Below are 144,179 nucleotides of genomic sequence, written 5' to 3'. Positions count from 1 at the left end.
AGTTGAATTAACTTGCCCAAAACTACATATTGCTAAGTGGCAGAGCTTGAAATTGATGTAAGCTCTGTTGCTCCAAAGATCAAACTTTTATCATATACCATACTTCCTCCCTCTTAAGAGAATTTCACTCCATCAATTTTAGTTTGCTACACACAGTAGGTGCTCAAGGCATGATTATTAATTACTTTAATAAATAAAGAAAAATTATAAGCCATGAACACAATATACAAATGACTTGCTTAACAGGCAAAGTATTGTATGACAAAAGTATAATCAGCCAGTTGACAAAAATAAAACCATGACTTGGTTTTCTGGGCCTTGATTGTAACCCACATAAGAATAGAAATAGTCAAACAAGTAGCAAGAGTTCCAGTCTGTTTATAAACAAACAGAGGTAAAACTCTTGGAGGTAGGTCATTTCAAAGAAACCAGAAACACTGATGTATCCATTTGTAATCATTTTGGATTTCTTCTCATTTGAATGCACACCAGCATGTAAAAATAGGAAGGCAAAAATGAACAAAATGCAGGAGCAGTGTCATTCCACAAAAGGCATCTTTAAATGATCAGAGGAGTTCTGGCCAAGAGGGAAGCATAGGTATAAACCCTTTGCTTCTGCACACAACCAAAAGGAGGATAACAACCAAGATAAAATCCATAAACAACCAGAAGTACCAGAAAATCAAACTGCATGGAACTCCAACAACCATAGAATTAAAGAAATAGTCAAACAGAACAACCAGACTGGTAAGGCAGGGGACTGAGAGAAACCATGGTGAGGCTGCAGACCATGGGGCCGGGGCTAGCTTCATCTTGGAGGCAGGCTGCATGGGAGGGGCTGACTTAAGTGGAAACTGAGACTCAGAGGCGGCTGTGGACTACGGTGGTTGCCAGGGTGGGAGTAACTTCCAGTCTCACATGAAAGTTCATTTAAAAGTGCGCTAGAGACAAGCAGGCGAACTGTGTTGTTCCCTCTCTAATGCCTCCCCCACAGGCAGCACTGAAGCACAGCAAGGACGTTTGCCCTGCCTGGGTGAACACCTAAGACCAGACCCCTCCTTACAACTTAACAGGGGCCCAAAGCAAAGAAATAGGGCCAAAATGAAAGAACAGAGCAAAACTTCAGAAAGAGAGCTAAGCAAAGACGATGTAGCCAACCTATCTGATGGAGAATTTAAAGCCCGGTAAACAAAATGCTCACAGAACTGATTGAGCTTGGTCAAAACATGAAAGAACAAATGAAAGATACCCAAGATGAAATAAAGCAAAATATTCAGGGAACCAACAGTTACAGGAAGAAAACCAGGACTCAAATCAACAATTTGGAACAAAAGGAAGAAATATACATCCAACCGGAACAGAATGAAAAAACAAGAACTCAAAAAAGTGAAGAGAGTCTTACAAACCTCTGGGACAACCTGAAATGTTCCAATACCCCATTTATAGGGGGTGCCAGAAGGAGAAGAACAACAGCAAGAAATTGAAAACTTATTTGAACAAATAATGAAGGAAAACTTCCCCAATCTGGCGAAGGAAATAGACTTTCAGGAAGTCCAGGAAGCCCAGAGAGTCCCAAAGAAGTTGGACCCAAAGAGGAACACACCAAGGCACATCATTAAGTTACCCAAGATTAAGGACAAAGGGAGAATCTTAAAAACAGCAAGTGCCCATAAGCTATCAGCTGATTTCTCAAAAGAAACCCTACAGGTAAGAAGGGACTGGAAAGAAGTATTTGAGTCATGAAAGGCAAGGACATACATCAAAGAATACTCTATCCAGAAAAGCTATCATTTAGAATGGAAGGGCAGATAAAGTGCTTCCCAGATAAGGTCAAGTTAAAGGAGTTCATCATCGCCAAGCCCTTATTATATGAAATGTTAAAGGGATTTATCTAAAAAAAGGAAGATCAAAATTATGAACAGTAATATGACAACAAACTCACAACTATAAAAAAATGAACCTAAAAAATAAAAGAAAGGAAAACAATGCAAACAAAAACTAAGCAACCAACTAGAACAGGAACAGAATCAGAGAAATGGACATCACATGGAGGGTTTTCAGTGGGGGGGGGGGAAGAAGGGGAAAGTACAGGGAAGAAGAAGAATAATTGGTAGGCTTTAAATAGATGGGGAGAGGTAAAAAAATGGTATAGTGATGCAGTCTCTGGCCAGTGGTGTCTACAGTATTGTGGATGTGATGAACAAAATCACATGGACTGCAGAATTCCTGTGGAGAAAAGGGACAGCATGGCCACTCTTTGAGTGAGAGAGCACCCCGACAGAATGTTGCAAATGCTAGGGAATGATAAGAATGATTGATCTGGTTATAGTCCATACTTGGAACAGCTTAGCACAGACTAAGGAGTTACTTCAAAGATATACATTACTCTGCTGTCTTAACTCAGGATGAGGGAGTCTTAGCAAAAGCAAGCCTCAAAGCAGCCTAGATATAATGCAAATCTGGTCTCCTGGAGGGGGGGGGCGGGGCTCCACCAGCAGGGCCCCCTCTGGCCACCACAGATGAGAATAAATCTGCCAAGACATGATCTGCTTGGGGAGGAAAGGTGGCCGATCTCTATCAAAGGAGAAGGGCCAAGAGCCTTTTCCTCAATGGACTTTTATTGGGTTCAATTTGCACAGGAATACAGGTAAAGCTCATTGTCGGGGGGCTTTAACACAGTCCCCCGGTCCGCCACGGATGAAGTAAAAGACTACCAAGACATGATCTGCTTGGGGAGGAAAGGTGGCCGCTTCTCTCAAAGGAGAAGGGCCCAGAGCCTTTCTCTCCAGGGGCTTTTATTAGGTTCATTCGCACAGGAATACAGATAAAGCTCATCAATCATTGTCAGCCAGTAAGGGTTAAAACAATACAAGATTTACAGAGAACTTTGAGGGCTTATTCTGAGTTACAGCCAATTAGTTAGAGGGCCATAAAACTTTAGGCGCCAGACTCATCTCAGGTATGGACCCTTATCTTTTAAACTGAGGGTACAAATTAAGTAGGTTTCACAGGAATATATGTATTTTTCTTAGGCCTGATTCCCCAGGGAATCCGCCCCTCCCAGCACAGGACAGCACTGTCCTCTGTTATTGCTTCAGGCTTAAGTCAGGCAAGGGAAGTAAGGCAGCCAAGAGATTAGGAGACTTCTTGCAGACAGAATGAGGACTCAGGCTATTTCAAAGCCTAGGGGCGAGGGTCCATCACCCCCTTTTTCCACAGCCCCCCAAGTCCTTTCCTGCGGGCCTCTTCCGTGACCATGCCTGTCTTAGGTTGATCCTCCCTTGAGGATTCTTACCCGTCATTGGCTAACTGGCAAAGCTCAGGGCCAAGCAGGGTGCAGTGGGCAGAGGTGGCACACCTGCCAGGGAGATAAGCTTTGTCTCCTTAGTGGCTTATGGTCCCAATTCTGACTCAGCTTTAATCATGGGGGGTTACAGCCTCTGAAACCAGGCAGGGCGGTTCCCAACAGCTCATCAATCATTGTCAGGCAGTAAGGGTCAAACAGTAGATAACATATAGAGAACTTTGAGGGCTTATTCTGAGTTATGGTTAGATAGTTAAAGGGCTATAAGGCTTTGGGAGACAAACTCATTTTAGGCCTGGACCCTTATCATTTAAGCTGAGGGTATAAACAAAGCAGGTTTCACAGGATTTTATGCAGTCTTTCTTAGGCCTGATTCCCCAGGGAATCTGCCCTTTCCAGCACAGGGCTGCACTGCCTCTGTCATTGTTTCAAGCTTAAGTCAGGCAGGGGAAGTAAGGCAGCCAAGAGATTAGGAGACTTTTTGCAGAGGGAATGAGGACTCAGGCTATGTCAAAGCCGAGGGGTGAGGGTCCATCACCTCCTTTTTCTATAGCCCCCCGAGTCCTTCCCTGTGTGCCTTTTTTGTGATCATGCCTGTCTTAGGTTGTTCTTCCCTCGAGGAATCTTACCTGTCATTGGCTAATTGGTCATGCACTGGGCCAAGCAGGGTGAAGTAAAGTGGGCAGAGATGGCACCCCTGCCAGGGAGATAAGCTTTGTCTCCTTAGTGGCTTATGGTCCCAAGGTTTCTGACTCAGCCTTAGCAATGGGGGTTTACAGCTTCTGAAACCAGGCAGGTCGGTTCCCAACACATGTTTGCAGCAAAAATTTGCTTTCTTAAAGGAAAGCACAAAGTGTTAATAAGGACAGAGAAACAAACTGGTAAGTGTTCAGCAACATAAACAGTATTTTTTGGCACTGGTATCGTGTTTGTTTCTTTCTAGTGGGCCATCAGGGGGCATCCATACTCCTCTGGTCCAGAGTATCATTAGTGGAAAAAGGAGGTTCAGCATTCCACCAGGTATGTAGCTTAAATACTGGTGAATCAATAATGTGGCCCCAATAGATATAAGAGGAATTAACCTCAGTAGCTAGGCCCTGCCTCCCTAGGCAAAGTATAATGGCAATTAAAAGCAAAGTTTTAGCTGAACTGGCTGACTGCACTGCTAGGTAAGCGATAAACCTGTTTTCTGAGGTGTCCTCTGCTCTTCTTTCAGTAAGAATTTCTTCAGCTCAAGTATTAAGAGCCTTGATGTCCCCCCATGTGGTGGGGACAAGTCTAAAGGGAACATTAATGGGTTATCAGGAGGTTGTTGCCTTCTGCTGGAGGCACTTGAACCTCGGCCCCTGTCATTGGGGCAGGCCTCCCCTTTGTCTATTGGTGGGTCCAGACCCATGTATGAGGCTGTGGGTGTCTGTTTTCCTTCTGGTTGTTTAGTGTCGGCTGGGCCACCTGGTCTGCTAGTTGATGAGTTCTTGCCTCCAGGTAGCAGAGCTTGATGTTTATTCTGCTCATGATAAGGCTGTACGCTTTTGGCTGGGAGCCAGACAGGACCTGTAGGAATGGAAACACATGCATACCCTCTTCCCCATGTTAAGAGATCTACAGGGCCCCAACAGGAGCCATCTCCTAGCAGATCTCTCTATAAAATCTGAGGGTAAGGTGGTTTTGATTCTTTTGTCTGAAAATGCTTCTCAATTGGAGTACAGAGTGTTTCATCACAACTTAGAAAATGGTAGGTAAACATGGCTAACATAGTCAAATTTTGTGGGGAGTACTCATGACTCCCCTTTTATTGTTTTTTAAGATTTTTAAAGGTATGATGAGCCCGTTCTACAATTGCCTGACTGGTTGGATTGTAAGGTATTCCTGTTTTATGTTGGATATTCCAATGCTGAAGGAAAGCCCGAGTGTAAACATGGCTAACATAGTCAAATTTTGTGGGGAGTACTCATGACTCCCCTTTTTGTGTTTTTTAAGATTTTTAAAGGTATGATGAGCCCATTCTACAATTGCCTGACCGGTTGGATTATAAGGTATTCCTGTTTTATGTTGGATATTCCAATGCTGAAGGAAAACCTGAGTAGAATGGACAAGGTATCCAGGGCCATTATCAGTTTTAATTTGCTGAGGCTGTCCTAAATGACTAAAGGCCTCAAGCCAATGGGCTTGTGTATTTTTAGCAGATTCTCCTGTTAAAGCAGATGTATGTAAGGCACCAGAATAAGTATCAATAGAAATATAAATGTATTTGAATTTTACAAAGGGAGAGTCATGAGTGACATCCATTTGCTAAATTATTTGAGAACCTAGTCCTTGAGGATTAACTCTCGTAGATGGAGGTGCCTTGGTAGTGGCTTGGCAGTCAGGACATTCTTTAATAATTTGCTTAGCTTGGGAGTGAGGAATGTTAAATTGCTTTCAGAGTGGCTGTTTTGATGAAAAAAACTGACGAGAAGCTATTGCTTGCTGGAAGGCAGTAAGGACAGTAACTACGGCATTCACCTTATTGTTACCATCCACCAAGGGGCCAGGCAGGCCTGAATGGGATTGAATATGAGTAATGAAGAGGGGGTATTCTGGCTTGTCAAGGAGGAGCTATAGGGTTAAAAATAGGTTAAGTAGATTGGAGTGAATAGAAGTTTTAATTAATGCTTGATCTACCTGTAGAATAGTATAAACAGTATATCCTGAGTCACAGACTATATTCAAGGCTTCCTGGGGCTATTGCTGCAGGGTCATGATTGCCCCAAAAAGCTCGGCCCTTTGAGTAGAGGGATGTCCTGAGGAGACAAATTTTTTCCAGTTTTTGCCCTCTTGCCAGGCAATAGTGGCCTGTCAGATTTTTCTGGACCCATCAAGAAATACAGTTCTTGCCCCAGTTATTGTTGTTGGGCTGATTTTTTCTGCTAGCATTATTTGAAGGAATGGAATGTTTTGAAGCAATCTGTCCAAGGGGAGGTTAATTTCTAGTCCTCCAACAAAGGCAGTTGTGGCACACTGAAATTCTAAAGATTGAGCTGTTAATTGTTGTAAATAAACATGAGTTAAGGAGACGTGAGTAAAGTCAGGATCATATCCAAATAACTGCTGTGTTCGCTCATGCCCTTTTATAATAAGATGGCACAATGCAGTTATATAGGTGGTAATAGTGCATTGTGCTAATGAGACAGGAAAAGCCACTCTATCATAGCTAAGTGGAGTGACAGCTGTCCTATAAGACCTGTTGGGGTGCCTAAGGTCGGGAAACAGAAAAGCCAGACAGGAGACTGTGGATCAATTCTAGTTAGTTGTCACTGCTGAATATGTTGATTTACTATATATAGTTAATTCTTGTAAAGCCTCAGGGGATAATTTTCTAGGGGAATTAAGATCAGGGTCCCCTTTAAGGGTGTTAAATAAATGAGTTAACTGTTGGGTAGGTATTCCAAGGCTGGGTTGCACCCAGTTGATCACTCCTAGGAGTTGTTGGAGGTGATTAAGAGTGAACTCCTTGGGTGAATTAATTTAAAGGACTTGAGGCTGAATTGTCATTTAAAAAGGATATGGCCTAAATATTTCCAAGCTCTGAATGATGGATTTTTTTCTGGAGCAATTACTAGTCCAGCAGAGGCCACAGAATTTTTAAGAAAAAAGGCAGTTTCTGCTAGAATATCTTGTGAGGGAGCTGTGATCAGAATGTCAATTAACTGGGGGGGGGGGGAACCAAGATGGCGGCGTAGGTAGACACACTGCGCCTCCTCACACAACCAGAACTGACAGAGAATCGAACAGCAAGGGGGACCAACACCAAGGAAATAGAAAATAAACATTCATCCAGAGTGGTAGGAGGGGCAGAGACGGGCACCGGGGTGGAGAGGACTAGCGTGGCTGTGGTGGGACTGAGACTGGTGGAGTGTGGGACAAATGGCGCAGGCAGTCCGAGCACTAGCAGACCCTGCGGCCCCACATTTGCACAGATAAACCCAGAGGGCCGGACTCAGAGTGGTGGAGAGTGGGGCAGGCAGAGTGGCGGGTAGCACCCTGCGGCACCACATTCGCCCACAGATAAACCTGACGAACGGCGGGCAGCGAAGCAGACTGCGCAACCCAGGGCTCCAGCTCGGGGAAATAAAGCCTCAAACCTCTGATTGAAAGCGCCCCTGGGGGTTGGGGAGGCAGCAGGAGAGACTCCCAGCCTCACAGGAAAGGTTGTTGGAGACACCCACAGGGGCCTAGACTGTGCACAGGCCCACCTATTCGGGAACCAGCACCAGAAGTGGCCCAGTTTGATTGTGGGTATCAGAGTGAAAGATTGAAATCCGGAGGAGAGTGAGGCGGGCGCCATTGCTCCCACTCGGCCCCTCCCCCAAGTACAGCATCACAGCCTAGCCACCAGCATTACCCCACCCGGGTGAACACCTAAGGCTCCGCCCCTTAAAGTAACAGACGCACCAAGACAAACAAACAAACAAAAAAATGTCCCAAATGACAGAACACTTCAAAGCTCCGGGAAAAATACAACTAAGCGACGAAGAGATAGCCAACCTATCAGATGCACAGTTCAAAGCACTGGTTATCAATATGCTCACAGACTTGGTTGAATCTGTTCGAAAACCAGATGAAAAAATGAAGCCTATGCTAAGAGAAACAAAGGAAAATGTACAGGGAACCAATAGTGATGCGAAGGAAACTGGGACTCAAATCAACGGTGTGGACCAGAAGGAAGAAACAAACATCCAACCAGAAAAGAATGAAGAAACAAGAACTTGGAAAAATGAGGAGAGGCTTAGGAACCTCCAGGATACCTTGAAACGTTCCAACATCCGAATTATAGGGGTGCCAGAAGGAGAAGAGGAAGAACAAAAAATTGAAAACTTATTTGAGCAAATAAGGGAGAACTTCCCCGATCTGGCAAAGGAAATAGGCTTCCGAGAAGTCCAGGAAGATCAGAGAGTCCCAAAGAAGCTGGACCCAAGGAGGAACACAACAAGGCACATCATAATTACATTACCCAAGAATAAACGCAAGGACCTACATCCAAGATTACTGTATCCAGCAAAGCTATCATTTAGAATGGAAGGGAAGATAAAGTGCTTCTCAGATAAGGTCAAGTTAAAGAAGCTCATCATCACCAAGCCCTTATTGTATGAAATGTTAAAGGGAGTTACCTAAGAAAAAGAAGATAAAAAATAGGAACAGTAAAAATGACAGCAAACTCACAGCTATTAACGACCACACATAAAACAAAAAAGAGAGCAAACTAGGCAAACAACTAGAACATGAGGGTTGTCAATAAGGGAGTGGGAGGGGGAGAGGGGGGTAAAGGTACAGAGAATAAGTAGCATAGATGATAGGTGGAAAATAGACAGGGGGAGGGTAAAAATGGTGTAGGAAATCTAGAAGACAAAGAACTTATAAGTGTGACCCATGGACATGAACTATGGTGGCGGAATGTGGGAGGGAGGGGGGTGGGCAGGATGGAGTGGAGTGGGGGGGGGAATGGGACAACTGTAATAGCATAATCAATAAATATATTTTTAAAAAAAGAATGTCAATTAACTATAATATAGATAATTGAATTAGGGAATTGATCTCTTCCTGGCTGAATGGCCGTATGAATGAAATGTTGGCAGATAGTTGGACTGTTAAGCATTCCCTGAGGTAAAACTTTACACTGAAACCGCTGTAAAAGCTGAGAGTTATTAATGTCTGGGAAGGAAAATGCAGAACACTCCCAATCCTTTTCTGCCAAAGGGATTGTAAAGAAACAATCTTTTAGGTCAATAATTAAAAGTGGCCAATTTTGGGGAATGAAAGCTGGATTACAGACTCCCAGGTGTAGTGGGCCCATGGGCTGGAGGGATGCATTGATTTTTCTTAGATCGTGATAGGATATCTGTCTGAATTTTCTGTCCTCCTTGGTGGTGGCACACCCTTCAGGGAGGAACACTCCCAGAGTTGAGATAAGGAGCAGTGGCTAGGAGGCAGGTCCTCCAGTGGGGCTGAAGGCAGAACTTCTGTGGCCAGTTCCCCTACTACATCATATATGACTTACTCCTCTGAACTAGACTCCTTATCCTTTTTCATGACTAGCTCCATTTTTTTTTAGCCCATATAGGCATGAGAGCATTCCTGACTAGTACCAAAGTTAATAAGTTTTGAACTCCAATAGAAAAACTACTGTCCTGTAAAGATTTTAACTTGTCACCTGCCCTTACCCAAACTTCAATATCTAAGGTCCCTTGTCAGGAAAATTGGAGTAGTATTCCTTTATAGTTTGTAAAGACTGAAGGAGATGCTGTTCCTTTACCTTATATCCCACTCCCTGGAGGAGCTTCTGTAATATATGCAGGTAGACTTCCTGTTCTTTAGATAAACCAGAGCCCATTCTTGTTAATAAGAGGGCCCTTTTTACTTTCAATTTCTGTCTTTTTGGACTCCATCGCCTGTGCTGAACCCTAGCTAGATAGCTAGCTATTGGGGGATATAGTGTGTTGGGTCAAAAATATGCTGTTAGTGGAAGACAGTCAGGGAGGGCTGCCAGATATTCCAGGTATCCTAACCCTGCTTATGGGTCTTGCTTTCTCCCCCAAGCATCTAAAACTGCAAAGGGGGGCTTGAAGCGCTAGGTGACCAACCTTTATGTTGCACGTTTCCAGATGAACCACAAGTTATATTAAATCATTTTGAAGGCCCCTATAAGGCCCCTGCATGTCTTGGGAATTAATTCCAGACACCCTCACAAGGTTCCGACTCATGTGGGAACACCCAATTTCTCAAGTCGAGGGAAGGAAGTGCCTTTAGTCTTCGGAGCTTGGTGAGTGCCAAACACTCTCATACAAAACCTGTGACTAACACTAATTTCTCCTGGAAAGCAATCTTTGCAGTTTGGTAGAAACTGAAACACTCATTCACTATCCAATTTTCCTTATGCAGGCCGATGGAGGGAAAAGGCAAGATTGAACAGACCACAAGAGGTAGCCTGAAAGAAAGAATCTGCTGAGACACTTGTAAATAACCCTGTAACTAGTTGCTGTTTTTAAAACTGATTAAAGGGAAAGTCTTGGCTCTTTCTCCCAAGCCTAAACCTAGCAGGGGGTTGTGTTGCAGGGACGGGCTTGTGAGTGTTTTTACAGTGTGCCTCTCATTGCATGGACTTTTGCTTGCAGCTGGTGGGAAACCTAGTATTCTGTCCTGGTCCAAATTCCAGCTTATCCTTTAATGGGTATTTCTAGTGGTGAGTGCCTTAGTGGCTTTTAAGTGTTCAACCCATGCCTTCAGGATGTGGCAAATGCTTGGGAGAGAGCAAGACTCCTGCTTACTAAAGAGGGGGTAGGTGAAAAACAGCCTCAAGAGAGGGCAAACTTGGAAAAAATCCCTTTTTCTCTGAAATCCAACACACCCTATGACCTTACCAAAAAGCACTCAGTGTCACCTGACCTTTCCTGTGTTGATGTGCACTCTATAACCAAGTTGGTGTGTTGTCCACAACAATGGCTCATAGCCTTGGGTCCCTGTTCGGGTGCCAGATGATGTGGATTCCGGCCAGCAGTGTCCACAGTGTTTGGATGCAACTAACAAAATCACACAGACTGTAGAAGTCCTGTGGAGAAAAGGGACAGCATTGCCACTCTCTGAGTAAAAAAGCACCCCAATCCTTACCTGGAGAGGCTTTTTTGCTTTCTGAGAGCACTACATCAAGGAAGGTACTCATTCATTATGCTCAGGTTTGCTTTAAGTGATTACTTCTTACAGATAACAAAGAAAAGAATGTTGCAAGTGCAAGGGAACAACAAGAGTGGATGATCTGGTTACATTCTCTCCTTGGAATGGCTTAGCACAGACTTTAAAGAGTTACTTCAAAGATATACATTAAACATCTGCTGTCTGAACTCAGGGTGAAGGAGTCTTAGCAAAAGCAAGCCTCAAAGCAGCATAGATATAATGCAGGCCTGGTCCCCAATGGGAAAGCAGATCTGTGGGCCTTGCTTCTGTGTGCCACCATGCACCTTTTGGTTTTCTGAACAAGGGCTGAGCTACATTCATCATTGCCATGGGGACAGGTTCCTTATAGCTGACTTAATCCATTTTGCCTTCCCCTCCAACTGACCACATAAAAGAGTAGGTGGTATCTGTGAACACCAATATATATGCTGGAAGAGAGAATGCCCCCAAAATGGAACCACCAACAGATAATAACAAAAGAAGGTGAAGGATTGGATGGAAGCCACACTAACCTCCACTGAAGACAAATATGGAATTACAACTAAGTGGTGGAGAAATTACCCAGAACAAACTGAGCAATAGCAAGAGAGAAGCCTCAAAACCTTGGACAGAGAGAAGAACCACCTTCAACATAACCTGTCCGCAACTGCACAACAGCATACAAATGTGGTGGGCACAGTGACCCTCAGTTATGAGAGGGAGGGAAGGACCCACCAAAGAAAGACCCCAAAACAAAACCCAAAAACATCCAGAAAGCCAACAAAAATGACAGCCCAAGACAAGCAAGTTCAGAAGATCAAGGATACTGCACCACTGAATCTAACAGGTCTGCCACAATAGAAGTCCACACCACAAACAGAGGGAGGCAGAACAGATCAATTTAAGAAGCAGAGGCTAACAGGAAAAGTCTCTCAAACAATGGGAACACAAAGAAACAAACCCCAAACAAAAAGAAAAGAGGAAGCCTCAGAAAAAATGCTAAATGGAATAGAGGCAAGACAATATTCAGATATTGAGTTCAAAGCAATGGTTATAAGGAAGGTCAATGAGCTCACTGAGAAACTAAGAGAACTCACTGCCAACCATATTAACATGAAAAAGGAAATAGAAACTATCAACAAGGGCCAAGAGGAAATGAAGAATACAATTTCTGAAATGAAGAACAGAGTAGAAGGAATCAAAAGCAGACTACATAAAGCAGAGGATTGATTCAGTGAGCAGGAGGACAAGGTAGAAAAAAACACCCAGAAAGAGCAAGAAAAGAATGAAGAGATGTTAAGGGAACTGTGGGACAGCATGAAAGGTAATAATATCTGTATAATAGGGATACCAGAAGGAGAAGAAGAAGAGCAAAGGATAGAAAACCTGTTTGAAAAAGTAATGATGGAACTTCCCTAATCTGAGGAGAGAAAAAGTCACCCAAATCCAGGAAACACAGAGAGTCCAAATCAACAGGAACCCAAAGAGGCCCACTTCAAGGCATATCATAATTAACATGGCAAAATTGCAAGACCAAAAGAGAATCTTAAAGGCAGTATGCAGAACCAGGAAGTAACATACATACAAAGGAGCCAGATAAGACCAGCAACTGACTTCTCAATGGAAATGCTCCAAGACAGAAGGGATTGAAAGTAATGAAAACCAAAGGCCTGCAACCATGACTACTCTATCCAAGGCTCTCAATTAAAATTGAAGGCCAAATAAGGAGTTTCCCAGACAAAAGAAGCCTCAAAGAAAAGGAGGTTTGTATACCTCCTACAAACCAGCATTGCAAGAGATACTAAAGAGTCAGTTTTAAGAAAAGGAAGAGTGAGAGAGAGAGTAATACAGGTACAAAAGAAGTAAAGTGGCAATGAATAAGTACCTACCAATAATAACCTTAAATGCAAATGGATAAAATGCTCCAATCAAAAACCATAGAATAGCCAAATGGATAAGAAATCATTACCCACACATTTGCTGCCTACAAGAGACCCACCTCAGAACAAAAGACCTACACAGACTCAAAGTGAAGGGCTGGAAAAATCTTCAAAGTGAATGGAGAGGAAAAAAAGCCGAGGTAGCAATACTCATATCAGACAAAATAGACTTCAAAACAAGGGCTATAAAAAGAGAACTACAAGATCACTTCGTACTGCTCAAGAAAGAATCTATCAAGAAGACATCAACATTGTAAATATATATGCATCCAAGATAGAGCACCCAAATATATAAGGAAAATCTTGGAGGACTTAAAGAAAGATATTGACAGCAACACAGTTATAGTAGGGGATTTTAACACCCCACTGTCAAAAATGAAAGACCTTCCAAACAAAATATCAACAAATATATCGCAGCATTGAACAATGCCCTACATCAAATGAACTTAAGTGATATATATAGAGTCTTTCATCCCAAATAAGCAAAATACATACTCTTTTCAAATGCACATGGAATATTTTCAAAAATAGACCACATGATAAGATACAAAAAAAGCCTCAACAAATTCAAGAAAGTTGAAACCATATCAAGCATTTTCTCTGACCACAAGGGGCTGAAACTAGAAACCAACCTCAAGAAGAAAATTCAAAAACATTCAAACTCATGGAGATTGAATAGCATGCTATTAAACAATGAATGGGTCAAGAATGAGATCAAGGAAAAAATCAAAAACTTTCTGGAAACAAATGAAAATGAACTCACAACAACCCAAAATTTATGTGACACAGCAAAGGAAGTCCTGAAAGGGAAGTTCATAGCAATACAAGCCTACCTAAAAAAGATAGAAACATTTCAAGTAAACAACCTAACCCTACATCTACAAGAACTCGAGGAACAACAAAAAAGACAACACAGAGCAAGTAGAAGGAAGGAAATAACCAAGATCAGAGCAGAATTAAACAACATAGAGACTAAAAGCACAGTTCTAAGGATCAATAAATCCAGGAGCTGGTTCTTTGAAAAGATAAAGAAAACCCACAAGCCTTTAAGCAGACTCATGAAGAAAAAAAGAGATAGGATCCAAATAAACACAATCAGAAATGAAAGAGGAGAGATTACAACTGACACTGCAGAAATACAAAAGATTGTATGAAATTACTATGAAGAACTATAAGCCAAGAAATTTGAAACCTAGGTGGAATGGGAAATTTCTAGAAAAATGTAGTCTTCCAAAATGGAATGAAGAAGGAGAAGAAAGCCTGAAGAGACCTATAACAGCTGATGAAATCAAAGCAGTTATCAATAAGCTTCCGACACACAAAAGCCCTGGACCAGACGGTTTCACAGGAGAATTTTACAAAGCATTTAAGGAAGAGCTAACCCCTATCCTTCACAGACTATTTGAAAAAATCCAAGAAGATGGAAGACTCGCAATGTCTTTATGAAGCCAGCATCACCCTAATCCCAAAACCAGATAAAGACACAACAAAGAAAGAAAACTTGAGGCCAATATCGCTAATGAACATAGACGCTAACATCCTCAAAAAAATATTGGCAAACCACATCCAGCAATACATTAAAAATATCCTACACCATGACCAAGTGGGATTCAATCCAGGGATGCAACAATAGTACAATATTCACAAATTAATGAGTGTAATGAATCACATAAACAAAAGGAAAGAAAAAATCATATGATCATATCAATAGACGCAGAAAAAGCATTTGATAAGGTACAGCACCCATTTATGATAAAAACACTCAGCAAAGTGGGAATACAGGGAGCATTCCTCAACACAATAAAGGCCATAAATGAGAGACCTACAGCCAACATCATACTCAATGGACAAAAACGTAGAGCTTTTCCACTAAGATCAGGAACAAGACAAGGATGCCCTCTCTCACCACTCCTATTCAAGATAGTATTGGAAGTCCTAGCCACAGCCATCAGACAAGAAAAAGAAAAAAAAAAGCATACAACTTGGAAAGGAGGAAGCAAAATTGTCATTGGTTGCAGATGACATGATAGTGTACCTAGAAAATCCTATAGTCTCCATGAAAAAACTACTCAACCTAATAAGTGAATTTGGCAAAACAGTGAGTTACAAGTCAACACTCAGAAATTAAAGGCATTTTTGTACACCAACAAAGTAATATCAGAAAGAGAAATGAGGAAAAAAATCTCATTCTATATAGCAACAAGAAAAAATGTACCTAGGAATAAACGTAACCAAGGAGGTTAAAGACCTGTACTCAGAAAACTACACAACACTGAAGAAAGAAATTAAGGAAGACACAAACAAATGGAAGCATGTAGCATGCTCATGGATTGGAAGAATTAACATCATCAAAATGGCCATACTATCCAAAGCAATTTATAGATTCAATGCAATCCTTATTAAAGTACCAATGACATATCCCACAGATACAGAACAAACATTTCAAAAATTTATATGGAACCATAATGACCCTGAATAGCTTCAGCAATTTTGAGAAAGAAGAACAAAGTAGGAGGGATCACAATACCTGTTATCACACTGTATTCCAAGGCCACTGTAATCAAAACAGCTTGGTATGGGCTAAGAACAGACACATAGACCAATGGAACAGAACAGAGAGCTCAGAAGTAAACCCAAGTCTCTATGGTCAATTAATATTTAACAAAGTTGACAGAAGTATAAAATGGAGTAAAAATAGCATCTTCAACAAATGCTGTTGGGAGAGCTGGACAGCTACGTGCAAAAAAATGAAACTCGATCACCAACTTACACCAAACGTGAAAATAAATTCAAGGTGGATAGAGACTTAAACATTTAGTCACAACACCATAAAAGTCCTAGAGGAGAACATAGGCAGGAAAATCTCAGATATTTCACGCAGCAGTATTTTCACTGATATGTCCCCTAGAGCAAGTGACATCAAGGAAAGAATAAACAAATAGAACCTCATCAAAACAAAAAGCTTCTGTACAGCTAAAGAAAACAGCATTAAAATGAAAAGAGAACCACCCGTATGGGAAAACACATTTGCCAATGATACCTCAGACAAGGGTTTAATCTCCAAAATATATAAAGAACTCATACAACTCTGCTCCAGGAAGACAAACAACCCAATTAAAAAATGGGCAAAAGACCTGAACAGACATCTGTCCAAGGAGGACATACAGAGGGCCCACAGACATATGAAAAGATATTCAGCACCACTAGCCATCAGAGAGATGCAAATTAAAACCACAGTGAGATACCACTTCACACTGGTCAGAATGGCCATCATAAACAAAGCAACAAACAATTAGTGTTGGAGAAGATGTGGAGAAATGGAACCCTAGTGCACTGTTGGTGGGAATGCAGACTGGTGAGGCCACTGTGGAAAACAGTACGGAATTTCCTCAGAAAACTAAAAATGGAACTGCCCTTTGACCCAGTAATTCCACTGCTGGGATTATACCCTAAGAAGCCTGAAACACCAATCCAAAAGAACCTATGCACCCCGATGTTCATAGCAGCACAATTTACAATACCCAAGTGCTGGAAGCAACTGAGGTGCCCATCAGTAAATGAGTGGCTCCAAAAACAATGGTACATTTACACAATGGAATTCTACACAGCGGAAAGAAAGAGTTCCTACACTTCGCGACAGCATAGATGGAACTGGAAAACATTATGTTAAGTGAAATAAGCCATGTGGTGAGGGTCAAATACCATATGACCTCACCTTTAACTGGAGCCTAATCAACAAAACAAACAAGCAAGGAAATGTAACCAGAGACATTGAAATTAAGAACAATTTGATAGTAACAAGAGGGGAGTTGGGAGGGTTGATGGGGGGGGAAGTCGACGGGATTTTAGGGACAACTATAAAGGACACATGAACAAAATCAAGGGGGGGTTGGATTCGGGGGAGGGAGGTAGAGATGGGTGGGAGGAGAGAGTGGTGGGGGAAAATGCAGACAACTGTATATGAACAACAATAAAATAAAAAAATAATAAACCATTCATGTCATTAATTGATATATAAGTAAACTGAATAATTAGTTTGCTGGGTCCAATGCCTCTTTTTCATTAATATCTGAGGGGGTAATCTCCTACAGAGATATCTCCCTGCTAAGGTTTTGACACTCCTAAGGTAAAGGTAAAATCTGGACTTGGGTTTTCAAGTAACATCTGCTTTCATTAATAAAGAATAAATCAGAGGTGACATCCATTAGCACAGTTGTTGAATGCAGTTATTGCTGAAATACCCTATATTCTGCTCACGCAGAGTGAAAAGGGACCCAGAGTCACATACACCAGGGCTGAATGACTCCCATGAGTAAGCTGAGGAAGAGATCACATTTCTCATACCAAGTTTTCTCACACAGCAGCCCCCAGACTGCATGGATTGTTTAGACAGTATCAAATCAGGGCCCTATAAGAAATGCCTTAGTCCTACAGGTATACAGATTTTATCCATCAGTAAAAGCATTCTGAGGTCAAAAGTTGTATTGCCAAACAGAATGACTATACATTTAATCTACTTTGAAGGCACCATCACAACAAAATCTAAAATCTATTCATGAGATGGGCAGACTGGTCTTTTAACATGCAGATAAGAAGGATGTGGACCTTGATGGCTCCTGCTGAACTCATAAGATTGTGAGAATTAAAATGACAGGGAGAGCAGTTGGGTGGCAGGTTGGTGACACTGACAGAGATATCTTGCTGATCTTCAGACCACATGCTGAGTAGCAGGTTGTAGAGTCTCTCATCTCTAGGTGTAATCCTATTGCCTGCCATGTTTTTGGTTGCACGGCTTAGCTATAAATTGCTGGGTGCACCTTTTACCCCTTCAGCCCTGCCCTGTTTTTGTTGCCCCCAAATCTCTACTGGTGCCTGGACTTGCCTTCACAAAGGAGTACTCAGCTCAGGGTTGCACCCTCCCTGTTGGTTCCCTCACTTCTCTCTGAAGGACCCACTTCAAAAAGAACTAAAAGGGCATTACTCATGATAGGTTTATCTGATATAAAAGTCTAGAAATGCTCTGTACTACTGGTGATGAGTTACAAAATAGTGGTGGGGTGGAAAGGAGACACATGTGCACAGCATTATGAGTGAGCTCCTGGTCTTCTTTAACACATGAGCAATGAGATACAGCCATCCTTCCTCACTAAGCCTGCAAAGGAATAGAAACATCGCTTAGTTTCTATTCCTACAGGGAAGGCTGAAAAAAGGGCCATTTTCATCTGCTTTAAGAGGGTGCTCATGGTCTGTTGGAAGCCCCCATCCAAAGCACAGAATGAATACTGAAGGTGGTCCACTTTGTTTATAGTGGCTGGTCTAGCTCCCTAGATCCTAGTCTTCTCTGATTCTATACAAAAAACTTATTGTTAAGTACAGATGGCTTATGTGGACCCAAAAGCAAAATAAAAAACAGACCAAGAATCATGGGACTCTATCAGCTGTGAAAGGTTTGAGAGATTTAAAACATTTAAATATAATGTCTGCTGTCACAAGCTGCTCCCTTTAGGAAACTACAGCGGGGGCAAAGTGTAGTCAGCAGGTTTGCCTTTGAAAATTCACTGCACAATCCCACTGCCATTTCCCTTACTGTGAGATGTTAATGATGTGCACACATGATCCTTCTCTCCTTTAAACTAGCACTGCAGGCTTCAGCCTTGGTTTCTCTGTCTGTGCTGAGAAAGGGGAAACCATCCACCAGGTTCCCTGGCAGAGCCATCCAGACATATACACACACAGCTACCCTCACCCAACATGATTTCTTTTTTTCATTGTCTACATTTTCCCCATCCCACTCCACCCCACCTCCCACCCTCAATCCTACCCCCCTCTTTGGCTTTGTCCATGTGTCCTTTATACATGTTCCTTGACAACCCTTCCCGTTCTTTACCTTGTTATCCACCCCCTGCTCTTTGGGTTACTGTCAGTCTTTATTTTAGTGTCTCTGTTTATACTTTGCTTGCTTGTTTGCTTTGTTGATCAGGTTCCATTTATAGGTGAGCCAACATGATTTCCTTCCTTTAGAACTGTTTGTCCCATAAAGAAAACTTTCAGCATAAAGCAGAAATGTGTGGTGTCTGCATTAGGGTAGAAAAGGCATTGCACTAGGGTCAAGGCAAACAATTACTTGGCTGCCTGTGATGGGTGGGATTGAGGACAGCAGTCTGTGTTCATTATCCCCCTACCTTCTGTCTCTCTTGCCCCTTTCTTTTTAAAGTGTCCTTTTTTAATTAATTGTCTTTGTTAGTGCCCAAATGTTCCCACTGTCCCAGGTGGATGCTAAGGTCATAATCTGGGGCTACAGCAGGTACCTGATCTTCCTCTGAAACACAGGTCTTCACCATAATTTTTCTCTAAAAGCATTTTATGAATGTACTTTTTAAGAAACTAGTAGAATTGGTGAAGAAAAGGTTGAGCATTGAAAAGTCTATCGGAATCTCAGAGATGTTGGCCATTGTCAATGGGTAATTAAGGTGAGCAATTGATCTTTAAGTAAATAAGGGAGACCCATAGAGTCCAGAAAAGCCAAGGGTCAGAGTCAAGATCCGCATTTGGTTTCCCCACCCATTTGAACACTCAATTTTAAAATGAAAGCCAAGGAAAATAAAAAATTGTGTCATTACTAATACCCAATATTTAGTGGTACTCTTTCCCTAAAGGCAGCCCTAATAGACCATCTGAGGTCTTTCATTTTCACATGCAATTTGCTGGGTATTAATTCTCCCACTCAAATGGAGGTATCCCTGACTCTCCATGAGCATTAATTACTCAAGAAATGTTATGCTGCTGGAGAAAGTGAAGGAAGAGGCATGAACAGCCACATTGTCTACAAAGAAAGCAAAAATAAAGAATACAGATGGGGAGAATGAGTATAAGTATGGATCATGTAGGCATTTTAATTACAAGTGAATTCCTTAATCAAGAAGAAAAAAATGACAACTTAACAGGTGTCTTGAGACAAAGAAATAGGGCCAAAATGAAACAACAGAGCAAAACTTCAGAAATAGAGCTAAGTAATGAGGAGATAGCCAGCTTATCGGATGGGGAATTTAAAGCCCTGGTAATCAAAATACTCACAGAACTGATTGAGCTTGGTCAAAACATGAAAGAACAAATGAAAGATACCCAAGATGAAATAAAGCAAAATATTCAGGGAACCAACAGTGACAGGAAAGAAACCAGGACTCAAATCAACAATTTGGAACAAAAGGAAGAAATAAACATCCAACCTGAACAGAATGAAGAAACAAGAACTCAAAAAAAGTGAAGAGAGTCTTACAAACCTCTGGGACAACCTGAAATGTTCCAATACCCCATTTATAGGGGGTGCCAGAAGGAGAAGAACAGCAGCAAGAAATTGAAAACTTATTTGAACAAATAATGAAGGAAAACTTCCCCAATCTGGCGAAGGAAATAGACTTTCAGGAAGTCCAGGAAGCCCAGAGAGTCCCAAAGAAGTTGGACCCAAAGAGGAACACACCAAGGCACATCATCATTAAGTTACCCAAGATTAAAGATAAAGAGAGAATCTTAAAAGCAGCAAGAGAAAAAGAGACAGTTACCTGCAAAGGAATGCCCATAAGGCTGTCAGCTGATTTCTCAAAAGAAACCTTGAAGGAAAGAAGGGGCTGGAAAGAAGTATTTAAAGTCATGAAAGTCAAGGACCTACATCCAAGATTACTCTATCCACAAAGCTACCATTTAGAATGGAAGGGTAGATAAAGTGCTTCCCAGAGGGTTTTCAGTGGGGAGGAGGAGGGGGGAAATGGGGGGGGGAGATACAGGGAAGAAGCATAATTGGTAGGCATTAAATAGATGAGGAGAGGTCAAAAATGGTATAGGAAACAGAACTCAAAGAACTTATATGTACAACCCATGGACATGAACTAAGGGGGGGGATGCTGGAGGTTTGGGGGATGTAGGGAAGAGGGGGTATACAGGAGGAAAATTGGGAAAACTGTAATAGCATGATCAATAAAATATACCTTAAAAAAAGAAAAAATGATGAGTGCTCTAACAATCCCTAACAAATATCAAAGTGGTGCACTATGCTCCTGTGTCTTCAGTCTTCTTTTCTTCTCATCGATAATGAATAGATATGGCTTTGGTGCAAGTGGATGGGGTGGGCCTGAAAATCTACATTTCTCACAAGATTCTAGATAATATTGATACTGCTGTTCCATAGACCACACTCTGAATAATGTAGTTTTAAACCACTTTGAAGGTTAATTTAGCTGAATTGGGTTACTATAGGATCACATTACCATCATGAGGAGTGGAGCACAGGGTCTAGTTTTGACCTTTCTTCTTGACAACCTGAAATATCAGCTGAGTAGCTGAGGCCATATTTGCCTTGTTATAGAGAGAGGAAGATCTGCAGGGGTTGTTTTTTTTTTTTTTTTTTTTACAATGGATATGATATGGTTTTATGTTCATATACCAATCTCACAAACAGACCCACTGTCAAAAGAATTTCAGAAGGAATAGTAAAATGCCAACTATTATTTTATTATTATTATTTGGGGGTGATGTCCCTCATAATTAAACTATGTTAAAACAAATTATTTTATAGCACAACTTAAATGGATCAATTACCTGAGAGTTCATCTTATATGTATTTGAACTTGGAGGATTTATTAAAAACCCTTTTAGCCCTGGCCACTGTAGCTCAGTGGATTGAGACCGGCCTGTGAATCAAAGGGTCACCAATTCGATTCCCAGTCAGGGCACATGCCTGAGTTGTGGAGCAGGTCCCCAGTAGGGGGCATGTAAGAGGGAACCATACATTGATGTTTCTCTTCCTCTCTTTCTCCCTCCCTTCCCCTCTCTATAAAATAAATAAATAAAGTCTTTATAGAAACCCCTTTAGAAGTACCTACATTCACATGTTCCATGAGTGCTCAACTGAGTTTACTATTATTTTTTCAAGGCTCTAGTGAAATGTAGAAGTTATGAGATGGCATAGGAAGAACTTTACTAGAGTTGTTAAAAAATGTAATGGGCTGCATTAGTGACTGATATTTGGCTCCAGTCAAGATGGTGGAGAAGATAAACACTGTACTTGCCTTCTCCCATGACCACATTAAAATTAGAACAAAAATACAGACCTTTTGAAACCTAGCTGAACATAACTCCTATAACTAAGGATATATAGACAAAGCCACATTGAGACTGGTAGGAAAGGCAGAGATATGAAACTAAGTGGTGCCAAACGCATGTGGGCAGTTAAATTTTTAGGAGGGATATCTCAGCTCCAGAGACCCCACCCCTGCCCTGAGGAGCAAGAGGTCCTAGCTCCACACTAACTCCCACTCCAGGGTTCCAGTGATGGGAAGAGTAGTCCCATAACTTCTGGTGGTGAAAATCAGTCGAGTCTGTGGCTGAGAGATGGAGGGCTGCGAGAGTTCCAGGTGTTCCTTTTAATGGACTCTCACAAACTTACTTGTTGACAAACTCACTCTCTCTGAGCTCCAGTGCTGAGAAAGCAGCTCAAAAGGCACAAGGTATGTACAAGGATGTACCAAATTATCTGGCTTCAAGGCAATGACTGGTGTGGCAGCTTTCTCCCAGGCAGAAGTGCTGTCAGAGTCATGTTTATTGAGCCCTCCTCCTAGCAGGCACAGGCAGGCACCATATCTGAGTCTCCATCAACCTGGCTAACAGTGGTCACTCCACCATGGTATATCCCTGGCACCCCATCCCACACAATTGTGGGCCCACCCAAGCCAAATCCAGTGGCTTTTCCATACAAATGGCCTGTCCTGGCTCATGCTGGAGAATTTCCTAAAATCTCTTAAAGGTTCACAAACTCCAAATTAGTGGCATCTGGCCTTGGTGTGTACCATATTTCTAACTAAGAAGCCCAAAGCTCAACACTAGTGGAAGTGGGCCTCAGTTTGTAGCTTAGCCTCTCCAAGGCACATTCAAACTCAGCACAAGTTGCAACTATCCGCATATCAGTTTGTAGATCATATCAGGTGGTCCCAGGCAGGGTACAGGCAGCAGCTGACCTTAGCCTACACCTTTTAAGAGGCTCCAAAAGCAACCCACCAACAGTGGACTTCAGACAACACCAGAGTACCACCTGACCACTTCTATGAATGACAAATCCAAAGGGTAGACTCAGAAGGCACCAGTGCCCTGCTAAAGTGAATCTTGTTGGGTAGGGTTAGTTCTGGCATAATAGCTGCTCCATTGTAGTCACGTCTAGTTCTCACAACCAATTAGCCTGAGTGGCAGTTCCTCCCATTGACATGTCAAGAGTAATCAAGGCACAATGACAACAGGAGGACACCCACAACCCACATAAGGAACACACCTAGAGTACCTGACTTAGGTGACCAGAAAGACTGCACCACCAGGCCCTACAAAATACCTACTACATAAGGCCACTCTACCTAGAGACACAGCAGCTCTACCTAATACTTACACACAAATACAGGGAGGCAGCCAAAATGAAAGACAAAGAACCATGTCCTAAATTTAAAAAAGTACACCGAAACTTCAGGAAAAAAACCTAAACAAAATGGAGATGAGCAATTTACCAGATGCAGAGTTCAAAACACTGGTAATAAGGATGCTCAATGATCTCGGTGTGAAGAAAGAAATTAAAAAACACACAAATAAATTGAGCATATACCATGTTCATGGATTGGAAGAATTAACATCATCAAAATGTACATACTACCCAAAGCAATTTATAGATTCAATGCAATCCCTATTAAAATACCAATGACATATTTCAAATATAGAACACACATTTCAAAAATTTATATAGAACAATAAATGACCCCAGATAGCTGCAGAAATTTTGAGAAAGAACAAAGTAGGAAGGGTCACAATGCCTGATATCACACTGTATCACAAGGCTACTGTAATTTAAACAGCCTGGTACTGGCATAAGAACAGACACATAGACTAATGGAACAGAATAGAGAACCCAGAAGTAAACTCAAGTCTCTATGGTCAATAATATTTAACCAAGAGGGCAGAATCATAAAACGGAGTAAAATAGCCTCTTCAACAAATGGTGTTGGGATATCTGGACAGCTACAGCTTTATTTTCCCCAGTGCTGGAACCCTAGGCTGCATGGTCTGGGCTGGGGCTGGGATCGCTCACTCCCCAGTTGCCCATCCCAGTTTTTATCTGCCACACGTGAATATGGGGCCACCGTCCACTGACCACCACCGCAGGTGCCTCGCTGCCTCCACACCATGTCCTTTCTTCCCCCAGCACTCTGTTTCTGCTTCTCCTACACATCTGGATGAGTATTGCTTCTTTAAATCCTTGGTTGTCAGACTTCCACATAGTTCAACTTTCTGGGGTTTTTGTTTTGTTTTGTTTTGTTTTGTTTTGACATTAATTGTGATTCCTTCTTATGGTTGTTCAAGGAGGTGAAGTGTGTCTACCTATACCTCCATCTTGGCCAGAAGTAGCTTCTTAATCCACTTATCTACTAATGGGCATTTGGGCAATTTCCAGATCTTGATTATTGTAAATAACAATGTAATGAATATAGGGGTTAATATATACTTTCAAGTCAGTATTTCAGGTTGCTTAAAGTATATTCCCAGAAGTGGGATCACTTGAGTCAAAAGAAAGTTTCATTTTTTATTTTCTGAGGAAATTCCATATTGTTTTTCACAGGGGCTACTCAAGTCTTCATTCCCACCAACAGTGCATGAGGGCTCACTTTTGTCCACATCCTCGCCAGCACTTGTTTATTCATCTATTGATAGTAGTTATTCATCAGAAGTAGTATTTCATTGTGGTTTTAATTTGCATCTTTCTGATGATTAGTGATGTTGAGCATATTTTCACGTTTATTGGCCACCCTATGTCCTCTTTGAGGGAGTGTCTTCAAATCCATTGCCCATTTTTGATTGGGTTGTTTGTCTTGGCAGTGTTGAGTTGCAAAAAAGTTCTTCATATTTTTGGAAATTAACCCTTTATCAGATGTATTGTGTCATTGGCGACTATGTTCTCCTATTCAGTGGGTTTCCTGTTTCTTTTTTACTCTTTCTCTTTTTTTTGCACTGTTATATTTTTATTAATATTGGTATTATCTTACCAGTATTTATGATAAGATGAAACATGTAATTATAACAAAGTTAGGAACCAGATTTACAGTGTAAGAGAAAAGATATATAAATTGTAAAATCAGATAGGCTAACTAGAAACTATAATATTAAATTTGAATTGGAAATATCAGAATGAACTCATTTATTTTTGAAATGCAGAAGTTTTAAGTTTTGATGAAGTCCAGTTTATCAATTTTTTCCATTATTGTTTTATTGGTGTTATGTCTAAGAAATCATTGCTTAACTTTAAGTCCTGAAGATTTACTCTTATGTTTTCTTCTAAGGATTTTATAATTTTAGCTCTTCAATTTAGGTCTATAATTCATTTTGGGTTACATTTTATGTATGGTGTGAGGTAAGCACCCAAATTCATCACTGTGCATGTGGATATTCATTTTTTCCATCAGCATTTATTCAAAAGATAACTTTCCTATTGAATTGTGTTACCTTTCTTAAAAGCCATTGGCTATGGATGTTTACTTCTGGATTCTCCATTCTATTTAAATGATCAATAATATGTCAGCCCTTGTGCCACTATCACACTGTCTTGATTACTGTAGATTTGTAGTGTGTTTTAAAATTAGAAAGTATGCTTTTCTAGCTTTATTCTTTTTCCAAAAATGTTTTGGCTATTCTGGATCTTTTGCATTTTTATAAAAATTTTAGCATTTGTTGGTCAATTTCTATAAATAAGTTAGCTGGGATATTGATAGTAATTGTTTTGAATTTATAAATACATTTGGGGAGTATCATAATAATTTTATTGTTTTCCAATCCATGAATGGGAGATATATTTCCATTTATTTAAGTCTTTCAAAATTTCCTTCAACTATGTTTTATAGTTTTCAGCATATGGAGATTGCATTTTGTTAAATTTATCCCTAAATATCCTTTCTTATGCTATTTAGAATTGTTTTCTTATTTTGGACTGTTTGTCACTGGTGCACAGAAATGCAGTTGATTTTGTATATTGCTTTTGTGTCCTGTGACCTTGCTGAACTTGTTTGTGCTAGTATTTCCTTTTTACTTTCTTTTCTGTTTTAGTATTTACTTATTTTTTATTGTTGACACTACTACAGATGTCCCCATTTTCCAGGCTTTGCCCCCCTCTACCTAGTTCCTGCCACTCCCCACAGCCTTCCCCATATTGTGTGTTTCCATGGGCTACACATATATGTGTATGCATATATTAAAGTGACTAATTTCTTTCAGTCTCCCTCCACTCCCCTCCACTCTCAGATATATCAGTACATGGCTGTAAAAAAAAAAAAAAGGGAACACTTGCCCTGGTCGATGTACCTCAATTGATTGGAGCATCATCCCATAACAAAAAGGTTGCAGTTTTGATGCCCAGTCAGGCCACAAACCTTGGTTGTGTGTTCAATCCCTAATCTGGGTCATTATCATCCTTGGTCTAGGTGTGTACAGGAGGCAACTGGTTGATGCTTCTCTCCCACATGAATGTTTCTCTCTCTCCCTTCCTCTCTCTATAAAAAAGCAATTGAAATAAATGACCTGGTGTGAGGATAAAAGGAGGAGGAGGAGAAGAAATTCTTGCCCTTTTCTACAGCATGGATGTATCTAGAGATTATTATGCTAAGTGAGATAAGTCAGAGAAAGACAAATACTATATGATCTCACTTATATGTGGAATCTAATAAACAAAATGTATTGTCTTTTTATTTTGTCGATCATTTCCTTTGCTATGAAAAAGCTTTGTTTTGATGTAGTCCCATTAGTTTAGTTTTTCCTTTGTTTCCCTTTCCTTAGGAGATATATCAGCAAATATATTACAACAAAAATGTCTGAGATATTATTGCCTATGTTTTCTTCTAGAATTTTTTTATAATTTCAAGTCTAACATTTAAGTCTTTAATCCATTTTCAGTTTATTTTTGTGTTTTGTGTAAGTTGGTGCTCTAGTTTCATTTTTTAAAATGTATCTGCCTAGTTTTCTCAACAATATTGAAGAGTGTCTCTACCCCATTGTATGTTGTGCCTCCTTTGTCAAATATTAATTGACCATAAAGGTGTGGGTTTATTTCTGAGCTCTCTATTGTGTTCCAATTATCTATATGCCTTTTCTTATACCAATACCATGCTGCTTTGATTACCATGGCCTTGTAGTATAGTTTGATAGCATGTAGTGTGAATCCTCAAACTTTTTCTTTCTCAAGATTGCTGAGTCTACTCAAGCTCTTTTATGATTCCATATAAGTTTTTGGAATATTTGTTCTAGATTTGTGAGATATGCCATTGGTATTTGAATAAGAATTGTGTTGACTCTGTAGATTGCTTTGGGAAGTATGGATATTTTAATGTTGTTAATTCTTCCTATCCATGAACACAATATATGCTTCCATTTATTTACATCTTCCTCAATATCTTATAATTATATTAGTACAGATCTTCTACCTTCTCTGTTAAATTTATTTTAGGTACCTTATTAATTTTTGTTGTAATAGTAAATGGGGTTGTTCTTAATTTCTCTTTTTGATAGTTCACTACAGGTGTATAATAATGCCACTAATTTCTGAATATTAATTTTGCATCCTGCTATATTGCCAAATTCAGTTACCACATCTAGAAGCCTTTTAGTGTAGTTTTCTATGTACAATATCATGTTATCTATGAATAATATTTTACTTCGTGTTTTCCAATTTGGATGTCTTTTTATTTCTTGTCTGATTGCTATGGCTAGAATTTCATTTCTATGTTGAATAAGAGTGGTGAAAGAGGACATCCATGTCTTGTTCCTGATCTTAAGGGAAACACATATTTAAATTTTTGTTCATTGACTATGATGTCGGCTGTGGGTTTGTCATAGATGGTCTTTATTATGTTGAGGTATGATTCTTTTGTTTTCACTTTGCTGAAGGTTTTTATCATAAGCAAGTGCTGGATTTTCTCCAATGCTTTTTTCTGCAACTATAGACAGGACTATGATTTTTATTCTTCATTTTATTTATGTGATATATCATGTTTATTGATTTGGGAATATTGTTATAAATCTTGAATCCCCCAAATAAATCTCACTTGATCATGATGTGTGATATTTTTAATGCTTTGCTGGATCTTGTTTGCTAATATTTTGTTGAAGATTTTAACATTTATAATTTTCTTTTCTTGTAGTGTCTTTATCTGATTTTGGAATTAGGGGAATTCTGCCCTCACAAAATGAGGTTGGAAGTCTTTTCTCCTCTTGAATATTTTGGAATAGTTTGAGAAGGATAGGTGTTAGCCCTTTTTAAAAAAATTTTTTAAAGAATTTATTTACTTTGTAGAGATAGGAGAAGGGAGGGAGAGAAGGAGAGAAACATTGATGTGTGAGAGAAACATCCACTGGTTGTCTCTTGCATGCCCCACCTGGGGACCTGGCCCCCAACCCAGGCATGTTCCCATACCAGTAATTGAACCAGCAACCTTTCAGTTTGCAGGCCAGTGCTCAATCCACTGAGCCACATCAACCAGGGCTAGTTCTTCTGTGAATGTTTGGTAAATTTGCCTGTGAAAACATCTGATCCTGGAGTTTTGTTTGCTGGGAAATTTAGTTGTAATTGGTTTTTTCAGATTTTCTGATTCTTCCTGAATCATTTTTACAAGAATTTATGTTTCTGGAAATTTATCCATCTTGCCCAGTTTGTTAAATTTGTTGGCCTACAGTTCATAGTATTTTTTTAAAACTTTTTGTATTTCACTTACGTCAGTTGTTACTTCTCTTTTATTTCTGATTTTATTTATTTGGGTCCTCTCTTTTTTATTGATGAGCCTGGTTAAATATGTGTCAATCTTGTTTATTTTTTTGAAAGAACCAGTTACATGTTTCATTCATTTTTGTGTGTTTTTAGTCTCTATGTCATTTATTTCTGACCTGATCTTTATTATTTCCTTCCTTCTACTCACTCTGTGCTGTATTTGTTGTTCCTTTTTTAGCTCTTTTAGGTGTAGGATTAGATTGTTTGTTTGAGATTTTTCTTCCTTCTTGAGATAGCCTGTAATGCCATGAATTTCCCTCTCAGGACTATTTTCACAGTGTCCCATAGGTTTTGGGTTGTTGTGTGTCCATTTTCATTTGTTTCAAGATAACTCCTGGATCTCATTGTTAACCCACCATTGTTTAATATCATGTTATTTAGCCTTCATATGTTTGAGTGTTTTTCAGTTGTTTTTATTGTTGTTGATTTCCAGTTTCATACCATTGCATCAGAGAAGATGCTTGATATTATTTCAATCTTTTTGAATTTATTTAGACCTATTTTGTGTCCTAACACAGTGGTCTATCTTTGAGAATGTTCCATGTGTACTTGAGAAGAATGTATATTCTGCTGATTTAGGATAAAAAGTTCTATAAATATCAATTAAATCCATCTAGTCCATTGTGTTGTTTAAGGTCACTATTGTGGTGTTGATGGGGTTTTTTTTTTTTTTTTGGAAGATTTACCCACTGAGAGTGGGGTGTTAAAATCCACTACTATGACTGTATTGCTGTTGATCTCTCCCTAAATGTCCACCAATATTTTATTTTTTTATGTATTTAAAATTTCTTTTTCAGTTACAGTTGTTCCACCTTTTCCCAATTGCTCACCCCGTTTCCCCTCCCCCACCCCCAGTCAATCCCCCCTTTGTTCATGTCCATGAGTCCTCTATTAATTTTCCTTTTCTTGCCCCTTCCCTACATTCCCCTGTTATATCTCTCTCCCCTCCCCTCTGGTCACTGTCGATTTGTTCTTTATTTCCAAATATCTGGTTCTATTTTGCTCATTTGATTGCTTTGTTGATTAGGTTCCACTTATAGGTGAGATCAATATTTTAAAAATATATTTAGTTGCTCCTATGTTGCATGTATGTATGTTTGCAAGGGTTATATCCTCTTGTTGGATAAGTTCCGTCACTATTACGTAATGACATTTGTCTCTTGCTATGGCTTTTGTTGTGATGTCTATTGTGTCTGATATAAGTATTGCTAACCTAGATTTTTTGTTGTTTCTATTTGCATGGAATATTTTATCTGTTCACCCACTTATAGCCTGTGTATATCTTTTTTCTGAGGTGCGTTTCTTGTAGACAGAATATATATTTTCATGTTTTCTTATTTATGTACCCTATGTCTTTTGATTGGAGCATTTAATCAGTTTTCATTTAAGGTTATAATTGATAGGTACTTATTTATTACCATTTTGTTCTTTATACCTATGTTCCTCTTTCTCTATTTCTTTTCTTCTTATTCTTATTGCTAAGGAAGATGCTTTAACATTTCTTGCATTCCTGGTTTGTTGGTAATGAACTGCTTAGTTTTGTTTTTGTTTTTTGTCTGAGAAGCTTTTTATTTTGCCTTCAATGTTAAATAATAACTTTGCTGGATAGACTCCTTTTGGTTGTAGGGCTTTGCATTTCATGATCTTGATATTTCTTGCAAATCCTTTCTGGCCTGAAGTATTTCTATTGAGAAATAAGCTGACAGCCTTATGGAAGCTCTCCTATAGGTAACTAACTGTCTTTCTCTTGCTGCTTTTAAGGTTCTCTCTTTGTCTTTAAACTTTGCCATTATAATTATGATATGTATTGTTGAGGACCTCTTTGTGTTCATCTTCACTGAGACTCTCTGTGCTTCCTACAGTTGAGTGACTTTTTCCTTCATCAGGTTAAAAAGTTTGAGGCATTGTTTCTTCAAACAGGTTTAAATTCCTTGCTCAGTCTTTCTCCTTCTTGTGTCTCTATGTTTTGGGTGTCATTACACTTGATGTTATTCAGAGGTCCTGTAGACTGTCCATATTATATATAATTCTTTTATTGTTCTTGTGGCTCTTCTTGGGTGCTTACTGTTATTTAGTCCTTTAAATAGTCAATTTAACTTCTGCTTCACCTAACTTGCTGTTGATTCCTTCTAGTGCATTTTTTAAATTTTCAGATGTTGTGTTCTTTATTTCTGACTGGTTCTTTGTTATGGTTTCTGTGTCCTTTTTAATGCTATCTATCTCTTTGAGATAATCTATTTTTCCCCTCAAGGTCCTTGACCATTCTTATAACCATTATTTTAAAGTCTACACCTGGACATCAAAATTACAACTAAACTACAGAATGACCATCATTCAGAACCACCTAAAATCTGGCTGAATGGAAGTTTTACAACTAGGCAATTAAAAAAAGAAGCCACATCAAGACTGGCAAGAGGTGGAGAGATAAAAAACAAGCTGGTTCCACACTTAAATGTAGTCAACAAAAACCTAGAGGGATATCTCAGCTGAAGAGGTTTCCTTTGAGGAGCAAGGAATACTAGTTTTAAACAAGGCCCCTGAGCCCAGGGGTCCAGTGCCAGGAAGAGAAATCCCCATGATGTCTATCTGTAAAAATCAGTGGGAATTGAGGCTGAATGAAACAGAAGTCTCCTGGGATCCCAGGCAGTTGATCTTAAAGGACCTAAACACAGACTTATTCAAATTCACTTCCTTTTAGCTCCAGCACTGGGGAAGAAGCTCAAAAAACACCAGAGATGTATAAGGAGTTTGTATTAGGGCGAGATCTGGGAGGTCAGCTTTCTCCCAGACAGAAGTGCTGACAGTGTCCATTATTATTTTTATGAGCCCTTTCCCCACAGAGCTGGCAGGCAGGCACCATATTTGAGACTCCATCAACCTGGCTCACACTGTTTGCCCCATCCTGGTAAGTCCTCAAGGACCCATTCCATCCAACTTTCAGGATCACCCAAGCTGTTTCCAGTGGCTTTTCCATTGAATGGCCAGTCTTGAATCATGCTTCAGATATTTCTAAAATCTTTCAAACAAGCAAATCTGGCCTTAGAGCAACCCTGTACCTCTCACTAAGTGGCACCAGGCCTGGCACTAGCAGCAGTACCCTTGGTTCACATCTTGGCCTTGCCAATGGACCTCCAATCCCAGCACAAGTAGCAGACATCTGCAGATTGCTTTGTAGTCCATGCAAGGTTTCCCCAGGCAGAACACAGGCAGCAGCTGATTTGGCCTGGTCCTTTGTGAAGGCTCTACACCCATCATCAGTGTATCCAGGGAAGCTTCAGACCACATCATAGCACTACTACCCAACTCCCTCCAGAAGTGGCACAGTCAAAGAGTACACTGAGCAAGCACCAAGGCCCTTTGAAGTAAGTCTTTCTCTGTGAAATAAACCCTTGGACAGCTGATCTTCCATCTAGTTGTAGGTGGGTGGTTGGTGGTTACAGCCAGTCCTTTCAGCTTATTGGCCTGGGGATAAATCCCTTCCATTGGAATGCCAATAGCAATCAAGGCTCAACTAGGAGAGGAGAGTGTACAAAGTACATATGTGTGTGCACCTTGAAAGTTCAACATGGGTGATCAAAGAGGTTGTGCTTCTGAACCATACAGAACATTTACTAAATAAGGCTACTGTCCCAGCCAGGAAGTCATAGCAACTCTACCTGATAGATAAAAAACAAACACAGGGAGGCTGACAAAATGAAGGGACAAAGAAAAATGGCCCAAATGAAACAACAGAAAAAAACTGCAGGGAAGTAACTGAATAAGATGGAGATAAGATATCTACTAGACACAGAGTTCAAAACAATGGTTAATAAGGATGGTCAGTAAACTTGGGGGAAGAGTAGATAGATGATGTCAGTGAAAACATTAACAAAGAGATAGAAAACATGAAAGAAGAACTAGAAAACATGAAAAGAAATCAGTCAGAAATGAAGAATATATTAACTGAAATGAAGAATACATTACTAGGAATCAATAGTATAGTAGATGAAACAGAGGATGAAATCAAAGATTTGAAAGATAAGAAAGCAAAAAACACCAATTGGAATAGCAAAAAGAATCCAAAAACGGTAGGATAGTGTAAGGAATCTGGGAAAACTTCAAGTATACCAATGTTTAATATAAGAAGGAAAGATTTAGAACTAAAACAAGACTGAGGAAAACTCAGGTATATACATAAGTATCATTCTTGGGAAACATACAAGAATCAATCAATGAATGCACAAATGAGTGGAACAATAAAAATCGATGTTTCTATCTCCCACTCTCTCTCTCTCCTTCTTCCCCCTCCACTTCTACTTCACTTTCTCTCTATCAAATCAATAAATAAAGTTTTTTAAATTGTGAAAGCAAACATGTTATTTGTTTTAACTACAATTAAAAAAGTAATAGCTACAAAAAATGCACAAAGGACTTCAATACACATTTTTCCAAAAACATGTACATATGGTCAATAAGCACATGTAAACATGTTCAATATCACCAGTTTTTAGGTGAATGCAAATCAAAGCCACAATGAGGTACAACTTTATACCCATTAGGATGGTTATTATCAAAAATAAAATAATAAGATACATTGGTATTAATTTGCATCTCCCTGATGGCTAATGATGCTGACCATATTTTCATGTCTCTAGGTCCTCTGCATGTCTTCCTTGGAGAAGTGTCTGTCCAAGTCCTTTGCCCATTTTTTCATTGGGTTGTTTGTCTTCCTGGAGTGGAGTCGTGTGAGTTCTTTATATATTCTGGAGATCAGGCCCTTGTCTGAGGTATCATTGGCAAATATGTTTTCCCATACTGTTGGTTCCCTTTTTATTTTAATGCTGTTTTCTTTAGCCATGCAGAAGCTTTTTATTTTGATGAGGTCCCATTCTTCCCTTTATGTCCCACAATGAGGTACCATCTCACACTGGTCAGAGTGTCCAACATAAACAAATCAACAATAAATGTTAGAGAGGATGTGGACAAAAGGGAACCCTAGTACATTGTTGGTGGGAATGCAGACTGGTGAGGCCACTGTGGAAAACGGTATGGAATTTCCTAAGAAAACTAAAAATGGAACTGCCCTTTGACCCAGCAATTCTGCTGCTGGAATTATACCCTAAGAACACTGAAACACCAATCCAAAAGAACCTATGCACCCCAATGTTCATAGCAGCACAATTTACAGTAGCCAAGTACTGGAAGCAACCTAAGTGCCCATCAGCAAATGAGTGGATCAAAAAACTATGGTACATTTACACAATGGAATTCTATGCAGCAGAGAGAAAGAAGGAGCTTATACCCTTTGCAACAGCATGGATGGAACTGGAGAGTATTATGCTAAGTGAAATAAGCCAGATGGTGAGGGACAAATACCATATGATCTCACCTTTAACAGGAATGTAATCAACAAAAGAAAAAAGCAAACAAAATATAACCAGAGACATTGAAGTTAAGAACAATCAACAATAGCCAAAGTGTAGTGGGGAGAGGACAGTGGGTAGAGGGGATTACAGGAACTACTATAAATGATACATGGCCAAAACCAAGGGGGAGGGTTGAGGTGGGGGAGGGAGGTGGGTTTGGCTGGGGTTGGGTGGAGGGATGGGGAGAAAATGCAGATAACTGTAATTGAATAACAATAAAAATTTTAAAAATTAAATAAACAGCAAAAAAGACAATTAACTAAAAAAAAAGAGATGTATTGGTATTAATGTGGAAAAATTGGAACCCTCATGTAGTATTCGTGAGAGTGTAAAATTGAGTAGCCACTATACAAAAAGTATACCTGTTTCTTGAAGTTGAAAGTAAATTACCATATGATCAAGCCATTTCTGGATATTCAAAAGATTTGAAAGCAGGGACTTCAACAGATACTTGTACACTCATGTTTATAGCAGCACAATTCACAATAGGCAAAAGGAGAAAACACCCCAGGATACATGAAGAGATGAATAAAACATAAGTAAATAATATATGATGTAAACATACACTGGAATATTCTTCAGCCTTAAAACAGAAACAAATTTTGACACAAAGTACAATATGAATGAACCTTGAGAACATTATGCTAAGTTAAACAAGCCAGTTACAAAAAAGACAAATACTGTACAGTTGCACTTATATGAGGTACATAGAGCACCTAATGATTCAAAGTAGTCAAATTCAGAGATAGAAAGTAGAATGGAAGTTACCATGGGCTGGGGGAAGGAAGAATGTGGAGTTGTTTAATAGGTGTAGAGTTTGAATTTTGCAAAAAGAAGAGTTCTGGAGCTTGGTTTGCATAACAATATAAATGTTCATATCACTACTGTAGTTCCTATCACTGCACTATTTTAAAAATTGTCAAAATGCTAAATTTCATGCCATATATATTTTACCACTTTATTATAAATAAACAATTTTAGTTAAGTTGACCAAACCTTAAGTATTATTTTGCAGTAAAAATTTACTATAAAAATCAATATATTTACATTTCAAATAACTTTTTATCATTTTGATAATTTAGTTGATTTCTTACAGATCAGATTACATGGTTGTTCCTTCAAAAGACAGTGCAGCAATGCAGGGATGAAAGAAGAGTTTTTACTATCCGTACAGGCTTCCTTGTGGCCATCTTCTTGGTCGCCTGGTGACTGAGTTAAACTACATTCATTGTTTCCTGGCAGGAATCTTTTTCAGTGATTTTTGCATTTTTGAAGAACTAATTCACTTAACACTAGAGAATATAATCTGTATGTCCATTGAACTGATCTCACGTAAACTGTAGGTCAGTGCAATGTGTGTTGGAAAAAGTGAACTTCCTGCCATCCTGTCTGCAAGCTGAGTTAATAACAATACTGAACATCCTGGAAAAGTGTCTATCACAGTGCCTGAAGGACAGCACCAAGGTCAATCTATATCTAAATATTTTTTAATATATTAATCATATCTTTTAAAATATTTTAGATAACTCTGGTCTGAGATATTGTCCAGCTATAATTTGTGTTTTGGGAATCAATGTGAATTTCTCTTTCAAAGGGCTTTGATTCACGTGTTTGGCCTTTTCCTTCAAACCCATTCCCCAGGATTAATTTGTAGAATTAGATTTGAGTCATCTTTAGTAATACATGCAATATGTGCAAGCAAAAAAAATTGTCTTTTATTTTCTTTTATTAATAAAACATTTTTTGTGGTTCAATTACAGTTGTCTGCATTTTCTCCCCATCCTTCCACCCAACTGCAGCAAAACCCACCTCCCTCCCCCACCTCCACCCTCCCCCTTGGTTTTGCCCATGTGTCATTTATAGTAGTTCCTGAAACACCCTCTCCCCACTATCCCCTCCCCACTACACTTTGGCTATTGCTGATTGTTCTTAACTTCAATATCTCTGGTTATATTTTGTTTGCTTTTTTCTTTTGTTGATTACGTTCCTGTTAAAAGTGAGATCATATGGTATTTGTCCCTCACCTCCTGGCTTATTTCACTTAGCATAATGCTCTCCAGTTCCATCCATGCTGTTGCAAAGGGTATAAGCTCCTTCTTTTTCTCTGCTGCATAGAATTCCATTGTGTAAAGGTACCATAGTTTTTTGGGGGTTTTTTGGGTTTTTTTTTATTGTTATTCAATTACAGTTGTATGCCTTTTCTCCCCATCCCTCCACCCCACGCCAGGTGAACCCACCTCCCTCCCCCACCTTCACCCTCCCCCTTGATTTTGTCCATGTGTCCTTTATAGTACTTCCTGTAATCCCCTCTACCCACTGTCCCCACCCCCACCCCCCACCCCCGCCATGGCTATTGTTAGATTGTTCTTAACTTCAATGTCTCTAGTTATATTTTGTTTGCTTTTTTCTTCTATTGCTTATGTTCCAGTTAAAGGTGAGATCATATGGTACTTCTCCCTCACCTCCTGACTTATTTCACTTAGCATAACGCTCTCCAGTTTCATCCATGCTGTTGCAAAGGGTATAAGCTCCTTCTTTCTCTCTGCTGCATAGAATTCCATTGTGTAAATATACCATAGTTTTTGTATCCACTCGTTTGCTGATGGGCACTTCGGTTGCTTCCAGTACTTGGCTATTGTAAATTGTGCTGCTATGAACATTGGGGTGCACAGATTCTTTTGGATTGGTGTTTCAGTGTTCTTAGGGTATAATCCCAGCAGCGGAATTACTGGGTCAAAGGGCAGTTCCATTTTTAGTTTTCTTAGGAAATTCCATACGGTTTTCCACAGTGGCCTCACCAGTCTGCATTCCCACCAACAGTGCACGTGGGTTCCCTTTTCTCTGCATCCTCTCCAACATTTGTTTGTGGATTTGTTTATGTTGGCCATTCTGACTGGTGTGAGATGATACCTCATTGTGGTTTTGATTTTCTCTGATGGCTAGTGATGCTGAGCATCTTTTCATATGTCTCTGGGCACTCTGTATGTCTTCCTTGGAGAAGTGTCTGTTCAAGTCTTTTGCCCATTTTTTAATTGGGTTGTTTGTCTTCCTGGAGTGGAGTACTGTGAGTTCTTTATATATTTTGGAGATCAGGCCCTTGTCTGAGGTATCATTGGCAAATATGATTTCCCATACTGTTGGTTCTCTTTGTAATTTGGTGCTGTTTTCTTTAGCCATGCAGAAGCTTTTTATTTTCATGAGGTCCCATTTGTTTATTCTTTCCTTTATGTCCCTTGCTTTAGGGGATGTGTCTGTGAGGATGTTGCTGCGTGGAATGTCTGATATTTTCCTGCCAATGTTTTCCTCTAGGACTTTTATGGTGTTACGGCTTATATTTAAGTCTTTTATCCATCTTGAGTCTATTTTAGTGTATGGCGTAAGTTGGTGATCGAGTTTCATTTTTTTTGCACGTAGCTGTCCAGATCTCCCAACACCATCTGTTGAAGAGGCTGTTTTTGCTCCATTTTATGTTCCTGCCTCAATTGTCAACTATTAATTGACCGTATAGACTTGAGTTTATTTCTGGGCTCTCTATTCTGTTCCATTGGTCTATGTGCCTGTTTTTATGCCTGTACCAGACTGTTTTGATTATAGTGGCCTTGTAATACAATTTGATGTCAGGTTTTGTGATTCTTCCTGCTTTGTTCTTCCTTCTCAAAATTGCTGCAGCTATTCAGGGTTATTTATGGTTCAGTATAAATTTCGGAAGTGTTTGTTCTATATCTGTGAAATATGTCATGGGTACTTTAATAGGGATTGCATTGAATCTATAAATTGCTTTGGGTAGTATGGCCATTTTGATGATGTTAATTCTTCCAATCCATGAGCATGCTACATGCTTCCATTTGTTTGTGTCTTCCTTAATTTCTTTCTTCAGTGTTGTGCAGTTTTCTGAGTACAGGTCTTTTACCTCCTTGGTTAGGTTTATTCCTACGTACTTTATTTTTCTTGTTGCTATATCGAATGGTATTTTTTTCCTGATTTCTGTTTCTGCAGTTTCGTTGCTGGTGTACAGGAATGCCTTTGATTTCTGGGTATTGACTTTGTATCCAGCTGTTTTGCCAAATTCATTTATTAGGTCGAGTAGTTTTTTGGTGGAGTCTATAGGGTTTTCCATGTACACTATCATGTCATCTGCAAACAGTGACAGTTTCATTTCCTCCTTTCCAATTTGGATGCCTTTTATTGCTTTTTCTTGTCTGATTGCTGTGGCTAGGACTTCCAATATTATGTTGAATAGGAGTGGTGAGAGAGGGCATCCTTGTCTTGTTCCTGATCTTAGTGGGAAAGCTGTAAGGTTTTGTCCATTGAGTATGATGTTGGCCGTAGGTCTCTCATATATGGCCTTTATTATGTTGAGGAATGCTCCCCCTATTGCCACTTTGCTGAGTGTTTTTATCATAAGTGTGTGCTGTACCTCATCAAATGCTTTTTCCACATGTATTGATATGATCATGTGATTTTTTTCTTTGCTTTTGTTTATGTGGTTTATTATGTTTATTCATTTCCTAATATTGTAGCATCCTTGCATCCCTGGGATGAATCCCACTTGGTCATGGTGTAGGATATTTTTTTTAAATATATTTATTGATTATGCTATTACAGTTGTCCCATTACCTCCCCACACTCCACTCCATCCTGCCCACCCCCTCCCTCCCACACCCCCCCCCTATAGTTCATGCCCATGGGTCATACTTATAAGTTCTTTGGCTTCTACATTTCCTACACTATTCTTACCCTCCCCCTGTCTATTTTCCACCTATCATCTATGCTACCTATTCTCTGTACCTTTCCCTCCCTCTCCCCCTCCCACTCCCCTATTGACAACCCTCCATGTGATCTCCATCTCTATAGTTCTGTTCCTGTTCTAGTTGTTTGCCTAGTTTGCTTTTGTTTTTGTTTTAGCTGTGGTCGTTAATAACTGTGAGTTTGCTGTCATTTTTACTGTTCCTATTTTTGATCTTCTTTTTCTTAGGTAACTCCCTTTAACATTTCATATAATAAGGACTTGGTGATGATGAACTTCTTTAACTTGACCTTATCTGAGAAGCACGTTATATTCCCTTCCATTCTAAATGATAGCTTTGCTGGATACAGTAATCCTGGATGTAGGTCCTTGCGTTTAAACTTGGGTAATGTAATTATGATGTGCCTTGTTGTGTTCCTCCTTGGGTCCAGCTTCTTTGGGACTCTCTGAGCTTCCTGGACTTCCTGGAAGTCTATTTCCTTTGGCAGATTAGGGAAGTTCTCCTTCATTATTTGTTCAAAGAAGTTTTCAATTGTTTGTTCTTCCTCTTCTCCTTCTGGCACCCCAATGTTTCGGATGTTGGAACGTTTCAAGATGTCCTGGAGGTTCCTAAGCCTCTCGTCATTTTTCCACATTCTTGTTTCTTCATTCTTTTCTGGTTGGATGTTTCTTTCTTCCTTCTGGTCCACACCGTTGATTTGAGTCCCAGTTTCCTTCGCTTCACTATTGGTTCCCTGTACATTTTCCTTTGTTTCTCTTAGCATAGGGTTCATTTTTAATCTGGCTTTTGAACAAATTCAACCAATTCTGTGAGCATCTTGATAACCAGTGTTTTGAATTGTGCATCTGATAGGTTGGCTATCTCTTCCTTGCTTAGTTGTATTTTTTCTGGAGCTTTGAAGTGTTTCTGTCATTTGGGCCTTTTTTTTTTTTTTTTTTTTTTTTTTGGTCTTGGTGAGTCTGTTACTTTAAGGGGCAGAGCCTTAGGTATTCACCGGGGAGGGGTAAAACCAGTCACTGCGCTGTGACGCTATACGTGGGGGAGGGGCCAAGAGGGAGCAGTGGCGCCCGCTCCACTCTCCTCTGGTTTTCAATCTTTCACTCCAATACACACAATCAAACTGGGCCCCTCTAGTGCTGGGTCCCATGTGGGTGGGCCTGTGCACACTCTAGGCCCCTGTGGGTCTCTACAAGGACCTCTCCTGTGAGGCTGGGAGTCTCTCCTGCTGCTGCCCCAACCCCCCCGGGTATTTTCAATCAGAGGTTTGAGGCTTTATTTCCCTGAGCTGGAGCCCTGTGTTGAGCCGTCTGCCTCGCTCCCCGCCGTTCGTCCAGTTTATCTGTGCATGAATGTGGGGCCACAGGGTGCTACCCACTGCTCTGCCTGCCCCGTTCTCCGCCACTCTGAGTCCGGCCCTCTAGGTTTATCTGCGTGAATGTGGGGCCGCAGGGTCTGCTAGTGGCCAGACTGCCTGTGCCTTTCCTCCCACACTCCGCCAGTCTTAGTCCCGCCACTTCCACGTGAGTCGTCTCCACCCTGGTGCCCGTCTCCGCCCCTCCTACCGGTCAGGATGAATGTTTTTTTTTATTTCCTTGGCGTCGGACCCCCTTGCCATTTGATTCTCTGTCAGTTCTGGTTGTGCGAGGAGGCGCAGTGTCTACCTACGCCGCCATCTTGATTCTCCTCATAGGATATTTTTAATATATTGCTGTATGTGGTTTGCCAATATTTTGTTGAGGATTTTAGCATCTATGTTCATCAGCGATATTGGCCTCAAGTTTTCTTTCTTCGTTGTGTCTTTATCTGGTTTTGGGATTAGGATGACTTTGGCTTTATACAAAGATTTTGGGAGTCTTCCATCTTCTTGAATTCTTTCAAATAATCTGTGGGGGATGGCGGTTAGCTCTCCCTTAAATGCTCTGTAGAATTCTCCTGTGAACCTGGTCCAGGGCTTTTGTGTGTCAGAAGCTTTTTGATTAGTGTTTCAATCTCATAAGGTGTTATTGGCATGTTCAGTGTTCTTGCTTCTTCTTCACTGAGTTTAAGAAGGTTATATTTTTCTAGGAATTTGTGCATTTCATCTACGTTTTCATATGTCTTGGCATATAGTTCTTCATAGTAATATTTTACAATCCTTTGTATTTCTGTGGTATCAGTTGTAATCTGTCCTGTTTCATTTTTAATTGTGTTTATTTGGATCCTCTCTCTTTTCTTCTTGATGAGCCTACTTAAAGGCTTGTCGATTTTGTTTATCTTTTCAAAGAACCAGCTCCTGGATTGATTGATCCTTACATTGTGCTTTTAGTCTCTATGTCATTTAACTCGGCTCTGTTCTTGTTTTTTTCCTTCTTTGTACTTGCTCTGGGTTGTCTTTGTTGTTGTTCAAGTTCTTGTAGCTATAGGGTTAGGTTGTTTATTTGAAATGTTTCTATTCTTTTTAGGTAGACCTGTATTGCTATGAACTTCCCTCTGAGCACTGCCTTTCCTGTGTCCCATAGGTTTTGGATTGTTGAGAGTTCATTTTCTTTTGTTTCCAGAAACTTTTTGATTACTTCCCTAATCTCATTCTTCACCCATTCATTGTTTAATAGCATGCTATTCAATGTCCATGATTTTGAGTGGTTTTGGTTTTTTTCCTTGAGGTTTGTTTCTAGTTTCAGTCCCTTGTGGTCAGAGAAAATGCTTGATATGACTTCAATTTTCTTGAACTTGTTGAGGCTTGTTTTGTGTCCTATCATGTGGTCTATCTTTGAAAATGTTCCATTTGCATTTGAAAAGAATGTGTATTTTGCTTCTTTGGGATGAAAGGCTCTCTCCATATATCCATTAAGTCCATTTCATCTAGGGCATTGTTCAATGCCACAATGTCATTGTTGATATTTTGTTTCAAAGATCTGCCCATGTTTGATAGTAGGGTGTTAAAGTCCCCTACTATAATTGTGTTGCTGTCAATATCTTTCTTGAAGTCCTCCAAGATTTTCTTCATGTACTTGGGTACTCCTATGTTGGTAGCATATATATTTACAATGTTTATGTCTTCTTGGTGGATTCTTTCTTTGAGTATTATGAAGTGACTTTCTGGGTCTCTTTTTATGGCCCTTCTTTTGAAGTCTATTTTGTAAAATATGAATATTGGTTCCCCAGGTTTTTTTCCTGTGTTTGCTTGGAAAATTTGTTCCCAGTCCTTCACTTTCAGTCTCTGTAGGTCTTTTGACCTGAGGTGGGTCTCTTGTAGGCAGCATATGTGTGGGTCATGCTTTCTTATCCATTCAGGTATTCTATGTGTTTTGATTGGAGCATTTAATCCATTTACAGTTTATTATTGATAGCTACTTATTTATTGCAGAATTTTTGTACCTATCTTATTCTCTCTCTCTTTTCCTTCCTTTCCTTACAGCTGCCCCTTTAGCATCTCTTGCAGAGCTGGTTTGGTGGAGGCGTATTCTTTTAGACTTCCTTTGTCTGGGAAGCTCTTTATTTGTCCTTCTATCTTGATTGAGTGCCTTGCTGGGTAAAGTAGTCTTGGTTGCAGGCCTCTGGTTCTCATTGGAATATTTATTGCCATTCTCTTCTGGCTTGGAGCGTTTCCACTGAGAAGTTAGTTGCTAACCTTATTGGGGCTCCCTTGTATGTTACATCCTGTTTCCCCTTGCTGCCTTTAAGATTCTTTCTTTGTCTTGGTATTTTGCCATTTTAATTATGATGTGTCTTGAAGTGGGCCTCTTTGGGTTCCTCTTGATTGGGACTCTCTGTGATTCCTGGATTTGTGTGACTTTTTCTCTCATCAAATTAGGGAAATTTTCCATCATTACTTTTTCAGACAGGTTTTCTATCCCTTGCTCTTCCTCTTCTCCTTCTGGTATACCTATTATATTTTTACGTTTCATGTTCTCCTGCATTTCCCTTAACCCCTGTTCATTCTTTCTGAGCCTCTTTTCCTTTTCTTGCTCATTCTGGGTGTTTTTTTCTACCTTGTCCTCCAGTTCGCTGATTAGATCCTCTGCTTCATAGAACCTGCTTTTGATTCCTTCTAGTGTGTTCTTCAGTTCAGAAATTGTATTCTTCATATCCTCTTTGCCCTTGTTGATGGTTTCTATTTCCTTTTTCATGTTGATATAGTTTGCAGTGAGTTCATTGTAGTTTCCCTGTAGTTTTTGGTAATCTGTGTGAGCTCATTAAGTTTCCTTATAACCAATTCTTTGAACTCATTATCTGATAGTTGACTTGCCTCTATTTCATTTGGCATTGTTTCTTAGACTTCCTCCTTTCCTTTCATTTAGAGATTTTTTCTTTGTCTTCCCATTGTTTGTGATACTCTTCCTGTTAGCCTCTGCATCTTAAGTTGCTCTGTTCTGACCCCCTGGGTTTTGGTGTAAACTTCTGTGGTAGAATACCTGTGAGATTCAGTGGTACTGTGTCCTTGGTCTCTTGATCTTATTGATCTTGGGCTGTGGTTTATGTTGGCTCGTGTATATCTTTGGTTTTTGCTTTTTTTTGTGTCTTTCATTGGTGGGTCTTTCCCACCAGCTGGTTATTTGAGGGTCACTCTGTTGCCTACCTCTTGTTTTATGTTGTGCAGGTGTGGGCAGTTTGTGTTGTAGCTGGTTCTTCCGTGAGTACAAGGTTTTGAGGCCTTTCTCTTGCTCTTGTTCAGCTGTTTGTTCTTAGTAATTTCTTCACTATTTCTTTTTATTTTCAGATAGGTCCTGGGTTGACTTAGTGTGACCACCTCTTCCTTCATCATTTTCTTCCGTTCTTATCTGTTGGTGTTTCCTTTGTTGGTGGGTTTCCTCTTCCAAGTTGTAACCTGGTGTTCCCGGCTTCTACCTACTTTTTTATGGTAGGCCTCCTCCGGCTATGGGTGTGGGCGTGGAGCCTTCCTTGATTCGCACTCTCCCTGGTGCCTGTGGTCTCAGTTCCCTCCGAGATGAGGTGCGGAGACTCCCCAGTGGGTGCGCTCAGTCCCCAGTGGGTGTGTACACTTCCCAGTAGCTGAGCACACTCCCCAGTTGGTGCCCGTGTTCTCGGGTCCCTCCGAGGTGAGGTGTGAACACTCCCCGGTGGGTGCGCACAGTCTCCGGTGGGAGCGCTCACTCACTGGACGGGCGGGTGGCTGGGTGGAGAGGAGACTGTCGCTGTTTGAGGTCGATCTCAGCCTGCAGGATCCGGTGTTGTGGCTGCAGTATACAGATACACACGGACTACCAAGTCCTGTGAAGAGAAAGGGATGGCATGGCCACTCTCTAAGTGAGAGAGGGCGAGAGGGCTAGAGAGAGTCCAAGAGAGAAAGAGCCGACCCCCGCCTGGACAGGCTTTTATTGCTTTTCTGGGCAAAGTACATGGAGGATAGTCCTCATTTACTATGCACAGGTTCATCACAGGTTATTACCTTTTAAGGACAAGACAGGACAGAGCACTGCTAATTACTTCAAAGAGAAGAATGTTACAGCTCATGGGGGAAACTGGTCACACTCCATACTTGGGTGGTTTAGCACAGACTTTAGTAAGTTAAAGATACTCAGTAAACATTTGCTGCCTCAGGGTGAGGGAGTTTTAGCAAGAGCAAGTCTCACAGCAGTCAAGGTATAATGCAGGCCTGATTTTCCACAGGTGAACCTATCCATGGATGTGGGTCCTGCCCACCAACCTCGCTCCCCACTGGCTTTTCCAAGTGGGGGCTGAGCCACATTTCCCACACTTAGAACAGTTCCTCACAGCTGTTGCTGCAGGGGAATTCCCCCAAAGTGCCCCCAAGGGTCTTTTTCTTTTGGGGAAAATCCTTCTGCTCAATCCTGCATCTCCCTCTGTACAAGGAAGGGCCTGTCCTCTCACATAGCCCACCTCTCCAGTTAGACCGGAGACTGTCTGGGTCAGGGTCCCACACTGCCCAACTCTCAACTGTCCCCAGGTGGCGCCCATGGTCTCGGTGGGTTTACCACTTTGTCCTTATTCCCCCTCCCTGAGACTTCAAGCAACCAGGTCTCTCACAGTGTTGCTCAAGCCTTGTTTGGCAGGGGAGGGAGCTGTTAACCCGGCTCTCTCCCAGGAGTCCTGAAGCAGGTCCGGCAGGCGCAGGCCAGGGGCTGCAGTCTCTCTGGTCCCGGCACTGGTCCCAGGGTCCTTATTGTCCTGAAGCAATCTCCTTACCGTCTGTTGTTTTGGTGTCCTCTATACTTTTTGGTCTCCTATTTTCATAAACGCTGGGGTGCTTTTGCCTGTTCGCTTTGTTCCTTAGTAGATTGGGTAGGTGTTTCACCCAGGTGCAGAGGGAAGTTGACTTTCCTCCCACCTATCTCACTGCCATTTTAAAAACTCAGGACTCATTTTTTTTAATCCTCACCTGTGGACAAGCTTATTGATTTTAGAAATGGGGGAGGGAGGGAGAGAGGGGGAGAGAAACATCAATCAGTTGCCTCTCATATGTGTCCTGACCAGGGACCAAACCCAAAACCTAGGCATGTGCCCTGACTAGGAATCAAACACACGACGTTTCAGTTTATGGGACAATGTTCCAAACAACTGAGCCACATTGGCTAGGGTGAGGATCCATTTTCATATAAGTACGTTTTGTACAAACATACCATTTCCCTATTGCTGCTCTAGAGGTACAAATACATTTTCTTAAAGAAAAGAAAAATCTTATAATTGTGAGGGCCACTTGCATTGAAAGCTGATTTTCCTTTTCAACAAATCAAAAAAAGTTTAAGTTAAAAATCCTTTTTTATGAGAGGTGGAAACTGACAAAAAGTCTCTCCTTCAACAAATTCTACTAAGCTCTTCTGGACTCTTTCTCAACTATGCCTGGTATCTGGGCTTCCTGTTCGTCTGCACTACCAATTTCAGCAAGAATTCTCCTAAATAAATTTATCCAAACTACTTCACTTTCAATATCTGATCAGATTCCTCATCCCTGACCATTCCCTCAGGTGATGTCTGATCGTTCTCTCCAGCTTTCAGCAAGAATCTTGTTAGGTGGATTTATCCAGAATATCTCCTTACTCCTGATGTTTTCTCATAGCATTTCCCAATCCACTGGTCCCCACCCCTCACCCCCAATCTGTGGCTATAAATTCCCACTTGTCCTTGTTGCATTTACAGTCAATTTCAATCTCTTTCATCCTACACCAAGATCCTATTTCAGTGGTCCCTTTTGCAATAGTACACCCTTAAATAAAGTCATCCTTACAATCGTTAACAAGTGTCTTTAATAATATTTTCTTTAACAAAACAGATGTCCTGCAAGTGCTCCAAGTGTGATTCAGCTGATGTGGGCTCTGGATCCAGAAATACACCTCATATGTAGCTTCAGTGTAGCCGAGACCTTTGAATATGGTGGGATATCATTCTCTTAAGGTTATATTACATAGCAAAGATGAAAGAATCTTACTGATGTACTTAAGGCCCCTAATCAGTTGACTACAATAGTTTAAAGGGAGATTTCCCTCATGGCTATCCCTTTTAAAAGAGTGTCTACAAGTCAGACACAGAGAAAGTCAGAATGATGTGGAGCCAGAAACAGTCACCTGTTTGCTTTGAAAAATAATCAAAGGAAGGTTAACCAGTAACAAATAAAATAGTTGACTACAGGAGGGGGAGGGAATAAAGTGAAACTAATAGACAGATGACACTTCTGATTATACTATTTGTATAGTTTGGATTTGGAACTTTTAGTACAACATATTCAAAAATGAATTTAAATCAAGGATAAGAAAAGCTTTCAAATTAAAAATAAAGTAATAAAACAAAGTAATAAATGAAGCTAATTGTATTTCCAATAATAAATACCATAATCACACAAAAGAAATAAACAAAACCGATCAATTAATTTTTCAACACAGTACTTGTACTACATATACTCGGGCAAAAGACAACAGTAATTGCATAGAATTTTTAAGTCTACTTAACCATTTAATCTTTTTTCAGGTGTAAATGTAGCAATTCTGAAGTTTCTGTATGTGAAATATGAGTAAATATGTACTTGAAGGTTTTGAAGTTGTAGAGTCTAGGTATCCCAATAATGGAAAAGGAGTTGAAGAAATATTAGAGGGGTGCTACTTCTAATCAAGATACCGGCAGAGGTAAACATAATACTCATCTCCTCCCACAACCACATCAAAATTACAATAAACTACATAAAAACCATCATTCAGAACCACCTGAAATCAAATTGAATGGAAGTCTTATAACCATAGAATTAAAGAAGAAACCACATTGAGAGTGATAGGATGGGTGAAGTTGCTAAATGAGCTGGTACCACACCAATGTATGTTGGATAAAAATCTACAGGGATTTCTCAGCACAGAGGCCTCCTCTAAGGATCAAGGGGTCCCAACTCCACACCAGGACCCCAGCCCAGTGTTCCAGAGCCAGGAAAAGAAGTCTCCATAACTCTGGCTGTAAAAACCAGCAGGGACTGAGGCTAAGGAAGATGAAAATTGTTGGAGTCTCTGGAAGTTCCTGCTAAAGGGGCCATGCACAAACTTAGACTCACTCGCTCTGACCTCAAATGTGGGGCAGCAGCTTGAAAGGCACTGGAGACATATAGGGAGGAACTGAATTATTTGGTATCAGGATGAGAGCTTGTGGGGCAGTTTTCTCCAACAGGTGGGCACCATATCTGAGTCTCCATCAACCTGGCTCACACTGTTTGCCCCACCCTGGTGATTTTCTGAGGCCCCATCCTACTCAACTTTCAGGCCCACCCAAGCTGTTTGCAGTAGCTTTTCCATACAAATGACATGTCTTGGTTCATACTTCAGGTTTTTCTAAATCCTCTCAAACAAGCAGCATCTGCCCTCAGCAAGCCCCATACCTCATGCTAAGTGGCCCCAGGCCTGGCATTAGCAGTAGCTGGCCTTAGCTCACAGCCTGGTCTCTTCTGGGCACCTCCAAGCCCAGCACAAGTAGCAGCCATCTGCAGATCACTTTGTAGCTCATGTCAGTTGGCCCTGGGAAGAACAGAGACAGCAGCTGACCTTGGCCTACACTGGCAAGGAGGACCCAGAGTCAGCACACCCTTGGACAGCTTCACGTCACATAAGCACCACCCAACCACCTCCACAAGAGACATGCTCAAGGGGTGAACTCAGCATGAAGAAGAGCCCTGCTGAAGTAAGTCCTGCTCTGTGGGGTGGGCCTCCATGGTAGTCAGTGGTCAGTGGTCACAGTCAGTCTTTGCAGCTGATCAGCCTCAGTAAATTCATACCATTGGTGTGACAAGAGTAATCATGACTCAACTACAAGAGGAGGGTATACACAGCCTACACAGGTAGGGTACACATCGAGTACCCAGATTGGGTGATGAGAGACTGTGCCACTGGACCCTATAGGACACCTCCTACATTAGACCACTCTACCAAGCCTGGGGAGGCTGCCCCAGGAAACAAAGAAACACCACTCAAAGGAAAGAACAGAACAAAACTCCGGAAAGAGAACTAAACAAAATGAGTACAAGCAACCTCCTAGATGCAGAGATCAAAACACTGGTTATAAGGAGGCTTAATGAACTTAGTGAGAATCTCAAAGCATAAAAAAGAACCAGTTAGAAATGAAGAATACACTACCTGAAATGAAGAATAATTTATAGGGAATCAACAGTGGAGTAGATGAAGTCAAGAATCAAATCAGCAATTTGGAATATAAGGAAGCAAAAAACACCCAATCAGAACAGCACAAAGAAAAAATAATCCAAGAAAATGAAGAAGGTGTAAAAAGCCTCTGGAGCCCTGGCTGGTGTTGTTCAGCAGATTGAGTGACAGCCTGCAAACCAAAGAGTTGCTAGTTTGATTCCCAGTCAGGGCACATGCCTGGGTTGCAGGCCAGGTCCCCAGTGGGGGCCATGCAAGAGGCAACCACACATTGATGTTTCTTTCCCTCTCTCTCTCCCTTCCCCTCTGTCTAAAAATAAATAAATAAATAAATAAATAAATAAATAAATAATCTTTTTAAAAAGCCTCTGGCACAACATCAAGAATACCAACATTCGCATCATGAGGGTACCAGAAAGAGAAAAGAGAGAGAGCAAGGAACTGGAAATCTATTTGAAAAAAAAAAGTGACAGAAAACCTCCCTAACTTGGTGAAGGAAATACAAATCCAGGAAGTGAAGAGAGTTCCCAACAAGATCCTAATTTAAATGCCAACAATTAAAGACAAAGAGGAATCTTATAAGCAGTAAAAGAAAAGCAGTTAGTTACTTACAAGGGAGCTCTCACAAGACTGTCAGCTGATTTCTTGACAGAAATTTTGCAGGCCAGAAGAGAGTGGCAACAAATGGTCAAAGTGATGAAAAGCAAGCACCTACAACCAAGATTACTCTATGCAACAAAGCTATCATTTAGAATCAAAGGACAGATGAAGAGCTTCCCAGACAAGAAAAAACTAAAGGAGTTTATCACCGCCAAACCAGTATTATATTAAAATGTTAAAGGGTTTTCTTTAAAAAGAAGACAAAAAGATAAAAAATATGAACAATAAAATAGCAATAAATACTTATCTATCAACAATTGAATCTAAAAAAAAAAAAAGCACAACCAGAACAGAAACAGATTCAGATACAGAGAACATTCTGACAGTTGCCAGATGGGGAATGGGTGAAAAAAGTGAAGTGATTAAGAAGTACAAATTAGTTGTTACAGAATAGTCATGGGGATGTAAAGTATAGCATAGGGCATATAGCTGATAACTATGTATGGTGTCAGATGGGTGCAAGATTTATCAGGATGATCACTTATTAAGTTATGTAATGTCTAATCACTGGGGTGTATACCTGACACTAATAACTTATATCAGCTGTAACTGAAAATAAAAAATGACATAAAAAAGAAGAAAAACTAAATTTAAGGGGGAAGGAAAAGATAAATTCCAGGGTGTTGAACTGGTATTACAGTTATTAGCATAAATTCAAAGTGTATGTGTCTCTATTTCCTAGCTCTGTCTATTAAAGGGCCTAGTAACAATGAAAACATCACCATCCAAATGTTGGTTTCTAAGTCTTAGTTTCTAATAATAGAAACCAGGTCTCTTTGGAAAAAATGGTTGATTGAGGAAGACAAGTACAAGATTGAGGTTGGGGAGTGGGGGAGAGTAGAAGTTTAGCCTGGGGCTTTTTTTTTTTTTTTTTTTTGCTAGAAAGTAAGGAAATACAAAAAGAATGGGCAGGTAAATAGGAAACAGGAGACAGATTAAATGGCCTACCACTGACCAAATTTGGGACAATTTTAACATTGAAACTTAAGGATGAGTTTTTTCCAATGGCATGTAAGGATCTTCGAAGTCATCACTGCCATCTACCTATATAATAAGAAAAAACAAACAAACTGAAAATCAACAACTGTTTCTTCTTAGAGCTATTAGATAACTATTGAGGTCACAGTACAAATTACTGTCTCCAACACTGGAGAGACAGACAGGTGGATACAAACAATTACAACTTATTGGAGCAGTAATACTTGAGCAGAAACCTCAGATGGGACCATTAACAGGGTAGGTAAACCCAAATTGTCATTGACAAATCAATGGAGGCAGAATGTGGACAAATTTAAGATTCAAAAACTCCAGGGTGATACAGATGTTCTGAGGGTCCAGAGTTTGAACTGGAACTTAAACTTAACTTGGATATCAAACTTGAACTTTACCATAACCTTGTCCATAATTCAAATCCAGTCCTGTCCCAGACTGTCAGGTATGTCTATACCTGAATGAGAACTTCACATATTCCTCCCCCTTATTGAAACCCTACCCCCCAATTAAATGAACCTCAATAAAGGAAGCAAATTCTGCTAAAGGGCGGCTGCTCTGTCTGTGCTGTATCCCATTCTGTCTCACTCCTTCATTAATAAACTCACTTTTACTTAAACTCTATGCTGGCTCACATTTGAATTCTTCCCTGCTTAAAACCAAGAACCCACAGTGGGTCATGGACCCTCAGTCCCACAGCTGACTTAATCACCTATGTTGATCTTACTTTATAGAAAAATTCATCCCAAATGCCGACCTCAGCTCTGCTTTAGGGATCATTCCCAATGATAATGTCATTTCCACAGTTGGGTTCACCTCTGATGGTGCTCTCAAACCTGCACACAGATTCATCTGTGATGATTTCAATGTGTAAACTGTGTTCAATCCTGAAGATTAACTAATCCTTACAGAAAAAAAAATCATTCCCCAAAATGACCACAGCCTGCCAGACAAATTGATTGCAGAAACTGATCTCATACTGGCAGGAAGGTATACACTTGATGATGCCCTTAGCCAAAGAGCTGGATTCATCTCCAGTGTTGACCTCAGTCTCACAGATGTCTCAGCCACGAGTGAGGGTGTTCCAAGTTTACAAACTCTAAGACCCTTGAATAAATCTGTGTATTACTTATTTCTAACTAAAGTCTCCAGACTCTTTTGAGTTTGACAGTTCTCATCAAGGACCTCTTGTCTTTGAATCCTTCAACTCCTTGGATCTGAGTAACATTGTACACTGATGACCATTTTTTTTCTTCCAAAACATTCTTCCCCCATTAGGGAAAGAACATTATATTTTAATTTTTTCTTACTTTTCTTGATGTCTCCCCTCTGTCTCTGCATTATAGGATCATTCTCCTCTAACTGGTCATTAAATCTTGCAGGAAATCAGGCTTCTTGGGCCCTCTCCTCTGCTTTCCCTTTTCCCATTAAAAGACCTATTTTCTTTAATGTTCTATCTTCCACTCACCCTCACCCCCAAATCTTTTCATTTGTTGCCTGATTAACTCCTACTCACCTGTGGATTTCAGCTTAAATGATACTGCCTGATGTAAAAGATCTTTCCTGAACTTTTGTCTTGGTCAAATCTTTGTATTACTTGTGTAAGTTGGGTCTCAGTTAGATTCCAAGTTCAAATCCTGATTCAATCACTCAATAGACATAGGACCATAGGAAAGTGGAGAAACCTCATAATGTAATTGAGTCCAAGCTCATATGGCTTGCTGCACAACAGCCAATGAGTTAAGTGACAAGGTACTGGGGCAAGGAAAGCAACTTTACTTGCAAAGTCAGCAAGTTGAGACAGTGGACTAGTACGCTAAAGAATGATCTTAAGAAGTACAGGGGGTTCTGGCCATAATGGAGGTGTAGGCAGAAACACTTTGCTTCCTCACACAACCAAAAGAAGGTTAACAACCAATTTAAAAACTAACAAAACTGCCAGAAAAACATTTGCATGGAAGTCCAACAACCAAGGAGTTAAGGAAACACTTATCCAGACAGTAAGAGGGGTGGAGAATGACAGCTGGGTGGAGAGGATGAGCACCAAGGCAGCAGCTGGCAGACTGCATGGGCGATCCCACATTCATGAGTAGACAAGCCCAAGGGAACAACAGAGGAGCATGACAGAACTCGAAATCAAGGGTTTCAGTGCAGGAAACTGAAGACTCAAAACCCAGGCTGTAAAAAAACTCTGTGGTGGTGGGAGAAACTCTCAGATTCACAGGAGAGTTTGTTGGAGAGACCCACAGGATCCTAAAACATACACAAACCCACTCACCTGCGAATCAGCACCTGAAAGGGCACAATTTGCCTTTGGAAAGGGAGGGAAGTGATAGAAAGTGGGATGACAGCAGAGGAAGTGGCATTGTTCCCTCTCTGACCCCTCCCTCACAGACAGCCACAAGCAGCAAAGAGGGTTGCCCTACCCTGGTGAATACCTAAGGCTCCACCCCTTACCAAGTAACAGGTGCGCCAAGATAAAGAAATATGGCCCAAATGAAAGAACAGATCAAACCTCCAAAAATACAACTAAGGGATGAACAAAACTGTGAACCATAAAATGACAACAAACTCACAACTATCAACAACTGAACTTAAAAAACAAAAAAACTAAAACTAAGCAAACAACTAGAACAGGAACAGAATCACAGAAATAGAGATCACATGGAGAGTTATCAGAAGGAAGGCGGGGGGAAGGTACAGGAATAAGAAGCATAATAGGTAGGCACAAAATAGACAGGGGAAGTTAAGAATAGTTAGGAAATGGGGAAGCCACAGAACTTATATATACAACCCATGGACATGAACCGTGGCAGGGGGAATGGTGGAGGGTAAGGAGGGGAGTGCAGGGAGGAAGGGAATAAAGGGGAGAAATAAAATTGGGACAATTGTAATAGCATAATCAATAAAATATACCTTTAAAAAAAGAAAGTACAGAATTCAGTCTCCTTTTATATCACGGAAATGGGGAAATGGCAGGGGAGGTGGTGTTGAGGTTGACTGATGACCTAAGACATCTGAGTGCCAGCAGTGGTCTGAGGAAGATTATGAATCTTACTTGTTTTTAGTCTGTTGTCTCTAGTTGTTGTGAGTCCAGTCACGAGATTCCTGCCACTCTTTGATTGATAAACAATCATTATTTTTGTACATACTTCCCTTATTTCCTTAGGAGAGGCAGTTCTGGCAAAGGGCTATTTTTTCTAAAACTCAAGATGTAAGCAGAAGTCCTTCTTGTGATTAGCATGTAAGGCCATGGGAATAAAGCAAGCTTAAACAAGATGGAGTCAGAGAGGTGGAGCATTTCACTGTTACGATAATGCCCAAGTTTCCTAATTTAAAAACAGGATAATGTTTGTTGTTCAAATTGCTGCAAAGTTATTAATGAGTTTACACATGTAAAATGCTCAGAAAATGGCATAGTGAGTGCTTAACTGATATTAGCTCTCAGTATTGTATGCTTTTACAGCACTATGTGCTTCTTTTGCAGAATTTATCAGGGCTAGAACTTTGCTACTTATTGATGTGATGTTGATTAACTCTGTCCCCAGTGGACCCTTGATACAGCCAAGATGAGTCCTTTGCCCACAAGTGCATCCCCAGTATCTAGGTTGGGGCTTAGCATCGTAGGTGTGCTGGACATTCTCCACTTGTCCCTCCAGATCCACTCTCTACCCTCACCTGATTCTGTGTCCCAGGAGGCTGAGACATCTATGGACCATCCATAAATGACACCCCTAATCATCTGACTTTTGGTTGGGTTTGGCTGTTGAAACACACTGGCAGGAGGTAAAAAGGTGTGGGGAACCGTTCCAAGCATGGGAAATGTGGCTCAGCCCCCACTCGGAAAAGCCAGTGGGGAGTGAGGTTGGTGGGCAGGATCCACATCCATGGATAAGTTCTCCAGTGGGAAATCAGGCCTGCATTGTACCTAGACTGCTATGAGACTTGCTCTTGCCAAAACTCCCTCACCCTGAGGCAGCAAATGTTTACTGAGTATCTTTATCTTCCTAAAATCTGGGCTAGTCCTTCCAGGTATGGAACCTAGCCATTGGGACCACTTCTCCCTTTACATTGCAAATATCCTCCTTTGATGTATTCAGCAACACCCTCTCCTTTGTCTGCAAAAGATAACCACCCAAAACAAACCTTTGCATAGTAAAAGAGGACCTTCTTTGATGTAAGGGGCCTAGAAAAACAATAAAAGCCTGTCAAGGCAAAGGTCAGGGTGCTCCCCCCTTGAGGGAGTGGCAGAGGCGCTGAGAAGCACTCTCCTCTTGAGGGCCTTCCCTTTCCCCCAGCAGGACCTCTGTAATCCCTGTGTATGTGTATTGGAATACTGCAACCACAACAACAGATCTTGCGGGCGGAGATCTGCGTCAAAAAGGTACACATAGAATAAGGTGAGGGGGTTTATTACCATGGCCACAAGCCAGGCAGCAAGCTGGTGGTAGTTCTATTTCTTGATTAGACACCTCCTCTCAGGGGCACCAACTCTTAACCAGTCTCCAGTTCAAGTGAATGTGTGGTAGTAGTGTTACAGAGCAGGAGGGCGGGGGTGGTTCACGATAAATTATTACAGAAAGGATTCCCCCTTTCTGTCTCTGGACGTTCCTTCCCCCACGCCCACCTGCTAGGTTCGCAATGCCCGCCGCCAGAGGAAAGACGTCTCTCAATGCCAGAGACTGGTGAAAAGGAAAGGAATTGTTTATTTAAAAGTTACACAAACTTAGAATAATGACCTAATGTCTTCAATAAGATACTAAAGTCCTCTAGAATACCCACAGATGCACAGTCCTTCCCTCTCCCTGTGCCCAGTCCGGGGTACCGTGTCTCAGGAAAAGAAGTAGAAGTCCGTGATTCAGGCTCCCGGCACCATCAGCTGTGTGGCTGCTGCAACCTCCAGTTAATCCAAAGCCGTGTGGCACCTTCTCATGGCCCACCAGCAAGAGTCCTCTCTTCCCTTTCTCTATGGCTGCAAAGTCTCTCCTGCTGCCTAAGCCGCGTGGCAAGAAGAAGCACTGCAAAACCTCGTGGTCCTCTTTACTCTCCTTCAGAACCGCGTGGTCCTTTTCCCCATTTACTTTGGAGCCGCGTGGTCTCCTCCTTCTCCCCCAAAACCTTGTGGCCCTCCTCTACTACTATGGAGCCGCGTGGTCTCTTCTTTACTTCAGAGCCGCATGGTCTCTTCTTCTCTCTATGGCTGCCGGGCCTAGATTTAAATCCCAGTGCCCATCTTCCTTTGCAGCCCCATTTCCGACTCCTCCTACAGTCAGCTACACCTGCCAGCATCCCTGTATTCTTCCAGCTTTACTGGGCTGCCATAGTAAGTCTGGGCAGGTGTGGCCCCATAGCATGGAGCCAATCATCTCCAAGCTCTCACGCAGGCCCTGTAACCAGGGGGAGTTGCTTCCCAGTCCCATCTTGGGTGGAAGTCACTCCCATCTCCCTGGCTCAAAGCAGGGCCACAGCTATTTAACACATCCATGAAACCAGTTAAAGGTTATAGATATGTTAAATGACCGTGCCTGGGGTTAGCTGCAAAGCTCTTGCTACCCAAAACAGCCTCTGAATGGCCCTGTTCCATGTGTCCCATCCCCCCTGGCTCAGGCCTGTAGGGGTGAGGACATCCTATATACATTTTTCTAATGTTTCCTGGACACCTGAGTCCTGGACCCCATTACAAATCCCTTCTTGGGGCCCTCCTCTTGGCTGCACCCTGCTTCAGTAGCAGGTCCCCACTGCGTGCAGGCCCAGGGTATATCACCACTCATTGTTCCCAAGAAACTGTTAAATGTCTCTTCCTTAAACCCTGCCCAATTACTCAGCTGGCATCTCTTTCCTTCTGGGACACTGACTGATACAACAGGTTCTTGGTCAATATTTGTCGAATGCTTTTTTACCATTTGAAGCATGAAAATTAATAAACAGAAAGCACATTTAAAATGGAATTTGGAGGGTAGAAGAGAGAACTCTAATGCAAGTCACTCAACACACACTACTGAGAACACCAGAAAGAGATACATCTTGCAACTCCAAAAGGAAGTGATACTACTTTACTACCTGAGCAGGAGGAAGACTGACTCACCCTTGGCAAGTAACAGCTCAGTCAATGGGAGACTGCTGTAAGTCAGCCAACAAAACCTCACAATACTTCAAACTTTCAGTTTTTGCCAATAGACTCTTCACTTACAACAGCCCTCCCACACCTATAAAACTGTTCCTCTCCTTTGCTTCCCTGCACTTGCACATGGTCACCATTAGACTGCATGTCTCAAATTGCAATTCTTTGTTGTTCCCAATAAACCCATGTTGCTGGAAAAATACCTGGCTGTTTCTTTATTTAAGGTCAACAAAAGATAATAATTTCAGTTAAATCATGGCTAAAGTTGTTATGATGAGCTAATAAAAAACAATTAGTGAGTATGTGTGCATGTGTGTGTATATATGTATATATAAATTTTTATTTTTTTAAAGATTTTATTTAGTTTTAGAGGAGAAGAGATGGAGAAAGAGAGGGAGAGAAACATCAATGTGTGGTTGCCTCTGGTGTGCCCCCTACTGGGAACCTGGCCTGAAACCCAAGCATGTGCCCTGACTGGGAATTGAACCAGTGACCCTTTAGTTCACAGGCCTGCACTCAATCCACTGAGCTACACCACCCAGGGCAATTTTTTTTTTTTTTTTTTTAGACAGAGTTCTGGAGCAGTGGTTCTCAAATGAAAGAGTGTATCAGAAACACCTGGAGGGCTGGTTAAACATTGCTGGGTCTGGGGAAAGGGAAGATTTATAATCCATATTACTAACAAGTTCTCTGGTAATGTTGATTCTTCTAGGCTTGGAGACTACAGTTATGACAAACATTGCACTAGAGAAATGCCAGAGGTTTCTATTACACATAGACCCAAGTATCATAACTACATTAATATTTTTACAAATACAAATGACAAATGTAATATATTCTATGCTTTATTTTACACTTTTCTAATCATTAAAATCTAAACAGAGTTTTTTTCTTAAAGAAAACATAAAAAGAAAGAAAAAGGTAAAAAAAAAAAAAGCAGTGACAAGAGTAACAGCTGGGAGCAGATGAGGGGATGTATAAGGCCCCCATTCTAGGAAGGGCTGCACACATTTGCAGGGCACACCAAAAATGGTCCATGGAGCTGGACCTGGTGAAGATAGCAGTTAAGCCAAGGTTCACGGTGTCCTGAAGCTTGGGCACACGTGGATCTTTTTCCTGCTCTATCCCAGTGGGCTGTACTGCACGAAACAGGGCCACACATCCCCCAAAGTGCACTGGACATGCCTCTTCCTTCAGAATCTTTAGGCCTCAGTACCCTGCTCTCCACACATATGTGCACTCATTCACATGCTTGTCCACCATGTAGACATATGCAGTCACATTCACAAACAAAGAGTGCTTCTAAATTTTAGGCTCCATCATGGACTCAGCTTCCAATGCCAGGGTCAAAGTGTATGGGTCAGAGTCTCCTTAGCTGACTGACATAGGGCCACTTTAGAGGCAGGGAGACCTAAGGACCCAGCCAAGGGGGACTGCATTGTGTACCCCACTGGTGTGAGGAAAAATTTTATTGACTAATTGGAACTGCCTGGTCTCATTAGGAAGGTCCAGATGCTGATCCTGAAATTCTATCCAGTTCTGTTTCACTCTGCAATGACCAGCTGATAAGAAAGCAGAGTGCTAGGAGGCCCGTCCCTAGGAGGTCCCCTAGCCCTGTGAGGTAGGGGATACAGTGGTTGTCAGGATCCAGGGCCTGGTGCCACGTCAGCCGAGCCATCACTTCTGCCAGGTACAGCAGGATTGTCACCTGGCAGACACAAAAGGCAAAGACCAAGACAGAAAGTCAAGTGTCATTAAGAAACACTAGCAGATTTCAAGGGCAAACACTGAGGTGGACACATCAACCCCAGGTAGTTCCCCTTCCCCGAGCTTCTCTTGAGGTCTGACACCAAACTATGAGCTCACGCAGGGGCTAAAGAAGTCCGTCCTCTTCCACACTTGCCTAGCCTTCCTCCCTGTGGTTGGGCCCTGCTTCTGGCATGCTGAAGAGCCAGACAGACCTGCTGCTACTCATTAGCCTTCATCTTCTCTAATGCACCAGCTCCACTCAACATCCTTGGAACCTTAGACACAAAAATTGCTGAGACTTGAACTTGGGTTTTCTGGAGACCCTCTCATGGGTAGTTTTGGATGGTTGGCCTTTTTTGAATGTGCTATGGGGTAGTTCACACAGCCCTAGTCAGATCTCAGGGCTTCTCAGTCCCTTGTTGCAGGCTGACCCCAGCCTCTTTCTGCTACTGCTCAGGACAGTTTCTCAGACTGCCCCAGCCTATTCTTCAGGGTCAGGGACATGCTGTGACTATAAATGCCACAACTCAAGGACTTGAAAATGCTAGTCCCTTAGAATTGCCCAACAGTGCCCACAGTAATCCCTGCAGAGGCCCCAGGCCCACAGGGAAATCAACCAGCCTGGCAGAGTCTGCTCTGCTGTGTCCTTAATCTTTGAGGCAGGTACCAGTAGGCACAAACTTAATCTTTCATGTCCTTATCACCATCCAGCATGACTAAAGTCCACACATGCCTTTTAGAACACCCCAGCAGGGATCTGGTCCCTGCCCACCTCCTGTCTGTGCTGAGTGATGTACATGGGCCAGTTCATCAGCTGGATCTGATAGTCAGCTTGCTTCACGGTAACATTCTGCATTTTCAGGATGGCTCCGCTGATCCTCTGGTGAGGAGTGAGCCGTATGCAATGAGAACTGTCCTTGTGAAGGGTGGAATAATGAATGTACTGTGTGGATGGTGGCCTATGCAGTGTGCAACATGGAGTATGCTATGTGGAGTGTGCAGAATGGAGTATCCAGTATGGAGTGTGAAGTGGCCTCTGGGTCTGCATCATGCCCTTGGCCTTGAACAAGTTAACTTGATGGGTACCGTGCCCTGCATGTTCAGGAACATCCAACTCCACCTCCTTAGCATCTCTCCCAGGTCAGGGAACAAAGCTTGCTAGCTGCCTAACCACTGAATGCTGCTTTGCTGCTGCAACAGCTGTCCTTACCTGGATCAGGCCTGCTAGTAGATAGAATGCCACAAAGATCTTGCTGTTTGGGACCGAATGGTCTTCCACCAGGTAAATAACATACAAGAATATCAGATGGCCCGGAATCACCAGAAAGATCAGAATTCGAGCTGACATGGAATTGATGTCTGTAATAAACAGAACCAAGGAGGTTGCATGACTTGCCTGGCAGCAGAGGCCACTTAGGAATGTGACAGTTTAGTAAGGCATCCACATTCATTCAGCTACTTCCTGAAGGTGCCAAAGGGTAGTTCCCACAGTCCTGGTAGACTATGTTGCAGGCATGTTTCTGCAGATGGGAATATAGTCCCATCCCTTCCCTCATGGGCTGACACTTTAAGAGAAGAGAGAAAAACTGGAATTGAGCAGCAGAAACAAACAAGAAAGGTCATTTCAAATTGGGACAAGCACTAGGAATAAAATAAGCCAGGGTAATGTGGAAGAAAATAAAGTGTCTATTAGTGGGAATGAGCTACTAGAGATTGGAAGCTCTCTCAAGGGGATGACATTTAAGGTAAATTTTGAATCTGGGGGGAAGATCCTGGTCAGAAGAAAGAGAATGTGCAAGGGGCTTAAGGTGGGAAGACCCAGAGTGTGAAAAAACAAAGGCTCAGCGTGTGAAGTTAAGTGAACAGGGAGGGTGGTGCACTCATGGGGCCTTCGACACATTGGTGGGTGGGAGTGATCACCACTCTCTTCAGGATCTAGCACTCTATGAGTTTGAAACTCTGCAAGAAATGTGATTTACCCTGCCCATCTCGTTAAAACTATAACACGTGAATATGATGGGTTTTTCAAACACAAAGAGTTTCAATGAAAAGTAAGCCTCCATTTGCTTATGAGTTAACATAATATATTTTATCAACTTAAAAAGGAAAAAGAAAAAAATCATATGTAGCTTAGAAGCTGAAAAGTCTACTATAAAATAATATATAGAGAAAGAATGGAAACACACAAGAGCACCAAAATCTATTCATGATAAAAATTAGATAAGGTGTAGAAAATTAGACAAGTTGTAAAAAACTTAAAGAGTAAGCAAAATAACTATTATTACCAGCTGATAAAAAACTCAAGAAAATTTATACAAAGCCACATAAAGAATTTAGCAAGTATTTAGGTGCTGCTACAGAGAGTTTCTACCCAAAATCCATGTTGTAATGTAACCTAAAACGTGATGATATTTGGAGGCAGGGCCTTTGTAAGGTAACTAGGTCCTGATGGTGGAATCCTCATGAACAGGATTCGTGCCCTTATAAGAGAGACCCCAGAAAGCTCTCTCACCCTTTCAACCACATGAGGACACAGTGAGATGACAGCTGTCTATAAATCAGGAAGCAGACCCTCAACAGACATGGATCTGCTGGTGCCTTGAGCTTGGACTTTCAGCCACCAGAACTATGAAAAAATAAATTTGTTTATTGTTTTATGTTTCTGTTATAGCAGCCTGAACTGAGACAAGTACCTAAATAATATAGAAAGTAGCTTCCTATCCCTTTCCGGCAATCAAGATGTTGAAGTGAGAATGTGGTGGGTCCTCTGTTGTGAAATTCTGGATTTCCCTTGGTCTTCTGGTAGGAACAGTGATTAACTGTGCTAACAACCCAGGAGCCAAATATTTATCGATCATCTCTGTGAAGGGGATCAAGGGATGACTGAACAGACTTCCTGCTGCTGGTGTGGGTGACATGGTGATGGCCACTGTCCAAAAAGGCAAACCAGAGCTCAGAAAGAAGGTACATCCAGCAGTAGTAATTCAACAACAAAGTCATACTGGGGAGAAAAGATTGTGACAGAAAAGATTGTGTGTTTCTTTACTTTGAAGATAATGCAGGGGTCAGAGTAAACAATAAAGGTGAAATGAAACGTTCTGCCATGACAGGACCAGTTGCAAAGGAGTGTACAGATTTGTGCCCAGGATTGCATTCAATGCTGGCAGTATTGGATGATTCTCTAGTGTATTTGTAAAGAAAAAAAAACATTAAAAATTATTTCCTCCCCCCCTAAAAGAAAGTAAATGCTTTCCCTATATACAAATGAAAGTCAAAATACAATAGTAACTTCCCCTTCTAGACAAGATGAAACAGACATACTTACTCCTATTCTTCTTAGTAAATACAACTAAAAACCCTGGATATTATATAAAAACAAACGTGAGAAGATTCTGAAAGGTAGAGAAAGAAGGCAAGCTGCCTAGGGACCTCAGGGTCCAGGGAACAACATGGTGTTGTTTCCCAAATTGGTTTTTTTGGCTTCACGTACCCCAGACTGGATGCTGGAGAATTTAGTTACCAATGGGCACTGACCAAAAAGACTCAACAGAAGTTTGCTTTCTCTAGCCCAAGGTCCAGAAAAGGAGCAGCCTAGCAAAACAGAAAACTCTTAGACAATAACTACTTTATTGTAGCCAAACACCACAGCAGCCACATCTCTACCAGCAAAGGCCAAGTGAGTAGCCTGGACTTCCCTCTGCCTGATCCAGGTGGAATGTTAAGGCAGAGTAATAGAAAATAAGTGGTACTCTGCCTAGTGGTAATGAAGACCACCCCGCCCCCCGCCACACATACACTCACCATATCAGTGAAGGCGATGTGGGAGCAATAATAAGGCATCCCTCTACCTCCCAGCAAAAGAGGTGTCAGAGGAACATGGACTCTTACACTACTAGGGTAAGGAGGTGTTCCTTTCCCCCTAAGGTATCACTGGAGAAGGACGGGGAATCTGGACTTTCACTCCTGCCTGGCAGAAAGGAAAAGCAGTGCATTCCTTTTCCCCAAGTGTTGCATAAGTCCAGAGTCTTATAACATAATACTCGAAATGTATGTGATTCAATCTAAAATCATTCATTATAGCAAGAAAAATCTCAAGTACATAAGAAAAGACAACTAATAGACACTAAGATGACACAAATGGCAGAATTATGTGAAAGTGATCTTAATGAATCCATTTTTAAAATGTAATTTTAATATTGTAATAACTATGTATGGGGGCAAATGTTACTAGGTTTATAGGGGTGATAGCAATTACAAACACATGAAACATAGGATAAATATAGAAAAATCTCAGAAAAGAAGATAAAAAAGAACCATATGGAAATTTGAGAACTGAAAAAAATACAATAGCCAAAAAATCCAAACAACTCAATGAAAGCATCAATAGCAGAATGGAGAGGACAGAGGAAAAAATGAGTAAATGTGATGAAAAAAAACTACAGAAATTAGCCAATTTAAATAACAGAGAGTGATATGTACTGGGAAAAAACTAAAGAGCACCTCAGAGACTTGTGGGACCATAACAAAAGATCAAACCTTCCCCTCATTAGAACACCAGAAGGAAACAAGAAAGAGTGGGATTGAAAAAGTATTTAAAGAAATAATGGCTTAAAATTTCCCAAATTTGGGAAAAGATACTATGTACCCAGGGAGCTGAGTGAATCCAAATAGGATAACCACAAAGAAATCCAGACCAATAATAATACTAAGCCTATAAAGAAAAAGTCTTTAAATAAACAACAGAGAAATAAATGATACCTTATGTATACAACAGATAATTCAAATGATGGCAATTTCTCATCAGAAAACAAGGTCAACAAAATAAAAAAGCAAACAAAATATAACCAGAGACATTGAAATTAAGAACAATGTAACAATAGCCAGAGGGGAGTGGGGAGGGGATACTGGGGAGAGGGAGGTGGGATTGGCTGGGGTGGGGTGGAGGGATGGGGAGAAAATGCAGACAATTGTAACTGAATAACAATAAAAAATAAAAATAAATTTAAAAAATTAAAAAAAAAACAAAAACAAACAAACAAAAAAGAAAACAAGGTCAGAAGGGTGGCACATTTTTCAAGTGTTAAACTAACCCCCAAAGTTATATCCACTGAGAGTACCCTTCAGGAATGTGCCAGCAGACCTATCCCAAAAGAATGGCTAAAGGCAGTTCTTGAAATAGGAAATGGTAAAAGAAAATGTAATTGCATTTTTTAAAAGCAAGAAAAAGATAAAACACCTACAATGATTTCCAATAGTTCTACGAATAAAATCCAGTCTCCTTTCTCAAGCTACAAGGCCCAAGGTGATTAACTCCTCCCCATCTTTCTAGCCTCAGTTTCCTTCATCCTCTCCCTTGCTCCTTATACTCAGGTCTCACTGGCCTTTGAGTTCTTCAAACTGGCAAATAAGCTCCTTCCTGCTTCTGGGCCTTTGCTCAGGCTGTCCCCTCTGCCTCAAATGCTCCTCCTGTTTCAGCATGCCTCCTCCCCAACCAACCCATGCTCATCCTCACAGAGGAACTTTCTAACCCCAAATGTATGTCCTGTAATTCTTTTTCATTGTACCCAATAATACTTTTTGACTTATAGAGTATATCACAATTTGTAATTATGTATTAATTTTTTGGTGTGTTCACCTATTCTTCTAGATCATATATATATATGGAGGGCAAGAAACAACTTTCTCTGTCACCATTGTAACCTGACATCTAGTACCCAGTAGATATTTGATCAATATTTGACTGAATGAATCAATCAACTAAAGGCAGAGGTGGGGAGTCAGGTATCTGGGAGAATGGACTGTGTCTTTGAAGATGATCTGTGTTGAGGTCAGCAATGGTCTTAGAAATTATTGTTATAAACACCAGATTTCAGTGACATTAATTTTTACTTGTTCAAAGAAATGGCCAAATGGCCTCCAAAGGATAGCAGACCCACCTGAAGTACAGAAAGTGGAGCATGGGTTAGGCCAGAATTTTTTCATCCAGAGGGGTAGGACCCCAGGCGTGCTCCACATATGCAGATAGGTGGAGATCCGGCTGGTCTGAATGGCCACCAGATTGCCACCAACACCTGCAAGGAGAAAAAGAATCTTGTTTCCCCTCCTTTATGCCAGTCTCTGAGTTCTATCCCATATTTTAAGTTTACTTTCTCAAGGAATTCTTCCTTGACTGATTGAGCACTTGATCTCCTTATATTCCTTCTTACTTGACCACAGATCTTGTTTGATATCAGGTAGTAAATGCATCACCTTAACAGCTCTTCAGGTAAAGAAAGTGTGGCAAAGTAGATTCTCGGTACATTTGTTGGGTAGAGGGACTGTGAACGGCGGGAAGGGAGGGAATTCAGAAAACAAGGGAGGGCAAGAGAAGGAGGAGAGCAGATGACTTGGTCTATGAGAGAATACCTTCATAAGGTACTCAAAGTTGGAGGAAATGACAAGAACCAGACTACTGACTGGAATATCTGGGGGGGGGGGGGGGGAAGGGATTTTCACCTCAAGGTAGGAAGGAAAGGGAACAGTGGGCAAGATCATCAAGGAAAGGAGAGGTGATCGTATGGTGACAGAGCTGGGGCTTATTGCTGAGGCTCCTGACTTCCACAGGGAGCTGATAGTGTGTCCCGTGCCATGCTGAGCTCCTTCTGCAGGGGCAGACTTTGGGGCTGGCAGAGAACAGGGACCACTGGTAGCGACCATCTCCATTTGAGATGAGTTGGGCTGCCCCCATTCTATTTCCTCAGCTCCATGGAGAACAATCTCTCACTGGGCCGGATGTATCCCAGTGATCTCCAGGGGCAAAGACCAACTGCCTTGGGCTTCCAGAAAATGCAAAAAATGTCTGTGGGCACAGGATGGCTACAGATCTATTTTGCCTTGCCCACAAATGATTAAAACAATAAAATAACTCAAATTAATTGGTAGCATTTACAAAATAGATCTTCAATACAGATTCTCAGCTTTTCTTAAAAAGTCAGCTCAAAGCAACTCTGGACTTTAGTGCCTACCAGGCGACAAGGGGCCAGAGATAAACAGGCACTACTCCCTTCACCCTAGAAACACATGCCCTGCTCCCCATCACTCCTTACTGCCTAGCTCTTGTCTTACCTGCTTAACTTGCTCAAATTGCTTGTTTGACCCCTATAGGTATTTGAGTCGGTGCATTCCCAGGATATCTTTCCAAGCTTATGGCCATCTGTACCTGACTTAGCTGTTGCTGTCCTCACTCACAGTGGCCAGCCCTTGCACTGGGAATGGGCCCTGTGGGACTCTGTCGAGGTACAGGCCTATTGGGTAGCCTACTGACATGCAAGGAACACAGGCCTGAGTTCCCATGGAAGTAGAGGGAGTGGGGCAGGGCCAAGAACCTCTGAAGCCTGCTTCTGAATTCCCAGAAAGCCAGAGCCTGGGCACCAAGCAAACTGTGCAATCAGTTACCATGTTTGGTTCGTCCCCTGGTCAGTGGTCCCGTTTACTCAGCCTTTTCAGAAACCAGACACATACCAAGCTTTGGTTAAAAGGGGGATTCTCACACAAATGCTCACAGGATCTAAATCTAGAAAATGAATCAGTGAAGAGTTAGGTGGAATACAACAGGAAATGGAGGGAACTGAGGCAAATTGGATAGCATAAGTCCTGTCTCAGTGGCAGCTGATTCCTGCCCTTCCCCCAATGTAAACCCAGTATTGTTACAGACTTGCTTTTTGAGAATACAGAAATACATATTTCTGTGTAAATGTCTGAGTTTTAAATATCACCAATGAATCTAAACTAAAAATAAAAGAGAGACCATGAGAGGTCAACACCCCAGTTCTGAAGGCCACATTCATTCTGCTGGTGCCAGAGAATCCTGGGTTGAATTCTGTGTGCATTCAAGCTCTGTGGGAAAGCTCAGGTCTCAGGGGCACCTATGAAGAGCAGGGTGTGATCTGGTGGAGCAATGGGCATTGGTTTTCCCATGGAGTCTCCTTCTACCTGAGGAAAATCAGCCTCAGTAGTCTCTGAGCACCCAGTTTCCTAACTCTGCCTCTGAGGGCCTGGGACTGGACCTCTGACATCACTGCTGCTCAGGTCCCACCACCTGGGCCCAGGGGGCCAACCCAGCCCAGGGATCTGAGGTGATGGGGATTGCCAATACCTACCACATATGATGGGAGTAAATATGGCCATTCCTTTGTAGTGCTCTTTAGAAATGGTTTTGTTCAAGATGAGCCCTCCGAAACTGGGGAGAGAGCAAATGTCAGTCAAATGATTAGAGTTTAGACTTGTAAGTTGCCTTGCAAATATTCTCTAAATAAACTGCCTAATCAGGTTGTCTTTTCATCTTAGCAAACACTTTCCTTACCCCTATGCAAAATCCCTGTTATAGACAGTCTGTGTCTCCAGTGTCCTCTGCACCCCACACATACATTTTCATCTCTAGTCTAGTCTTACTGTTCTAGAAGGCCCTTCAGATAATATGAGTCCACTAACTGCAAACCACAAACTCCTTTCGGAGGCCTCTTAGTTGGCTGGCTCTGTCTCTGCGAGAGCCCCTGAACTGCAACTGAGCTGCTCCTTAGCAGAAAACACACCTGCATGAGTATCATCTCCTGCCCTTGTTCTTGGAAGATGCTACAGCAAGACCTCACTCCCACTAGTCCCTGTAGTTTAGCACAGGCTGCCCCACCTGTAGAACCTTAAAGAAGTGAGATCAATTTGTGTAAGGAACCCAGACACAAAGATACCTAAACTATACCTTCTCCTCTCTGAGAGTCAAAGTTAGAAAAGCACATCAGAAAGGACTGGGGTGGTCCCCATCTGGGTCTGCTAGTGGAAAGGGCCCTCGAGAAAGAGGCTAGGGGTAGAAGACCTGGGCTCAGCTAAGGCTCAAGGCTACATGGAAACTCATCCCTCAGCCCCTCTAGGTCCCACCAGCATCCATGTTGTGAAATGGTGTTCATGTAGTCACTGTCTTGAGGACAAGTGAGGGACTCCGTGCAATCTAAGCAGGGGGCCAGGCCAGCGAGAGCTGTGGCAGCAGGGAAACAGAGACCAATATCCCACAGCACCAAGATGGGGCAGGAGTCATGACATTGTTGCACTCATCTGACGTTTCCATGTTCAGCTCTTCCTGGCTCTCCTGTGCTCTGGCAACTGTAAACAAGACTGCCTCCCAAAACAAACAAGTTTAGGGTTCTTGGTGAGAAAAACAGAGATGAAGAGTAAAGAGGTATAACAACCAGCACTGGGAATTAGTGAAGGAGCCCACAGCTGTAGTTCAATCCAACCTTGGCCATGGGGAAGTGAGTCTCACCTTCCTCCAGGGGTTCCTTGGTTCTCACACCACTCTCTTGAACACAGAGCCAAGGAATGGCATGGAGAAGCAGAGAAGGGGCAGAGACCCCCATTCATGCTCACCTGCTGATCACCATTGCTAGGATGATTGGGAACCACCCGAACTTTAGGATCTTCATGATGGGTGGGTTCTGCTTTGCAATGAGGACCCACACTGGGGTCAGGGCCATGAAGCCAATGCAAACCAATGAAGTCAGAAACTGATTGTCTGGGAAGAAAAAGAAGAAAAAAGGGGATGCATGCAGCCATGTGGCCAGGGCCAGAGCACACAACATGGCCTTGTGGGCTGAGGCCTGGGCTGTAGAGATGAGAGGTAGGCTGGGAACTAAAGGCTCTAGAGGTCTGAGGAGACACTTCTGTCCTCATCAGTTTAGGGTGAACTGTCCTACCATATCTTCCAGAGTATTTTCTCCATCCTGTTAAGCAACTGGAAAAGCTCCTCTCTGTCTTCAATTCCGGCCACCTTTACTTTCACTTCTGGCTTTGCTATTTTCCTAAGTACCTTCTTCTGCCTCCTCCCACCCCAGTGAGCTCTAAGCAAGTATCAAACACTCTGGGAGACAGCAGCCTATAGAATGCTGACTTGCAGGACATTTTCACATCTAGTCCAATTCTTCTAGAACTCCCAGAAGCCTCGGTAGAGGTTCCACTTCATATTTTCCGAGCCTCGTGGTGAATACTTCGATTGCTCTGCATGTAGCTTGTCTTCCAGACTACACTGGCAGATGTGACAGTTGATGGCTCACACCTTGTCAGTGAAGATTTATCTGACAATATGCTAGGCCATGACTCCCCCACCCATCCAGTACACCCAAGATAAATTCACAGTGTAATTGGAGAGATGGACAATCCAACAATAATTCAACATCTAATAAGTTGTGTGTTAAAACACACTATTTCAGTAGGGGTATAGCAGGGGTGGAGAGAAAGTGTCTGGGGATATCTGTGACTCACATTTATTTTGCAAATCAAACATGACTAACCTGCCCTGGCTGGTGTGGCTCATTGGATTGAGTGCTGGCCTGAGAACCAAAGGGTCAGAGGTTTGATTCCCAGTCAGGGCACATGCCTGGGTTGCACACCAGGTCCCCAGTAGGGGGCGTGCAAGAGGCAACCATACATTTTTGTTTCTCTTTCTCTCTCCCTCCCTACCCCTCCCTTTAAAAATAAATAAATACAATCTTTAAAAAATATGAAGAGGATCTTTTTCTAAAAAAGGAACAAAACACAAAAAACATGACTAACTCATATACATATCTTGTCTTAAATTCAGTTTGGTTTAAAAATAAAATTAGGTATTATTATTAACTCTTCATTGTCACTGACATGAACTTTGAGAATCTCCCAGATCATTAAATACTGTTGGTGGTAGGCACTTCCCAGGATGGCAAGAAACCAGTCCCAGAGCTGAGACAGAAAGGGTTCTGATGCCTCAACACTCTAAATCAGAAGTGTTTTTTTGGCTCTGCTTTAGTTGCCAGCATGTAAAAACAGGATGATATCTCAAATCCTTGGGTCCATGTTCCCATAGGGCACTGATTAATTGAAGCTGTGTGCAGCTGCTCCATTGTCTGGGGCATTTCCTCCCACTAACTGTCACCGCATTCCCCAGCACTCCCCACTGTCTTCATCACTACACACTCCATTCATTTATGCTACTTGCACCAAAGCATCCAGGTCCTGACTGTGCTCAGAATCCATACTTACTGGATATAAACAGTTATGTAAAATCACCTTGGTGAGACTGTGCCAGGTGGAAAGTAAACAATGTGACACTCAGAAAGGTGGTCAGCTGTTGAATCTCAAAAGGGGAGAATCTTCTAGGCAAGGGTGGTGCTGCCTATCTGCAATGCCCAAGCATGAGTAAATTCTGTTTCCATGGCAGACCTGGGGAGACCTGGTGAGGGCCTGTTGCTACAAAATGTGTGAACTGCTCCCTCAGCTGCTGAGCAGGTGGCTGAGGAGCCCTGGCTTCCCCTGCCTCATGACTACAGGGAGAGCAAATGCTGCTGCTGCTGCCCGTAACTGAGACATTCTTCTTTGAGAGCTACTTCTTGGGCAGTTTACATGTGTCCAGTATGGACTGCCTTCTGCAAGGAGGCACTGTCACCTGCAAGAATGTGCTGAAGTGACCAGACCAGACTCAGGATGTCCCTGGCCTCTACACACCCTGGTCCTAAGGTGGAAATGGACAACCTATATGTCTGCTGACTTGAGCAGTGCATCCCATCTAACATGACTGGGAGAGCTTGAGGCACTTGCTGGAGAATACCTTGACTTGTTTAATGACTTGAGGCTTTGCTTCTGTAAAAGGAGGATCTTTGACTCCACAACAGGCCCCGTAGGTTCCTTCCTGTGGTGCCTGATTTGAACAGTGCAGGCTGGGTGCAAACATTCCCACTCAACCTTCCTGATGGGTCCCTCCTCCTTGGAGGCCCCCCTACCTTTGTATTTATAGAAGAAGTTGCTAACGAAAGCCAGAATGGACAACGTGATAAGGTCTCCCAGGCTGGCTGCAATGGGTGTGGCGATGTTGTCTGGGTTGACCCCGAGCTTTCGAGCACCAATCACTACACAGACCATCAGCACTCCTGCAGAGAGGAGACAGGAGAATCAAAGCCTGGGGAATCAAAAATGACCCCAAGGAAGATCAGCCACATAGTTGAGAAGTGGCACAGGATGGCAAGCTGGTCAGGATGCTGCTCAGGAACTTCCCTCTATCAGCATAAGCCTAGACTGAAGCCAGACCACCTGAAAAGGCTGGGAAAGTGTTGGACTCTGCTTTGTGACTTTCTGGCATGATGCTAAGGAGCAGCCTGAAAGCTTTGATGGCACACTCAAACCCACTGTGGTTCCTGGCTTCCAAGCCACTTGGAACTACAGACATGAAGTTCATAGCCCCTCAATTCAGAGAAGATGCTCCAAAACTCTTCTGAGCAGTAGGAGCCCCGGGGACTGAGCACAGCCTAGCATGTCTGTTGGGGTCCATGGAGAAACAGCTGCCAGGGTGGAATTAGCTGTGTGAGGGGTTTGTTAGCGTCAAAGCCCATGAGGGAAGATGGGAGGGGTGGCAATTCAGGGCAGCCCCCATGGCAGAAGAGAGGGAAGGAAGGAAGAGGAGCACATGCAGACTACAGTACAGTGCTGGGGAGCCCAGCAGGACTGCCAGGGATCCCCAAGCCAAAGGCATGTGGATGGGTCCATGTCTCTGGGGAAAAGGCCCATCTTGGGAGCTCTGCAGGACCACCACTGGGTGGAGCTAGCATGTGGCCTCTGAGTGCAGGGTTGATAGATTTTAGGGTACAGCACTTAAGATCTGCTCCCCAGCTAGAAGCCTGAGAGGTACCTTTTAGGACCTGCCACCTCTCCAGGTCCTGCTTTCTGTTCTGACTCTGTTCCGAGGCAACAGTCACATGTGGACTTCTAGTCCCCATCTGCTGCTTAGGACTTAATCCAACAGCATCTCATGTGGGTTTTTAAAGACACTTTGTATCTAGGATATCGGTGTTTTAACACTTTACCCAGTATTCTGTAACTCTAAAAATAATTAGAATTATGGCCTTAATGTTATTTAAAACTGCCACAACCAGACACAATTAGTGCCCTATTTTGTGACCAGGTCATAGCTACTTTAATCTTTTTCAAAATATCAGTTCTAAGTTAATCTGAATTTTCATGGCTAAGGTGGTGGTCTTGTGACAATCCCACCGGGACTATATATAGGGACACCACCCACTGGAAAGCGCTTATTGAAAACCACCACCACCACCTGACTTCACGGCACAGTCATGTCATGGTCATACTGAGAGACACTGGCCATGTTTCTGACCATCCACACATCTTTGGATGACCCCAGTTATGTCCATGCAGCTCAGCTTTATCCCATCTCTGGGCCTCAGTTTTCTCCTCTGTAAACTGGGGAGCTATGGCATTTTGTACAAGGCCCCACAGGAACAGGGCTGGCCTTCTGAACTATTTGACTGTGTTGTTTTCAGAGAAGACTTCATGCCAAGTGTCTCCTGGGCTCCATTTCTTCAGAAGATTTGGTGTACTCACCCTGTTCTTCTCTGACCAGAATGAGTAATTGTGCTACCCCATGTGCATGCAGAGACACGTGACCAGGTGCAAACATCATGCCCAGGAAGCATAGCTTGTGAATCTGCTCCTAGGCTTCTGCACTCTTACCTCTTCCTCTCAATCATGTGCCTGGTACAGGAATGCCATTCCATTAATCAGCAGCTGTCTGGATTAACGTATAGAGAGCTGCATTAACTTACAGAAAGCTGAGCTCAAAGGTGTTTTGCGGGCAGTCATATGGCAGGACAGAAGTGTAAATACAAATCCAATTCATAAAGTTATCACTTGTTCCTCATTGCACTAGCACATGTTGCAATATACACAGACATACAATCGACAAGAACCAGAATAAAGTCTGTTCATGCAGCAAACATTTGAGAGCTGGTTATATACCTGAACCTGTTTTAAGGAACCACTGGGTTCTGTACTCACACTTACATGCTTCTTGGATGGAAAAACAGACAGTATACAAGGAAGTGAATAAACATTTAAAGTATAAATGTTTATACTTAATATTTATGTTTATACTTATGTTTATACTTAAGTATCCTGTTTATGTTTATACTTAACATAAACAGGATACTTAAAAATAAAGCATGACTGTGAACAGGGCTACTCCAGAGAGCTAATCAGAGAAAGCCTCAGAAAGGAAGAGGCACTGACACTCAACTAGAATTATCTACATGCTCCTGTATTGATGTCTCACTCTGAACTAGAATACAGACATCACAGAATCCTTGTGCATTTTGCTCACAAGTGTATCCCCAGCACCATAACAGTGCCTGGACCATAGCAGACACTCAGTAAATACTGAGTAATAATGAATGGGTGACATTCTATCATAACTGCATAGCCAACTGGTTCTCTACTGACATACATGAGCTCCAAGGATGGGTTATGTCTGCCAATGCCTTTGTCTTTCTGCCTTCTGTAGACACGTAGGAAGTATCTGCCTGTGTGGCAGGCAGTGTAACAGGAGCAGCAGATGGAAAACAGGAAATGAGGCCTCCAGCTTGGAGGAGCCGACATTGTAGCAGGCAGGTGAGACACAAAAATGGACAAAAAAACAAGATAATTACAGAGTTTCCCAAGGGTTCTAAAAGGAATCTGGCATGGTGCGGTAGAGCATGTGCAGTAGAGCACAGTGGCAGTGGGGAAGGGGAGAGGGGAGAACAATACTTGTGAAAGGGTAGATAGGAAATGCCCAAAGGGTAGATAGGAAACACCTCTCTGAGGAGATGAAATTTAAGCTAAAAACCAAGCCTTGCTCCCATCAATGACTGCAGACTGAAGAGACCACCACTGGCCCACATGTGAACCATGTTCAAGAAATGGTTAAGGAGTGACTAACTGACTGACTGAATAAATGAATGAATGAATGAGTGAATGAATGAATAAATGAATAGATGACTGTGTTTACAGAGCACAGGCCAATTCTTTAAATAAGCAGAGGGAAGAGAAATGAAGTCAGCAGCTCCCCTTGGTACCCATACCCTACCCAAGTGGGGCACTCACTGTCCTCTTCACCTGCTCATGAGGTGGGTCATGACCTGGCAGGCTCATCCCCATTCCCAGGCAGGACACCAAGGCTCCACCATTAGTGCTCCATCTTTTGGAATCAAAAGCACAAAGACCTGACAGTGGAGCTCTGAGAAGTGGAGCATACAGCCAGGTAGGAGGAAGAAAGGGGTTGGGTGGGGGCACAGCTCACCAAGTGCAAAGGCTGCAAAGAAGGCAGTGCTGACACTGCTGGCACACAGCAATTTGACCGTGGCAAAGTCTAATTCCCCCTTAGACACAGCTCCCAGCAGCAGGGCAGCCATAGCAGCCAGGAGCCCAACGATGGTGGCCTGCACCTGTTAGGCAGAAATCAGAAATGTAAGGAAGGGTCCCTCTGACCATCACTGCCCTCCCTGCCCTTCACCATGCCTCCTCTCTGACCTTGAGAGGTCAGGGGAAAACAAAGACAAACAACTTCCTTCAACCCAATTCCCCTGAAAAATATTGCTTTCCCCTCTGCTTCTGTCCCATGTCATCTTCAATCACAGAATCTAGTTCTTTATCTTGTACTCAGCCCTTGATCAAAGGCCACCAGGCTCTGGCCCACAGCTCCTCCTTCACTGCTCTGGGCAAGTGGTTGTAACCTCCAGCAGCACAAACTGTGGATCTGTCCTCAGGGAGATGCTCCCTGGTCTTCAGCTATAGCTCAGAGGCCTTTGTGCACCCTTCCCATATCTCTCCCTTTCCTTTCCTCCTTTGGCACTTGCCTTGCATGCTGCTCCCCTGTTCTGTGCATTCTCTCCTGTCCCCACCTGCAGTTCCCATCTCATCCAGGTGGGACACATCCAGGAGGGGGACACATCTCTGTATCCACTCAGGCCAGTACCAAGGGTGCCCAGATCTAAGTATTAATATTGGCATCTGCTCTGAGTAGTCCAAAACATCTCAGAGGAAACAGGTTGTGTTATTAAAGAAGGTTGAATAAACCAAGAATTCTACCATATATATAGATGGGGCGAGTTAGTCCTTTAAAGATGAAAAGTGCCCTCCAAGTTCACCTATATAAATCCAATCAAAGTCCTAACAATTTTTTTCATGAAACTTAACACATTTCAAACTTCACAAAGATAGTAGATGTGTGAAAATAACCAAAACAATTTTGAGAAATCAGATCAAGAGAGAGTTTTGGCATATTTATTATCAATATGTGTTTTAAAGCTAGTAATTAAAACAGGGTATATTGGCAGAAAAATAGATCAATATGAGAATGGAGTTCAGGAATAGAATCATGGATATATGAAAATTTAATATGATAAAGGGCATTTCAAATCTATGACTAGTGAATAAATAGAGTAAGAGAAACTGAATATCTGTTTGGAAAAAATAAAAAAAAATTCCTGTTTTATACCATTTACAAACATGCACAACTAAACATAAAATCTAAAGTGTGCCCTAGCCAGGTGGCTCAATTGGTTGGAGCTTCATCCCAATACACCAAAAGGTTGAGGGTTCAGTCCCCAGTTGGGCATAAACAGGAGGCAACCAATTGATGTTTGTCTCTTTCATCGATGTCTCTCTATCTCTGTAAAATCAATAAACATATCCTCGAGTGAGGATTACATTTTTTTTAAATCTAAAGTGTGAAATAGGAGAAAATATAGAATAATATGTTTCAAATTTTAAATTACTACTACTAAGATACATCATTTAAAATCAATAAAGAAAACTATAGATAAACTTTAAGTCCAAGTATGACTTAACACAAGATAACACAAAATTCAAAGACAGAGATTGACTCAGAGAAAATATTTCCAACATATACAATAAAGGATTAGTATCAGAATAATTAAGTCCATTTTACAAATCAACAACAACAATAACATAACCTGATAGAAAGATGCACAAGGGAGGGGGACAGGGAATTCACAGAAAAGGAAACATGAATGGCCAAGAAACATGTAGAAAGACGGTCAGCCTCCCTAGTAGTCAGGAAAATTTAAATGAAATCACAATTTGAAGGCATCTTATTTATTTGTAACCACTGTTAGCCTTCATGTATTAAAAGTTAAGCAGTGTCTTATTTTCTGCTGGGGTCCTCAGCTCCGAGAAGAGAACCTGGATTTCAGCCCTCATCTGTGTTCACCAAATAAATAGAGAATGAGTCTATGAATGGATAGGATACACTGTTTTTATCCATCAGATTGGGTAAAATTAAAATTTTAAAGGTTGATAACAAAATACACATTGACAAATGTGTGGAAAAGTGATCTGTTATACATTGATGGTGGTAAAATTGGTACAGGAATTTTAGAGGAAAATTTAGATGTAAATTACTCATATACCTTATAGTCTAGCATTTCCCAGGGAAACAACTGCAAATGTGAACAAAGACACATAATGATAATGATATTTAAAGTTGTTGTTGTTCGAGTGCTTACTATTTGCCCTTGTGATTTTCATTCACGAAATCATTAAGAGAAAAGTACAAATTACAGAATTATATATATAGTATAATATTTTTATTTTCAAAAACACAGAAAGTCACCATATATTGTCTATGGCTTAGAAGAATACTTTCAATGCTGGTGAGGCTATGGAGAAACCAAATATTAATACTAGTGCTATAATTTAATACTAAGAAATCAAATATTTTGTGATGCTTTTGGGGAAAATGTGCAGCCTTCAACTGTTCATAACTTGTGAACTTGTGGAAAGTTCTCTTAAGAAACTCATGCAAAAAGAGAACATTTTTGTTGCAGTATAATTTGTCAAGTAGCAGCTTCAAAATAACTGCAGGTGCACCCACAGGCCACTAGTTAAGTGAAGTGGGACAGGGCCGAGTTTTGCACTGGCCTGCCGGGCCAGCTCTCAGTGACTGCCCTTCAATCTCACTGGAAAACTTCCAGGCCCTACTAGATATTAACACTTTTAAATAACACTCTTGGTTCTATTTACATGATGGAGTATGCTGAAGTTATTAAAAAGTTTGATTGTGAAACTTATCACACAATTTGTTTCGATGTTTAGCTTTTTAAAAATAGAGGGGACAAAATTATACCCACACTAATATTAGGACCATGTGCAAAGCTGCTGCCTGGCCTAGAGCAGGACTTAATAAATATTTGTTAAGAATCAATCACGTGGAAATGTACATACATACAAAAAAGGATTTGGTGTAAAATAGAAAAGTAAAACCAGTGAATTGTAGCTGAGGTATTTATTACCTGCCCATGGTCAGACCCACTGTTAGGAATGTCATTAGTGTCTCATTTAATTTCCCCAACTCTTCAGCTGCAGGCTTGATTTGGCTGTGAAATACCCATATACCTTATAGTATATTACTGGTGGTCCAGGCCCATGCAAATCACCTGAAGTGGAGAAGGCAGACATCTAACAGCACATCAGCCGCAGCAACACTTGCAAGGCACCAAGGAGCTGTACCTGCTGTCAGGTTGGAATTGAGACCTGACTGGAGTCTTTAAAGGGCTTCCCTGCCCGGTGAACAAAAGAAAGGGACACTCCAAGGGCAGATAACCCCATCTGAAAGATATGAGGCTGGTGGGGAAGGTGGGACCAGACCATGAATGCCTTTTGGGCCAGGCCCACACTTGGACAGGAGAACCAACAAAAAGGCTTAAAGAGGAAGAGGACTTATCAGCTTTACATTTTAGAAAAGGTTGTTTAGGTGGCTATGCAGAGGTGAGCTGAAGGGCAAGAAGCCTGAAGCAGTTAAAGCAGTGAAGAGGTCTGCAGTCAGCCAAGGGACCAAGAGGCTAAGGCAAGGAGGGCAGGGCTGGATTCCAGCATAGCTCAGAGGTAGGATGCTCATTTACCGGCTGAAAGGACAAAGGGTAGAGAAGCTGAAGGTGACTCAGTTTCCAACTGATTAAATGGTAAGAATATTTAGTAGGCATAGCTAGTGTGATTGATTAGTATGTGCAAGCTAGACACCATACCTCTCCCATGATCCACAGCTCACAACAACCTACCTTACAGGTAAGCGGAAGTGATTCTGAGGGTCCCCAGATGACACTCAGAGTGAGCTTTCAACCATCAGACTAGACTAATTTAAGGACTTTGGAACAGTTGAGTGTGAGGAGGGAAGGTGACAGGCCAGATCTGGCTACGCTGTTTCAGAGATACTTTTGGGACAGTCAGATAGAGATGCCCACTAGAAAGCTACAGATAGCAGCTCTGGAGCCAAGGTGAGGGGTAAAGTCAGTATCCTCCTTACTTGATGATCAGGGAGATATGGCTAATCGAGTCTGTGTGCCCTGCCCATGTCACCAGTTAATACATAATGGCCTTAACTCCAGGCCTGTCTGATCTCAGAGTCCAGGTTGTTTGTGCAGGCACAGGCTGCCCCCAGCCAGAGAAGCCCAGGAGGTTCTGGAATGAGCCACTTCCTGTCTAGATCCAACTCTGCTTTTGCCTGAGCCCCTAAGTCAATCTGTTCCAAGGCTCTCAGAGCCAGGCTTCCTGAATGAACAGGATGAACACTGAACCCAACTAGGGTCTACTAGAGGAATGCGTATGTTTGAAAGAGCAGAGAGTATATAAGGGACCAAGGGGAGGGTCTTGCAAAGGCCAAGAAGGAATAGGTAGAGGGGCAGCAGTGAGGCCAAGGAGGAATTTTCAGGTAGGAATGATGTACAGATGCTCCAGAAAAAATAAGTAGAATCACACACACAAGGCAGTCACAGGGGAATGGCAGCAACCCTGGCAAGCACAGTCTGCATAGAGTGGCAAGAAAAGGCAGTTAGCATGCCAGGCTACAAGAAAGAGAAGCAAGTACAGGTGAATCTTTCAAGAAGCCTCCAGCTACTTGTGGTCTGGTGGGCATGGAGTGAATGGATGAGTGACCCTCATCCCCAAAACTCAGTCCAGAGAACAGGGATAAAGGCTCACTTTGCCCTCACCCTTCCTACCTGGAGTGGGCCTGGCTACACAGTCAAAAGTGGGGAAGGGATCCATTAATCAGACAAAGGGAAAAGTCACCTGAATGAGGGCGAGGTTACTGCTGATGACTCTGCGTTGCTCCTGGGGCTCATCAATTTGCCCAGTGTTGGCCTAGCGTGGAGAGAAAGGGGCAAAGGGTAAGGACGGGTAGGCCCAAAACTAGGTCAGTCCTTCCTGGAAAAGGCAGTCTACCAGGAGAGTAATCAGCAAATACCATTTCACTATAGTCAAAACAAATTGTTCTGATCAGCTTTCCAAAGAGTGACTCAGGAGTGGGGAGGTAAAGACATCTTTAAAAATCAGATGGTGCCATGAGCCATGACTCCCATACCCAAGTGTGCAAATGCACATACATGTATACATGCACACAAGCATGTCACCCACAATTTCAGGGCCATCTTACTGTCAAGTTCACCCACAGACCAAAGGGGAACGACGTCTCTGTGAACCTGGCCTGTGCCCTCAGCAAGATATTTGGCCACATTCTCCCAAACACCTGCAGGTCCCTTCTTCCCACTCCAGTGAGTCACATTTCAAAGGACAACTAACCACCCCAACTTTATCTCTGCAAATGATCCTGTTTCAGAAATACACTTAAGTCCCTCTTCTCTTAGGATTAAAAAAAAAACAGGATCAGAAATACAATTTTCTCCTTTAGAAATGGTAGTCAGCTCCAAATATCATAACATTGCCAGCAAAATTCAATACATAGATAAGAAAAAGTTTCAAAGCAAATATATCTTCCTAGTTCCTTTGTACCGAGTTCATTAAGTTCCTAAACATTGCTTACTTAACACTGCTGGAAAAAAATATAATCACATTTCTTTGTACAAATAAGGGGGGTGCTTTTTGTCTTCAGTATGACAGATGTCTGGGATATATCTCGGAGCCTGAGTCACCTCTTCCCACAGACAGACTAACACCCACTTCAAGGATCCTCGTAGGAACAAGGACACAAGGTGGAGCAGAACACAGCTGCAGACTCCACAATGTGCCTAAAACACAAGGCCAGCAGGTTCGTCCCTCCTCTCTGCTCCATGCCTGCAATGTACCCTCCTGGGGCTCAGTGTTTTCCTATCAATCTACCAATTCCAAGGCTGGTGCTGCTCTTAATCAGATGAAGGGCTTGCTGCTGGCCTATGACCCCTGAGTATGAATCTGAAAAGTATTCCTTTTTCAAGACATTTTATTTCCATCTCTGTAAAATGGTTAAAATAGACAAATCTATAACCTGTATGATCCACACAACAGCCGTTTTTCTGTGTGAAGGTGCCTGCTGGTGTCCAGAGGTATATTACAGAACAGGGGGTAGAAGGCTGAGGAAGCTTGGAGATCTCATAGAGAGGAGGGAAGAAGAGTGCCAGAGGGAACGAAGCTGTGGGAAGAGGTAGCATGTTAAGGAACTAGGATTTTGGAGCATCTAGAAGCATTTCTAAGCCAGGGGATGGGAATGGGCAGCTGTGTGGAATGCAAGTGAAGGTCAATGGAGCTGAAGCTGTCCAAAAATTGGGAGGCTTGGGTTTTGAATGAATTATACATGTGAATGCTGAAATCAACCAGGATGGCAGTGGAATTTGGTGTGGAGTTGAAGACCATTAGAGGGACCACTTTCCAGGATTGTGGGGGACTGACCAACTGGCACTGGCCAAGTGGCAAAGGGGGGGAGGGAGCAGGACAGGGTGGTGAGGTTGCAGCAAGCCCGCAAGGCTGTCAGGATAAACCATGGGTAGGAGTCTTCAGGGGGCAGGTCTCCATCAAGATAGAGGGACATTTCTTAACTTTAATGGTTGTCCTAGAGATATCAGGGTAAGAGCCTGAGGAACAGCGCCAGTCTGAGTAAGCACGGGTTTGGTGGCTTTTTGCTAAGACTACAAAGAGAAATTCTGTGGGAAGTTGGAGCATCCTTTACAGACATCAATCCGTATTCATGTCAACAGAAGAGGTTAGAGAAAGCCCTTCCTAAATGTGTATTTGATTACATATACTTACACATTTTAAATTTCTTTATCTCCTAAGTATAGGTTTCTATGAGAAATCCTATGGAATCCTTTCCCAGTTCTAGATTTTCTAAATTTTTCCTTATTGTCTACATCAGTCGGCTTTCACTGATTCAGACCATGGTGTGATGGATATTCTCCAGGCACCTCTCTGGTTCTGGACTGTGCCTGGAAGACTGACCTGTGTGGCTGCATGTACAAGCTTCCTTGTGGTATTGTTTCTGCTTGGTTCTGGCCAATGGGGAGCCATGGAAAGATACCGGAGGGCTATAAGAGTGAGGTTGGGGGTGTGTGTATCTCTCCTTCCTTCTCACTGACCAGTGGCTGCGTTCCCTCACCCAGAGCTGCAGCTCCAGCCAGATAGCCCTCTCCTACAGCTACAGGTTCAGGTATCCGCAGTTCTGGGAAAAAACGCACACCTCCTGCCCCTTTAGGTCTTGAGTGATCATTACTTTCTATTGTTACCAGACCCGGGGTGTTTCACTGTTCCTTTTTGGTTTCCCATTCCCTTGCCCACAACTTGGTGAATGAGCTCACTAAACTCTGCTCAAATCCAATCTGTGTGCCACCTCTTTCCTGCCAGCATCCTGACTTACCCAGTAAGTTATATCTTCAGGAGGACATTTAGTCCATTCACAGCAAAAAATGTTTGTTGCTGCTCTGTATATTTTTCCTAATAACAAAGTATATGTATATTTACTGGGTTAAGATGGAGGAGTGAGTGAACATAAGTTTTGCTATTCTTCTCCTTACCCAAATTGGAGTAGGGAAAGACAATCTTTTAATTTGTTCCAAAGTTAACACAGAGAGTTTCCCCTATATCTTTCCTCCAGCTTTTCCTGATGTTAACATCTTACACAAACACAGGACAATCATTAACTACTAAGACATTAACACTGATTGGTATGACACTATTGACCAAACAACAGAGTGTATTTGGACTTTCCTGGTTTTTCCACTAATGTCCTTTTTCTGTTTCAGGAAATAAATCAGGATGGCCCACTGGATTTAATTATCACTGTCTCCTTGGTCTCCTCCAATCTAAGAAAGTTCCTCATCTTTTGTTGTCTTTCATGACCCTGACCCCTTTGAAGAACACTGGTTAAATATTTTGCAGAGTGTCATTCACTTGGGTTTGTCTGGTGTTTGCTCACAATTAAACTGAGATTATAGGTTCTGAGGGAGAAGAGTGGAGAGGCGAAATGGTCTTCTCTTTGGTATCCAGGGGTACATGACACCAATATGGCTGATCACAAGTGATGTTACCCTTGATTACTGGGGAAGGTGATATCTGCCAGGATCCTCCACTGTGAACTTAACCATTTTTCCCTTCCCTTACTCTATTAATTAGGAGTCATTAGGTCCAGTCCACACTCAGGGGGAGGGGAACTGAACTTCACCTCTTAGAGGACTGCATTTCAAAGACTTGAGGAAATGTGCTAAAACTACCACAGCAACTCACAAATATTTGGGGAGATACTTAGAGGCTATGCAAAAATCCTATTTCTCCTAAAAGTGCTACCCACTACTTCATCAGCAGATTTTGCCTGCAACAATGATCACTGTGGTATTCTAATGGTGACTTTATATTTCTGCCTTTCTTTCCACATTTATTAATTTATGTTTTTCTCTAAGATAGAGTTGTACTTTCTCGCCCATTTAGTGACTTATTTATTTATATGATATATATGGGTTCATGGGTAATATTTTATCCTTGAGGTCATAAGACAGTACTTATTTTTTGCTAAAATTGTTCCAGCTATAGGCAATGCAAGCTCTTTCAGTTTGGTTCCTACTTCTTTCTTCCATGCCTCTCCATTTTAGCACCTCCTTATTTCCTGGCACTATCAGATATTCCAGATTCATCTCACATTTTCCCTGCCCCAGCCTTTTTCTCAAGGATGCTGGTTCCTTTTATTGGAGCATGGTATCAGAAAACAAGGTCTAGGCACCAGGTGTGCTAGGTGCTACTGGGCTAGTATTGCTTCTAGATCCTCTTTGTGGATGGAGCTTAGTGGATTCAACTAAGCCATGTATGTATGCATAAACATCCATATTTATTTTTGTATCTATCTGCATACATATTAAAATAAACATAAGTTCATACTGGTATCTCTGCCTCCAATACAGTATCACAGGATTCATTCTAGCATTGAGGAGACATGGTTTTTGGTTTTTGTTTTTGTTTTTTTAAAGAGTGCTAGAAAACAAGAAGAGTTATCTATAGTATAACACAGATTAAGAGGAATCTCTGATCACTGGAAGGCAGATGAGAGTTAGGTTGACAGAGAACCCATAACCTAAAATGAAAGCAGGAAAGGCCTAATGCACAAAGTAGAGGTGGCCCTGGGGACAATGGGAGCAGAAGGGTGACTAGGACAACTGAAAGGGTATGTGGTTCAGAAACCAAAGCAGGAACTTTAAGGAGGGCTGGCCTCTTCCCTTGCCTGCCTGGTTTGGGCCAACAGTGGGATACCTGGCCACCTGGGTCCATGCACAAGCAGCAAGTGTGTGTGTGTGTGTTGGGGTAAAAAAAAAAAAAAAAAGCAGAGCAGTGCCTACAGTGGTGATTACAGGGACACAGAGCCCCCAGATCCGTAACACCAGTTCCTGGCGCACATCTCCAGGCAACACATCTGACTCCCACCCCAAATCACAGGGGTAGCCTGCTCTAAAGGCGGCAGCATTCACAAATACAGAGAGTAAAAGGAAATCTAAAATACAACAATGCTTAACCAACTAAGAATCACTGTTATCTGAAGGACAGCTGCAACCATGAAAGAGCTATGTAGTTACTTGAGGATACAAACTCTGTTATTTTATACATATTTTTCTCCTTTTGGTTATTCCCCTTTAAAATTTATGCAAGGAAATTGTAATGGGTAAAATTGTGCCCCCCCCAATAAGTTGAAGTCCTAACCCTGTACCTTAATATGTGACTTTATTTGGCAAGAGGATTGCTGCAGGTGTAATTAGTTAAGATGAGGTCACACTTGAATAGAGTGGGCACCTAATCCAATATGATTGCTGTCCTTATCAAATGGAGAAATTTGGAAACAGACAGCAGAGGCAGAAAACCAAGTGCAGATAAAGACAAAGATAAGGGTAACGTCTCCAAGCTAAGGAACACCAAAGACTGCCAGACAACTACTAAAAGCTAGGAGAGAGGCATAGAACATTTTCACTCCCAGCTTCAGAGGAAACCAACCCTGCCAACACCTTGATCTCCAACTTACGACCTTCAGAACTTTGAAACAATACATTTCTGTTGTTTAAGCCACTCAGTTTGCAGAACTTTTTACAGGCAGACCTAGGAAACTAAAATTACTACATGACTTCCAATTTAACTGAGACAAGCAATCATCTTTCCTTTCTGGATTTTGCATTTGTTCTGATACTTAAAAAACATTTCTTATCAGCAGATTCTAAAAATAATGGTGTGCTTTTCTGGTAACATGCTTCACTTTAAATTATTCAGTCTTTTTGTCCTGGCTGGTATAGCTCAGTGGATTGAGTGCAGGCCTGTGAACCAAAGGGTTGCTGGTTTGATTCCCAGTCAGGGCACATGCCTGGGTTGTGGGCCTGGTCCCCGGTAGGGGGTGCATGTGAGGCAACCACACATTGATGTTTCTCTCCCTCTCTTTCTCCCTCCCCTCCTCTCTCTCTAAAAATAAATAAAATCTTTAAAAAATTATTCAGTCTTTCAAAATATATATTTATGTATGACAAATTAAAGAAAAATTAATTTTAAAGAATGAACCAATTATCTCAGAATCACTTAATAATAACTCAGTTTTTTCACTGACTTAAGATGTCAGTATTATCACATAATAGATTATATTTGTATATATCTGAGCTTATTTCTAGAGGCTCTGTTTTGTTCTATGATAACATCAATTGATACTGGTTGCATAATATTTTAATTATTATAGCTTTAAGTTAAATTTTAAAGTCTGGAAATCAAATTTTAACATTAGTATTCTTTCTTTTTTTTCCTACCAATATTTTCTTGGGTACTCTCACTCATTCCTCCAGATAAACTTCCCTAAACCCCTTTTAGCATGCTGATAATAATTGTATAAACTTTATAAACTAAAACAAGGAGAACTGGTAATTTACAACACTGACTTTACCCAGTCAGAAACTTCATATTTGTATTTTCCTTTTCAGAGTTTTATTTCCACAGGTCTTTTACCTTTCTTTTTGAGGCTTAATGCTGAAGATGCTTTAAAATCAGTTAATAGTTTGAAAGATAGCTCTTTTCAAATGGCATTTGGTAATTATTTTTAGTGGCTATAAAAGTACATAGATACATACATATGTTAATGTATATTTCAAATTTCATCCAGATATTTTAAAACCAGGTTACTTTACTGAGCTTATTATCTTTAATGGTTTTCTAGTTAATTTGCTTAGAATTTTCCAAGAATACAAGCATATCAATAACAAGTTTTTCTCCTGCTTTCCAATATTTAAGGCTCTCATTTGCTTTCTGTGGCTTATTACATTAGCTAAAACATCCAGAACAATATCAGTAAAACATTCTTCTGTTGAAAGTTGCACTAAGAGTTTCTTTTTAAAAAAAATTATGAATGGGTGTGAAGGAAGTCATAATCTACAGAGACTGGAACCGGATCAGAGGCTGCCAGGACAAAGTGCTGAGAGAGACTGGACTGACTGTAAAACAAAATGAGAGAACCTTTTATGGCGGGGGTAACATTTTATATCTCAGTTGGGGTAGTAGTACATGGGTATGTATGTATGTATTTATTTATTTTATTGTCAAAAGTCACTGACCTGTACATATAAAATTAGTGAGTTTTGCCTGGGCCCAGTGGCTCAGTTGGTTGGAAGTATTGTCCCATACACCAAAAGGTTGTGGGTTTGACTCCTAGTCAGAGCACATACCTAGATTGGGGGTTCAACCCATGATCAGAGAGCATACAAGATGCAACAGATCAATGTTTTCTCTCTCTCTCAAATCAATTAAAAGCGTATCCTCAGGTGAGGATTATAAAAAATTTGAAAATCTATGAGTTTTTATTATATTAATTTATACCTTAATGTAATGATTAAAAAAATTAAGAATGGATGTTGAATGCCTTTAATAGTCTACTGTGATGATACAGGGACTGTTCTCCTTGTACAGATCACTGTAATGAATTATACTAATTCATTCTACTTTCCCTCCGTGTTTTACATATTTTAAAAGAATTATAGCACTAAGATATGATCATTGCAGAGAAATGCAGTTAAGCGTTAAGAAATAAAAACCTAACACCTGAAAAGCCAGCATGACAGAGGTAACAATCAACATTTTTTTCCCTCCCAGACACTGGTCAATATAATCGGGCATGCCAGTGTATACATGCATACATGGGTATGCATGTCTTTGTGTGTAGATGTGTATTTGTATGTGCCTGCTTCATGTTACCTGCTGCTTAAAACACTTTGATGTCCTACAGGGCTCTACATGATCTGGTCCCATGTGCCAGATTCCCTGTTATTGCTATAACAAATTATTGCATAAAGCAACAGAAGTCTATTCTTTTACAGTTTTGGTGGCCAGGGACCTGAATCAAGGTGTCAGTAGAGCCTTGCTCCCTCCAGAAGCTCTAGGGGAGAATCTGTTCTTTTGCCTTTTCCAGTACACAGAGCTACACTTTTTGGCTTATAGCTCTTTCTCCATCTTCAAAGTGGCAAAGGATCTTCTCTCTGGGACTCTGCTTCTCTCAGTTCTTCTTCTCTTCCACCTAAAACTTCCTTCTTCCTCCCCTTTATAAGGACTCTTATAATCTAGGATGCTCTCCTATGTCAAGGTCCTTAACTTAATCACATCTGCAAAAACCTTTTCCATATAAGGTAATATTCACAGATCCCAGTGATTAGGACATGGACATTTTTGGGTGCTATTGTTCAGCCAACAACCCCTCATCTATGTCTCCAGCTTCCTGTTCCAGGCAGCTCCCTCCCCTCACACTCGGCACTCCAGCTAAATCTGTGGCTCTTCTCTCAGTTTCTTGAACACACCACACTTCCTGTCACCACAGGCCTTTTTCAAATACTGGATATCAAATGGGCATCAGAGAGAGAAAAAGAATTTCAATTCCCAGAAGAGTTGGGAGTGAGAAGAAGAGGGGCAAAGTTAGGAACCTTCTGGGTGGAGAGTCCACAGGAAAATACCTCTGGTTGTGGGACATTCAAGGAACCCTTCTGGAGAACAAAACCCCTCACAGAGGTCATTAATACTCTGTCTCCTCTATGAAATCCTCCATCAAGCCTACAGTGCTCATTAAGGCTTCAGTGTGAATGTGTGGAGCTGGGCTCAAGGTCCAGGTGGCTGAGCAATCGCAGCACGTGAACTGGGCACAGGGACACAGAGCCCTTACCTGACATGGGGTTAAAGAATAAACTCAGGGCACACAGGGGCTGAGCCCAGGCAGACAAGCAGTCTAACTTAGCTCTGGAAAACCAGGATGACAGGCATCATGACAGAATAAAACTCAACAACACTTGTTTTTTTAGAGAGTCCAACCTACCCACCTACAAGCTACTTTAGGGGGACCTGGTGGTGCAAACATTTCCCTCCCCCAGAGGAAAGTAGCCGAGATGTCCACTTACAGCTGTGGAGAGTCGCGACGCCAGTGTCATCTCCAGGTTCCCCTTCAGGCCCACTAAGGGTGGCACCAATGTCAACAGGTCTTTAATCTCCACAAACACCGGCCAGTGCTGGTGGGGACAAAATAAGAAGCTCAATCCACACACACATATTAGCATATCTTGGACTTTTGTTGAGAGAAGCTTTCCATAAGTTACTTCTTATTCCCTGTAAAATAAATGAATAAGACTAACTAGTTTCTTTAATGACTTTAAACTAAATAAAAATAATGATGAAGCTGTGAAATTTTCTTAATAGTATTCAGCAAACAGCTGTAGTGGCCTCAAAAGAGTCCCTTTCTCTGGTCCTCAGCACCTGGGAAAATTGGGGGATAGGTTTGGTCTAGTCTGTTGACATGCTTTGTCAGGAGTGCCAATGTGTTCGTAGAAATAGGAATGAGTCACCAATTTCAAAGTTGGGAGATTCACATGAACTGGGAGAGCCGGGGCTGAAGAGCGGCACTGAAGAGCGGCACTGCTTTATCAGGGACAGAGCCTCCAGGTGGCCCCAGTCCTGCACCACTGCTCCCAGGCACCAAAGCTGAGTGCAAGTTACCCTGGGGCATCATGTGGGGGGCTCTGGATTTGTCAAAACTGATAGAGTATGTCTCTACACAGGTCTCCAACAAACATAAAGAAACAAAAATTAAAAACAAAAAGAATGAAAGGGATGCAGTTTTCAAGAAAACTAACTAGAAGAGAAAAAAATTCTCTGTGAAAACTACTCCAACCTGTTTAACATACAACTGGATTATCCCCCAACCAATTTGTAATGATCCTACTGACATATTGGAGCTCCCTGGCCCCTACAGATATCTGTGACCTCTATGCTAGAAGGTCCTCCTGGTTTTGGAATGCTAGGGCTGAAAAAACCCAACTTTGTCAATGAGGAGACAGAAGGCCTGGGATCTCCCATTCCCTAAGACAAGAGCTTTGTGAAGGTGTGAGGATCCACTCACCTCTGGGCCCTGGAGAATCATCATCTGTAAAGCAGCTCAACAAAACATTTCACCAGGCCTGGAGGTGAAGGGACTGGGCCAGACCCTTTTAAGACCCATTGTTTATGGTCTTCACTCCTTGATTACTCCCTTATCTATGAAGCTGTGCAATTCAGAATCCTTACCTGCCCTGATGGATTTATGAGTCTGCCCTCTCCTAAAAGTTCAGAAAAGTTCAGGCACCAGGCAAGGAGGTGCACCATGATCACAGTCCCAATCTTTGGGAAGCCTCTGGCCCCAGTGCAGCCAGGCAGCTGTCCAATCAGCTACCACACCCTACCGCGTGATCTCCCTTCAATTCATGGGCAAAGGCCCTCTCTGCTGCCACCCTAAACACCCTCCTACTGCCTCTGCAAACTGGCATGCTCCTGTGCACTCTCCTTCCCTGCCTACATGCAACACCAAGTACCCACCAAACGAAAAGTAAAAACAAACCCCAGCTCTCTCAGCCTTCCCTGCCACAGAAGCCTTCCCCCTCTCTTCCTCAGCATCACTAATTTTGAAGGAGTTCTTGTTGTCACCTATCATGATTAAATGCTGTGCAAGCCTCTGACTACCCCACTACCCTGCAGCAATACCCCAATTATGCAGTGGCCCTTTTAATAATCTTTTAAAATCATTGAGCAGGTCCCTAGTTTGTGATCACTAACATAGAAAATGCACATATCTAAGTAATAAACTGTCAATTGATTTTTTAAATGTTTTTATTATAAAAGTAAAAGAGGGCAACGTAAAACTTGTGGGATGTTTGACACTGTATTTGAGAAACTGTTGCATTAAAATCTGGTTTGACAGAAGTAGTTACAATTCTCAGTGAGTTCTCAAGGTGCTCATCAGACATTTCGGCTCTAATTTTACCTATGTGTTTCATACTTGAAAATAGTTGCTCACAAATGTAGGTGCTGCCAGATAGCAATGGCATGAATAAGGTGTGATTGTGAAGCAAGGGATATTTGTCTCTGCAAGATAGAACCTATGAAAGTCCAGGAAGGAGACATGATCACATTTTTCTTTAAGGTGAATGTCAGATTGCAGCTCTATGCATTCCTTTTGAAAATTGGCAGGTACCATTTATGTTGACTGAAAATGGTGACACAAATACAGCAAAATATTGATTATTTTCCCAGAAATTTTGAAATCTGTTTTCAAATTTTTGTATCAAATCAAAAAGGCCACATATTTTTCACTGTTACTGGACTGTGTTTAGCCAATGTGTCAAAATGCACGAAGTTGTTTGCCTTCATTCGAACTTGCCATAATTTCAGTTTCATTTGGAATGCTGTTATGGTTTGAAACATGGTACTGATAAGTAGATTTTCACCTTGAAGACGCTTGTTTATCTCATTTAAATGAGCAGTTATATTCACTAAAGAAGCTAAATCTGTAAGCCAGTTTTCATCACCAAGTTCCAGCACAAATTTGTTTTTTGATACCATAAACAACTTGATAACATGTTGCAAATCATAAAATCTTTTCAACATTTGGCCTCGACTTAGCCATATCTTACTTCTGAAAAGTAAATGATGTTGACATAAGCAGTGTCAATACTTATAAGGAATCCTGGAATTGAGGATGATTCAATCCCTTGGCTCTTATGAAATTCAGTCTTGATGATGATTTCCATGGTGTTACTCATTTTTAAAGATTTGCACATAAATTTCTTGACATACTATGCAAAGATATTTCATCCAACATGAGTTTTGGGCAGCAAGTGCATCATCTTCTATTAATTTTATAAGTCCCTCTCTTTTCCTTACCATCACCAGGCACCATCAGTAACTATACCAGGTATGTTGAGAATGGACAAAGAAAATCACTTTAACATACTTTTTACTGCTTCATATAAAACTCTCGATTCAGTTGTGTCTTTTAATGGTACTAAAGAAGCCAGTTCTTCAGTGACATTGTATTCATCATCAATACCTTGAATAAAAATGGCAAGTTCAGCCGTATCTGTAGCATCAGTGCTATCATCTATCACCAAAGCATAAAATTTAAAATTAGTAGCTTTACTCTCCAAACTTCTTTCAATATTTTTCCAATATCATCAGTTTGCCTGGCTATAATCTGTTAGGACAACTGATTTTAGAAATATTCTCCTTTTTCTCAGGGCAAATTATATCTGCCATGCTTTCTATACATTGCTTAATAAACTCACCATCAGGAAATGGGTTTGTTTTTTAAAAAATTTTTATTGTTATTCAACTACAGTTGTGTGCCTTTTCTCCCCATCCCTCCATTCCACCCCAGCCAAACCCCCCTCCCTCCCCCACCTTCACCCTCCCTCTTGGTTTTCTCCATGTGTCCTTTATAGTAGTTCCTGTAAACCCCTCTTCTCACTGTCCCTTCCCCACTCCCCCCGGCTATTGTTAGATTGTTCTTAACTTCAATGTCTCTGGTTATATTTTGTTTGCTTTTTTATTCTGTTGAAATGGTTTTGATTCTTTTGCTATTACATGTGCTACCACACAACTAGCATTTACAATGGAATCTGCCCAAGTAGTAATTTTTTGAAAAATTTTTTGTTGAGAAGACAAAGACTTTTTTTCAGTTCCGCTATTTTGTCCTTAGGACACAATCCTTCATACACATTGAATTTGGCAGCATGGTTTTGCATATAATGCCTTTCAAATTATAGTCTTGAAAATGTGCACAAATTCCCTACAAATTAAGCAGATTATCTTACTATTTGCCTCAATAAAAAAGTGGTCACCTGTCCATTTTTCACTGAACAATATTTCTTCATCCACAATTTTTCTTTTGGGGGTTCTTTTTTCTTTTGAGACATTGTAGAAGTCAGGCTAGGATTAAAAAATAAAAATAGCTTCCGGCCAAGATGGAGGTGTAGGTAGAAACACTTCACTTCCTCGTGGCAACAAAAGAAGGACAACAACCAATTTAAAACAAAAAAACACCAGAACTGCCAGAAAATCAAACTGTATGGAAGTCCTACAACCAAGGAGCTAAAGAAACATTCATCCAGACTGGTAGGAGGGGCTGGAGGAATGAAGTCAGCTCAGAGAGGACACTGGCAAAGTGGCAGCTGGTGAACCAGGCCTTCCCACAAATCAGTGAGGATAAACAGGGAGGAACAAGTGGGGAGCAAGACAGACCACACAACTCAGGGTTCCAGCACTGGAAAAATAAAGCCTCACAACCTCTGGCTATAAAAATTTGTGGGGATTGTGGCAACAGGAGAAACTGCCAGTTTCTTGAAAGTGGGGTAAAAGCCAAGCAAATGGCATTGCTCCCTCTCTGACCCCTCCCTCACATAGAGTGTCACAAGGCAGCAAAATGGGTGGCCCTGCCCTGATGAACACTTAAGTCTCCAACGCTTACGACATAAAAGGTGCACTGAGACAAAGAAATATAGACCAAATGAAAAAACAAATCAAAAGTCCAGAAAAAGAACTAAGCAATGAAGAGATAGTCAACCTTTCAGATAAAGAGTTCAAAACACTGGTAATCAGGATGCTCACAGAAGTGACTGAGTACAGTTGCAAAATAAATGAAGAAGTTAAAGCTATACAAAGTGAAATAAAGGAAAATGTACAGGGAACAAATAGTGAAGGGAAGGAAACCGGGACTCAAATCAACGATTTACAACAAAAGGAAGAAATAAACATTCATCCAGAAAAGAATGAACAAACAGGAGGAACCAAGATGGCGGCGTAGGTAGACACACTGCGCCTCCTGTCACAACCAGAACTGACAGAGAATCGAACAGCAAGGGGGACCGACACCAAGGAAATAGAAAATAAACATTCATCCAGACTGGTAGGAGGGGTGGAGACGGGCACCGGGGCGGAGAGGACTCGCGTGGCTGTGGCAGGACTGAGACTGGCGGAGTGTGGGACAAATGACGCAGGCAGTCCGAGCACTAGCAGACCCTGCGGCCCCACATTTGCACAGATAAACCCAGAGGGCCGGACTCAGAGTGGCGGAGAGTGGGGCAGGCAGAGTGGCGGGTAGCACCCCACGTCCCCACATTCACACACAGATAAACCGGACAAACGGCAGGGAGCAAAGCAGACCACGCAACCCAGGGCTCCAGCTCGGAGAAATAAAGCCTCAGACCTCTGATTGAAAGCGCCCGTGGGGGTTGGGGCGGCAGCAGGAGAGACTCCCAGCCTCACAGGAGAGGTCATTGGAGAGACCCACAGGGGCCTAGAGTGTGCACAGGCCCACTTACTCGGGAACCAGCACCAGAGTGGCCCAGTTTGATTGTGGGTATCGGAATGAAAGATTGAAATCCGGAGGAGAGTGAGGCGGGTGCCATTGCTCCCACTCGGCCCCTCCCCCACGTACAGCCTCACAGCACAGCCACGAGCATTACCCCGCCCCAGGTGAACACCTAAGACTCCGCCCCTTAAAGTAACAGACACGCCAAGACAAACAAACAAACAAAAAAATGGCCCAAATGACAGAACACTTCAAAGCTCCAGAAAAAATACAACTAAGCGACGAAGAGATAGACAACCTATCGGATGCACAGTTCAAAGCACTGGTTATCAATATGCTCACAGACTTGGTTGAATCTGTTCGAAAACCAGATGAAAAAATGAAGCCTATGCTAAGAGAAACAAAGGAAAATGTACAGGGAACCAATAGTGATGAGAAGGAAACTGGGACTCAAATCAATGGTATGGACCAGAAGGAAGAAACAAACATCCAACCAGAAAAGAATGAAGAAACAAGAACTTGGAAAAATGAGGAGAGGCTTAGGAACCTCCAGGACACCTTGAAACGTTCCAACATCCGAATTATAGGAGTGCCAGAAGGAGAAGAGGAAGAACAAAAAATTGAAAACTTATTTGAACAAATAATGGAGAACTTCCCCGATCTGGCAAAGGAAATAGACTTCCGGGAAGTCCAGGAAGCTCAGAGAGTCCCAGAGAAGCTGGACCCAAGGAGGAACACAACAAGGCACATCATAATTACATTACCCAAGATTAAACGCAAGGACCTACATCCAAGATTACTGTATCCAGCAAAGCTATCATTTAGAATGGAAGGGAAGATAAAGTGCTTCTCAGATAAGATCAAGTTAAAGAAGCTCATCATCACCAAGCCCTTATTATATGCAATGTTAAAGGGAGTTACCTAAGAAAAAGAAGATCAAAAATAGGAACAGTAAAAATGACAGCAAACTCACAGTTATTAATGACCACACATAAAACAAAAATGAGAGCAAACTAGGCAAACAACTAGAACATGAGGGTTGTCAATAAGGGAGTGGGAGGGGGAGAGGGGGGTAAAGGTACAGAGAATAAGCAGCATAGATGATAGGTGGAAAATAGACAGGGGGAGGGCAAAAATAGTGTAGGAAATGTAGAAGCCAAAGAACTTATAAGTATGACCCATGAACATGAACTATGGGGGGGGGAATGTGGGATGGAGGGGGTTGGGCAGGATGGAGTGGAGTGGGGGGTGGAAATGGGACAACTGTAATAGCATAATCAATAAATATATTTAAAAAAAAAAAGAATGAACAAACAAGAATTCCAAAAAAAAAAAAAAAATGAGAGGCTTAGGAAGCTCTGGGACAACTTTAAACGTTCCAACATCCAAATCAAAAGGGTGCCAGAAGGAGAAGAAGAATAGAAAGAAATTGAAAATTTACTTGACAAAATAATAAAGAAAAACTGCCCCAATCTGGTGAAGGAAATAGTCATGCAAGGCCAGGAGGCTCAGAGTCCCAAAGAAGTTGGACCTAGGAACACGCCAAAGCACATCATAATTACATTATCCAAGATTAAAGATAAGGAGAGAGTCTTAAATGCAGCAAGAGAAAAGGAGACAGTTACCTACAAAAGAGCTCCCATAACACTATCAGCTGATTTCTCAAAAGAAACCTTGCAGGCAAGAAGGGGCTGGAAAGAAGTATTCAAAGTCATGAAAGGCAAGGGCCTACATCCAAGATTACTCTATCCAGCAAAGCTATCATTTAGAGTGGAAGGACAGATAAAGTGCTTCCCAGATAAGGTCAAGAAATTCATCATTATCAAGCCCTTATTATACGAAATGTTAAAGGGATTTATCTAAGAAAAAGAAGATCAAAACTATGAACAGGAAATAGACAAAAAACTCATAACTATTAACAACTGAACCTAAAAAAGCAAAAACAGAAACAAGCTATGCAAGCAACTAGAATAGGAACAGAATCACAGAAATGGAGATCACATGGAGGGTTATCAGAGGAGAAGGAGAAGGAGAGGGGGAAGAGAGGGGGAAAAGCTTCAAGGAATAAGAAGCATAATTGGTAGGTACAAAATAGACAGGGGGAGGTTAAGAATAGTGTAGAAAATGGAGAAGCCAAAGAACTTATATGTATGACCCATGCACATGAAGTAAAGGTGGGGGGAATGCTGGAAGAAGGGTGATGCAGGGTGGAGGGGGATAAAGGGGAGAAAAAAATGGGACAACTGTAATAGCATAATCAATAAAATATACTTAATAATAGATAAGGAACTTTATTTACTTTTATTATAAAAATTAATTGACAGGAAAATAGCAAGTTTTGGGCCCTTCCACAGCCTTCTGGGCTGCCACTACAGGGCAACACAGAGGCCAATTATGAAACATGGTGAGTGATGTGTGAGGCACCACCGAGGTGTGGAAGTACCTTTAATACTCAAATAAGAATGATTACCTGGCTTCTAAATAACATTAAATGCCCTAAAGTTGCAAAGGTAGGTGGAAATATTATTGATAATTGCTGCCTCGCAAAGTCACCACGAGCATATGTAATGTCTGATGGTGTCAATTCTACTGTCTGTGCTTGGAAGAGAACACAATAGAAGCCACACATCGCTGTAAAACTGAAGCCACATATGCCTACAAATAGAGAGAATGTATGTACATTTATTTTAGGTGACATTGCAACATGTAATCACAAAAAACTCCTCATAATATTTTAAGTAAATTTACAGTTTGTGTTGGGCTGCATCCATAGTCATCCTGCAGGCTGTGGGCTGGATACCCCTGCCCTGAAGGAAGCAGTGACCTCCAAATGGATGACTCCACTTTCTCTCCTAACATCCATTCTGCTGCTCCCTCTGTGCTAGGGAGCCTTCCACCCACGACCACTACCCAAACATGTACTAGACTCCCACTGTGAGACAGGCACACCTCTGAGCTCTCCACATCCCCTGTGTTATGCGGGCCTCTGTAACCATTCTATCTTGGCTTCTACTGAGGGCTCCTCATCCTCCTCCTGACCTTTTAACTTTTAAAAATTTAATTTAAAGGATTTTATTTCTTTCTCCAAATAGGAAAGCTACAATCCTTGACTTTAAGTGGGCACAGCCTTTTCAACTCTGGCCAGTCCTCAGGTTATACGATAGCCTTGTGGGACTTATTAAACCAGAACTAATACCCTATCTCAAGAAAACACAGGGTCAATCTTTTTCAAGATTCCAATTCCACAGCTGAGAAACTCCTTCTTAAAGGACAGATTGAACCAGGCCAAGATCAGGCTACCACCACACCACTGACTGCCCTGTGGCACACATGGCTCCTGACCAGTTCTTTCCCAGCCCTGGATTCACCCTAGCCCATTCAAAGTCTTCTTTCTGCCAAAAGTAAAACCCAGAGTTTGGAAAACCTGATGTTGCAGACCTCCTGTCATAATCCTGACCTTCCTTCATGTTTCATCTTCATTTCTCCTCTCCTTCCACATCCTCTCCTTTCCAAGACTTGAGTTACCTTCCACAACCACCACACTCTCCATCAACAAGCAGCCTGAAAGAGGTAAAGCCTGAAAGGTTAACCTTTTGTGGGGGTCCCATCCTTCTTGTAAGTAGTCAGTCGGGTGTGAGCTGGGACACAATCATGGCCAAGGAGATTTGAGAAATAATGTCTAGACACAAGAGGCATCCTTCAGCCATGAGGGACAAAGTCAACAAACGAGGAAATGTAAAGTGGAAAAACAGTAGGACTCTGAATACTGGTGACACCATTAATCCAGCGAATTAACTTGTGCTGGAGCTGTCTGATTTACAGACTTCTTTACAGGGATCATAAATGTTTTCAGTGACCGGCTCAGATCTGCCTTCTGGGTATTATACCTGCTGACCCAGCTGTTAACTGAACCTGGATATCCCACAGGCCCTCCTCACCAAGCCTCCTTTGCCCTGATCTACCCACTGTTCCAGGAACAGTTCCAGGAATCCTTCTTGCTCTGCCAGCCACAATTTAATTAACTTCTTGTGTTCCCTGACATCCTGACATCCAAATTTTCATAACTGTCTTAAATTCTGCCACTACCTTCCCCAGCAACACTTTAAAGACATCTATCTGGGCACTGGCAAAGCTAAAATAAATCAAAAGTAATGATTCTTGCACTTGGAGAGCTCTGAATTACAACCACAGCCTCCCAGCTTTGCCCTGTCACCAGAAGCCACACCCTCCAGGGCATCTCTGACCCCATTGCCAGGGTTGAGTGCTGCTACACACATATGACCATGTCACCCAGCCCCTTCTGACCTTTCATGGGCAATTCCACTCCTGGACATATACCCAAAAGAATCCTTTTGCCCACCCCCCCTAAAAACACATGCCTACCTCCCCTCTAAAAAAACATATGCAAAAATGTTCCTGGTAGTATCATGCCTTCAGAACAGCCCAAATGAATCCATAGTATCAGAAGTCAGAAGAGTGGTTAAGGTTTGGCCAGGCATGGAGGGCTGAGAATGCTCTTGACCTAGGTGGTGGTTACTGAGATGCATTAATCTTGAGATGGTCCATCAAACTGTACATATAGGAGTTGTGCAATTTTCTATACCTCTGTGGTTTACTTCAATAAAACAAATACATGATATTTATTATTAAAACAAAGAATGACAACAAAATCAACAACCCCTATGTCTCAGTATGTAACTTAAACTCCTGAGCAGAGCTGACATTGTCCCTCACTGCCTGCCCTGAGCCCTATCTCCATGACAGGTACTCATGTTCCTCACTCTTCACAACATACACTAATCTGCCCATTTCTGTGAATACACTGATCCCTTCACCTGGGATGTTTACTATTCCTCACGTCATCCTGGAAACTGCTACATTACCCAAGGTCCAACTCCAACTGTCCTACTGACTGTAGATTCTCTGATTCCTTTAGGAAAAATGGATTATTCCCTCTTCTTTCACAGGCAAATGTCTGCTCACTGCCTCCAGTCACTCACTTGTGGGATGATCTAATGAGCATCTGCCTCGCCTATTAGACTACAAATGCCAAGAAGACTGGTGTTGGTATGCTTCTGCTCACCACTGCACCCTCAGGGCTCAAGAGCAGCTAGCAGACATCATTCAACAAAATGTGCTGAATGAATAAAGGAGGAACCAGATGAATGAGTGACTTCATCTATCCTACTCTGCAGCATTTGGCTCTCAGATGCCCAAAGGCAAGGACCCTGTCTGATTTATCTCTGACTCAGTGAAGAGGGATCACATACCCTCTAACAACAATAAAAGCCACTCTTACTTGCCCTGGCTGGTGTAGTTCAGTGGATTGAGCTCTGGCCTGTGAACCAAAGGACTGCTGGTTCGATTCCCAGTCAGGGCACATGCCTAGATTGCAGGCCAGGTCCCCAGTAGGTGGCACACAAGAGGGAACCACACATTACTGTTTCTCTCCCTCTCTTCCCCCCTCTCTAAAAATAAATAAATAAAATCTTAAAAAAAAAAACACTCTTACTGTCTCCAGGTACACACATGTATACATAAACCCCAAAAGGTCTGGAAGAACATGCATGACCTCAAAATACAGGAACAAACTGACAGTGAGGGCTGTGGTCAAAGAGAGCTTAATTTCACCTCAAATACTCATTTTATGAGAAAGAGAAATATTTATACCTTCCTTGTATAAACAGTTTTTTGGAAAAAAAACTGATACACTGGCCATATATTGGACCTCAATCCAATCCCTACACCCAATCATAGACTGAATACAGACCACAAAAAGAGAGAGACCTCTGGCCCCAAATTGAGAGAGGTGAAGTCAGAACCCAACTCGCGCCCTCGGTCTCAGGACTGTGCAAGGGACAGCCCACGAAGTGTGCCTGCCAAGTTAGGAGGTCATCCTTGCTGCAAACCCTTAAGCCTCAGGCCCCAGCATGCAGCCTCCTCAGGGTAGGCATGGTCTGGGTACAGCGGAAGACAGGAGCCAGGGGCCAGGAGCCAGGAGCCCATCTCTTGCTGTGGGACTTTCCTTTGGAATAATGTTATCAAGGGTGCTTTTTGCATTGCTTGCAGCAGTGAGCAGAAAAATGGTGGTGGAGGCTCAGGAGCCAGGGATACTCAAATGCCTTTGAACCTCACAGCAAACTAGAGTCATAGAACCATGTCTGCAAGTGAGAAGGAAAAGGCTGTGACTTTCAGAGCTAATTCTCTTTCTCCCAGCTGCTGGCTTCTAAAAATGAATGGCTCAGGGACTGAATTTGCAGACAGCCTTCCCCAAGACACACTTTTTTCTTCACGCTGGTCTCCCAGATGGTGCCTTAACACACAATCCAGAAAGTTGTTCTGCCCTCCAGTTAGACTTCCTTCTGGACTGGCCTACTGTGCAACTTCTGCCAATGGTCAGGCACAATCCCATATCCCCTCTCCCCCACATCCCACCATATCTTCCAGATTCTGCCAAGCTCTCTCAACTGACAAGACACCCTCCCAGGCTGCAGCAACTGAGGGACACACAATGGGGAGAAGAAGATCCAAGCTGTGCTCCACCTGAGGCAGCTGTGGAGGTCAAAAAGAGGAGACTCAGGGCAGAGTCTCTCTTCCAAGTATCTGCAGAAGGGTCTTAGGGCAGGGGTGACAGATTCTTGGAGCAGCTCCAAGAGTGAAGCTCAAAGGCAGGAGAGATGGATATCTAGGTCGCAAGCCCAGTTGAACACAAGATTCTAATGTTGGGCAGGACAGTATGCAATAGCTACCCAAGTCCCAGGACCAGTGAGTGTCCCATCCACTGAGGTGTGCAAGCAGAGGCTGCATGGGAGGCATCATGAGCCTCATTCAGAGACCAAGAGACCAGGTTGGGGGTTGATCACCCCTCTCCAACTCAGAGAGAGGTGCAAAGGGTAATGCTGGGTGGCCATTAATAAGGAGATGCTGTGTGTACTGAGGAAGAAGGAATGCTATCTGAGATGTCCCATATGTTAAAAAACTAAATTGAATTTTACAGATTAAAAAGCACATTATGTACTATGATACCACAAATTTATGTGTTTAGATGTTCTTGATGGATACACAGCATGATACTGACAAATGTTATAGGCACCTGCCCTCCTTCATTTATGTACAATTTTAAGTTTTCTAAAATAACACACTAACTGTATAAGAAATGTTTAAGTATACATAACAAAACCTCGATGATTCAAACAGCATTATCTGAGCCAACCTAAGAACATAAATAGACCGGGAGAAGCGAACACTAGTGTGTGATCACTCGAGGACATCCCAACAAATGCCTCTACTCAATGGAGACCACCACACCCCTTACTGGCCTGGACCCCCAGCCCAGCCTCTGTCCCTTGTCCTTCCACAGAAGAGCCCTATGAAGATTCTGGGGGTAGGAGGGAATAGTGGCCATCACCCGCAGGCCACAACACAAGGTACACTCAGTGGTCTATCTTCACCTGCAAGGTGGGTGTATTTATTAGCCCCCTCTGCAGATAGGGAAACTGAGGCAGAGGGACACTAACGAGTTCCCTCAGATATGAGCAAATGGCACAGCCAGGATTTGAATCCCTCAGGCCCTACCTAATGAGTCTGCATCCCCTGGAAAGAAAATGGTTTGAGCTCCTGTGGCTAATATGGCTCATGCAGGCTGACCTTCAGAGAGGGTCATCAGAAGCTTCTGTAAATCTCAGACACTGAGGTCCTTGGAGGACCCATACTCTCAGGCCTCAAGGCCTAGTTCAGGATTGCAGCCCCATTCCCGGGAACTCTGGTCCCACAATCCCAGGCCCCACAATCCCAGGCCCCACACTGCCCCCACAGAGGCCCAGTACGCACTTGGATGTTGTTCATCACCAGGCCGGCAGTCATCATGCCCAGTCCCGAGAGCAGAAGGGGCACCGTGATCTGGCATATGATGGTGAAGGCAGTCTCAGGGAAGACCCCGTAGGGTGACTGTGTGAGCTCACAGCTGAAGCCTCGCAGCTTCTTGCCTTGAAAGCGAAACTCCAGATTCAGTTGGGTGACCACCATGATCAGACTGTCGACCACATTCTCAGGAGCAAGACGTCCAAGCCAAGGGAGCCCTCCATCCTCTGTCCACCTCGCCTTCACCAGGATACGTTTCCTAAGAAGTCCACAAACGTAGAGCGGCCAAGGGCCTTGTGCCGGTGGAAGGTTCCCCAACTGCCCCTCAGCCAAGGGCCAGAGAAAACAAGTAAGGAAAAGAGGCCAGTGTGACTCAGAGCCTCTTTCAGGGCCTCCCCCAGCTCCTGCTGTCCATCTGCTCTTTGCAGATCAAGTTTTTTTCAGAGAGTGGCTGCTACGTTAGCCAGGACCTCCTTCAGCTAGCCTGCTACAAGAAGGCTCACTGTTCTTCAGTATGACCTTGAGAGCATCCAGCCCTCTGGCCCACACTGGCTCAGTTTGAACACAGAGATAGAGCCACGTGAGGTCTGACCTTGGCAAGAGCCACTCAGAGGCCTACCCACCTCTGTAAGTGTGCCCTGGGTGGCCCCTACTCTTGGCAGATAAGGGACTAGAGAAATATCAGCATGAACAACCCACTCCTCAGGCCAGGCCTGTAGCCCTCTGAGGGTCCACAGGTCCCCAAGAAAGACATACCTATAGTCATCTCGACTTCGAAGTCCAGAGGGTCATAGCCACATGAAGAAATTGTGTTCAGAGGAATTATAGCCTGGTTCCCTCATGGGCCCAAGAGATTTGTAAACATGCTTCCAAAGGGACCACACTCTCATCTGCTACAGAGGTAAGACCAACCTGGCCCAGAGGGGGCTAGGATGCCACCACCTCTGACTTCCAGGAATCCTATTGTTGGGCGTGTCCACTGTGCATTCCACAGGTGCCAGCAACAGAATGTCCAGACCTGAGAGCACACTGGAGCAGGGATCAAGGACATATAGCCAGCAGAAGCCCAAAGCTGAGGGTTGGATGCACACTCACTCATGGACCTGAGGACCTCACCTTGAACCTTGTCTAGGCCTAACCTCTGCTCCTGTTCCTAAACCACAGTCCTCTTAAGCACTTAGCTGGTGCCCTGTCTATCCCAGGCTCAAGTCCTGTCCCCTTCTCATAACATTCACAGCCCTCACCAGTCTATATCATAGTGACCTCCCCATTCCTATCCTCCTTCCTCACCAACTCTAGCCACATGTCTCTAGTAACCATTTCCCCCAAGCCCTAGATACTCCTCTCACTGCATCTTCCCTCACACCATTCATTTACTCATTCTTTCAACAGGTATTTTTAAGCCCCTCCCAGGAGCCAGATATAATGAGCTCTAAATTTCTTTGGTGTTCCTTCCATTGAGAGTTTAAGTTCTGTCTCCACCTCTTCAATCTGTGATAGCTGGACTAGTAAAACACATTGGCAGTCTGAGACACTGTTCCCGTCTGATTCTGGGCCCAGATCTTAAGAAACTGACAGCTTCCACTTCCTACCTCGTGAGATGTTAATGCTTGAAACCCAGCCATAATGTTATGTGGAAGCCCAAGCAGTCATATGGAGAAGCCACATATAGGGGTTCCAGCCAAGAACCCTTGCTGAGGTTCCAGTTGACAGCCAGATGTAACTGTCATGTCATGTGAACAATCTTGGATTAGGGAGAGTACCTAGCAAGCCACACTTGCAGATGCTGCATTGAGCAGGCAACTATTCTCACTGAGCCCAACCCAAAGACCTAAGATTTGTGATCAAACTGAATGACTGGCTTCAAATAAGTCACAAAATTTTGGTGTGGTTTGTTTCATAGCAGTAGATAACTGGGACGTTTTGGGGAACCTCATCCTTGCCCTTGACATTACTCACCTCAGATAAGCCAATAACTCTCAGCCTTCTCTCTCCAGCCCAGGCACTCTATCCTGAGCTTTCAGACTGTATTTAACCCCATGATGAAGAGGGACAAGTACTTCAAACTCAACTTTCATGATCATTTCTTCCAAACCTCTTTCTCCAAGTTTCCAGACTCAATGAATGGTTCTGCCAGAAACTCAAAACTCACCCCTGACAGCTTCAACCCCACATCCAGTCTGCCTGTCCCCAAATCTCTCCTGCATCTGCCCCTCTTAACCAGCTCATGGACACGACCTTCACCATGGCCCTTATTACCTCCTAACCCATCTGCCCACCTCTTCAAACTACAGTACATCTCCAAGCCATTTGCCCAAATATCATCAGCTGTCAACTTACTACCTGAGAAAGTTTAGATTGGTAACCAGGCACACAAGGCTTTTTATAATTTAAGGGGTAAAAAAAGCATCCATTTGAGCCCTCTCTCTTTCTAGTCTCTGGTCATATACTACATGCCACAGAAGGAACTTCCTGCAGACCCTTCCATGGGTCGTGCCTGTGCTCACGCAGCTCCTTCTGCAGGCTCCACACATGGCCTAGGAGTAACTCCTGCCTAACCTTATGGCCAATTGAAGTGCCATCTTGTCTTTGAGGCCTCCCAAGCTTCCCGGCCACAGTCTAACATCTACTTCACCAGAATTCCCAAAGTACTTTTTCTGAACCTCTCTGAAGGTAAATTCAATTAATGTAAGCATGAACTGCGCATGAATCTACTCTCTGTTCCTGGCCTGTGCTCCTCTTGAGAATGGAGTCTGGCTGACTCACTGCTGCAATCTTTACAGCAGGGGAAATTATTCATTAATTTACTCCACAGATTAGTACTCAGGGCCTAATATATGCTGGACTCTGGTCTAACAGATGTGGTGCATCTGTGCATCTGTTAATGGAACAGGCATGTATAGAGCTTTCCAGTATAGTAGATAATCATAAAATGAAAATGTAATTATGACCTGTGAAAAGTGCTCAGAAGGAGAGACGGATGAGAGCATAGCACAGAGTCAACTACACATAAGCACTTAATGACCAGCAAATGAATGAACAAATAAATGAAAGAATGACAGATCTTCACTTACCTTTGTGTAGCAGTCCCTGCTTCCCAATCCCCTTCAACAATGAATCATTTCATGTTAAATCAATTACCAAAATATTTCCAGGATGTTCACCAGCAAGCACTGCTTTCCCTAGGCCCTGAAAGGTTCACCCAATTAATATCACAGGCAGGACTAAGACCCTCAGCTTTTGATTTCCCAATGCAGACTGCCTCCACTGCCATCCACTGCTGTCCACTCCCTGACCTTTCTCCCATCTGCCATTATCTGCCATCAGTGCTTTGGGTCTATTGGTTCAAATAAGAGTCTAAACAAGTAGGAGACAAAAGAAATGGTGAGTTTTTGAGAAAAGAGTTGCGGAAGTTAGAAGTTCACTGGTTTAAGGGACCTAACTGATTTAAAACAGAACCCCTCTCAGCTAGCCTGAGACACTCAATAATACACCACACCCAGCTGGAGAAGCCTCAAAAAGCAATCACCTTCTTCTGACTTCTGCAACTCCTGTGATTTTCTTACAGTGTTGAATGTGGTCAGACATCATATACAATGGGACCCTGAACCATTCTCATTAGTACAGAAGATATGAAAATAGATAATCACTTGCATAATTTCATATAGAGAGTCCTAATAAGCAAATTATAAATCATCACAAAAAGGTTTCTCATTTTTGTTTAAAAAATCAAATGAGAAATTACGATAAACACACACATACAGTCACACACACAGACATATAAGTAGTAAAAAAGTTCAGCAAGACATATACCAAAATGCTCAAAGTGGTTATGTCTGAGTGGTAGAAGTGTAAGTGACCTTTATTTTACAATTTTCAGTATATTCTATTTTGATTATTTGCTTTTATAACCATAGAAACATAAACTATCACCACAAATAAATAAAAGATGTCATTACGTGAGAAAAGTTATTTTCCTGTGCAACTTGAGAACAAAATTATGTTAACACAGTTTATTGGACCATAATCCAATAAAATCAAGAATATGATTTTTAAAATAGTTCAGTAGCACAGTGGGAAATCTCAAAGAGTTTAAACTATTTAAATAGATTCCAGGTATGTACCACGTAGAGGATAGAATCTGGGTCAAGCATCAGGTGGTTTTCTGAGTGACCTGTAACAAGTCTCGGCCCTTGCATGGGCTTCTAATCCACCCACAACCTTACAATATGACGGGTGGGACTGCATCAGTGGATTTCAATCCACAATGCCATTAGAACTACCCGGGAGCTCCTGAAATGTGCAGCCCAACCCCCGCATAGACCAATGAATCAGATCCTCAAACCTGAGATACCAGAACCACTCATCTATTCCAACCCCCCTTGATTTTCAGGAGGTATGTCACTGCAGGACAGTTAGGAGGGTCTGTAGAGGGAAAGCAAAGAGCTCTGGAAAGCATACTGCCATTCCTAGCTTTCACTTCTTATTCTTCAGAGGGAACTGGTTATTTTCCCAGGAGTATACCTTCCAAACGGCCTCCTATTCCTTTCATGGGTCATCTTGAGCCTGGGTTGGTTTTGAGCCAAATGGTCATTCTTTTAAAATTTTTTTTTAAATCCTGACCTGAGGATATATTTATTGATTTTAGAGAAAGAGGAAAAGAGAGAGAGAAATATTGACATGAGAAAGAAACATTGATTGGTTGCCTCCCGTACATGGCCCGACCAGGGATCAAACACACAACCTAGGTATGTGCCCTGACTGGGAATTGAACCTGCAACCTTTCAAGGTATGGGACAACACTCCAACCAACTGAGCATCCCAGCCAGGGCCAATGGTCAATCTCAAAGGCCTGAATTCTTCCCCTTCCTGTTCGGTTCTCAGAAATAAGCCAATTATATTTTCAATAACAAGAAAGGGAAAGGTTCTTTATTTTCTGCTTCTGATTTGGCTAACAGAACCCACCCACAATGGACCGAATCACCCACTCTTTCCCATACCCTTCCAATCTGCTTTCATGAAGTCTCTCCAAGCAGCTTCTTCATGTCACTCAGGCCTCACTCCAGCATCTACTCAGAAAGGCTTCTCTGGCTTCCCTCTCCAAGGCTGGGGCATATCACCTAGCTTTATTTTCTTCAGACCCCTTACTGTTTTCTAACATTGACTTGTACATCTACTGCCTGTCTCTCCCCTCTCAACTTTGATGGTTGAGCAGGGCCATCAGAGCAGGGCCTGGTGCTTGTGTCTACCACAGTGACCAGCACAGTGCTGGCCCATGGCACACATACAAATGTTACATGAATGAGTGAATGAATGAATAAATGAATAAAGAAATAAACAGAATGGTACAAAGAGAAAAAGAAACCCGGTCAGCCTTCCATAAGTTGAATCCATAAAATTATGATGATTTGCTGCCTTAACATCTGGTGAAACCATAGCCTAACTGCACCTTCCTTTCCCTTCTTTGCTCTGGTGGATAAGGTACCCTAACTAAACAAAGCTTCTTATATGGGGGATGCGACACAGTTCCTGATTATCCCTGAGCAGTAGCTTTTAGTTCCTGCCAGCCCATGAGATTATTCAAACAAGCTAATCTCACCCTCCCATAGGAACCAGTGGGTACCTCACCCTATTGTTACTACAAAGCCTGCTTCCCACAGCTCCTGGCAATTCACTCTGTTCCCAAGCACAACCCATGTGGTCCTGTGTGGTAAGGAGTGCCCTTCTCCCTTGGGCTGTGAATACACATGACTGATAAACTCTGTGATCTCATTTGTCCAGTGCTGTGGTCATGAGTTCAGCCATCTCATAATGCTAGGGCTGGAATCCCACCCTCATTTAAAACAACTGGCATCAGGAACAGGATAGCCCAGCCCTGACATAGGGCACCTGGTCAGCTTTCACTAATTATTCTTTGCTGACTAACTAGCTCTTGACACAACAATGAAGACCACCTGGGATGGAGCCATTAATTACCGGCCAGCTTGTGCCTACACTGCTCCATGTTCAGTCATCTCTCCTTGGCACTGGCATCTCCTCCCACCCTAGAGTGTCAACCTTGCCCTGAAGGCAAGAACTATTGTTAATGGTCCATATCCCAATGTCAGGTGCTTTCAGGTACAGTTTGTGTCTGGCAGGTGCTCTATGGCACACCTGCGACCTAGTCTGACTTAAAAGTTGGCTTGACAAAATGGGACTTCATGGACCACCCCCCACCCAGTTAAAATAGTTAATACAGCTCAATGTGAAGCTAACACAGGACCTCCAAGGATTGAAATTTTTCATACGAGACCTACTTAGTGAAGGCATAACTACCCCCACTGCTTCTCCTTTTAAAAGTCCAATTTGGCCTGTTTTTAAACTTGGAAAGAATATCATATGCTTTACTGTGGATGACCACCACCATATGCTGTGGTTCCATCCACAGACCTCCATTCCCAGTATCTAATGTTATTGAGATTACTGATTACAATCAACAACCAGTATTTGCTACTCCAGATTTGGCTAATATGTTATATTCAGTGCCTATTTCAACAGTCTCTCAACCACAGTTGATCTTCAGCTCTGAAGGGACACAATGCATCTTTCCCAGGCTCCTCATGGGGTATCATCAACTCTGCCATCACACAGACTTTGCAGGCAAGATCTTTTTTTTTAATAATATATTTTATTGATTATGCTATTAGTTGTCCCATTTTCCCCCCTCTATTCCCCTCCGCCCTGTACACCCCCTCCCACCCACATTCCCCCCCTATAGTTCATGTCCATGGGTCATACAGATAAGTTCTTTGGCTTCTACATTTCCTATACTATTCTTAACCTCCCCCTGTCTATTTTCTACCTACCATTTATGCTACTTATTCTCTGTACCTTTCCCCCCTCTCTCCCCTCCCACTTCCCTGCTGATAACCCTCCATGTGATCTCCATTTCTGTGATTCCTTCCTGTTCTAGTTGTTTGCTTTTGTTTTTGTTTTAGGTGTGGTTGTTAATAACTGTGAGTTTGCTGTCATTTTTACTGTTCATATTTTTTATCTTCTTTTTCTTAGATAAATCCCTTCAACATTTCATATAATAAGGGCTTGGTGATGATGAACTCCTTGAACTTGACCTTATCTGGGAAGCACGTTATCTGCCCTTTCATTCTAAATGAAAGCTTTGCTGGATAGAGCAATCTTGGATGTAGGCCCTTGCCTTTCATGACTTGGAATACTTCTTTCCTGCCCCTTCTTGCCTGCAAAGTTTCTTTTAAGAAAGCAGCTGACAGTCCTATGGGAACTCCTTTGTAGGTAACTGTCCCCTTGTCTCTTGTGGCTTTTAAGATTCTCTCCTTCTGTTTCATCTTGGGTAATGTAATTATGATGTGTCTTGGTGTGTTCCTCCTTGGGTCCACCTTCTTTGGTAGTCTCTGAGCTTCCTGGACTTCCTGGAAGTCTATTTCCTTTGCCAGATTGGGAAAGTTCTCCTTCATTATTTGTTCAAATAAGTTTTCAATTTGTTGCTCTTCCTCTTCTCCTTCTGGTACCCCTATGATGAGGATGTTGGAACGTTTCAAGATGTCCTGGAGGTTCCTAAGCCTCTTCTCATTTTTTTGAATTCTTGTTTCTTCATTCTTTTCTGGTTGGATGTTTCTTTCTTCCTTCTGGTCCACACCGTTGATTTGAGTTCCAGTTTCCTTCCCATCACTATTGGTTCCCTGTACATTTTCCTTTGTTTCTCTTAGCATTGGCTTCATTTTTTCATCTACTTTTCGAACAAATTCAACCAATTCTGTGAGTGTCTTGATAACCAGTGTTTTGAACTTTGCATCTGATAGGTTGGCTATCTCTTCCTAGCTTAGTTGTATTTTTTCTGGAGTTTTGATCTGTTCTTTCATTTGGGCCATTTTTTTTTTGTCTTGGGGTGCCTGAGCCACAAAAGGTTAAGTGCCTAAGGCAGGTTCTGCTGAAAGGACCGATGCGCCCAACTGTCTCGGAAGGTGCAGTTAAAAATGCTGGAAGAACTTGTCCCCGTGTAAAAAGTCTACCCGCATCCACACAACTGCGGCTCCTCGGAAAAATGCACGTTCTGGGTGGAAGGGATCACTGCTCTTTTCTTTCCAAGTTTTCCGCCTGCCGCATTCCTTCCCTCCAGCGCATTGGCCTGCAGGTAAGATCTTAAGTGCATGTGCCTTTTTCCAGGAACACAAGTCTGACATTACCCTCAAGACATTCCTCTCCACAAAGACTCACTTGAACACACTAATTAAGGACATCAAATTCAATGGAGCTCACAAGAAAAGGATAGACCATTATCCCACATGTGGGGCAATTTGCCACCTTGGTCAAAGTCCTAAAAATTATTTGATAAACCGAGGGCAGTTCTATCCTCGACACAGTCAAAAAAGAGATATTGACCTCTCAGCATCCACAATGTCCAACATCTTTTAGTCCTTTTTGGATTCTGGAGGCAACACAGTCCTGATCTATAAATTTTACTTATGCCCACTAATGCTGTCACTTGCAAAGCAGCCTGCCGTGAATGAGCACCTCCAACAAAAGGTTCTAGACTAAAATCTGTCCAAATTAAAATCAGCCGGCACTCCTACCAGTGCCCTCAGAGACTCTTTCATTGTAGAGAAACTTTAGCAATCTCCACCCATGCTTCCTGGAGTGTCTGGACCACCTACAATAAGTTGCCTAAGGGCTTCTGTTACAAAAAACGGCCCTCCTTGCCTGCACTATATACAGCAACAGAGCAACAATTCTTGGCTGCATACTGGGCACTCCTGAAAAGAGAGGTTCTCACAGACCCTGGCCTTTGACCATCAGCACCCAGATGCCCAATGAGCCTTGGGAGGCACAGCTACTAAGGCCTCCTCAATATGAGAAGAAGCCACCCTCTGGCATATCCCACCAGCCTCCCTGGGGGTTACCTCCCTGTCCTCAGTCCCTTGCCAGATGCCACACTGCCAGAGGGAGTCACCCCTCTCCCAGGCTCCTTGGCTATGTGGAGGTCAACTTGAGTTCAACTGAGTGAGCAATGTCAGCAAAAGAAACACCCAAGCCCTGGCCAGGTAGCTTAGTTGGTTAGAGCATCAATCCAATATGCCATGGTTGCAGTTCAATCTCTGGTCAGGGCAAATACAAGAATCAATCAATGAATGCACAAATAAGTGGAACGATGAATTGATAATTCTCTCCTTCTCTCTTCTTGCTCCCTCTTTCTAATATCAATCAAAAAAAATTTTTTAATTACTTAAAAAAAAAGAAAGAAAGATCCAAACCTGTACAGAATATTTGTAAGAGTTTTTTTTTACCCAAACTGACAACATATGCCAGGGAGCAGGATTTCAAATGCTCCTAAGAATAACAGTTTTGTAGCTTCTTTTATGCATTTGAAATGAAGGAGGGGAAATAAGGAAGACTGGAGAAAGCAAAGTGGGGACTGAATTACAGGATAGTTTAAATTATATGTACTCATGAGGGTTAATACCCACTTCAAGGGTTATTACTTCTGGTATTTCAAAGGTGTGTTAACCTAGATGTACAAGATCAATGGACAGGGCTGGGTGAAAACCTTTCACTGAAGAAGTTGTATACCTGGGGCCTAATTATCCACCATGACTGTCCAGTTAGGAATTTACAGTTCAATCACCCTGTGATATTACTCTCCATAGACCCCCCTTTTTTATCCACATATTTAAGTTACAAGGTGGCAAGTGGACCCCTGCTGAGGCAATTAATAAATATGACATTGATTAATGTGGATTCATGTTCCCTGGGGATATACAATTCTTGCACAACCACCCCCACAAGTCCTTCAACTGCAATTATTGGCCACAGAGGGGGACCCATATAAGTTCACCATGGAGCCCTCTCCCTCCTGGTCAGTAGCCTGCTTCGCTTGCTAGGGAGGCACTTCATCTGCTCCCTAGAAGTCCCAGTCACACCAGGGTTTAAGTCGGCATCAAGGCATCAGGGGTCAATGTGGTGTAATGCCTAAAACTAGTAGAATTATGTGCTGTTGTGACATCTGGGGAAAAACAGGTGGTCCCTAAATAGCCTAAGGACAAGGCCCCTCCCACTCTGCTACCACAGATAAGGTCCCCTAGCCCACAACACTTCTTTTCATGGGGACTGTGCCTTCTTATCCCTGAGTGGAAGCTCTAGTTCCCTACTAGGCTGTGAACAACCAAGTCATACCCTCCTGCAGAATACAGGGGCTCCCCCATCCTTTTGATGCCACCAAGTACCTCCTACAGTGCCTGTGGGTTCATATGCTCCCAAGTGCACCCTCCTTTGGGCCCTGTGTGACATGCACTATCTTCTCCCAGGCTGTGAGTACATGTGATTAATAACCTGTTGTTGATCTCAGCTGTCCAGTGTTGGGTGCCATGTGTTTGACCATCCCCACAAGACTAGGGTGGGAATCTCTCCCTCACCAACAGGGTGAAGAGAAGGCAATCAGCGCAGGCCCGCCTCACCAGCTTCATAACCCAATCCAGTCAATAATTTCTTCTCTCATATAACTCTCCATCCCATTGCCTCTCTCCTCAGCCAGACCACTTGCCCTCCCTGCTTTCCTAGGCTGCTCCATATCTTTGCTGAGGTGTGATCCATTGGACCCTCCTCCATTTTGTCTCCACCCCACCGTCATTAGACCCTGCCACTCTGTAGACCAGCACAATGCCAGAGGATTGCCAGTTTGAACTTCTGATATACATACATAACACAAACAGAGCAGACTCAGAACAAAGAGTGAAGTACTGCCTTCATATGAACACATTCCCTGGCTCCAAAATATATGCTGGCCTGTGTGGCATGCAGGGGCTGGAGAACTGTCTAAGAGGCAGCTTCTGCTTCTAAGGAGGACACAGGCTCAGAACCTTAAAAGGCTGAGTATTAATCTGACTACTTAAAACATATATATCAAAAAAACCCACCAAAAGCAAAGTTAAAAGATAAGTAGAAAAATGGAAAGCATATTTACAACCCATATTACAATTAAATGGCCGACTACCCTAATGTATAAGGAGAGCTTAGGTACCAATAAGAAAGAGGATACCTACTTTACAGAAATATGAGAAAAGAATATGAAACAGAAAAATCCAAAGATATTCAACCTTAATCATTCATAAGAAATGCAAATTACACTACAATGGACATGGTAGGCAGCCCTCAACCATGTCCCAGTGATCCCTGCTTTATGTACTGACATTGCATGTAACCTCTTCCTCAAGGGTGGGCTGAGCTCAGAGACTTGCTTCTAGACAAGAAGCAAAGATGTTGCTTCTGTGATTAGGTTTCAAAAGAGTGATTTCTCTCTTGCTAGCAAATTCTATTTCCTTCTCAGACCATACCCTTTGACAAAGCAAGCTGCCATGTTGAAGACATCCACAGGGGAAAGAACTGAAAGTGGCCTTTGGGCAACAACCAGTGAGGAACTGAGGCCTTCAGTCCTATAATCTGTCCAGGAGCTGTATCCTGCCCACACTATGTGAGTGAGCAGGAGGATGACTAAGCCCATGGCTGACATTTTCGCTTGCAGCTTCATGAGAGACCATGAAGCAGAAAACCCACCTAAGCTGGATTTTGGCCCACTGCAACCAGGAAATAATACATGAGTGCCGTTTCATGTAGCTAAGTTTGGGGATAACTTGTTACACAGCAATAGAAACTAACACAGTATACAATGTAATGCAATTTTCCATCTATCAGATTGTTAAAGATTAAGGAGGCTGAAAATAGACTATGCTAATGGGTGCTAGAGTTAGAGGGAATATAACTGGTCCCATTCCAAGGACAGGTGACCTGGTGATGTTTATCAGAGTCACAAATGCATATATCCCAGCACTTCTATTTACAACATTTTAACTTACTCATCTATAAAATGTCAAGGTTATTCATTGCAGTATGTTAGAAATAAAATTTTAAGTTGCTGCTTATTAGGGTAAGACTTAGCCCAAGATGGTTGGTGTCCTTATAAGAAAAGAAAATTTGGACAAAGATTTGGAAGACCATGTGAAGACACAGGGAGAACACAGCCATATATATACACGCCAAGAGAAGCCTTAGAAAGAACCAGTCCTGCTGATACATTCAAGTGGGACTTCTAGACTCCAGAACTGTGAGAAAGTAAGTTTCTGTTGTTTAAGCCCCTGAATATGTGGTACTTTTTTATGGCAGCCTAAGCAAACTAAATACATTGTTAAACTTAAAAACACATTAGAGGGAAATGGTTAAATAAATTTTCATATACCTATATGATGGGATAGTGAACAACCATTTAAAAAAGGAAGCTTTTAATATATATTTTTACAATAATCTCCAAGATATATTATAAAGTATAAAAATCATAGCATTCAACAGTTTATATATGATACCACTTGGGTAAAAGGGTGAGAAAAAATATACAGGGACAGATGATCAGATATAGATACTTGCTTGTACATGCATAAAATACTTTCAGGAGAAAACACAATCACCTGAGGCCCACTGGTTATCTCTGGGTAGACTACAGAGCCTTGTCCCTATGCATACTTGTGAAACTTTTGAACACTAAATCACATAAATATTTTACCTTTTCCAGAAAAAAAAAAACAATAAAAAAAGTGCATCCTCTACTCTCAAGCAGTTCACATTCAAACTGAGCAGAGCATCAGATCAATGCATAACATAACAGGAAATGGCAAATATTCTATGAGATGCAGAAGCGATGCCCTGCATGAAGTTGAAATGTTGGGCTAGAGCTTAAGTAAAGGTTCCATGAAAGACTGCCTATGTGAACTGGGTCAGGAAGGATGACAGGAGGCCTCTCCACTCATAGTTAGTAGGAAAGAAATCACAGAAAGGGGACAGCCCAAGTGATGAAAGCCAGCTTGGCTGGGTGGAGCTGCAGAATGGCAGCCATGCCAGCACTGAGCCTGTAGGGCATCAGTGAACCTTTTTGTCCTTCCTCCCAGACCCTAAGTGCACAAAGGAACCCACCTCATGGGGCAGGTGACCCTCTCCTCTTCTCAGCTCAATCAGACCCAGACAGTTATGGCCATTCCATTCCCTTTGCCTGTGTTTGGTTTCAAAGTGGGATGTGCCTCAAATCTAGCCACTAAAAAGTTGGGAGCTCTCCTATGGAAGTGTTCTTATGCTTAAGAGGGAGGAACCAGGACAGATGGCCCACTCACCTCTCTCTGGACATGATGTGGCCATGAGAACAAAGCTACTCTGGCAGGAATTTGGAATGATCCTGGATAGGTATTGTTGGTTGGTGATGACATCACTTTCCAACCCAGGAATCACCCTGTCCTGAAAATCTCTTTTTGGGAGATGACATATTCCCTTCTTATTTAACCCAACATTGGTTGTGTTTTCTGGTGCTTGAGGCTAAAACTATCCTAACTGATATAGCTGATGTGAGTCCAAGACTCTCGGATGTCCATTTTAGGAGTCTGGGTTTTATCGCATTGGCAATAGAGTAATCAACAGAGATTTTACAATTCAGGAAGATCTGCATTGTGAAGATCCCTGACAGAGCACTCAAGCAGTGATCCCCATGTAGGATGCAGACAATCCAATGGCATATGGAAAAAATGCTAGAATGAATATTTCTATCTAGTTTTTATCCTTTTGTGTAAGTTCTTAAGAATATGCACAGCACTAGATGTGACAGATTATTAATGAAAAAAGAATAACAACAATTAACCTTCACCTGGTGCTTTCTAATGCCGGGCACTGTTACAAGCATTTTATAGCCCTCTTAAAAACCTTATAAGGTAAGTTCTAATTTACAGAAGAGAAAACTAGGGAATAGAGATCAACTGGTTTAAGTAACTAAGGTCAAACTGAAACCCAGTTAGTTTAGCCCCAGATTTTGGGCTCTTAAGCAATACAGTATACTATTACACTGCCTCCTCATATGTAATTTATAAACCTATATGTGTATGTGCTTGTGTCTGTATGTTTAATTTCTAAACCAATGTATATATGTATAGGGGATTTATACATATGAATGTACATATAAATATAATGTCAATGTATATATAAATATATATAGGTATGTGATATATATGTGGGTATGTGTATCAATGTGTGTGTGTTCATATAAAGGATACATGCTCATTATGTTATACTGGTAAAACACTCAGTAAAATAGATTTCTTGAAAATCACTGGTATAGAGAATGGACTGCAGGGAGTAAGGCCAGAGTAAGGAAGGAGGTGAGGAGGCTGGAGGCTGGTGGTGAGGGTGGTGGGAGGTGGCTGTGGAGTAGGGAAGAAGAAATCCATGGGAGGAAATCTTTGGGATATAGAACTCCTGGGATGTGAAAACCAGGTGCTGAGGTACTCGAGGTTATAGCAGTGCTGGCAGACCATGGATTAAAGAAGACTATGGGGCTAGGGAGCATCAGGCCATTGGGAGGAAGAAGACAGCTGAAGATCTGCGGTCACAGAGAGACCAAACACAGAGAATGGGACTGAGTCAGACTGGGACAGGAATTCCAAGAAATAACCATCCGGGGGCCTGATGAGGTCCAGGATGGAGCTCGCAGTCACTGGTGCTGTTATTTTTTGAGGAACTGGACAGCTAGGATATTGGAGGGTCACTAAGAACCCCAGTCAAGGGCAAGGCCAGGCAGGTAACAGTGAAGTGAGATGGTATAACAAGAGAGAGTGGTAGAAACTGTGGTAAACCAGAGACCACAGATACGTAGAGAGGGCAGCAACCACTGATTGTGACTATGAGGGAATGTGGGTACAATGTTTCAAGAGTTACCAGGTTTTCAAGATAAAATAGGAATTCAGATTTTTACATGAAATGTCCTAATTTTTAAGTGTTCCTTTTAAAGAAAATTAAACCACCAGCCTTAAAGCTAAGTAGCAGACTGGGATTCAAACCTTGACTGGTTTCAAATCAGTGAGGGGCAGGGCACAGAGACCCCTGTGGTGCAGAGAGTCCCTGTGAGTGAGGCAGATGCGGAGACTGTTGGACATGTCAGCCCTGCTTCTCCCAGCTTGTCCCACTCAAGACAATCTTTGTTCACAGCAAAGATGTGGCCAGTAGCGACTTAAAGTATTCTTGGGTACTATGCTTTTCTAGGGAAGACTTCTGAAGATCATGGTGAAGAAAGGAATGGGGCTTTGATGGAGGGAGAACCAGAAACGTATGGTACGTGGATAAATTTTTGTCTTATGTGTAACACCCAGTTCCTCACTCTAGGGGATTCTGGTAAGGTGTAAACCAAGGGGCACCTGCCTCACCTCAGAGAGTGAACACAACATAAGTCAGGCAGGCCAAACAAAGAATGCCATCTCTTAGGGAACAGTGACTGGAATAAGAGTGGACATTTGACACTTTTTGGCAATTGATATGGATATTGACAAGGAGATCTCTCTCTTTAAAAAAAAGTACACAGACAAAGGATAGATTGCCAAGGGCCACCCTCCCCAGAGCTAAGAGATAAAGAAAGTGCCAGCATCCTGATATCATTTAAGCACTTGGATTATGCCATACCTTACATTCAAACTCTTAGATATTTCAATTATATGAGCTAATAAATTATCTTTCAAAGCTTATCTTAGGTTATATTTAGTCTCTGTCACCAACTAAAAGAACCTTTACCAATTTATAGAAAAGCGGTATTTGACAAGAGGAGACCCTGCCCTATGTTCCTCAAGCTAGGCCCAACATGTAGCTGCCACTCTTTAGGGCAGGGGTGTCAAACTCATTTTCACCGGGGGGCCACATCATTCTGGCAATTGCTTTCAAAGGGTCAAATGTAATTTTAGGACTGTATAAATGTTAGGAGACTGTAACTATTCCTTAACTAGGGGCAAGGAACTCAGCATTGCTGCCAGGTAGAAACAAGGTGCCGTGCCAGATATAATAAGGTGGAGGGCCATATTCAGTCCGCAGGCTTTGTGTTTGCCACCTGTGCTTTAGGGTGATATTGGACAGTGCCCCCACCACTATCATCCACATTTAGTTCCCTCTTACCTGGAAATAGTTCAAAAGTATGCCGGCCCCAGACAGTCCCAGGCCTGCAAACATGAAGGGCACTGTCACCTGAAAGCCAATGGCTAAGGCAGTCTCCCTGCTGAGCTCAGTCCTCAGTGGTTTAGTGGCCACCCTCTGGCTCTCAGGGACACTCCAAGGTCCATCTTCTGAGGCTGCTGGGAGTCTTCCTGGGCTGAGGGTGTATGGCAGCCCTAGCTCCTCTGGCCTCCGCTGTCGGGTCTTTGTCCCATCCATGTGAGCACAGCTGAACTCCTGCTGGCCTTAACCTAGAGACACAAAGCAACAGGGATGGTAGGACAGAGTTTTAACCCCCGATGGGGCTGACAACTTAAGTCCTCAGGTCCTTCTGTCTGACAGAGGCTGGCATTATTCCGGTCAATCCACAGCCCTTCATTTGGTGACTACTCTACATGGTCTCCTCCAACCCCAATTTGTAAACTTTTTAATTTAATATGTACACATTTGAGAAAAAGTACACACACAGAACAGAGCATTCAAATATATGAACTGGAACCAGCAAAACCAGTGATATAAGGACCCATAAAAATTCTCTCCTTCAAAAAGCAACAGAAAATTGTCAGAAAAAACTTTTTCAAAATTCTGGAAATCAAAGACTTGCAGCAACACAGATTTATTTGAGAGAAAATGCTGAGTCCCAGGAAGAACAGCAACACTGTAATGTCCAAAATGTTTCGACTTGCCTTAGTCCCATCTTCTGCTCTTTCTCTCTGCAGCTGCCCTAAAAACAGGAGGGAACAGAAGCTGGGGGGTGTCCAACTTGCGGGCCATGGACTGCATGCAGTCCAGTATGGCTGTGAATGAGGCCTAACACAAAATCATAAAGTTATTTAAAACATTATTATGATATTTTTTGTGTGATTATGTGTCGCAATATATTCTAATGTGTGGCCCAAGACAACTCTTCTTCTTCCAGTGTGGCCCAGAGATGCCAAAAGGTTGGACACCCCTGGAGAGCTTTTTCAAAGCCTCATTCCAAAAGAATTTTCATTATTAGATCTATTCTGTGGTTCAATAGAAGATCCACCTGCAGACAGTCTATATTTCACCTGACTTATAGTTTGCATAGTGTAAAAAGGTTTTTCCATTGGGGATATTTGTTGAAAACAATTATAGGCACTTTGTGGCTGCCTGCAACAGTAGATAATAGTTGGGATAAATAATACACTAACCAAAAACCTAAAAGGAAAAGCTAGGGAATGAGATGCCTATACAGGCTTTAAAAAGTTCCTACACATGTCTGGGAATCTAGAAGGCCACCCATATTGAGCTGAGCTGAGGAAATACCTGAGAAGGCCCTAAGCTCTCTCACCCCCAGCTAATTTGGAGGCTCTGCACAGGGAGAAAGTGAAGGTTAAGGCATAGTTGTAACTACCTGACTGAATGTAAAAGGTGTGCCTCAACATGCACACAGAACCACTTGGCAAAGACTAGGAGGCTTACTAGTTCCAGGCATGGTATTCAAGGAAATCTCTAACCAGCCATTACCTGACCACTAAGCAGAGACTTCAGTGACCACATACAATGAAGAATAAAAACTAAAAAATTAGTTCAGAAAAGTCACTAAACAAATAACAATTACAACAAGCAGCAATAACAAAAAACTCTAAGACAGGAGAATCTTGATTTGCCGAGTTGTTACATTATATAACTTTAAATGTCCAGTTTTCAACTTAAAAAAAAAGACATGCAAAGAAACATTAAATTATGGCCCATACACCACGAAAAAAGCAAGTAATAAAAATTATCCCTGAGGAAGCCCAGACAATGACTAACTAGGCAAAAACTTTAAATCAGCTATTTTAAATAAGTTTAAAGAACTTGAGGAACCATGTATAAAGGACTAAAGGAAAGTATGAAAGTGAAGTTTAACCAAATACAGAATATCAATAAAAAATATTTTTAAAAGAACTAAATAAAAATTCTGGATTTATAAAATGGAATAGCTGAAGTGTAAAATTCCCTAGAGGAGCACAACAGCTGATCTGAGCAAAGACAATACAGAATTGTTAAACTGAAAACTAAATCAACAGAGATTATCCAATCAAAAGAACAAAAAGGAAAATGAACAAGTTCTCAGACCTGTACAATACCATCAAGCATACCATATACATGTAATGGGAGTCTCAAAAAAGGGGAGATGAGAGTAAACGGGTCCAAAAGAATATCTGAAAACATAATAGGCAAAAGCTTAAAATTTACACATTCAAGCCTTCAACAAATTTTAAATAGGATAAATTTTAAAGAGGTCACACTAAGACACATCATTATCAAACTGTCAGAAGGCGAAGACAAAGAGAGAATTTTGAAAGCAAGGAGAAATAACTCATCATATACATGGGATCCTAAATGAGGTTAACAGCTCCTTTTTCATGAGAAACCATGGAGGCCACGGCAATGGGATGATATATACAATGAGATGATATGCTCAAAGAACAATACTGTCAGCCAAGGGTTCTATAAGCAGCAAAAATATACTTCAAATATGAAGGAAAAATTAAGAGATTCCTGGACAAACAAAAACTGAGAGAATATGTCATTAACACAGCAAAGGGTATCTCTCAGGCTGAAATAAAAGAATCTAGACAGTACTTCAAATTCACATGAAGAAATAAGGAGCAATATACAGGTACTACATAGGCAAATGTAAAAACCGTATAAATGCATTTTTTGTTAGTAACTTTTTTCTCATATTTGATTTAAAGAAAACAGTGTAACACAGCAATTATAAATAAGTGTTAATGGGCACACAATGTATAATGGTGCCATTTGTATGACAATAAGAGCACAAAGGGAAAGTGTACAGAGCTGAACAGGAGCAAAGTTTTATATACTAGTGAAATTAAGTTGCTATTAATTTGAGTTAGAATGTTATAAACTAAGGTGCTAATTGTAATCCTAACAGCAACCATTAAGAACATAACTAATATATATATATATATATATATATATATATATACACACACACAAATTTAAAAAAGACAATAGAATAAAAATGATATACTAGATAAATGATACATTATATAAATATCCATCTAATTCAAAAGAAGACAGTAATGGAGGTTAAAGAACAGAAAAAAAAACATAAGACATGGAAAACAAATGGCATTATGGCACTTATAAATCCTATCTTATAAGTAATTACATTAACGTAAGTGGATTGGTTGAAAGTAAAAGGATTTTAAAAGATATGCTATGAAAAAAATAAAAAGAAAAAAAGATATACCATGAAAGCAATAACCAAAGAGAGCTGGAGTGCTTTACTAATATCAGGCAAATGAGATGCTAGGACAAATCTGTCACTACAAAGAAAGACATCTGATAATGATTAAAGGTTCAACATACCAAGAAGACATAGCAATTATAAGTACATATACACCTAACAACATAGCCACAAAATACATGAAGCAAAACCTGGCAGAATTGAAGGTAGAAAAAAGCAATTCAACTATAATAGCTGCAGACTTCAATACTACACTTTCAATAATGAATAGAACAATTGGACAGAAAATGTGTAAGAAAATAGATGACTTGAAAAAGTCCATAAGCTAATTAGATCAAACAAACATCTATGAAACACTCTACCCAGTAACAGCAGAATATATATTCTTATAAATGTACATGAAACATTTTCCAAGACAGACCCTATATCAAGGAGAAAAAAAAGACAAGCCCTGGCTGGTGTGGCTAAGAGGATTGAGTAACAGCCTGCAAACCAAAGGGTCACCAGTTCGATTCCCAGCCAAGGCATGTGCCTTGGTTGCAGACCAGGTTCCCCATAGGGTGTGCTCAAGAAGCAACCACACATTGATGTTTCTCTCCCTCTTTCTCTCCCCTTTCCCCTCTCTATAAGTAAATAAATAAAATCTTTTAAAAAGATAAAAGTATCACTTTAAAAAAAGTCTCAAATTTAAAAGGATTTAAATCATACAAAGTATGTTCTCTAATTACAATGGATTGAAATGAGAAATAAATACCAAAAGTAAATTGGATATTCACAAATGTTTTAATTAATATACTCTTAAATAATTAATGGGTCAAAGAAAAAAATCATAAGAGAAATCAGAAAAATATTTGAGATGAATAAAAATAAAAATACAACATACCCAAACTCCTGGGGTCTGTGAACTCAGTGCTTAGAAAGAAATTTACAGCTGTAAATGCCAATATTAGAAAAGAAGAGCTCAACTTAATTTCTCACTTTTAAAATCATGACAAAGAACAAACAAAAAAGTAGAGGGCAAGAAGTAATAAAGATTAGAGTGGTGGTAGTGATAATTGGAATAGGGAATAGAAAAACAGTAGAGAAAATCAACAAAACCAAAAGTTGGATCTTTGGAAAAATTGAGAAAATTGACAAAACTTTACTTAAACTGACAAAGAAATAAAGAGATAAGATTCAAATACTTAAGAGGATACATTAGTTCTAAATTTACAAATATAAAAATGATTATGAGGAAATACTATGAATAACTACATTAACAAATTAGAAAACCTAGATGAAATGGACAAATTCTTAAAAACACACAAACAAAACTAACTCAAGAAATTAAAATTTTTAATAGACCTATAACATTGAAAAACTTGAATTAGTAATAAAAATATTCTCATGAAGAAAAGTCCAAGATCAGATGGCTTCACTGGTAAAGTCTACCAAGTCTGAAGAATTAAGACTAGCCCTTCACAAACTCTCCCAAAAAAGTACAGCAGGAGGGAACACTTCCCAACTTGTTCTATGAAGCCATTATTAACCCTGATACTAAAATCAGACAAAGAAAACCCAAGGAAGAAAAATACAGGCCAACATGTCTATGAATCTAGACACAAAAATCTTCAACAAAACACTAACAATCTGAATGCAATGACATATTAAAGAGGTTATACAACATAACCAAATGCAATTTATCCCAGGAATACAAGGTTAGTTCAATATATGAAAAGCAATCAATGTAATACACCATACTTATAGAATAATGGGTGGAAAAACATGATCAGCTCAATAGACTTAGAAAAGGCATTGGCAATATCCAATACTCTTTCAGATAAAAACACTAAAAAACTAGGAAGACAAATTATCTCAACCTGATAAAGGACATCTGTGAGAAATCCAGTTAACACACTTAATGGTGAAAGATTAAAAGTATTCCCCCTAAGATTAGGAACAAGACAAAGATACCTGTTTTTGCCACTTCTATTAAACATTGTATTTGAGGTTCTAGCCAGCATAGTTCAGTAAGAAAGTGAAATAAAAGGCAAGGTATCCAAATGGGAAAGGAAGAAATAAAACTATATTTACAGATAAGATCTTGTACATAGAAAATCCTAATACATACACACAAGACAATTATTACAGCTAGTAAGTTCAGCAAGATTGTAGGATATAAAGATCAATAGAGAACCCCTCAAGTTTTATGTCTATATATTAGCAATAAACAAAAAATTAAACCAAGAAAATTGCATTGGCAAAAGCATTAAAAAGAACAAAATATTCAAGAAAAAATTTCATATAACACTGCAAAACTTTTACCCTGAAAACAAAATATATTGTTGAAAGAATAATTTATAAACCTAATACATGGAAAGGTATTCTGTGTTCATGAATTGGAAGATAATATTCTTAAGATCGCAATACTGCTGAAATTGATGTACAGATTCAATGAAATCCCTATTAAAATTCTGATGGCCTTTCTTTTTTTTTTTGGAGAAATGACAGGTGAACCTAAAATATATATACGGAAATGCAAGTGATCCAGAATCCTAAACAATCTTAGAAAAACAGAACAAAGTTGGAGAACAAGCACTTCATGATTTCAAAACTTAATATATTTTGCCATGTATAATGCGCTCTTGTGTATATATAATGTGCACCCACATTTTTTTGCCCAAACTTTCAGGGAAAAAAAAATCTTCATTTCAATTTTTTAATTCAATTATTTATTTATATTTAGAAACAAACTCGTTTATCATATTCCATGGTATTATTTTGCATAGAGTTATCATTATTGATTTCTAGAGTTACACTTTTAACACATAAGCATAAATAAAAGAATTAAAGACAATTTATAGAGGTATGGATTTAGTACTACCCATTTATAATGTGCATCCTTTTCCCTCAAAAACTTGGGCAAAAAAGTGCTCATTATACACAGCAAAATACAGTAACTATGAAGCTATAGTAATCAAGACAGTATGGTACTGGCATAAGAACAGAAATATAAATCAGGGAAATAGAATTGAGAGTCCATAAGCCCATGCACTTAAAAGTCAATTGATTTTCAGCAACAATCCAAGACCATTCAATGGGAAAAGAACAGCCTCTTCAACAAATAGACAACTGGATATGTATATGCAAAAGAAAAAAAAATGTAGACCCCTACCTCAAATCATATACAATAACTAACTCAGAATAGATCAAAGACCTAAACCTAACAGCTAAAACTATACAACTCTGAAGAAAATATAGATGTAATTTTCATGATTTTTGTATTGGGTTATAGTTTCTTAGATATATCTAAAATACAGACACTATCATTATGATGCAAAAAGATTCAAAGATGGTGGCGAGATAGATGGGAGCAAAGTCAACTTCCCTCTGCACCTGGTTCATCTACTGAGGAACAAAGTGAATACCTAAGAGTACCCCAGCGTTTATGAAGACAGGAAACCAAAAAGTATAGAAGACACCGAAAAAAACAGACGGTAAGGGGATTACTTCAGGACAAAAAGGTCCCTGGGACCAGCACGGGGACCAGGGAGACTACAGCCACAGGCCCTTGCCTGATGGGCCTGCCAAAGGTCTTCTGGGAGAGACCCTGGTTAACGAATCCCTCCCCTGCCAAACAAGGCTTGAGCAACACCACCAGAGACCTGGTTGCTTGAAGTCCCAGGGAGGGGAATAAGGACGAAATGGTAAAACCACCTAGACCATGGGCGCCCCCTGGGGTGAGCTGAGAGTTGGGCCGTGTGGGGCCCTGAGCCGACGGTCCCAGTCTAGCTGGAGAAGTGGACTGAGGGAGAGGACAGACCCTTCCTTGTACAGAGGGAGCCCCAGGATTGAGCAGGAGGATTTTCCCAAAAAGAAAAAGACCCTTGGGGACACTTTGGGGAATTCCCCTATAGCAACAGCTACAGTCTCCTCTCCACCTGGCCACCTGCCCATCCCAGCAGTGTGCACATTGACCAGGGAGTGTGCTCACCCCCCGCCCCCAACACTCTGCGCACCGACCTGGGAGTCTCCGCACCTCATCTCAGAGGGAACTGAGACCACAGGGACCAACCAGGGAGTGTGCGCACCCACCTGGGAGTGTCTGAACCTTATCTCGGAGGAAACTGAGATCACAGACACCAAGGAGAGAGCAAATCAAGAAAGGCTCCACCCATAGCCCAGAGGAGGCCTACCATAAAAAAGAGTAGGTAGGAGCTAGGAATACCAGGATACCTCCTGGAAGAGGAAACCCACACACAAAGGAAACACCAGCAGATAAGAACAGAAGAGGGTGAAGGAGGGAGGGGAAGTCACACTAAGTCAACCCAGGACCTATCTGAAAATACAAATAAATAGTGAAGAAATTACTAAGAACAAACAACTGAACAAGAGCAAGAGAAAAGCCTCAAAACCTTGTACGCACGGAAGAACCAGCTCCAACACAAGCTGCTCACACCTGCACAACAGAAAACAAGAGGTGAGGGACAGACTGACCCTCAGATAACCAGCTAGTGGGAAAGACCCACCAAAGATAGACCCAAAAAGAACCAAAAACCAAAGACATACACAGAGCCACAATAAACCATAGCCCAAGATCAGTAAGATCGGGAGATCGAGGAGACTGTACCACTGAATCTCACAGGTATTCGACCACAGAAGTTTACACCAAAAACCCAGGGGGTCAGAACAGAGCAACTTAAGAAGCAGAGACTAACAGGAAGAGTCTCACAAACAATGGCAAGACAAAGAAACAATCCCCACATTAAAGGAAAGGGGAAAGTCTCAGAAACAATGTTAAATGAAAAAGGGGCAAGTAAACTATCAGATACTGAGTTCAAAGAATTGGTGATAAGGAAGCTTAATGAGCTCACACAGATTACCAAAAACTACAGGGAAACTACAATGAACTCCCTGCAAACTATCTCAACATGAAAAAGGAAATAGAAACTATCAACAAGGGCCAAGAGGAAATGAAGAATTCAATTTCTGAACTGAAGAACACAGTAAAAGGAATCAAAAGCAGACTCGATGAAGCAGAGGACAGGATCAATGAACTGGAGGACAAGGTAGAAAAAAACACCCAGAAAGAGCAAGAAAAGGAAAAGAGGATCAGAAAGAATGAACAGGGATTAAGGGAAATGCAGGACAACATGAAACATAATAATGTCCGTATCATAGGGATACCAGAAGGAGAAGAGGAAGAGCGAGGGATAGAAAACCTGTCTGAAAAGGTAATGATGGAAAATTTCCCTAATCCGATTGAGAGAAAAAGTCACACAAATCCAGGAATCACAGAGAGTCCCAATCAAGAGGAACCCAAAGAGGCCCACTGCAAGACACATCATAATTAAAATGGCAAAATTCCAAGATATACAGAGGATCTTAAAGGCAGCAGGGGAGAAACAGGAAGTAATATACAAGGGAGTCCCAATAAGCTTAGTAATTGACTTCTCAATGGAAACACTCCAAGCCAGAAGAGAATGGCAAAAAATATTCCAGTAATGAGAACCAGAGGCCTACAACCAAGACTACTTTACCCAGCACGTATCTCAGTCAAGATACAAGGCCAAATAAGGAGTTTCCCAGACAAAAGAAGTCTAAAAGAATATAGCTTCACCAAACCAGATCTGCAAGAGATGCTGAAGGGGCTTCTGTAAGGAAAGTAAGGAAAAGAGGGAGAGACACACACACACACACAGAGAAACACAGGTACAAATAATCCGCAATGAATAAGTACCTATCAATAATAACCTTAAATGTAAATGGATGAAATCCTACAATCAGAAGACATAGAATACCTGAATGGACAAGAAAGCATGACCCACACATATGCTGCCTACAAGAGACCCACCTCAGGACAAAAGACTTACACACACTGAAAGTTAAGGGCTCTAAACAACTTTTCCAAGCAAACAGGGAAAAAAAGCTGGGGAACCAATATTCATATCAGAAGAAATAGACTTCAGAAAAAGGGCAATAAGGAGAGACCGAGAAGGTCACTGCATAATACTCAAAGGAAGAATCCACCAAGAAGACATAAACATTGTAAATATATAGGCTCCCAACATAGGAGCACCCACATACATAAAGAAAATCTTGGAGGACTTCAAGAAAGATATCGACAGCAACACAATTAGAGTAGGGGATTTTAACACCCCACTGTCAAAGATGGGCAGATCTTGCAAAAAAAAAACATCAAAAAAGATATTGTGGCATTGAACAATGCCCTAGGTGAAATGGACTTAACTGATATATATACATCCTTTCATGCCAAAGAAGCAAAATACACATTCTTTTCAAGTGCACATACAACATTTTCAAAGATAGACTACATGATAGGACACAAAGCCAGCCTCAACCAGTTCAAGAAAATTGCAATCATATCAACCATTTTCTCTTACCACAAGGGACTGAAACTAGAAAACAACCCCAAAGGTAAAACCCCAAAGGTAAAACTCAAAATCGTGGAGATTGAAAAGCATGCTATTCAAAAATGAATGGGTCAAGAACGAGATTAAGGAAGAAATCAAGGTTCTGGAAACAAATGAAAATAAACTCACAACACCCTAAAACTTATGGGACACAGCAAAAGCAGTCCTGAGAGGGAAGTTCATAGCAATACAGGCCTACCTTAAAAAGATAGAAACATTTCAAACAAACAACCTAACCCTACGCCTACAAGAACTCGAGGAACAACAACAAAGACAGCCCAGAGCAAGTAGAAGGAAGGAAATAACCAAGATCAGAGCAGAGTTAAATGACATACAGACTAAAAGCACAATTCTAAGCATCAATGAATCCAGGAGCTGGTTCTTTGAAAAGATAAAAAAAGATTGACATGCCTTTAAGTAGGCTCATCAAGAAAAAGAGAGAGGATCCAAATAAACACAATTAGAAATGAAAGAGGAGAGATTACAACTTGATACCACAGAAATACAAAGGATTGTAAGAAATTATTATGAAGAACTGTATGCCAAGAAATTTGAAAACCCAGGTGAATGGACACATTTCTAGAAAAATATAATCTTCGAAAACTGAATGAAGAAGAAGCAGAAAACCTGAACAGACCAATAACAGCTTATGAAAAAGAAGCAGTAATCAAAATACTGCCAACACACAAAAGCCCTAGACCAGATGGTTTCACAGGAGAATTCTACAAACCATTCAAGCAGGAGCTGATCCCTATCCTTCACAGACTATTTGAAAAAATCCAAAAGGATGGAAGACTCCCAAATTCTATTTATGAAGCCAGCATCATCCTAATCCCCAAAACAGATAAAGACACAAACAAGAAAGAAAACTTCAGGCCAATATCACTGATGAACATAGACACTAAAATTCTCAACAAAATATTGGCAAACCGCATCCAGCAATACATTAAAAAGATCATACACCATGACCAAGTGGGATTCATTCCAGGGATGCAAGGATGGTACAATATCCACAAATCAATAAACGTAATACATCACATAAACAACAGCAAAGACAAAAATCACATGATCATATCAATAGATGCAGAAAAAGCATTTGATAAGAAACAGCACCCATTTCTGATAAAAACCCTCAGCACAGTGGGAATAAAGGGAGCATTCCTCAAAATAAAAAAGGCCATAGATGAGAGACCTACAGCCAACATCATACTCAATGGACAAAAACTTAGAGCTTTCCCACAAAGATCAGGAACAAGACAAGGATGCCCTCTCTCACCACTCCTATTCAACATAGTATTGGAAGTCCTAGCCACAGCAATCAGAAAAGAAAAGGAAATAAAAGGCATCCAAATTGAAAAGGTGGATGAAACTGGAACTGTTTGCAGACGACATGATAGTGTACATGGAAAATCCTATAGACTCCACCAAAAAACTACTTGACCCAATAAATGAATTTGGCAAATCAGCTGGATACAAAGTCAATACTCAGAAATCAAAGGCATTCCTGTATACCAACAACAAAACAGCAGAAACAGAAATCAGGAAAAAAATCCCATTTGATATAGCAACAAGAAAAATAAAGTACCTAGGAATAAACTTAACCAAGGAGGTAAAAGACCTGTAATCAGAAAACTACACAACACTGAAGAAAGAAATTAAGGAAGACACAAACAAATGGAAGTATCTACGATGCTCATGAATTGGAAGAATTTACATCATCAAAATGCCCATACTACCCAAAGCAATTTATACATTCAATATAATTCCTACTAGAGTACCTATGACATACTGCACCGACATAGAACAAACATTTCAGAAATTCTTATGGAACCATAAATGACCCCGAATAGCTGCAGCAATTTTGAGAAAGAAGAACAAAGCAGGAGGAATCACGAAACCTGATATCAAACTGTATTACAAGGCCACGGTAATCAAAACAGCCTGGTACTGGCATAAAAACAGGCACATAGACCAATGGAAGAGAACAGACAGCCCAGAAATAAACCCAAGTCTTTACGGGTAATTAATATTGGACAAGGGAGGCAGGAGCATAAAATGGAGCAAAAATAGCCTCTTCAACAAATGGTGTTGGGAGATCTGGACAGCTACGTGAAAAGAAATCAAACTCAATCACCAACTTACACCATACACAAAAATAAATTCAAGGTTAATACAAGACTTAAATATAAGTTGTAACACCGTAAAAGTCCTAGAGGAAAACATTGGCAGGACAATCTCAGACATTCCACGCAGCAACATCATCAGAGGCACATCTCCTAAAGCAAGGGACATAAAGGAAAGAAAAAACAATGGGACCTCATCAAAATAAAAAGCTTCTGCATGGCCAAAGAAAACAGCATTAAAATGAAAGGAGAACCAACAGTATGGGAAAACATACTTGCCAATGATACCTCAGACAAGGGCCTGATCCTCAAAATATATAAATAACTCACACGACTGCACTCCAGGAAGACAAACAACCCAATTAAAAAATGGGCAAAGCACTTGAACAGACACTTCTCCAAGGAAGACATTCAGAGGGCCCAGAGACACATGAAAAGATTCTCAGCATCACTAGCCATCAGAGAGATGCAAGTTAAAACCACAATGAGGTACCATCTCACACCAGGCAAAGAGTGGCCAACATAAACAAATCCACAAACAAATGTTGGAGAGGATGCTGAGAAAAGGGAACCCTAGTGCACTGTTGGTGGGAATGCAGACTGGTGAGGTCACTGTGGAAAGCAGTATGGAATTTCCTCAGAAAACCAAAAATGGAACTGCCCTTTGACCCAGCAATTCCGCTGCTGGGATTATACCCTAAGAATACTGAAACACCAATCCAAAAGAACTTATGCACCCCAATGTTCAGAGCAGCACAATTTACAATAGCCAAGTACTGGAAGCAACCTAAGTGCACATCAGTAAATGAGTAGATCAAAAAACTATGGTACTTTTACACAATGGAATTCTACGCATCAGAGAGAAAGAAGGAGCTCCTACCTTTTGTGACAGCATGGATGGAACTGGAGAGCATTATGCTAAGTGAAATAAGCCAGGTGGTGAAGGACAAATACAATATGTCTCACCATAAAAGTTCTCACCTTTAACTGGAACATAATCAGCAAAAAACAAAGCAAACAAAATGTAACCAGAGTCATTGAAGTTAAGAATAATCTAACAATAGCCAGAGGGGAATGGGGAGGGGACAGTGGGGAGAGGGGTTTACAGGAACTACTATAAAGGACACATGGACAAAATCAAGGGGGAGGGTGGAGGTGCGGCAGGGAGGTGGGTTCGGCTGGGGTGGAGTGGAGGGATGGGGAGAAAATGCAGACAACTGTAATTGAGTAACAATAAAAAAAATAGTGAAACAAGAAAAAAAATAAAATAAATGTGTATCTTTCCATCCCTGTTTTCAGTATAAGTCATTTTTTGCCTTCTGTTGTCATCCTTGATAACTGATCTCACTTTCAGGTAAGTAATGAGATGGTGGGTTTACTCCACTCAGCTGGGGGTAAAACTTTTTCTATAGGATTCACAGGCTCAGGAAACACAGAGTGGAGAAATCAGAAGTGACACGTACACAGGTGAACATACAAGTAGCAAAAGAAAACCAGCCAGTGCCCACCCCCTTCTCCCTATCTGCAGTGTAAATGCACCGTGAACAGCAGGTTTATTAAGTCAGCAGAGGAGATGCTGGGCCAGTGAGGAGAGTGTGAGCAAGCAATGCATAAGTGGGCAGAGGCAAAGTCTCACTTCTTCAGGGGGTAGCCTTGAAGGTATGAATGAGTGGTCCCCACCTACCAGCCTACAGAACTTGGGCTAAGCAGACTTCGCTTAGCTCAAACAGGCAATGAATGATGGAAACAAAGATAGAATTACTTGTTCCAACATGACTAATACCTTCTGAAAGGTTATAGCAGCCCAACACAGGAGAAGGTGAAATCTGCCCCTTTAGCAATACCAAGGCCAGTAGTGCTCACCTCCACCTCCCACCATACCCCCACTCCCAGCCACAGGAGCTGCCCTCACATGACCCTTTGGCCAAGGCCCAGGACATTTCTTAAGAACAAACAGCAGAAATCTAGTGGCCTTCCTTTTTTCTTAATCCTTACCTGAGAATATGTTTATTGATATTAGAGAGAGAAGTAGAGAGACAGTGAGAAAGAGAGAGAGAAACATCAATGTGAGAGAAACATCTATGTGAGAGAAACATTGATCAGTTGCCACCTGTAGGTACTCCAACCCAACCTGAGATTGAACCCACCTTTTGGTGTACACGGCAATGCTGCAACCAACTAGCACACCTAGCCAGGCCACTTAGTGGCCTTCCCATCCGACCCTCTAAGTCTCACCTCTCAGGGAGGACCAAACGCTCTCTTTAAATTCCTGTCATGTTCTCTGCAGAAACACTGATAAAATAAGTAAGGCCCACATGTGAGGCCTGGCCACAGTGGGGAGGCACATAATGGGGAAGAAGAGAATGGAGGAGAGGAGGGCTTCAGTCCTGCTACGACTGGGAATACCATACAGAGTGTTCAACAGGGTCTCCAGTCTCCATCCTACTTCCTTATGTGGCTCCCCTATAAACCAAGGGAGGAAGCATTCTTAGCAGGATAGGGCTTGGGCAGCTTGGGTCCCTACGGTGCCGTATCCTTATTAATCTCTACAAAGAAAATAATAGACACCGTTACCAATGATGCTTATGACAGTTCTTTAATCCTCACAAGTCCCCAGGAAGGTTTGATTATCAATGTCCATGTTACAAATCAGAGAAAACTGGGTAAAAAGGATCAGTAGGCATGGACTCACCCCACCCCCAACACCAGCCTTCTCAAGGACTCACCCCACAAGGGCCTCCTCTCTCCTGCCTCCTTGGTTTCTCTCCCTACCTCTGTGGGATGATCTGATGGGAAAAGGAACTTTGCTCTAGAATTGCCTCAAAACCAAACTCCCTTGACTACAAGCTACCCTTTGGCTCTCACCCCATTCTCTCCTCCCCTACAGGAAACAGTTACCAGATTACCAGAGACATGTCCCCTCCGTTTCTATGTCTCACCTCTCCATCTGTGCTCAAGCATCCCTCCAGATCCTCCTGCACAAACTATCCCTGCCAAGGCCAGCAGTCACCTGCACAATGCCAAACCCTCAGACCTTAGTGTGCCCTGTGTCTCAGCCAAGCTCACAGTGGCATGAGAAGCTCAAGGGCTTGAGACTTGCTCACTATAGCTTTCCCACATCTTGTTCAGCAACAGTGCCGAGCCCCCTCCTACATAGGACTTTAGCCCTTTGTCCCTCTGATAAAGTCCGGACAGCCCAGACAATGCTGCTGATGAATCCTCAAGAACAATGCCCTGTTCTCATTTCTACAAGTAGCTATACTGGAGCTGCCCCATATCTTCCTGTGAAAGCCCACAAAGCATTCCACACCCCTTCCCCAAGTGATAACAAATAGAACCTTCTTGTGCCCTGCATTCTAGAATAAAGATTATGTTAATGATTATCTGGCTGATTTTCGTTCTTCTGTGACTCTTTGAGCCCCCCCTTTTTTATTTTTTAATTAATTAATTTATTTTTATTCAGGTACAATTGTCTGCATTTTCTCCCCTTCCCTCCACCCCACCCCAGCCAGTACCACCTCCCTCCCCCACCTCTACCCTCCCCCTTGATTTTGTCCTTGTGTCCTTTATAGTAGCTCCTATAGACCCCTCTCCCCACTATCCCCTCCCCACTCCCCTGTGGCTATTGTTACAACGTTCTTAATTTCAATGTCTCTGGTTATATTTTGTTTGCTTTTTTCTTCTGTTGATTAGGTTCCAGTTAAAGGTGAGATCTCAGATATTCCATGAAGCAACATCCTCACAGACACGTCCCCTAAAGCAAGGGACATAAAGGAAAGAATAAACAAATGGGACCTCATCAAAATAAAAAGCTTCTGCATGGCCAAAGAAAACAGCATTAAAATACAAAGAGAACCAACAATATGGGAAAACATACTTGCCAATGATACCTCAGACAAGGGCCTCCTCTCCAAAATATATAAAGAACTCACACGACTCCACTCCAGGAAGACAAACAACCCAATTAAAAAATGGGCAAAGGACTTGAAAAGACACTTCTCCAAGGAAGGCATACAAAGGGCCCAGAGACATATGGAAAGATTCTCAGCATTACTAGCCATCAGAGAGATGCAAATTAAAACCACAATGAGGTACCATCTCACACCAGGCAAAGAGTGGCCAACATAAACAAATCCACAAAACAAATGCTGGAGAGGTTGGGGAGAAAAGGGAACCCTAGTGCACTGTTGGTGGGAATGCAGACTGGTGAGGCCACTGTGGAAAGCAGTATGGAATTTCCTCAGAAAACCAAAAATGGAACTGCCCTTTGACCCAGCAATTCTGCTGCTGGGATTATACTCTAAGAGCCCTGAAACACCAATCCAAAAGAACCTGTGCACCCCAATGTTCAGAGCAGCACAATTTACAATAGCCAAGTACTGGAAGCAACCTAAGTACCCATCAGTAAATGAGTGGATCAAAAAACTATGATACATTTACATGATGTAAATGTAAATGAAAGAAAAAAGGAGCTCCTACCCTTTGTGACAGCATGGATGGAATTGGAGAGCATTATGCTAAGTTAAATAAGCCAAGCAGTGAAAGACAAATACCATATGATCTCACCTATAAGTAGAACTTAATCAACAAAACAAACAAGCTAGCAAAATATAACCATAGACATTGAAATAAAGAACAAACTGACAGTAACCAGAGGGAAGAAGGGAGGGAGATAATGGGGGAAAGAAGGGAAAGGGTTTTCAAGGAACATGTATAAAGGACCCATGGGACAAAGAGAAAGTGGGGTAGGACTGGGGATAGGAGGTGGGGGTGGGTGGGGCAGGGGTAAGTGGTGGTGGGAAAATGGAGACAACTGTATTCAAACAACAATAAAAAAATGATTTAAAAAAGGAAATGTTACAGGAATCTGATCTATTAGATTTATGGTTGTAATTAAATATTCAGAAGAGTTTCATTAAATAGACATATTTGATCAATGTTTAAATGTTTGGAAAATTTGTTTTATGTGTAAGTGGTGATTTGTTAGCTATGTAAATAAATGGGGTATAATCATGAAAAAAGCACTCTCTTGGATATCTTTTAAAAAGCTAACTGTTTAGCCCTGGTTGGTGTGGCTGGGTTACAGCAACGACCCCTAACAGAAAGGTTGCGAGTTCAATTTCCTGTCAGGGTACATAGCTTGCTTGTGGGTTTGATCCTGGCCCATGCAGGTACCATACCTGGTCTGGTGCATGTGGGAGGCAACCAATCTGTTTCTCTCTCTTCCTCTCTTTCTAAAAGCAATGAAAAAATGTCCTTGGGTAAGGATTTAAAAAATGCTGACTGTTCAACAAGTATACTGAAATAATGAATTAGGTGTTACACAAAGTCAGGTAGGGGGAAGGCCTCTCTATACAGGTACCAGATATCCAGGCTTTATGGACAATAGCAAAGGGAGGGTGTTCAGGTTTTTCTGGGCTCCCTTCATGGCCTGGGCAGGGGTTGGATGGCCTGAGGAGCCACGAAGTGGTCAGTCAAAACAATTTTTGACCCTGAGTCAGGGATTGAAACCTCTAAAGGCTAAGGGAGATAAGATCTCCACTGTACCCACCTCTTTTCCCAAATAAAAACCCTGAAAGCAAAAACCAGAAGGAAAAAATTATTAATTTGACTCCATTGAAGTTTAAATATTCTGTGGGACAAAAGTTCTAAACAAATTAAGAGACAAGCAAAGATCTAGAGACAGTATCTGGAACCAATAGAAGAGATAAAGGAAAAGGTGGGGGTGGGGGCAAGACTCCTCCATAGCCCCAGGAAACAGAAAAACTGACAGAGAGAGGCAAGAGCAGAGACAGGCACTCAGCAAAAGGAAGAAAAGTAGAAAAGTGTCTAGTGAACACAGAGCCTAGGGACTGGGGAAATGATTTAAACCTAGCAGCGAGAGGTCCTATCTCACCATCAGATGGCCCAAAAGCCCAGGGAAAGAGAAGCAACCCTATATTGTCTGGGGAAGGGAGCAGTGGGTCCACCTATAAAAGGCAACTTAGTAGTGACTATTCAGTGCACACATGACCTCACCTCACAAAGCACAACTGTCACGGGTGCACAAGGAGATATACCCAAGAGTGCTAATAGCAGCTGTGCTGGGAAGATGCACAAACATGCCACACTGCCCTATCCTGTGGTCCACCTTCACTGGACATGTGCATGGGGGGACAGGAAAAGGTCTGGCCAGGGGTGACCTCAGGGGGGGAGGGGAGTTGCCTGGGACAGAGGCCCCACCTTAGCCGACACTGCAGTCATTCCCACCTTCTGTGCTCAGTAGGGTGGGGACACCTTGGTCTACCAGCAGGAGCCTCATATCCCTGTGGATGGTGGTCAAAGGTGATTCTGATACTGCAGTAGTTTATGGTGGTCAATTTGTTGGGAATGTGGTAGTGTTTTGTAAAGAGAATGTGCTCAAACGTCACTTGGGTTGATAAAAATGAGCACAGATGGACAAACCAGGTCCTGAAGGGCTGGCCTGCTGGTGAGGAAAGCTCCTGTCAGGAGAGTGGGCTGTGGATGCTGGAAAACCCTCCTTTGGCCCATAAGAAGGGACAAGGCTGGGGGGAGGTGGCATGGACTTCATGGTTCCCCAGGAGATATAACCAGGAAGGGGAGCTATAGCATAGACCTGTATTACAAAGAACTCCCCAGCCAAAGTGGCAGTAGTGTGGAGAACTCTGTCTGGGCCATACTGCTTGGAGCCCCTCGCTCAGGAGCAGGCCTTGAGAGGAGCCAGACAGGGGACCAGGGACCAGGGTCCATGAAGGCTCCCAGTCAGATAGTTTGCAAGGTCACTGTCCTAGATGCCTCACAGGGAGTCTGTTGGGATAAGACTGAGGACAGTGACATTGCCTCACCCAATGGGGTACTAGGGGCAGAGAAAGCCAGCCTTGGCTCCCAGGTCATTGGGCACCCCAGTGCTCTGGGACTTGTGGGAAGCAGAGCCATTCCTAAAAACTCTGGGGTGTGGGGGTGGCTCAAGATGCTGTGACACCTCAGTTCTCTGGGCTTCACAGGTGACCTGGTTCAGTGGGAGAGTTTTGCAGCCTGCCCCAGGGATTGGAATCTCAGCTTCTCCCCTTCCTAGATGTGTGTCCTTGGTGAAGTTAAATTTCTGTGCCTCCACTGACTCACCTGTTAAATGGAGATAATAGCACCTACTTCATAAGATTTATGAAGATTACAAGGAGTAATTCATTTGCATCACAGGACACCTGGCTGGTCCCAACCCCCAGTTCAAACTGCCCAAAGCTCCAATGTTTTAGATGAGTGGTTCTTAAACTACTGCAGCTTCAGAATCACCTAGAAGACCCATTAAAAACACGCATTGCTGGACCCACCAGAGAAGTTTCTGATCAGCTGGGGAGGAGGCTGGAGAATTTGCATGGGGAGCAGGACGAGTAGGCCCAGACACCAGATGAGTGGGGTGTACAGTGTGGGGGAGCGAACCTCAGAACAGGACCTGCCACCACCCCCATGCTCTTGGTCCCTCACCAGCTCGCCCCGCCCCCACACTCCGCAGGCAATGCTCCCCCTGGCGTCCCTCCTGTACTAGGTACCCCATCCAGCGCCTCGCCTAACCAGCCTCTAGCCCCAATCTGGCTCCTTTCCCAGGCGCCGATACCCTTCCTCCCCTCTGTCCGGTTTACCTATCTATGGAGTACCTCTCAGCCACGTGTCCCTACTTTGAGCTCTCACAACCCTGGGTCTTCCACTGGATCCCTGCTCCCGCGGTTTACATTATCACCCACGCTCCCCAAGCCTGGGACCCCCTGGATGTGCCCTCCACCCTGCCCCAGGGTCCCCTCGGAGCTCTTCCCACCCAACGTTTACTCCATCACCTGCGCATCACGGTTCCCGATGCAGCTCCTACACTTCCCCCACCCTTGGCCTCCCTTGAGCGCCCCGGGCTCCCCTTGGGCTGCACACTCCTTTTATTCCTCCTGGGCTCCCGCCTCAGTCCATGGCAGGATCGCACTTACCGGACCCCTCCCTAGAGGGGAAGCCGAAAGCCGGATCCGCCAGGGTCGCGGGGGGGAGGACTAGCTGGGCGGAGGGGAGGGCTAACAGCAAAGGGCGGGCCATCCCACCGCCCCACCGCCCCACCCTCCAGAGCACCGCCCCGGCCTGTCAATGCTGGGAGGAGACTGGCCGGGAGCCGGAAGGATGGGCTGAATAGGCTCTGCCCTCCAGACAGAAGCGCCAGGACCTAGAAGTGGGGAGAGCTAGAGTCCTACAGCTGGCTGGAGTCACCCGTTAAAGGAACGGCTTCTGAGTGTGCCCAGCTATCCACATCCTCTGCTCTTTGGAGAAGCGTCTCTCTGGAGTCTGGTTTACAAGGGTGGAAACCAAATTTCCTACTGAGAAATGTCAGAAGAGAAAAAGGGAGTGAGAATTTCTCCTGTAAAGGGTGTATGAAGACCAGCGATTCCTGAGGCTATCAAGTCCCCAGAATTAGTTTATTTGCTGTTGTGGTTAACTTTTTAATTATGGAAATGTTCAGACCTACAAAAGTAGAACAATAAAATGGCCTCACAACCATCTGCCAACTTCAGTTATGTCTGCATCTTTTTCAAATTTTAATTATTATTTATTGATTTTGCTATTACAGTTGTCCCAGTTTTTCCCCCTTTGCCCCACTCCACCCAGCACTCCCCACTCCCTCCTGTCTGGTGATCCCCCCATCCTTTGTTCATGCCATGAGTCATGGATATAAGTTCTTTGGCTATTCCATTTCCTATACTTGCTCTTAACAACTCCCTGCCTATTCCTTAACTACCAATTTGTACTTTTTAATTTCTTCACCTTTTTCCCCATTTCCCCAGACCCCCCTCCCCACTGGCCATGATCCTAATGTTCTCCATATCTGTGATTCTGTTTCTGTTCTGCTTGTTTGCTTAGTTTGTTTTTTAGATTCAATTATCAATAGTTAGGTATTTAATTCCATTTTAACATTCATAGTTTTCAACTTCTTTTTATTAAATAAGTCCATTTAACATTTCATGTAATAATGACTTAGTGATGATGAACTCCTTTAGCTTTATCTTACCTGGGAAGCAGTTAATCTGCCCTTCAATTCTACATGATAGCTTTGCAGGACAGAGTAATCTAGGTTATAGGTCCCTGCTTTTCAACACTTTCAATACTTCTTGCCAATCCCTTTTAGCCTGAAGTTTCTTTTGAGAAATCAGCTGACAGTCTTATGGGAACTCCTTGGTAGGTAATTATCTGTTGGGAACTGCCCTGCCTGGTTTCAGAGGCTGTAATCCCCCATGGTTAAGGCTGAGTCAGAGTTGAGACCATAAACCACAAAGGAGACAAAGCTTATCTCCCTGGCAGGTGTGCCACCCCTGCCCACTTCACCCTGCTTGGCCCTGAACTTGACCAGTTAGCCAATGACGGGTAAGAATCCTCAAGGGAGGAACAACCTAAGACAGGCTCTGGTCACGGAAGAGGCCCACAGGGAAGGACTCGGGGGGGCTGTAGAAAAAGGGGGTGATGGACCCTCGCCCCTCGGCTTTGAAATAGCCTGAGTCCTCATTCTGTCTGCAAGAAGTCTCCTAATCTCTTGCCTGCCTTACTTCCCTTGCCTGACTTAAGCCTGAAGCAATAACAGTGGGCAGTGCAGTCCTGTGCTGGGAGGGGCGGATTCCCTGGGGAATCAGGCCTAAGAAAAATACATACATTTCTGTGAAACCTACTTAATTTGTACCATCAGCTTAAAAGATAAGGGTCCAGACCTGAGATGAGTCTGGCGCCTAAAGTTTTATGGCCCTCTAACTAATTAGCTGTAACTCAGAATAAGCCCTCAAAGTTCTCTATAAATCATGTATTGTTTAACCCTTACTGCCTAACAATGATTGATGAGCTTTGTATTCCTGTGGGAATGAACCTAATAAAAGCCCATAGAGGGAAAGACTCTTGGTCCTTCTCCTTTGAGAGATTGGCCACCTCTCCTCCCCAAGCAGATCATGTCTTGGTAGACTTATTCTTCATCCATGGCGGACTGGGGGGCTGCGTTAAAGCCCCCTGACAATTATCTGCTTTTCTCTTGCTGCTTTTAGGAGTCTCTATTGTTAACCTTTGGCATTTTAATTATGATGTGTCCTGGTATGGTCCTGTTTACATCCATCTTGTTTGGAATTCTGTGTGCTTCCTGGACTTGTATGTCTGTTTCCTTCACCAAATTAGAGAAGTTTTCTTTTATTACTTTTTCAAATAAATTTCCAATTTCTTGCTCTTGCTCTTCTCCTTCTGGCATCCTTATGATGCAAATGTTGGAACATTTGATGTTATCCCAAAGGTTCCTTACACTATCCTCGATTTTCTGGATTCTTTTTTCTTCTTGCTGTACTAATTAGATGCCTTTTTCTTCCTTATGTTCCAAATTATTGATTTAATTCTTGACTTCATCCACTCCACTCTTGATTCCCTATAATTGTTCTTCATTTCAATTAGTATATCCTTCATTTCTTCCTGGGTCTTTTTTATGCCTATCTATGCTGAGTTCTTTGAGCATCTTTATAACCAGTGTTTTGAACTCAGCATGATAGATTGCTTATCTCCATTTTGTTTAGTTGTTTTCTAGAGTTTTGTTCTGTCCTTTCATTTGGGCCATATTTCTTTGTCTCCTCATTTTGGCATCCTCCCTGTGTTTGTTTCTGTGTATTAGGTGGTGCTGCTCTGACTCCCTGCCTTGGTAGCATGGCCAAATGTAGTAGGTGTACTGTAGAGTCCAGTGGCATAGCCTCCCCTTTCACACTCTGTGTGGGCTGAGTACTTCCTCCTATTGTAGATGAGTCTTGATTGCTGTCAGTAAGTCAGTGGGAGGGATTTACCCAGTGAAAACAGCTGCTAAAACTGGCTGTGACCCCTGGCCAGCAACCAGGGAAATGGTTGGGTGGTGCTCTGACATGGTCTGTAACTGTCCGCTGAATATACAGGCTCTGGGCTTTCCTGGGTGGTGGAAACCAAGGTCAGCCTCCACCTGTGTTCAGTCTGGGTCCGCTTGGCATAAGCTAGCTATACAGTGATCTGTAGATGACTGCTGCTAGTGCTGAGCATGGGGCCACTCAGTGAGAGGTGTGGGGGTGGGCTCAGCTATTGTTTGTTTGAACAGATTGAGGGAAGTCTGAAGCCTGCACCTAGCCCAGCCCTTCATATGGAAAAGCCACTGTTAGCAGCATAGGAGGGTTGCTTCAGTGGGCCTGTAAGTTGGATGCAGTGGACCCTTAGGTAATTGTCAGGTTGGGATTTACCACTATAGCCAGGTTAATGGAGATTCAGATATGGTGCCACCACACTTGACTCTATGTGGAGAAGGCTCAGGAAATGTACAGTGGTTGCTGTCTACAGTTCTGTCTGGGAAGAAGCTGTTCTTCAACTGTTGTCCTGAGGCCAGACATTTCAGTTCTTCCCCATATGCCACTGGTGCCCTTCAAGATGCTGCCCTGGTCCTGGAGTCCAGAGGGAGTAAGTCTGAGCAACTCTCTATGTGGTATAAGGTACTTTAAGAGGAGAGGCCTGAGAATCCCACAATTTCTTCTGCTGACCCAACCCCCACTGTTTTTTTATAGCCAGAAGTAAAATATGGGGACTTTTATGGGGACTTATATACTTGGCACTGGAACCCTGGGCTGGATTGTCTGGTGAAGGGGTGGGATACCTTGCTCCTGAAATCTCCCAACATATCCCTCTGTTTTATACCCACCAGCTGGGGCCAGCTGGTTCTGCATCTCACATCTCCGCCCCTCCTACCATCTGGATGAATGTGGTTTCTTTAATTCCTTAGTTATCAAACTTCCATATGGCTCAGTTTTCTGATGGTTCTTGGTGATGGCTGTTCTATATTTCCATTGTAATTTTGCTCTGGTTGTGCAAGGAGGCAAGCTGCATTTAGCCATGCCTCCATCTTGACAAGAAGCCTCAAGTCTACGTCTGCATCTTGCCTTTTTTTTAATCCATCTATGTTCCTCCCCAAACACACCTGCTCCCAACTCCAATAATTTTAAAGCATTCTCAACAGACATATTTCACCTTTAAGTACTTGAGTATGCTCATCTAATTGATAGATCTTTTTTTTTCAAACATTTCCATAATACCAGTATCATATCTGAGGTAGTTAACAATGACCAGTTCAAATCTCCCTGATTGACTAAAAAAAAATCTTTTGACAATTGGCCTGTTCTAACCAATATCTGAAGAAGGAGGAGAGATTTTGGAGGGAGGGGATCTCAGAAAAGTTGCTAGAAGGCTACTCATGCTCACAGAGCCAGAATGTTAGTACTACCAGAGGGAAGTTTGAAAGGTGCAAATGTCAAGTGCCAACAAGAATCCTCAATTTGGGGTACCATGAAGAAGGAAAATTTACTCATTGCAAACAGCTCAATTATGATATAACACACGCAGGGACGTCAGGTGACCCTGGGGCAAGAACCCTGTCCAGCTAGATAGCTCTCCTTCCTGCGAGTGCACTCTGCCCTGTACTGGTCTAAGAGATGTTGGAGATATTGGCCAAGGAGACATCTTCCCAGTGTTTCAGCTACTCAGTGGAAAGGGAAAATGACCTCTCAGAGCTAAAAGAGAGCTAATTTATGTAGACAGAAGTCCTCAACCCTGGTTCCTGATATGTCCATCCTCATGCAAATGAAGATTCCAAATCCTTAAAGTTTGAGTGGTCAGAAAGGCACTGTACTGATTGATCAGAATGGAGTCATTCTGATTGGTTGACAAAAAAGCTGATGGAGATATAGCTGTGTAGCTCTGATTGAATGGGGAAAGCCTCAGTCCTACTGGTTGAAATAGGATTTCTTTAATAAGGGTTGGCTCAGATGGCAGGAACACAGTGCAGGCAGGTAGCTTGCTGTAGGCTTCTTCCTTTAGTGCAGTGTGCATGAGAAATCCCTGTGTTGAAATTGTTGCCAAGCTCTGTTTTTTAAATATGAGCCCATTTAGCCACCAGGAGACCTTCTTAGGAGGCCCTATATCTCCTTTCTCAAGGTTCACAGATATTTAACAAGATTGAACAAAAATATTGTATTATATTATTTCAACAAAAGACAACTTTGCATGTTAACCAAAAGAGGTTCTCCAGGTTCACAAACACACACATGCAGCCTTTATAACTTATATCTAGTTTTGACTCTACCCGCACATGTCCTCACGCATCTGGACTTCAGAGTGCCAACGATCCTCTGGCCCTTCCTGCCCTCCCTATGGAACAAGGAGTAGTACCCGGTGTCCTGTTCTAAATTTTCTAGACCATGCTCCAGCCCAAGACCTGGGAATTCCCAATAGCTCTAAGCTCATTTACAAAATGTATACCCAGATCAGTGCTCCAGAGAATAAACAGGGTGGACATGGGCTGTCTCTTCTCACAGGGCCACATTGGAACTCTGAGGAGTCCGAAAATTCTGCATATGAACCTGACCTACCAAGTTATTATGGAGGTAGATTTTTCAAGGCCAGAAAATAGAATGAACTCTATTTACAGTGGCAAAATTTATGATAGAGACTTTAACCTGGACAGAAGTGGAGTGGGGCTATAAGAGGAGATAGTAGATGTGGGAAGAACTATCAGACCTACAGGAAGGACAGACTCTGCTTACAACAGAGCTCTATGGTTATAACAGCTTCTCCCCTTAATTTCCACTTCCCTATAAAGTACTTTCTCTTTGTCTGGTTCAGTGTGTGCGAGTGGCTTGACATGTCAGCACATACTAGATAGTTATCCTTTTACTTCCTGAATAAACTATTTTTGGTGACAGAATACCCAGTATACTTTGTTGTTGTTTTTTTTATGACTGACACCAGCTTGATTTTATTTGCAATGCTTATGATTTAAACATTTGGTTTGTGGGTCATAGTTTGTACTCTTGCCCTGGACTCTGTAAAATTTTAGATAGGCCTGTCTTGTTTCAGTATAGTTATGGGTACAAGAAACATTTTATTTTCATCTTAATGTAATGCGAGACAAATAAATCAGCAAAGTATAATGATAAATGGCAACTAGCAGTTAACCTCTGTTGACCTTTTACTTTACCAACAAAAATGGGCTTATTCAGGAAAAGCAGAGAATTGTAATCTGGAACAAGCAAGCTATAGCAAAGCCATAGTTAAGTCCAACAAACAAAGGAGAGGAACATTGTGTTATGGAGAAAAAGGAAGAAGAGCAATTGTATTGAGTAAAAGTCCACTGGGGAAAAGCAACAGTTCAGGATTGATGATAGCTTCTCATTGGCTGAGTTATTTGAGTAGTCAATTTCTTGTAGGAGATGCAATTGACATCTTTTCCTATGGGGGCCTGTAATTGATGATTATTTCCTGTTGAAGATTTTTTCAGTTGTGGTCTGTAACTGACAATCATTCTTACAATTCACCTCAAGTGGTATTTCCTCTGAGCTCCCATTTCTGACTTCCCAACTTCATTTTAAATGAAGTTTTCCTTTATTAATTTTCATTCCTCACTAGTAGAGAAGCCACAGAGAAGATGAAACAGCTGCAGCTAAGCTCCAAAGGACAGTTGCTATACCAGGACATAAGAACCATTCCTCGGAGCCTTGGTAAATGGTAGGCAATGCACACTAGTTTCTGCAAACTGGCTTGTGCCCTATTCGTTTCCCCTCACCCACAGGCATTTATAAGTGCCCAGAGCACTGACTCTGGAATTCAGAAGCCTGGCTTGAGTTCAGTTCTAAGCAGCGACATGATTTTGCAAAGAGCTACTATGCCTGAACTGTAATTTTTAGATGGAAATTTAAAATACGTAGACACAAAAGACATTTTTTAATGTTCCAATGTTAGGGGATGTTTTGGATTGAATTGTGTCCCCCCAAATTTGCATGTTGAAGTCCTAACTTCAAATGTGATTGTATTTAGGGATGGGGACTATAAGAAAGCAATAAAGTTTAAATACGGTCATAAGAATGGAGTCCTGACCAGGTAGAACTGGTGTCCTGACAAGAAGAGGAACAAACATGAGATCTCTCTCTCTCTGTCTCTGACTCTAAACCCCTCTCCCCACAGAGAAGAGGCCATGTGGAGACCAGTGAAAAGCCAAGGTAGGAAGTACTCACCAGAAACCAACCCAGCTAGCACCATGATCGTGGATTTCCAGCCTCTAGAAATGTGAGAAAATACATTTCTGTTGTTTAAGCCACCCTGTATGCGATACTTTGTTATGGCAGGCCAAACAGACTAATGCAGGGGGTTAATATTTTCACAACAAGATGATTTTAGAAAAGTGATGAACCTCAGTTTTCTCACTTGTGAAATGGGGATAATATTGGGGCCTACCTCACGGGATTGCCAATAGATAGCAGTCCTTGTAACCCACAGCACACTGCCTCACATATAGTAGGAGATCAATACGTGTTTTCTGCTACTATGTTTATTGTTAACCAATAAAAACCTGAGGCTTTAATACAAATTAAAAGTTTATTTGATGACTTAAAGTATTCAAAACTGAGAGAGAAGATGCAGGTTGATATAATTACTCAAACTACACACACAAGAGAACAAATAAAGGCAGGCTTCAAAAATGTTTTTAAATTTTTTTATTACTGTTGAAATTAAATATTATTTTATATTAGTTGCAGGTGTACAGCATAGTGGTTAGACATTTATATAATATATGAAGTGACCCCCTGATAAGTAGTACCTACTGGCACCATATGTAGTTAATACAATTTTATTGACTGTTTTCCTTATAACTATTTTGAACTATGAATTTGTACTTCTTAATCCATTCATTCTTCCATCTGGCAACCATCACTTTATTCTCTGTCTCTAGGAGTCTGTTTCTGTTTTGTTTGTTCATTTTGGGTCTTTTTTTTTTAGATTCCACATATAACTGAATTCATATGGTATTTGACTTTACTTATCTGACTTATTTTGCTTAACAAAATACCTCCTATGGTTCATCCATGCTGTCACAAAAGGTAAGATTTCATTCTTTTATATGGGTGAGTAATATCCCTATACATACATATGACACATCCTCTTTATCCAATTATTTATTGATGGGCACTTAGGTTGCTTCCATATCTTGGATATTATAAATAATGCTGCATTGAACATGAGGGTATATATATTTTTTTCAAATTAGTATTTTGGATTTCTTCAGATAATACCAAGAAGTAGAAGTGCTAGATCATAATGTTACTGTAGACAGTCAGTCATAGTGACTGACTTGTCTGCAGCAAGGTGAGTGTGAGCCGGGCTGTCCACTTCAGTGGTGTGGGTCATTGAGGGGCTGTACAAAGGACACAGGCATGCCAGAATCCAGTGTTACCCTACTGACTTCAAATGGCTCCCCTAGATGTGTAGGTAGTCCAGCATCAAGAAGCAGGCTGATGACTGCAGAATCTCCAGGCTTCCTGATGATAAGTCCTGCAGTCCTCCTCCACAGCTGAGTCCCCACTATTGGCCAAGATGGCGCAGGGAGGTTCTTACACTGAGCATGCCAAAAACTGGAAAGGTGAATGGACAGGGCCCAAGAACACCAAAAACTAGAAAAACAGGGCCTGAGCCAGCCAAAAGCTAGAAAGATGAATAAACAGAACTCCTGTGTACCAAAAGCTAACAAGATATTGAACAAAACACAAGCCCTCCCCTCCCTATCCCTATAACAACTGTGGGCTTGAGCAGGAAGGCGAGATGGTCTTTGAGATGGGAGTCCAACATTCTCCCAGTTGTGAGACCTGAACAAAACGTTTTCCTTCTGCACCAGTACTTGTCCCATGAGTTTGGCTTTCACTGTGGCAGGTAACCAAACATGCAGTTTAGTTTTTGGTGACTCTGCCAGGACAGTGTAAACCTCAGTAAATCTTGGAGGGCCAG

The 144,179-nt window shown here is 42.0% G+C and overlaps 1 protein-coding gene and 1 pseudogene across 3 annotated transcripts; one reads left to right on the top strand and one right to left on the bottom strand.

The window, feature by feature from the left end:
* Positions 1-57,050: 57,050 nt before the first annotated feature.
* Positions 57,051-135,444, bottom strand: SLC41A3 (solute carrier family 41 member 3). Of its 3 annotated transcripts, XM_071219512.1 has the most exons (12): positions 135,323-135,444; positions 115,555-115,841; positions 99,556-99,723; positions 86,510-86,617; positions 77,931-78,002; positions 73,144-73,288; positions 69,800-69,946; positions 67,419-67,563; positions 66,161-66,240; positions 63,959-64,093; positions 59,233-59,381; positions 57,051-57,981 (listed from the first exon to the last, which is right to left on the bottom strand). In XM_071219512.1, the coding sequence occupies exons 2-12, from the start codon at positions 115,807-115,809 to the stop codon at positions 57,772-57,774; spliced, it is 1,614 nt and encodes a 537-aa protein (XP_071075613.1). In that variant the 5' UTR covers positions 115,810-115,841; positions 135,323-135,444; the 3' UTR covers positions 57,051-57,771. The 3 variants fall into 3 exon arrangements, with proteins under 3 accessions (XP_071075613.1, XP_024436159.1, XP_045043956.2); XM_024580391.3 differs by lacking the exon at positions 99,556-99,723; XM_045188021.2 differs by lacking the exons at positions 115,555-115,841; positions 135,323-135,444 and having other exon boundaries at positions 99,556-99,811.
* LOC112322831 (large ribosomal subunit protein uL14-like) lies at positions 60,067-61,199 on the top strand (annotated as a pseudogene).
* Positions 135,445-144,179: the final 8,735 nt, after the last annotated feature.

This window comes from Desmodus rotundus, chromosome 10, assembly GCF_022682495.2.
Source record: "Desmodus rotundus isolate HL8 chromosome 10, HLdesRot8A.1, whole genome shotgun sequence".
Taxonomy (NCBI): domain Eukaryota; kingdom Metazoa; phylum Chordata; class Mammalia; order Chiroptera; family Phyllostomidae; genus Desmodus; species Desmodus rotundus.
This window is presented reverse-complemented; position numbering and strand designations above follow the sequence as displayed.

What these genes read in the sequence shown, in the direction of transcription:
- SLC41A3 (XM_071219512.1), bottom strand. Translation starts at nt 115,809, where the DNA reads ATGGATGGGACAAAGACCCGACAGCGGAGGCCAGAGGAGCTAGGGCTG. An exon ending in GTAACCTCGCCCTCATTCAG is followed by an intron (nt 73,289 to 77,930) that starts GTGACTTTTCCC and finishes TCTGCCTAACAG; the next exon opens with GTGCAGGCCACCATCGTTGG. An exon ending in TACTAGCAGGCCTGATCCAG is followed by an intron (nt 57,982 to 59,232) that starts GTAAGGACAGCT and finishes TGTGTCTGCCAG; the next exon opens with GTGACAATCCTGCTGTACCT.